The sequence below is a fragment of the Danio aesculapii genome, chromosome 4 (genome assembly GCF_903798145.1).
Source record: "Danio aesculapii chromosome 4, fDanAes4.1, whole genome shotgun sequence".
NCBI classification, from domain to species: domain Eukaryota; kingdom Metazoa; phylum Chordata; class Actinopteri; order Cypriniformes; family Danionidae; genus Danio; species Danio aesculapii.
Genome location: NC_079438.1, coordinates 49,142,959 through 49,264,854, shown reverse-complemented (window position 1 = coordinate 49,264,854; position 121,896 = coordinate 49,142,959). Strand labels below are relative to the sequence as shown.

Below are 121,896 nucleotides of genomic sequence, written 5' to 3'. Positions count from 1 at the left end.
GCTGTCATTTGCTTTTTAAAGCCTCAATTGTTAAAAGAGAACCCAAGTTTTACAACCAGCGCAACTCCAGCCCCCCACGTGCCCAATTTGGCGTTCCTATAAATAAAAATGACAGTCCCAACTGTCGCGGCTCTCGGGGTCCATCCTATCCCCTTCCCCACCGCGCGCTTCGCCCAATCGGGCGCCAGTATCACTATCTCGGCCAGATTAGAGAATCACCCATCGCGCAGTTGTATATGGTCATGATGACAGCGGCATACCAGGAGATCCAGCAGACTGACGTGTAAGCCCTGCCGGAGGGCTCTCAGAGTTTTAAAGCTCCTCATGCTGCATTTAACCACTCAACTAAATGAAGCCGCGTCTCTTTTCCCGTCTGTAATTAGTATTTCGCTCCAAAAAAAACCCGAACTTTTTGTGACGACGATAGAAAAGTGGCGAATGGAAGACTTTAAATACGAACGGACTTGTTTTTAAACCGTTGGTTGCTTGAAGGTGATTCCAAGTGGTTTCTGTATGACAGACACTTAAATACTACTGACTTTTTCGCAAACGCTTCCAACTTTCTTTCGTTTCTTTCCTTCTTTTTTTTCCACAGAAGAGAGAGAGAGAGAGTGCGCCTGCCCCACTCCCCCCTCACGCTGTAAGAGTCTCGTAGTTTGTAGAATAAAAGGGGGGCACGAAAACATCGGAAAAACATGATGAGCAATAATACATACTACGACCAGCAGCTGCCGCCGCAGTATTACCAGGGCACCGACAACGGCGAGGACGGAGACGAGGAGATGCCGGCCACGGAGAAGGACCTGGCCGAGGATGCGCCCTGGAAGAAGATCCAGCAGAACACCTTCACCAGGTGGTGCAACGAACACCTGAAATGCCTCAACAGAAAGATCCTGGACCTGCAGAAGGACCTGAGCGACGGGCTCAAGCTCATCGGGCTCCTGGAAGTTCTCAGCCAGAAGAAAATGTACAGAAAGTACCACGCCAGACCTAATTTCAGACAGATGAAGTTGGAGAATGTGTCCGTGGCGCTGGAGTTTCTGGAAAGGGAACACATCAAACTGGTTTCAATAGGTAAGTGTGGTTTCCTGGCATACAAACGCGCTCAGTGCGGTGGCGAACGCGCTTTAGCATGCCACTTAACTATACTTAACTATCATGAAAGTATTTAAAAGGTTACAGAGTGCTTGTAAAAGTTACAAGTGATGTTTGAATGATGAATTAAGTGATGTGCTCGAGCCGCGTACTGTCGCTATGGTTACCTCATCAGTTCGTCAGTGTCTACTAAGTGCACTAGTAAGCTGACTTGTGTGGTTTGTGAAACGTTTCTAATCTTTCAACGTGTACTTATATAAAGTAAACATACTTTTAAAAGCCCCCGCAAGCGCTTTGGTTTAACTTTCTGTGGGGGGCATCAAGACCTTAATTAGGGTCCTCAGACCCCACAAATCGCCCATAATAAGCTGTTATGGCTCATAATGGGTGTGTTATCTATTTTAACTGTAAATATTGTTTTACATTCTGGTAATTATGTTAATTATAGTTTTAGATAACAATTTTAAGTGGGAATAGATAAAGTAAATCAAGTTTGAAAGATTAATAGTGTGTAGCCCTTGAAAATGTAAATCAAAGTGTCATGAAATTTCTGTTTGCAGTACACATACATATGATTAATTAAATGAAAACATTATATATATATATATATATATATATATATATATATATATATATATATATATATATATATATATATATATATATATATATATATATATTCACATCTGTGTAACTACAAATTATCGACAAGGATGTTAGTAGACAATAAAAATGAGTTCACATTGATTTATCTCAAAGTGACCCAGTATTAGCTAATTAATTACATATAACTCATGCAATTCATTATTATTGGTTTGATTCTTTATTTTATGTTATCTGATATCTACAGGTTCTGTGTCCATACTTAATATGTCGCAAAAAAAGGATGTCAGATGTATTTTGTGGATTTTGGTCATTGGGGGTGTAGTTTGCAAGCCCCAAACTCAATTTAGGATCAATGCTAGAATGGATTTGTGGATCTGTTTCATTTGGAGATGACCTCCAGGCATGAAATAATAATTAATTTGGGTGCATTGCTGAGAAGTTGCTATTGTAGTTGTTTTATTGCATGTCTATTACTGTATATGGTAACACTTTCTTTTGATGGTCCGTTTGAGTATTAGTAGACTGTCTGCTTAATATCTGTTGATACTGCTCCTTCAACAGACATTTAACTGACTATAAGAAACTTTGCAAGTACATGTCAATTTACACTAACCCTAACCCCAGCCTAACAGTCTACCTATAATCTAATGAGAATTAGTTGGCATGCAGATGCAATATAACTGAATTCAACAAACGGACCATCAAAATAAAGTGTGACCCTGTATATTTCTTGTATAGAGACACACTGTCATATACTGTAAGTGGCAGTAAATGTGGCTGATTCAGGAGAAATATATCTTCATAAATCACAAAAATACACAGAGATTTCTTTCTATATCGTCTTGGCATGGCACATGGCTTCTCCTATAAAATGACCCTTGTATCTGTTCCAAGGACAGTGTTGGTGTTTTTGCAGATAGCGAAAGAGAATTGGATTGTTCTGGTGTCTGAGTGGTGGGTGTCAGAGCATGGCAGCATGGCATTCTTTCAAAACATAAGACACAAAAACACAGGCGTTGCTCACTTCATTCCCATCACTGCTGTGGAGCTAGTTTGTTTTAACAAAGACTTGATTTGAGCAGTGATAGTGGCTTTTATTTGAGTTTGACTGCAGACGTGGCTCTCATTGATTGGGGGACGGAGCCAACTGTCTAACACACTGGCACATGATGGCAGTGCTTTCAGCCTGGCTGTCATTGGCAATAAGATGGATCTTTCCAGAAGGGCACCTGCCTCTCAGAACCCCCCTTATGCAAGAGTGTAGGGTGACAGAAGTGCAGGAAAAACTCCCCAACCCTTGTCCAAGAAATCTTGTGTGTGTGTGTGTGTGTGTGTGAACTGTGTCACATGGGGGCAGCAATGCCGCTACAGGAAATACCACTCACCTCATTTATTTTATCACCACACACTCAGACACACATGCAAAGTGTGAGTTTACATTTAAATAGACATATATGTAAGTGCTTCAGAGAGATTAAAGGGACCTGGTGACAGTAAAAGAATAAATTAAATTATATTTTAATACAGTGTCATGGTGGCGCAGTGGGTAGCATGATTGCCTCACAGCAAGAAGGTCGCTTGTTTGAGCCTCGACTGGATCAGTTGGCATTTCTGTGTTTAGTTTGCATGTTCTCCCCGTGTTGGCGTCGGTTTCCTCTGGGTGCTCCGGTTTCCCCCACAAGTCCAAAGACATGAGCTAATTGTCTGTAGGGTATGTGTGTGAATGAGAGTGTATGGGTGTTTCCCAGTGATGCGTTGCAGCTGGAAGGGCATCCGCTGCGTAAAACATATGCTGGATAAGTTGGCGGTTCATTCCACTGTAGCGACCCTGGATTAATAAAGGGACTGTGCCGAAAAGAAAATGAATGAATGAATGAATGAATGAAAATTTCAATGCTTTTGCTTTCTCAAAAGTGCTTGCAAAACCTTTGCATTCAATCTCAAATGTTTTGTTGTACGAGAACTCACATTTTGGGTTTTCCTAAAAACATTTGTGCCAGATACAGTGAGTGAAAGTATAAAATGTCCACTACCGCTAAGTGTGATGCTGCCAAGGGACAAAGGGATTGTGAAAACATGTTTAGGTGTAACATCAATTTGAGAAAATGTCACCAGGGGGCACAAAGGGACGGAATGCGAACGGACAGAAATATACAGTACAAATGCGGCAGCGAGCACGGCGACAGAGGGAACATATTGAACTGTTACCATCTGTACGTGGTTTGTTTTTGCATTTCAAGAGAATCTTTGATAATGTGTGCATTCACTTCACACATTTCTTTTTTAAAACTTTGTTAAGGTTCTGCTTAGAATCTTGCATTCACTTGCTAAAGATTTTGAGAAAACAACTATGCGTGATATCATGTGCAAAATATCATACTGCAAAAAACAACGCTCTTGCTTATTAAGTAAACAGGTATTAGTTTGGAAAACTAGGAAAGAAATGCATAGTTTTGGCTTAAGTGATGATGGCTCTGGGACAGGAATCATCAACGTTCAGCTCCAGAGTGAGTGATTGATAGATAGACAGCTGCGCTCTGGGGTCCATCTAGTAACAGGTGCTTTAAATAGTCTTACAGACACAGAGAGCCGTGATAGAGGGGGTTGCTGGAGGTTATTTGGATAGTAAGAGAGAGAAAGAGTGAGTCATGGAGATGAAGAGCACATGATTGACAATTTATTGAAATGTCTGTCCTTCTTTTTCTCGATAGTGCTCAACAATAATGATTTGCCCTGCTTTTACTCCAGAAGTGCAGATTTTCACTATGACAGAATTATGATTAAGAGATAGTTTTAGCAATGTATCTTTAGCCCTGTCAAGCAATTAAGAGTTACACTGTAAAGTTTTTTAGATGTTAGTATCAGTTTTGTTCGTTTCTAAGATATCTATAAGCTAGTGTGCTCCAAAACGGTGACAAAATTTGCGTTTAGAAGATATAAATCTGATAAAAACATGTAAGGCATGTAGTTTGTCACCTAAATAGATCAATAGTTTTATTCACGTCACGTCACCTCATATTTCTTTTTCTCATCAAATCATAACCAATCAAATACTCTCGAGTATCTGACATGCCCCACCCCCTTCAAGATACTTTTCATTTGCTTTTCATTTGATGCACTTGAGCTCAACCGCTCTCACTGACAGAGCAGTGATAAAGCAAAACGCTATTGGCTGTTTTTAAAAAGGGGATGGGCTTTTCCTTTTTTGGGTTGAGATTACGTCAAACATCGAATATCTTCATAAGACCTTAAAGAGTTACATGAGGTTTAACCCATATCGGTAGTTGGATCACACTTTACTTTACAGTTCTATTTTGCATATACTATGCATTTAGCATAGTCATAACAATAACTATCCCTAAACCCGACCTAGAACCTCACTTTAACTCAAGTAGTTTCCATGTATATAATCACTTTAGATATACATAAACACTTTAGATATACATAATGTGAAATAGTGTGACCGATAATTTCACAGGATGTTAACTTGAGTATATACTTGAAGATATATTCAGCTTTAGTTGTTTGTTTCTGTATTACTAGCTTGAACAGAACTATAATATATATTTGCATTTACATAATATTTGCATTTGCCCTTGTTTGATAAACTGTTTTCTAACACCTCAACATTACCCTAAGAATACAGTACTTTTTATTGACCTATTTTACTTTTAAAGTTCTGTCTGTGCTTTATAGTTTGAGAGTTTAATAATTTTTTTTAGCAGTGCACACTTTTTAGTAGACTAATCAACAACAATTTTTAGTTTACCAGGAAAACTAAATGTTTGTGTTTTCTAAAATCACATACATGTGATCAACGAATGATATACACACACTCTCTCTCTGTCTTTTTATCTCTCTCCATTTCTCTCTATCTTTCTGAAATTAATATGTGATGAAAGGAAGTCCCCATTGACATATTCTGTATCCCAGAGGGGGAAATATCTCTTGATTTAATTTCGAGATGTCGTAGCATGTTTCCCTGAAGTGCTTTAGTGGCTTTATCAGCACAGTACGTTATCTGTGCCAAAGTCATGCTCTGTTTCTCCGCATGCAACACTTTCCTGGCTCATTAAGCGAATCTTTCCCTCTGCTGCTCCACATCCAGAAGCAGCAGTTGGTTTTATCGATTCACCCTTCTTGTTCACCTCTAACATCATTTCTGGTGAACGTTTGCGTGTTGCAACTCCCAGAGCTTATCTTCAGGATTGTCATTTTTGGCCACGAAACGAAGGATTTCCATCAGCTTTTCTTTCTATGAACAACAGCATGCAGGCTTTTTCTTGCACTCCTCTCTCTCGTGTCTTCCTGCTTTCTGCACACAACAGCGTCTTTAATTGTTACCATGTGTCAACGGCTAGTCAGTCCACTGGAATGTTCGAGCATGGCCAGTGAACACCCCCTACACACACACTTACTCACACATACTTGTATATATAGTTTACGAGGACTGTCCGTTGGAGTAATGTATTTTTTACTCTACAATATTCTTATTATATGGCCTTACCTTACCCCTATCCGCTTGTTAAGTTGTGATGTATGGAAAACCGAGTTTCCGGGTCTAAGACTCATTTGAATTAGTTTTTAGTCCTATTACACATTAAAGTGAATTTCCTACAACATTATGGGTTTCTCAACAGTCTCTGAACTGCATCACAGACATCAATCTTAATCTGTTTGATCGCACACGTGCTGCAAATCCTCATAATGCAAACACATTTTTAAAAAACGCGCTGCATTTTCTCACAACGCACACAATTTACTAAAACATGCTGCATTATCTCACAACGCAAACAATTCACGAAAACGTGCTACGCTGCAAACCGAACACAACGGAAATGTTTCAAAGGGACCCTAAAATGTGTCTGACCCAGCAATTTAGGTTATGATTATTTAGGCTAATAAAATACAAAAGACAAGGGAATCAGGATGTTAAAATAAGCAAACAAAAAACTCGCCTTTCAAAGATCGCCTACAACTTCACTGAGCAATAGTCACAGCACAGCGACGTCTCACGTTTTTGGGTCTTCTTGAAACATTTCCGTTTTTGAAAGTGTTTTGAGAAATTGCAGTCGTTTTTATAAATTGTTTGCGTTGCGAGAAAACGCAGCATGTTTTATTAATTTGGTTGCGTTGCGAGAAAACGCAGCATGTTTTATTAATTTGGTTGCGTTGCGAGAAAACGCAGCATGTTTTATTAATTTGTTGGCTTTGCGAGAAAATGCAACGCATTTTATTAATTTGTTTGCTTTGCGAGAAAATGCAGCGCATTTTATTAATTTGTTTGCATTGTGAGAAAATACAGCACGTTTTATTAATTTCTTTGCGTTGCGAGAAAACGCAGCTTATTTTTAAATTTGTTTGCGTTACGAGGATTTGCAGCATGTGTGCTGTCAAATGGATAAAGGTCTTTTCTTAATTTGCTGGCATTTTTTTGTAATTGCATGTGTTTTCTTAAATTGCAGCATGTCAGGCTCTCTCGACCACCATACAATTTTGAGTGTAATACGGACTAAGCCAATTGCTGGGTTAATTGTTTGAATTAAATTAATAGGATCAAATTTTACCCAATGTTTTGGTTATTTTAGCCAAATTGGGTTTAAATAACCCATCATTTCTTAGAGTGTGTCCTCGTAAACCATCTTAATAGAGTACATCTAATACCCATGCCATTATACAATTTTGTGTCCTCATAAACACGCACAGGCACACACATATTCATTCATTCATTCATTTTCTTTTTGGCTTAGTCCCTTTATTAATCTGCGGTTGCCACAGCTGAATGAACTGCCAACTTATCCAGCATATGTTTTAGGCAGCACTGGGAAACACCCATAACATATTCACTCCTTCCAGAGATTTCACATGGATAGCTTGGATGTTTCTTTTCCTCAATTTGTTCCATTGACATTATTAATATCTCTGCTAATGACAGGCTTAAATGTACTGTTGCACTTCAAGGGTCCAGGTGCATCCTGGGTAGGCGGATACCAGGTGTTTGTGTGTAACGGTTGTGCAATGCTTGTTCGTTTGCTCGTAGTGTATATAATAAGTACAATAGACCAGCTTTGGATTCTTATACTTATTCATAAGCAAACCATCAGAGAGTTGTTTTATTATAGTTCATAGCTGCAGCAGTGATTGAGTTTAGTTCATGACAGCAAAAGGCCTGACGGTATCACAAAGGGTTTATTTGGGATATCGCTTGACAGCCGCTGTGGAACTTTCTGTTACTTTATAAATCCAACACCGTCTTCAGACTTCAGCATGTGGGAGATCAGGAAATGATGGAAAGCAGACGAGGGGGAAAATGCAGATGGCTTTTGATTATGAATGGGGTGCTGGAAGGCTGTCTGGGGCTTCATCAGTGCTGTAAGTGATATCTGAACCTCTCCAGTGTTTTCAGCTGCTCACGGTGCCTTTGGATTGAGTTACAGATCGTTGTAGAACACGCTCGATTGTTTTAAATCACGTCTGAGATCCAGAATTAACTGGCTGGTTGGCTTTGGGGGATTGTTGACCCAAAAATGTAAATTCTGTCACTATTTAATCGGCTGCTTGTTGTTGTAGCGCTGCTTGAGTTTCTTTTTACAAATGCTAATAATTTCTTTGTGTAAATAGATGTGGATGAAATGAGAGAACTTTTGTGAGGAAATTTGAGAAAGTTCGGGGACTTTTTGCTTTAAATAAATTCATATTTTAATTCAGCATGAAGCATTCGGTTAATTTTAATGTATTTATAATTGAAGAGTTCAGATGCAAAAACCTGTAAGTGTCGTCTGAAATGTCCATAGAAAATTAGCAGTTTTCTCAGATTCTTATGTTTATGTCAAATTATTTCATTTTAACAACCATAAAAAGAACGTATTCCTTGCCATAAACTAAAAATTACTGAACCTACACACATGATCCTGATAAAAAGTTATTTTCTTAAGACAATTCCAGACAGCATTTAAAGGTTTTAACATCTAACTCTTCATTTTAAATAAATGCATTAAATAAATACAAAAAAATCTTTACCAAATGCATGATTTTCACAAAATATATAGCAACAAAAAGATTACTTTTAGTGAAAGCTATTCTATTAGACATACCCATTAAATGTTTATGTAGACCACACTAAACAATACCCCTTATTGTTTTATCTTTATTTATTTACTTAAAATTTTTTATTTATTATAATTTTTTTAATATGTAATATTATTAACCACACAGCAATAGCGTCAGCTGCAGCAACTAGACTTTACAGGGCCAGGTTAAACTTTCTGACAACCTTTATGGCACTCTAATACATTAAAAATAAGATATTTGAGGTTAAAATTAAATTATTGAATGACTATAAAAATTATATGGTTATTAGGCTGTTGCATTTTTGTGTTGTCAATATGTTCATGTTTATATAGGCCTATAGTTGTGTGTGCAACGTTTTTAAAATAAAATAAAAAATAGAGATTATAAAATGTACGAATTTGTAAAAAGACGAAAAATATTTATATATTTGAATAACTGAGCATGAGCAACTGAGCAACGATCTTAACTAACTCCAAACATTTCATTCTAGCAAGTATGGTGTTATGTCATGCTATTGCTATTATTAATCCATTTTCCTTCACATAATCATAGGCATGGGATTTTAGATTCTCCTGTGGATAAAATGTCACTCGATCTCAGTGTGTCTCTCTGGGTTGGCAGTAGGTCAGAGGTCAAGATCATGACTGACTCTGATAGCAGCCTCTAACAGGTGTTTAACAACAGCCACGACTCCAGTGACCTCAGAAACCTGTCTTTTTTTAACATTCAGCACAACATAAGTCACCCTGTCAGCTATTTTTACATCTTTTTGCAGTCTTAATGTCTTTGGCAGGCACAAAGCAGCTTTTCTGTCATGTGTTATCAGTAGGGCTGGGAATCAGATGGCCCAAGTGCACTCTGGGGTCTTCGGTGTCAGTAGTGTCAGGCGCAGAGCGTGATGATGTCATCAGCTGTCTGACCCCGGGTTGCCAGATTGACTCAGACAAGCAAATCCCTCATTGGCCACATGGTCAAACAGTCTTCGCCTTACTCATTTTCAACACCCCACGCACTGAAATAGACTGACTAAGCCATGCAGATTAAACAGCGTTTATAAATGGAAAATTACTAATAACTGATATTTAAGTGTAACAGTTACACTAATGCTTTGCTGCTAATGTTTTCCATCCATTTCACAGTGGTTGAACTTCAAACCAGGAAACCCAGATGTGAACTTTCTCCCTCATAACTCTGGACTTTATCTTCTCTCTTTTTTTTTGTGAATGGTAAACCTGTGTGTCAGGCGTCATTCAGAGCTCTTTACAAAGTAGAGCTTAACTAGGCAGTAAAAAAGCCCTTCTGACTGACATTTGACAGCTTTATCCCAAGTCTGGACTCTGTCTTGATGTGTTTTTGTTGGATGTCTGAAGAGAAACGGCTGCTCGGCTAATGGTCCATATAGGCATGTTTCAGGGAGCTGGTTCCTAAAGGGAACTTTGTGCACGTCTCGTGTGTCTGTCTGTGTTTATAGCAAAGTGCTGACAGGCCCGTCTCTAACTGCTTTTAAAACTCTTCTCATTCTTTCTCTGCAAACCATTAAAGATGAGATGTCCTTAAAGCTTGCAACAACTTTGAGGAATTCGGGTGGTGTGGCTTTGGAATGGAGTTTAATTGAACTATTTTATATTATATTTGTATTATTGTTTTATGCAATTTTATATTTGGTTACATATTATAATTATACAAAACAGATTATATTTGTTTCACATGATATGCATCTATCGCAGGGATGCCCAAATGTTTTTATATGAAGGGACAAAAACCAAATACCATTGAGAGCCGTTGGCCAAAGGTAAATATATCAAACTATATTGCTTTAAAGTTGCCATGGGTAATTTTCTAATTTATTTTAATAATATTTCAAAACAAATAGAAAATATTACTTTAAATCATATAATGCAGAATAACTTATAAATTATTGCAATAAAAATGCATGAACAATGACATTTATAACACAGTGGAGTTCAGTGCTGAATGCACTAGTCAAGCAGAATCTGCTTTTGTTTTGATTTACTCACTAAAATCTCTGCACTGTCGGGTCACAGTTTGTACATGTATACAAAATCTGATTAATTTAGGGCCATTTAATTAAAACATTTATTTTCAATTAGCTTTTAACCATAAAACAAGCAAAGGGTTACATTCAATTTGAATTGACAGTCTCTGAATGCAATAGCCAAGCAGAATCTGCCTTTAATATGCTCACTAAAATCTCTGCACTGTCGGGTCACAGTATGTACGTATTTAAACAAAATCTGATTTATTTACGCCATTTATTTGAAACATTTAATTTCAGTTAGCTTTTAACCATAAAACAAGCAAAGGGTTACATTTAATTTGAATTGACAATCTCAAAACATTCCCATCATTCTCCCACTCTTCTCAAATGGGGCGCTGGGCCAAATCAAAGGTTACCATGGGCCATCTTTGGACCGCGGGCTCTAGTTTGGCCATCACTGATTTATAGAGTTGAAGGAAACTGGAACAAATGCAGTTTTTACAATTTTTAAAAACTATTTTAAGGTCAATATTAATATTTTGATTGGCTGCAGAACAAAGTTGTCCAACAACTTGCCTATAATTAACCCATACTTGCCTAGTTAACATAATTAACCAAGTTAAGCCTTTAAATGTCACTTTAAGCTAAATGCTAGCAAAATAACTTGTAAAATATTACAATCATTGTGGCAAAGTCAAAAGAAGTGAGTTATTAGAAATGAGTTATTAAAAGTATTATGTTTATAAATGTGTTAGAAAAACTTCTCTTTGTTAAACAGCACTTGGGATATAGTTTAAAACTGAATAAAAATATAACAGGAGTGCTAATAATTTAGTCTTTTAGATACAGAGTATGCATATACATATTATTGACACTGACAAAGTTGTAGTTTAATTGTTATTAACTTTTATGATTATTAACAACTTAATATAAATGTATATTTCTTGTTAAATATTGTCTTTATTTAGCCTTCTATATTAAATTATAAAAAACGTAAGTTTATAAATGAGTTGGAAGAACTTCTCTGTTAAACAAGACTTGAGAAATAATTTAAAACAGAATAAAAATATCACAGGGCGCTAATAATTATTTGTTATTAACATTTACAGTTATAAACAACTTAATATTAATGATTAGTCATTCAGTCGTTAATTTTCCTTTGGCTTAGTCCCTTATTTATCAGAGGTCACCACAGCGGAATGAACCGCCAACTATTTCGGCATATGTTTTACACGGCGGATGTCCTTCCAGCCACAACCCATTACTGGGAAATATAAATGCATATGTCATTTTAATTATTAGATTTATAAGGCATTTTATATTTAATTATAATAAATTTTGGTTTATATTGACTTGTTTTGATTTGATGTAAATTCTTCACATAAACACAACAAAACTACTGCACCTTTAAATGCCATCTATACAGTATGTACACATGTCTGTGCTTGTTTACTGTGTTGTGTTCTGTCTTTTGGTTGAACTCTTGGTAAATGCTCTCCTGAGCCTCAGGGGTGACAGAGTCTGTCCTTATTCAGGCACAGTAGAGGGAGAGCGGGACAAAGACTCCAATGTGCCTCTTCGGGATGGAACTTCGACTCTGAAGCTTTGTAGAGCGAGGGAGGGGGACTAAATGCTGCAAGCAGACAGCTAGAATGTGTGTGTGTGCGTGTGTGTGTGTGTGTGTGTGTGTGTGTGTGTGTGTGTGTGTGTGTGTGTGTGTGTGTGTTAGGCTCATGAGGGGGAAGGCATGTCTTTGAGGCCATCAGTTGTTGGTTTGGGATGCCTGTTAGCAGCTGTGACGGCAGCTGACTGAGTTCACTGAGGAGAAGAGATTGCCTGATTGCTCTCTTTACTATAAACAAAACCTCTGTCTTTAAGAAAAAAAAAAAGTCCAACATACAGTTTTGAAAAGTTTGTCTCTGAATTGAAAGTTGAGGAAATGAGAGGGCAAGAAAAGGAAAGTATTTTTCTCTTTTCGTGGAAGTTACCATTGTTTCTGATTCATGATGTGAAATACCTCCTCTTGAGTTTTGGGTTTGGAGAGGAAAAGGCCTCTTGGTTTGGACCTCCTGAGCACTGACAGACTTATTATGGTGTTTTATTGCTGGTTTACATTCGAGACGGTCTTTTCTTTCTGCTCATTTGACTTGAAGAAGAAGAATAACTCTGACTTTAACATACAAGGCCAGGAATTTGTCTGAGCACTTCTTATGAAATTTAGCCTCACATTGTTTTTGTCTGAAATACACAACTTTTTAAAGATTTTTTGCTTCAATGGTGGCATTGTGGCTCAGTGGTTAGCACTGTCGCCTCACTACAAGAAGGTTGCTGGGTCAGTTGGCATTTTTGTGTGAAGTTTGCATGTTTTCCCTGTGTTGGCGTGGGTTTCCTCCGGGTGCTCCAGTTTCCCCCTTAGTCCAAAGTCGTGTGCTATAAGTGAATTGGGTAAACTAAATTGGCCGTTGTTTTTATATCCAATAGTTTAATATGGAGTTTCCCAGTACTGGGTGGAAGGCCATTCGCTGCGTAAAACATTTGCTGGAATAGTTGGCGATTCATTCCACTGTGGCGACCTCTGATAAAATAAGAGAGTAAGCCGAATGAAAATGAATGAATGAATTTGCTTAGATTTTATTTGGATTTCAGTGCTGGTTTTCCCCTACATTTTACTATGTACTATACACTTCTATATACTTAACATTATATGAATGGAATCATGTGTCAGATTGATAACAGGCATAAAGAATCCAGATGAATGACATTTCTGCCATATTCTAGTCAAATCTATGGAACTTTTGGTGGAATTCTGAACTCATCTGGCTGCAGGCTTCAAATTTTAAGCTTTATGAACCATAAAAGTAGATTTATCTTGCTACCTAAGTTGCAATGATTTAGTTGATCCATTTAGTTTGTGTGTGTTTTACATTTACAAAGGGGAGGTGAATGACCTCAAACTGTCAGTGCGAATGATTCCATGCTGTTTTGTGCACTCAAGAAAGGATTTTTGATGCTTGTTCTTGAGGATTTTTGAGACAACTTAATTATTTTATGTTCAATACACTTAAATTTGTAAAAACAATTAAGTTAACTTAATAGATTTGTGTTTGGACACCATGAAGGAATCGTGTGGAACCCAGCGTTTTTACTTAAAGATCTGTTTTAAAACCAAATGGTGCATTCATTTCTGTAATTACACCCTCAGAATTGACCCAGCATGTCTGTGGGATAAATATGTGATCTTCAATTTCTGCATGACACCAGGCTGGAAAATACACCGTAAAATATCAATTAGTTTGATTTGCTTAATAAAAGTGAGTATACCTCTTGCTTCTAAAGTCATTAGTTGGCCTTACTTAAAATAGTGAGTAAATCCATTGCCTTAAAATGATTAAGTACCCCTCAAAAAGTGATTAGTTAAAGCAAGTAAACCAATTGCCTTTAGTTGACTTTACTTAAAAATAAACCCATTGTAAATTGGAAATGTTAAGTTGACTTAACTTAATTTTTATAATTGTGAAAATTTTACTCACTTTTAAAAATAAAGTAGTTATGATTACATGATTATAATTATTAAAATAAAATAATTATGTGTATACTTAAAATAATTAAGTTAAGTCAACTTAACCAGTCATATTTACTCACTTTTTAAAGTAAAGTCAACTTGATGCTTTTAAGGCCATGGGTTTACTCACTTTTTTAAAGTAGTAACTAATCGGTTTTTACAATTTAACCGAATGCTGGTCACTAGTGTACGTTTTGATCTTTTGAAGACACAAAACCACCTGCATGCTGCCACACACATGTGCTGTACCACATGTTCACGTGTGTTTGTGGGAAGATCTTTAGTTTTTCTCATCTTTCCTCATGCAGAAGTTCTCCTTTATCACTCTTTGACGTGCTTTCCCAAGAGCTGTATATTTAGTCAAGCGATTTTGGTCAACAAGTAGGCGCCGTGCCTTTAACGCTCCACAGTTTCCATATCCATGGTGATGAATTAGTGGGTAAAAATGTGTTTATGCTGAAAGGACGTTGATAAATGAACTGTTCTGTCATTGTCCAGACTCACTGTTTCTGTTGAGTTCCAGCGTTTATTTCTTTTTTGTCCTCATGCGTTCTGGTGGAGGACGTCAGTTGCTGCCGTCTTTAAGCATTTGGCAATTTGAGCAGGAGGTTTCACGTCACACGTTAATTTTGTACTTTTAAATAAATAATTAGCGATCATTTATAAGAGTGTCAATTAAAGTATCACGTTTTACACAAAGTTTGGTCAGAATCCATTAGTGTACTTGGTTTGATATGTTCTTGTTAGAAATAACAGCTTGTTCCTGTTTCACGAGTAAATGAAATGCAGTGACATGTTGAAGTGGCACTTATTAGCTTGTTAAGTAAAAGAGTCTTCCTGTCGTCGTCAGCAGCCGTTGGATTTCTGATGTTATGTGTGACCACAAAAACAGGATGTTCGGTAGTAAATTGTGCAAGTAAATCAATGTTAGAAGTGTGGACATTTCCAAAAGGGACCAATGAGTGATGTGAAGTGCACGCTTGGCTGCATATTATAAGTGTGGTGAAATAAAATAAAATAAAATAAAATAAAATAAAATAAAATAAAATAAAATAAAATAAAATAAAATAAAATAAAATAAAATAAAATAAAATAAAATAAAATAAAATTAAATTAAATTAAATTAAATTAAATTACATTAAATTACATTTTTTATTTTATTTTATTTTATTTTATTTTATTTTATATTAAATTAAATTAAATTAAATTAAATTAAATTAAATTAAATTAAATTAAATTAAATTAAATTAAATTAAATTAAATTTTTATTTTATTTTATTTTATTTTATTTTATTTTATTTAGCACCAAATCAATATATCAGGTTTCTGAATGTCCATGTCTAAATAAATATACATGGACAATAAATAAATGCATTATATTATATTATATTATATTATATTATATTATATTATATTATATTATATTATATTATGTTATGTTATGTTATGTTATGTTATGTTATGCTATGTTATGATATGATATGATATGATATGTTATATTATATTATATTATATTATATTATGTTATGTTATGTTATGTTATGTTATGTTATGTTATGTTATGATATGATATGATATGTTATATTATATTATATTATATTATATTATATTATATTATATTATATTCATTACAAACAAATAAAATTAAACAAACAAATAAACTAAAATAAATTAATTAATTAATTTAGTAAATTAGTAAATCGTGGAGCCCATAGTGATAATAGCTCATGACACTTTTTAATTGCAGTGAGCTGATGTTGATGTACTGTACATGTGTTGAGAGTCAGTCTTGCTGTTTAGCCTTTGTGCTGTCATTCAAATGAAACATTTGTTGCTTCATGCATTTCTCTTTGTGTGTGTGATTTCTACACTATCTCCAAAACACTTCCATTGTTCTTTAGAGATCCTGTGGAAAATATGAGCGTTGATGGCATATGTCCATGATGTCTTCATGCCTTCCCTCTCTTTTTCCTTCTGTCTGTCCTGTGTGTTTGCCTTTTGTAGAGACACAGTAGTGGAATTAAATTTTCCAGCCGCTCCGAAGAACCGTGAACTTGACCTCTTGGACAATGAACACACGCTCACACAATGTAATCTGAATATTTGGAGCTTCCACAGCTTTAGGAAGTGACTTCAGGCTGGTTTATGTTTTGTGCGACTCCTGAGGAAAGTCTGATAACTGAAATGTTATCTCTGCACAGCTACTGGGGGAATCCCTGCTTTCTGTCTGTGTTTGTTAGACAGACGGCTGCATATGAACACTGTGAAAGGCCAGAAGAGCTTAGAAACTTTTGGAGAAAAGTCTTGAGAACAAAAATAAATTGCTTTCTTAGAGGTTTTGTCTTGTTTCAAGTCCAAATGTCCAAATGATTCTATCAAGAAGCACTTTCAAGCTTTCAGAAATCATAAGTTAACATTTTCTTTATTAAAACAAGCTAAATTATTTGACATTGCAAAATAATCTTGATTTTTTTTTTTGGTCCCACTTTATATTAAGTGGCTTTAACTACTATGTACTTGCATCAAAAAATAAATACAATGTGCTTACTGTGTTCATAATGTATTGCATAACACGCCTGGTTCTAATAATGTGGGATATGGTTTGGTGGTATGGGTAGTTTTAAGGATGGGTTAAAGTGTAAGGGATGGTCAAGAGTGTAATTATAAATGCAATTACCGAAACTAAGTGAAGTTTCACAGACAAATTTCGAGAGGAGCATGTGATATGATTGATCGCGGCTGGTCTCTCATCTGTAATCCTTAGTAAACTAATCAGATCATTCCAAACTCACTATAAATAGCCCGTCTATCCTTTCTCTCTAATCTTCATTTTTTGAAGAATCCCCCCATCCACCATCTCCATCTCCCCCTTTACTTTACCACTGAGAGCTCTTGAGAACTACCTGATCTTGTACCCCCTGACATGCTCATTGACCAGGCAGGAGCCTTGGGCTCAATTACAGTATCTCTGAGCTCAGGGTTCTCTCCCGGGACAGAATGCCAAACCTGCTATTATTATCAAGCAATACCTAAGTGTGAACTCTTGAATTACAGATGTAGTTACATGCATGCATTTAGTAAATCATAAGACAGTGGAAAAACATGTATTTTCACAATAAGTACATTATAACAAGTATTAATTTCAGTGTAAGTACTTATTAGTTAAGGACATTTAATATAAAGTGGGAGCTTCTTTTTCTAACAGTAAAACTTGCTTAATTTTGACTTTTTTTCTGAAGATATGTTTGTCGACATCAAGAATTTGCAATTTATATGACCTTTTTAGAGTTGAGAGTATAGGAGGATAGCCTTTTTTTCTTTATTTTCTTTTGGTGAAGTAAAAAAAAGTCTTTTTAACATTTGTACAATATGGTTTGTTTTACATATATATGAAAATAAAACTGAGAAATGAAAAGAGTGCAGAAAGATTAGCTAAGTATATATTTTTATTGAATAATCGGCATGGCAGACCGATCATATTGCTATATTGCTAATAAAACCACATCCCATGTAAAAAGAATTGTGTGGATTTGCTTTAAGAAGAACGTTTAAAGACCGCATAAACCGGAAGATGCTGAGACTTTTTTTTCAGTATATTGATATATTTCCAACAGAAACTAAATATTGAGTAGGGGGCGGAGTTTTCTTTTTGCATATCATTCCCTCATAACAAACTAATGCTAAGAGGGGCGTGGTTAAAAATACTAATATCAACAAACTGGCATCAACAAAGAAGGACCGTCACTCAAAACACATAAGCAAATGGTCAGACTTTGATTGAAGATTACCAAAAGCAGTATAACTTGCATGGATAAATTCTTTATCTAAAGTAAAGACTTGTATGAAAATAACAATGTGCAAAATAAAGAATAAACAATTTTGATTTCACACAGACTTTTAAATAGTTTGAAACATGTTTTTTAACCAAAAGCTAACATTCACCTTCACAAGGACATGTGCAGCAGGAAAGCAGACAAATCCAAAAGCTGAAAATTAACTAAATATTTCAAGAGGAATGAAACATAACTTAAGAGGAGCTGCGTGTGTGTGTCTGACCTGCTTTATGTCTGTCATCCCTCTATGTGTGTTGTTTATACCTCAGATCTGCCCTCTGATATTCATGTCATGTGCGCCGCTCCATTATCTCTCCTTTCAAGGCCTCCAGGACTTTCACTTTGTGCCTGTGTGTGTGTTGAAATACAGTTTGGTTGATATATATGTGTGATATACCGATAAAATAACATTGTACTGCATTGTGTTAACTTACTTTTAAGGAAATAACTAGAAAATAATGACTGCATTTTGACCACAAATTCCTGTTTAGTTAGTGCGTACACCCCCCCCCCCACATTGTTGTTTACAATTGCAGCTCTTGGTTTTACATACTTAAAAAAATAATTTGATTGATTGTGAAATAAAAGATCCCAGAGCTTCATGTATAATGCATTCCCTCTTTAGCGATATGTGTGTGGGTGTGTGGGTGTAGGTTGAATATTTCCTGAGGCAGAAATGTCTCTTCACATAGAGGCCATTGTCTCTGTCTCTTCTGTCCCTGTGATCGCGGCAAAGTTTCTGTCTCCTCCAGGGAGACGCTGATGTTTGTTTGGTCTCCCAAGCAACAGACAACAATCACCTGATGCATCTAAGCTAGAGAAATTTAGCATGGCGTCATGAGCGGATGTTCAGACAACTCAAAGGGCAACACAAAATCATGGACATCTTGTTGGAAATTTGTGACCCTTGACCACAAAACGTAATTAGATGAGAGCAATTCCAGCATTGTGGATGTGACATTTGCAGTAGAAGCTTGAAATATAAATTCATAGAGAACATATACAGTTGAAGTCAGAATTAATAAACCTCCTCAATTATTAGCCCCACCGTTAATTTTTTCCACAATTTCTGTTTAATTGAGAGCAGATTTTTTCAACACATTTCTAAACATAATAATTTTAATAACTCTTTTCTAATAACTGATTTATTTTCTCTTTGCCATGAGGACAGTAAATAATATTTTACTAGATATTTTTCAAGACACTTCTATACAGCTTAAAGTGACATTAAAAGGCTTAACTAGGTTAATTAGGTTAACTAGGCAGGTTAGGGTAATTAGGCAAGTTATTGTATAATGATGGTTTGTTCTGTAGACTATCGAAAAAATATATAGCTTAAAGGGGCTAATTTTGACCTTAAAATGGTTTAAAAAAAATTACAAATTGCTTTTATTCTAGCTGAAATAAAACAAATAAGACTTTCTCTAGAAGAAAAATATTATCAGACATACTGTGAAGAAAAAAAATCAACGGGGCCGTAATAATTCTGACTTCAACTGTATATATCGAAATATCTATTCATATTTTCCATTTTGTACAACTAATCACAGTTAAGGGATCAGAAAAATGTCAATGAGTATACGTGTTTTATATTTGAATTGAGTGAAATAAACATACGTTATGGATGTGACTAAAAAACTATGCAAATTTTGACTATACAACATACTTTGTAGAAATTCTGTGAATTAAACTGCACAATATCCAAAATATAAGAGTTGGCTCTCTATAGAGAAAAATGATGTATTTTATTTTATTTAACATATTTAGCAATTATGATAGAAAATCTTGTTTATTAATCTGACAGATGTGAAATTGGCACTTGTGTGAGTTTGTTAAATCAATAAATGGTTTCAATGGAGACATTTGTGAGTATTTTCACAGTACTCTAAAATAGAAGCATACACAAGCAACTTAGTATATATGTAACTTAGTATTATACTATAACTGTGCTAGTAAACTGTACAGCTGGGGGAATATTGTTGTTTTTAATTTAAAATTTTACAATTTTACAGATAGTCTGCTGCATCTAGTGATGGGCAAGTTATTAAAAAAATAATTAAGCAATAATTGCATCATTAAAATTGTATTTAAATGACTTGTTTAATTACCGTGTGTGAAAAGTAACTAAACTCAATTATTTTTTCCAAAAGTAATTGGATCACTTGCCTCAAGATTATCGAAACTAACCTAAACTCACAGACAATAGAAAATAAACTCTTTTAACTCTTTACATTTAAGCTAAACATGGCATTTAAGTTTTATTAAAACATTTAAATAATAATAATAAAGCAGTGGCACCATATTTCTATATACCATATATTGACATAAATGTAAATGTATTGTTTCTCAAGAATGTCTTGCTAAATGTAACCTTCTTTAGCTAATATATATATATATATATATATATATATATATATATATATATATATATATATATATATATATATATATATATATATATATATATATATATTAATGGTATTTTGTTGCTTTTATGAATTGATTTATACAGAAATGTTGATGCTTATGTACACTATTTAAGGTAAGTTCATTATAAGTAACTGAACTAATCCCTAAAAGTAATCTCTTACTTGACTTTTTCTGGAGAAAACTAATCACAGTAACTTACTTTGTAACTATTAACATCCAACACTGGCTTCAGGCTTCATCCACCACATGTTTGCACTCACAAACAACATGTGAACTGCAGCATGCCAACTGTATCCAGCACAAATTTGTAGATGTTTTGGCAGTGCTTTGTAATTCTTTTTCTAAAACAAGATAGAATGGACAACATCAGCTAGCTCAATCTAAATAGCCTCCTCTGAACAACATCCAAACAATGACAATATTCACCAGTGTAATGATGCAGTTCTGTGAGCTGAAGAAGCAGAAATCTCTAGCAGCTGGATTCAAGATGAACGCATCAGTAACGCTACTACATGTGTTTTGTCCTATACTGTAGCTTTTGCCAACAGTGGCTTATAAAACGCTTCCAGCATCTGTTTGGTTATTTTATCTCGTCTTGTTGGTGGGAGGATGCGAATGATCCTGACTGGCTTTAATCAGCGTTAGGAAAGTGTCTCATTACTCACAGAACCATTTGCCAGAGAAATACTGCATTCACACTTCAGACGGTGCTCGTGAAGCTCAGCTGCATATTATGAGATGTGCTAATGCAGGCGTTTTTCATACTTGCAGCAGTGCTGTTTTAGTTTAATGCAGGTAAAATACTAGATTTGATAATATATCTGTATTTTTTTTATATTTTGTATATAAATTTTTTTTTTGTTTTGCTAAAAGTAATTTTAGTGCAGATAAACTATGAGTTTATGTACTGAGAATGGTCATTTTATTGTTATTTATATTGTATTATTATTATTATTGAACTATCTTTAGTTTTTATTATATTTTGTATTTATATTATATTTAGATTTTTTATACATTTTTAAAAAATAAAATATAATTGTTTAATATAGCTTAATATTTTTATTGCAATTTAAGTAATAATTTCAGCCTAAACATTTTATATCTTATTTGTTTTTTATTATTTGTTGGTTATCATTATTGAATTATCTTTTAGTTTTAAGAATTGTTAAATAATTCAGATTTTGTTTATTTAAAGTTTTTTAATTAAAAGGAAATATACCTTTATTTTATTTCAATTTAAGTTACACTTTACGCAAAAACATTTTGTGTCTAATTTGTTTGCTAAGACAATATTTCCTCTTGTTAAAAAAATAAAAAATAATATATATATAATTTTTTAAAAGTATTATTATTGTTATTTGTATTATTGAATTAACATTTATTTTAATTGATGATTTATTTTAATTTAACTTTATTAATTTTATTTTCTTAATTTTCATCATTAGTTTGCAATAACCAGTGGTGGATTTAGGCATGGGCAATATGGGCGATATTATTCACTTTCGTGAGGGCGGCATGAACTCTGTGATTCAGATTGCTATGGCCTTATCAATAACAATGCTTTTTAAATCTCCAAATCCAGGCATTTATAAATATTTGGATGAAGATTTTAAATTTCTCCCTCACAGCCATTTATTGTTATTTTTCATTCCCAAAATGTAGAGAAAATGCACTGGAATGTCTCAGTTTGACAAATGAGCACTGGCTCCGCCAACCTCCATAAGCTGTTTCTTACTGCCTTCTTTACTGGCTGTCCTGAATGGTCTCTTCCCAGACCCAGGTCTCGTGTGTGCTCTCCTGCTGATGATGTGGTTTTGTTGTGCCGTAGCGGTCTGTCATTCTTGGCTTACGTCATCAGGCATTCCTCAAAAATCCATGGGTTCATGTGCAGACACGGGAAGAAAACGCTCAGAGATGTGATGTCTTTCGTTCAGTATGTTTGAGTTCAGCTGTTTGCTGGTGCTGTCTGTGAATGTGCTTTATCTTCAGCAGTTTGTGATTAGATGCAGAAGTGCATTGCTGGATTTTGTTTGGGGTGTTTAAAAAGGTTAAAGGCAATTAGTGTATTGGGAATTGAAACCAGTACATTCTCTTTGGTGTAAAAATGAAAATGCAGGACTAGACTTATTAGCCATCTGTACTTGTTTTGTGTTTGTCTGTATTTTCAGTTTGATGAGCAAAAAGCTGAAAAGAACAGCATTAATTTATTGTTTAAAGATCGTTTGTAACAGTGTAAATTTCTTTACTGTTACATTTGATCAATGCAATCACATGTTGTTGATGCCAAATTCCGACCCCACCATCCGAATGTCGCAGCAGAAATAGAGACTCATCAGGCAATGTTTTCCAATCTTCTATTGTCCAATTTTGGTAAGCCTGCGCGAATTGTAGCCTCAGTGTCCTGTTATTAGCTGACAGGAGTGGCACCCGGTGTGGTCTTCTGCTACTGTAGCCCATCCGCCTCAAGGTTGGAACTGTTGTGCATTCAGAGATGATCTTCTGCACACGTCAGTTGTAAAGAGTGGTTAATTATTGTTGCCTTTCTATCAGCTTGAACCAGCCTGGCCATTCTCTGGCATCAACAAGGCATTTGCGCCCACGTACAATTACTGCCGCTCACTGGATATTTTCTCTTTTTGGACCATTTTCTGTAAACCCTAGAGATGGTTGTGCATGAAATCCCAGTAGATCAGCAGTTTCTGAAATACTCAGACCAGCCCGTATGGCACCAACAAACATGCAAGGTTTAAAGTCACTTAAATCACCTTTCTTCCCTGATCTTCCCGATTCTCGGTTTGAACTGCAGCAAATCGTCTTAACCATGTTTACTTGCCTAAAAGCATTGAGTTGCTGCCATGTAATTGGCTGATTAGAAATTTGCGTTAACTAGCAGTTGGACAGGTGTACCTAATAAAGTCTCCGGTGAGTGTATAAACATTCTTAACTTGGAGTTATATATTATATAGGTGATGTCTGTGTACATGGCTAATGAAGTGTATTAGAGTGTGTATAAGACTTTACTCTTTTTCTCATTCTCTATTTCTACTATCTCAACAGCACATATCGAAAACATTGCCAAATAGTTTTCCTGTCTCTTTCTGTTGAGCTTGGCGCTGATGCCGAGTGCACATAAATGTCTGGATGCATTCCTCTCCAAGCATCTAGAGTGCCTAGAAACCCAAAAACAAAGCCTGTTCTTGAGCGTAACGCACTTAACTCATGAGAAAACCTCCGCAGTAATTTATCAAAGAGCAGTGAAGAATTCAATCTGGAATTTGTTGGATTGCATCAATTTAAAACGAGAGGGGAAAGCAGAAAGTGACCTGGCGGTATTATTTGACCTGAGGGACTGGATTTCCCCCTGTGCACATTGCAGCATTTAGTGCCGACCGCTCCACTGGGAGCTGAAGCAAAGTGTAGTCAGATTCAGCCAGCGTCCCGATTAAGTTTCATCTGTGTGTGTGTGTGTGTGTGTTTTATTTAAACTGACCTCATTCCACAGATCCAGGGTTAAATGACATCAGCCTTTGGCGTTCGGTCAGTGACTTCGTAGTGTCCATCTTGATTCATTTTCACCGCTGTAGTCCAGAGTCTGAGTGAAGCAGAGCAGTGCAGTAAATGTAATAAATTGAAAGTGCTTGTGACACTTTCCATTAATAACTGGGCCTAAAATAACTTTGGTATTTTTGTTTTGTTAATATGTTTAAATAATAATAATACATTAAACATTTTTATTTTATTAAATCTCATTATAAATGTGCTGAAATGTACTAAATGTAGGGTGTAATGGATCATGGTTGACCCATTGATTAATAATACTTTTGTTTTTTGTAGATTTGTGACTTGTAGATTAATCCAGCATTTGTAACGATTGTAGAGAGAAGTTTGTTGCATTACAGTTTTTGTAAAAATATAAAGCAAATTACATTAGTCTCCTGCTCTTTTTGGCTGATTTGTGACTCAAAAACCATAATGTGATCCGATTTTTACATGTTAAATAAGCTAAAATGGTGCTAGTGTTGTTGCTAAAAATGTCTTAATAGCCTCAAAAATGTTTTAATAGTCTTATTAGTCTTAATTGTGTTGAACCATCTATCTTAGCTTTTAACTTTAATCTTGACAAACTGGAAACAGTCTGCTTGAGTGAGGTTCATAAGACTGTCATGAAACCTTTATAATCATGACATGACACATCATGAAAATGAAGGATGCATGTCATTCACTCAGTTATGTCGTTTTAAATGCAAAGAGGGCATTGTTTGAGATGTATTTGTTATGAAAACTTGTCATTACCAAGATAAAATAACTTGTCATAAATCTGTCATAAACATGACCATCAATTGACTATCAAATGCCATTACAATCGGGTCATTCATTTTACAACAGCATTAATACTTCTTTGTTAATGTTTCTTGACTCAAATACAGTGCTTCAAATTTGAACATCATTAAATATCAGCAACACTGTTATAAAATTATTTGATAGAGTACTGACTCTTTTAATGAAACGTTTGTTTCACCGAAAAAAAACATCAGAAGAAAAGCCATGACACAATTAGCCGCATGCCAAATATGTTCATGACAGATTTATGACAAGTTATGTTGTCTTGGTAATGTCAAGTTTTCATGACAAAGACATCTCAATTAATGCCCTCTTTGCATTTAAAATGACAAAACTGAGCAAATGACCCTTAATGACACTTCATATTTATGATTATATTCAAGTCATGATTATAAAGGTGTCATGTCAGTCTTATGAACACACCCTTCAAGTAAAGTGTTACCGATATACCTCTATATATATATATATATATATATATATATATATATATATATATATATATATATATATATATATATATATATATATATATATATATATATATATATATATATATAATATATATAATACATCTTTCAAAGGGACTTGGACCTTTGTACGTGCAATAGCAATATGTCACAGGAGACCAAAATGAACTATACAGCTCATACTCCATATTTGTATGTATTTTAGTAAGCATTGACTGTGTTTATCTTCCCTGTTTATTTGTGCATCTCTAAACCTGTGAAGGCTATCAACACAGCAGGCGAACGGAACAAACAGCATGAGTAAACAAACAAAAAAAGGGACCAATAACAACACATGCAATGCTGTGAAGGACATGTGTAAAATAAACACAGGTGTTGTCATTATTTCTGGCAAGGGAGAGTTGGGACATCCTCTCATGCTCGCGCTGCATCCTGCACTCATATTTGGCCTGAAAATGTTTTTCTCTCCTAGTGTATGTTGACATGAACTTTTGAGAGCTTCTGATGTTCACCCTAAACTAACATATATCCACAGCGGTACCACATGAGTAATAAAAAAACAACCTCAGAATGTTTAACAGCTTCCTGCGCACAGCAGAGAAAATCTCAGAGCTAAAATAATCTTAAAAAGAACCCAGGATTTCAGCTAGTTGTCTGTTTATGACTCCCAGTATCTCCACAAAAGGTGCTGCAGCACTCGAGTGTTGAGTAATGCTCTTAAATCTGTCTTGCAGATAGTAAAGCTATAGTGGACGGCAACGTAAAACTGATCCTGGGGCTGATATGGACCCTTATCCTGCACTACTCCATTTCCATGCCCATGTGGGAGGACGAGGACGATGAAGACGCCAGAAAGCTGACGCCCAAACAGCGCCTCCTGGGCTGGATCCAGAACAAGGTTCCTCAGTTGCCCATCAACAACTTCCACAGGGACTGGAGAGATGGCAAAGCCCTCGGTGCATTGGTGGATAACTGCGCACCAGGTGAGCATAATTTCTGTTGTTTATGGCCACTCGACGACATATACAGAAATCAGAATTGTTAGCATCTCAGTTTTAATAACTGATTTATTTTATCTTTGCCATGATGACAGTACATAATATTTTACAAAACAGTTTTTTTAAGGTATTAGTATTCAACTCAAAAGGTCATTTAAAGGCTTAACTAGGTTATTTAGGCAAGTTAGGGTAATTAGGCCAGTCAATGTATAACGATCAATATATATATATATATATATATATATATATATATATATATATATATATATATATATATATATATATATATATATATATATATATAGCTTAAGAGGGCTAATAATGTCCTTAAAGTCACTTAAAAAAATTAAAAACTGCTTTTATTCTTGCAGAAATAAAACAAATAAGACTTTCTCCAGAAGAAAAAATATTATAGGCAATACTGTGAAATGTTTCTTGCTCTGTTAAGCATCCTTTGGGAAATATTTGAAAAAGTAAAAGAATTCACAGGACGGCTAATAAATTTGACTTCAATTAGGGCAAGGCGATTAAATTGGTATCGGTATTTATTGACCGAACACCATTGTCAATGACGATAAAAAAAAGTTTGGTATGAAGTGCTATGGTTTTATTAAAATGTGTCTGCTGAGCGCGCCTTGACAAAAATGCCAATACACTAAGGGTTATTTCCAATTGGGGGAATCTCACACACTTTTCACATGCTTTTGGACGCAACATGTGAACAGACTTGTGTTGAGTTGCGCCATTGCCACCTCTGGTCAGAATAACGCGTGAAAATGAGTGCCGCGACAAGCAACAGTGAGGAGATTGCAAATAAAAAAGCTTGAAAGGATGTCACCAGAGTGGCTTTTTGGTTTCTTTTCTTGTGCATCCCAGCCACTAGCACCCCATCTGAAAGATTTTTTTAACATAGGGGTAATAGTCATCCAACTTAACAGTTTTTTTATGATGCAGTATGTATTTGAATGATGATGGTTGGTTTTTTTACCTGAAAGCTCAGATTTGATTATCATAATTTGTTTTGCTGACAGAGTTTAAGGTTTACTGTATCATTTTTATTCACACTATACAGATGTTGATCTACCTTAAGGTTGGCTTTGATTGTTCAGCAACTACACTTTACCATTGCACACACTTTGTAATGTTTTATTTATCAAGTTTAAGAGTCTCTTTAACACTTACTTTTATATTATTATAAAGACACAATATGTTTTTGTTTATTTTATATGTTTTTAGACTATCAACACTATTACCCTTAGTAATGTTGGTAAATTAAAATGAAGTGGTTAAATAAATAAAAAAATTCCTAATATTCCCAAATGGATTGTAAAAAACAAAAAAATCCAATAATTATTGATACCGAATGATATGAAACATGATATCATGATAATTTTTCTGCTGGTATCGCCCAGCCCTAACTTCAACTGTATGTCACGGTACATTAATCACATGTGGTCTTAAATGGAAAACGGAGTTCATTAGCTTTATTTATCCCAGTTTAAGGGTCACTAATACTCGTCAGGAAATCAAGCAGAATCTGCTTTGACTTAGAAGATGAGAAGCCGGCCTGATATTTACAGCATATGATCTCACCGTGGAAAGAGAAGAAGAGAAAGAAGAGAACAATACAGTAGGTGACCTCAAAACAAGTGATCGGTCCTTTCCAAAACGTGATTCATAAATCAGATAGCTCTGGATAGGCTTGGACTTACACTAGTGGAAAATCCAGAACCCATGTAGTTCAGAGAGGGTGTAATGAAGAGGACACGTTTGTGGATGTATGCGTTTTCATCCTTGTTGGCTTTGTATGCTGTTAAAAATGCTGGGTTCCACACAATTCCTACATGTGGTCCCAACACAAATCGATTAAGTTAACTTAATAGTTTTTGCAAATTTTAAAATGGATTGAACAATTAAGTTGTCCCCCCCCAAAAAATGTAACAATTGTGTTGTTTTTAACTAATTTTAACTCAAATAAGTAGTTTTTGAACAAGCAGCAAAAGTCATTTTTTAACTGTAATTAAAACAGCTTTTTGGCATTGTAGATTTGCAGAACTCATGACTCCTTTATTTATAGATTATTACTATTGTTGCCTGTTAGCATTAGTGATGGGATTGGATTGCATTCATATCAACCTATAATTTCCTTTTGATTTTAGGGACACAGGTAGAGATAGTTCACCCAAATTTACCCGCTTTTTACTCACCCTCAAGTTTCTTTCTTCTGTTAATTAATTCATTCATTGATTTATTTTTTCTCGGCTTAGTCCCTTTATTAATTAGAGGTCGCCACTGCGAAACGAACTACCAACCATATCCAGCATATGTTTTACACAGCGGATACCCTTCCAGCCACAACCCAACACTGGGAATCTTTCTTCTGTTGAACACAAAACAAGTCTGGAATCTTCCCAATTAGGTTAAACAAATACTATGAATGTCAATAGATACAGATTTTTAGCTTTCTTTAGAATTTCTTCATTTGTGTTTAACAGAAGGATGAGTAAATGACTTATTTTTGCTTTTGGGTGAACTGTCCCTTTATATTGGGCCATATGTAAGAATTGTCTTGTATAATAGCTTTTTGTATTGCCAATGGGTCAAAAATGTGTGTTCAAAACCTTAATACATGATCTTTAATGACTCTTTAGGATATCTAGGAAAACATATAGACTAATTGTTATGTAAAGGACTTGGATTTTAGTTGTTTTTTTACTGAGAAAATAAAAAAAGAAAATAAATTGTGACAGATCTTACATATTTTGATATACATCTGAATAAAATGGATAATCAAAAACAGCACAGTATGTTGTGTTGAAATGTTTCCATCTCTTGACAGGACATTTTGAGGTGTGTTTAAAAGAATTCAACATGTTTGACCAACACAAACAGCAGTTTCATTGTCCTTTAGTCAGCTTGGTGAAAAGAACAGGTGTAAATGTGGCAGTGGGTGGAAAGCAGCTGTCCATTATCAACTACAAGCTGCACTCAGGGCCGATTTCACACCCAATATCCAATTCAATATCTTGAAAATAGTATACAACTGGGATTTAACTAGTGTCAAAAACAGCTTTAATATTGAGATATTTAGACTGATTCACCACTTGAAGTGGTTAACAGAGAGTTCATAACTTAAAGCTTGTAGGTTCAAGTCCAGAAAGGTTGGATACTTTAAACATTAAAGTTGAGCAATGAAATGGCTTTGGATAAAACAATTGCACATACATCTGTGAGATATTATTTCTCTATACTGACATTTTGACCCTGAAGACAAGTATGTGTGATTTGTAAAATGTGATCTTTTATCTTCTGATATGTGTGATGCATATTTCAGGTGTTTTTGGCTCTGCTAGCTGCTAATTAGCCACTGGTCTCTGCTAACTGAATTGAAAGCGTCATTGACTAGGACAGCAAACATAAATAAGTGAAAACACATGCCGCTTCAAGCATTTTCTGCCAACATGCACTTCGTTATATTTTTCCCCATGTGCATGTGTGGAAAAGCCTCTCTTAGCAAGAGCCAAAAAAAGTGTACATATTCAAGTATTTTAGTGTTTATGTGTTTATAACAGGCAGTTAAAGGGTTAAACATTTTCAGTTGATTCACTGTATACAGATTTTGAGTTTATTTTAAATAGTGGTTAAATTAAGGTTGCATTATTTAATAATTAAAAAATAAACTGTATTTGCAAGGTCTCTTGCTGCCATTCCAGCATACAGACTGCATCTGTGGCCAAATTCGCACTTTGTTTACCTCCCCTGTAATTTCCTCCATTTAATTTGTTTTCCGCTATTATCAGTAGCTCTGTTTTTCCTTGTTCCACCATCTTGGATCTACGGGGAACCGTAAATACCACTCGTGGCACGTTTAAATGCATTAAAAATGTTAAATTAAAGGTTTATCAGCCTTAGCAGCAGTAGGAGGCCTGTTATAGATACTCACTGTCTGACCCAAGTATGGAACCGCTATGCTAGAGGATCTTGGAAAACAAACCTAGATCTGATATTAACATTTTGGCAGTCGCTGAGGAGTCTTGTGGTTTCAAGGCTCTCTGGTTCCATTTGAACTAAACACCTCTTACTCTTTGAGTGTAATCCAGCATATAATAACAGTGTTACTCCAGACAGCACTATGGTGTGTGTTTGCTTCAGGGAAGCCTTCGGTGCTTGAGCCTCACCGCGCTTATTAAAGGCTGAAAAAAAGGCTGAAGTGACGGGAAACTGCTCATTTGAGAGCATTTAAGGTCAAGACGAACTAAAGTCCATGGTTTATTAGATCCTTGCAGTGGAACAGTGGGAATGCAGCGCTAGATAAACCCTAAAGATATCTCCACAGCAATAGATTGCAGGGCCATTTTAAAGTAATACAGTACGTTGTAGGCCTAGAGCTACTCGGATTTAGAAATTAACTGGTAAATGATTGCTAATAATTATCTTTGTGCTCATTTAAGGCCTGTGTCCGGACTGGGAAACATGGGATCCGAGTCAGCCCGTGGAAAATGCAAGAGAAGCCATGCAGCAAGCCGACGATTGGCTTGGTGTGCCTCAGGTACAGTAAGAAGAACAATAAATTCTATTTATTAAGACAAAACTGGACTTTAACTTGACTTTAAGAAGTAAATATTATCTACTGAAATTATATTATGACCTCATCATTTTGAATACGAGAGTGTGAAAGAATTTAGGCTTATTTTAATAATTTTTTTGCATATTGAACACTAATCTGGTTTGACCTTATTGTAAAAGTAAGTCAGTGACACTTTTCTAGGTGGTTTGAAATCTGATCACGTCTCTGAATGAGCAACAGTGTAATATGGATGTCTGCAAAATACGTTTATACAGCAAGTTTGCATTAAAATGATACATTTGTAATGTTTCAGAAGATTTCTTTTTTAAAATAAATGTTTTTATTTCGTATTATATGGCAAAATATATGGTTTCAACTAAAACGTTAAGCAGCACAACTGTTTTCAACACTGATAATGAATAATAATATTTTTGATTGGCTAATTAGCATAGAATTATTTCAGAAAAATAATGTGCTGTCAATTCATCTTTGCAATAACAGGAATAAATTAAACATGAATAGATTTTAAAATATATTAATATAGTTATCAGTATTTTAAATAACAGTATTCCTGAATATTACAGTTTTAACCGCACTTCTGATCAAATGAAATCAAGTTTTAGCTAAGAGATTTCATTCAAAACCCTTTGCCAAATGTTAGTAGATGGTCAGTCTCAAAGATTTCAAAACCTTATTGAACCTGTTATGCAGAAATCATTTTCAGCATATATTTAAAGAATACACTTAAACACAAACCAAGTCCGAGTAATTAAGATTGATAAAGTCTCTCAAGAGAAAGCAATATGTCACAGAAATCTCTGCAGTGGTAGAAGTATAGCTTTAAGTTGGATTTTAATAACAAGGTGCATATTTATCGCCCTGTCCCTGTTGGTCTCTTGTTCAATTTCCACCTCTGCCTTTCTGCTGTGTTAAATACCGTTTAGAGCTATTTCCAGTTAGCTCTTAACCTTCCAGCCTAGCGTTAAATATAGCAGGACACTTAACCAGTAGGACATGAAAGACGGGACTGAGGGGAGCGGAGAGACAGAAAATATTTTCCACAGCTCTCTTTAAGTGTACTTCATCAGTTTGTGCCTTAGACCATCACTATGTTTATATCTGACGATCGATTCTGGCAGTAAAAGCACTCAAAGGAAATGTCAAATAAAGACAAGTGAAATGTGCTTCTTCATCTGTTTTAGCTCCTGAGGGCTGCGGCAATGCACATTTAAGGTGTTTTGCTATCTGATACAGCTATTATAGGTCAATGTTTCACTACTAGTGAAGTAATGACTTGTATTGGAGTGTTTGATGAGGAAAACATCCAAAATGTTGTACTAGTAAGAGCTTGACAGAGGAATTGGCATCAGGACCAATCTCTAAGTATGCACTCTGCTCTGTTTCATCCAGGTTATTGCTCCAGAGGAGATTGTGGATCCTAATGTGGACGAGCATTCGGTGATGACCTACCTGTCTCAGTTCCCCAAAGCCAAACTCAAGCCTGGTGCACCACTGCGACCCAAAACCCTGCACCCCAAGAGAGCCAAGGCCTACGGGCCAGGTCAGACAAACAGAAGATGTTTTTAACATTTCTGAATGGCAGAGAGTGGATATAAATTACAACATTTACTGTACCTCAACACAAACTTCTGTATCTTTCATCTATCTACAGGTATTGAGCCCAGAGGTAACATTGTGTTAAAGCCAGCCGAGTTTGTGGTGGAGACCGTGGAGGCCGGGCTTGGAGAGGTGTTGGTGTACATTGAAGATCCAGAGGGACACACAGAAGAGGTCATCTTCTAACTCATCTCAACTTCTTACATTGTAAAAACAAGTGAAACGTCTCTCAGTCAGGGGCATTTACACATCAGCCAGGTTTCTGGAAGTATTGGCTAAATTTAAGATTATGTTTACACGGAAGTTTTCCATTGGATTTTAAAAGCTTCACGTTTAAGCAACACGATTTTCAGCACAATCATTGGCATTTGCGTGTCCATGTAAATGGGTAAAAATGTTGAATTGTGTATGTCAGGCCAGCATTTGGCGATGTCACCTTCTTAGTAAACAGTAGCTTTAAGGAAGTGACGATGTGCTGTTTGTGGATCAGCTCTCATGTCTATGTATCATTGGCTGTGTGTGTAAGATACTTCTCCGCAGTTGGTCGTAATGTAAACTAAATCACATGATGAAGCATTAGAAAACACTTGAGGAGTAACGCATGTTCTCCGCCATTGTTGTTCATGATTGTTTGCAATTGCATTTAATTTAAACCTCTCTAAACATGTAGTATGCATGTACTCTGATGCAAATGTTTTCGAAGACTTTCATTTTTGAGGCTGACTTCCAGATTTATGTGCTTCCAGTCACAAAAATGCTCTTGTTGTGTAAACAAACAGGCAAAACACATAAAAAGTTACCAGTTTTTGTGTAAATGGCCCCTTAGATTAAATGAAATACTAGGATTTAATGCAAACACGTCATATTTCTTTATAATGAATGGCACTTGAGCTTTATTTTTTATTATTTTGCATTGTAGATTAAAAATTACATAAATGAAACAGAAAAATGGTCCAAACTGGACGAAAAGGACAGATTAAAACACTATGAGTAAATGTGAATGTGTTTCTTTATGATTAATCATAATATATTAATATATAGTACATAAGATTAAAAATGTATATGTTTTGACATCTGACTGAAAATGATGAAAACTAACTGATGAAAAGGATTTTTTTTCACAGGCTAGAGTAATCCCCAACAATGACAGGAACAGGAGCCACTCTGTGGTGTATGTTCCAAAAGTGGAGGGTTTGCATAAGGTACCAGTGAAAATAAGCAATATGCTAATCATAAATTTCCAGATTTATAATTATTTACAGTCTTCTTGTGTCTTGAAATCCGACAGTAGTTTTATAACTGTTTTGTTGTCATACAGGTGAAGGTGTTGTTTGCTGGACAGGACATTGACAGAAGCCCTTTCCTAGTAAATGTGTCTAAAGCACTGGGAGACCCGAACAAGGTGCAGGCCAGAGGGCCAGGTTTGGAACCGGTTGGCAACGTGGCCAATAAACCCACCTATTTTGACATCTACACAGCAGGTAATGTCAGGCAAATAATGCAGTTTGTCCTAGGACTGAAGAGCAGTTTAAGATCATCTGTGTATTTGACTCCTCAGGTGCAGGAGCAGGTGATGTTGGTGTGATCATTGTGGACTCTCAGGGCCGTCGAGACACAGTGGAGATCATTCTAGAAAACAAGGGTGATAGTGTTTTCCGTTGTACCTATGGCCCCATTCTGGAAGGCCCTCACACTATATATGTGACATTCGCTGGCCAGCAAATCCCCAGAAGTCCTTTCACTGTGCACATCTCAGAGGGTGAGACCCATGTCCTCACTTCTGGACTTAATTCCTTTAAAAAATGTATGGATTTTCTAGAGTCATTTTGCATTCACAATGTTCTTTGATACCTAAGCTGTTAATGCACCAAGAAAACAACAAGTGCTTTGTTGACTTGATGTTTTTTGCTGCATTAAAAACATGTGCTTTTAAAATGTCTACTGCCCTCTCTGAAAAGGCCAGCTCAGACTGGCATGGTAAAACTGGTTCACTTGCTGGTTAGGGCAACTGGTGAAAACCTAAGGGCTAAATTCCAGATCTTATAAGTTACATCAAGCAGGCTTTTTCAATGGGGGCATTATGCACAAATTCAGCTACATATTCCATTCTAAAGGTATGGTCACACTTATGATTAAATGTAATTAATTTCACAGGCAAAATTCAGTCATTGGTATAAGAGTGAAAAGTTTCACATGCAGACTTCTCTCACATTTATATTGTTTACACACATTCACTATGCTGAACATTTTCAGCCAGCATTTTTCTGAGTCTGAAAGAAGAATCTAATAGATGTCTAAACATAGACAACTTAGCCAAAACAAACCTAAATTTGGGTTGTCAGTGAAAAACTAATAGACATCTAAGAATAGCCCAAAACTTGACTAGTCATCAAATACACAGGAATGAATGACTACACTTGTGAAGTTTGTCTGATCTGTTTATTTTATGGCTAGTCTAGTTTTGTGCTATTTTAAGACATTTATTATAATTTCACTGACAAATTTAGCCTTGTCTATGTCTATGCATAGTCTATTAGATGTCTATTACACACAAAATTGCCTGGTGGGTTAACCTCTGTGCATTATACATCAATAAACATGTAGAGAATAAACTATAGCTATATTTATCTGCAAAATGTAGCTAATGTGACCCTACCTTAATGACTACAGAGTGTTTGATTGACAGCACGCTGCTTATGGACACCCATGACATTGACTGAGACCAGGTTGTTTGGTTTGAGCTGGGTTTGCTCACTGCTCCAGGGGTCCAGCACCCTCACCTTGATGACGAAACGCTTGATTGTGTTTCCTCTTTCCTTTCGCGTGTGTCTGTGTTGTTCTAGCTCCTCCACATGGCCGGCAGATCGGCTCCCCGGTTCACATAATCCCCCAGTCTTTACGCACGCCGCCCTCAGAAAAGGCCAAGAAAGTGCCTCCCCCAACACCACCCAAACCCAGGCGACCAAGTTAGTACGGGCCACCAGGGGGGCATGGCAGATGCCTGCTCAAGCTTGGTCCCTTCCCTCTTGTCTCCTTCCCTTCAATCTCCCTGGATGTGTCCTCTCGGGCACGCCACTTCTGGCTCGTTGGCATGCGCTGGTGCTTTGCCCTCTGTGGCAGCTAAAATCAACAGGAAGCTTAGATAGAGACAGGAATTGATGATGGAAGTGTGTATAAGGAAAAGCGAGAGTGTGAAAAAGAGGAGGATTAGACAAGTATTGAGAATGCTGCTGCTGGTCTTGTCTTAACCGATGCAGAACAAAAAAGCTATCATTAAATGCTGTAACTGGACGATCACTTAACAGATGCTCAGTGCACTTCTGATTTTATTCTGAAACATATTTTCTCATTTATTAATTTAGAGTTCAACAGATTTAACCCAATCCTAATCTTAATTAATAATTTGAGTACTATTAATGATACTTTTAACACAAATAACCAAAATCGCTTAAATTTGGGCTGATGAAATGGGTTAAAATGTTTTAAAATAAATTTCATTTTATTTTACAGCCCTTGTTTAAACTATTAACTGTAACCTGAACTGACTCTGGATCTATTTTACACCTACAATTTCATGAAAATTTGCTGTAAATTTAGGATGCCAGAACCTGATTTGGCATCAAGGAGCCAATGTCTTGAGTGACCGTCTAAGTGTGTAATCTAGTAATTTTCATTTACACCATTGTCATTGTCATCTGTGCAGCTGCTCGGTTTGGCCATGCCGCTCTATAAATACTAACACAGAGAATGGGAATGCTTTGATTACCTGCATTAACACAATCTTCTCTTACCAAAATATACAATGTAACTTAATTAATTAATTATTCATTTTCTAACAATATTCTTCCACCTAACTCAGTTGTGTGGACTTTCTTTTTAGCTCTTTTTAATGACTTTTTATTGAGAAACAAATTGGATAATAGTTTGATCAGATCTGAGAAAGCCTTTAGGACTACGCCAGACTGCTTTAATAGACATTTTACTGCTATAAAAGAGCCCATTAGTGAACTTAGCATTAAACACCAAAACCCAACAGTAAGCCACACATTTCAAATAAAAAGGCTGTTTTATTTGAGTAGAATATTGTTAAAGTTTGGTTATATATTTCGCAGCTGACTCTTGTGTCTAATTGCAAACATTGTACTCATTTTAAGCTTGTGAACACACTGCTCAGCTTCCCTGTAGTTTTTACTATATTGTGGTATCACTACATTCCCAATAGGGTTTTCATAAGATTGCTAATTGCATTGTCAATGAAACTTTCTGTCTTTGGTTGTACTTCATTGCTCATTCTTTGGCTGGGCTCATATGCTGGTCCATGCATCTAAACTAACTTTGACAATCATGTCTACATTCATGTATGTACATTTCATGGGTCTTTTTCGCCTTCTTGTGCTGTTCTTTTGTGATCAGGAATAACCACCCTTTCCTCTTTCTAGCAAGTAACCCCAATGCTTGTCGGGCAATTGGTCGTGGCCTGCAGCCCAAGGGTGTACGTGTGAAGGAGGTGGCTGATTTTAAGGTTTACACGAAGGGAGCAGGCAGTGGAGAACTACGTGTCCATGTCAAAGGGCCAAGTATGTATGCAACTGTTTCGTCTAATTCAACATTTGTGGATTTTTCTGTTTTAGTCAACATATTTTTAAAGTTAGTTAGTCTGAATTAAACCCTGTCTTTTTAGCAGGTGGCGATGAGCCTGTAAAGGTGGAAGATTTGGGAGACGGTGTGTATGAATGTGATTACTACCCCATTTTCTGTGGAAAATACATCATCACTGTTACTTGGGGTGGCCATGCCATTCCCCGCAGGTAAGGGCCATTAGAACCCCCCAACAGTTTAAAGTGATGCTCAATTTAGAAAATGTATTTCAGAGTCATATTTTAGGAGTTAAGCCAATTATTATTAATTATCTTCTGATTAAAACATGTATATGTGTGTAGCCCATTTGAGGTGATCATAAGTGAAGATGCAGGACCTCAGAAGGTGAGGGCATGGGGTCCAGGCTTGGAGACGGGCATGGTGGGCAAATCAGCTGATTTTGTGGTTGAAGCCATTGGCACAGAGGTTGGAACTCTGGGTAAGAATCTTGTTTAACATGTTTAGCATGTGTTGAATATGTAAAACTAGTGTTTATGGCAAGGGCTCTCTTTTCTGCAGTGTTAAGCTCCAGCCATAATCAGACACACCTGAACAAGCTAATTAAGATTACTAAAAAGTTATAGGCAGATGTGTTTGATCAAGGTTGTAGCTAAACTCTGCAGGAAAGTGCCCAAATTGAGAGCCACTTAATTATGTTGTGATAAAAGATGCCTGAGTAATTGGTCAAAACTCCCTTTCATGCACAGGCTTTTCCATCGAAGGGCCCTCGCAGGCTAAGATAGAGTGTGATGACAAGGGAGATGGCTCTTGTGATGTTTTGTACTGGCCCACTGAGCCAGGGGACTATGCAGTCCACGTCATCTGCGATGATGAAGATATCAAAGACAGCCCCTTTATGGCCCACATCCTTCCTGCAGCCAGTGATGTTTTCCCTGAGAAGGTCTGTTTTGTGGTGCTTGGCAATAATGATTGTACATTCAATAGGGATAATAAATAACCATGGTACTGAAAGTCATGTTTTTATGCAGGTTAAGTGTTACGGCCCCGGGCTAGAGCCAACCGGGTGCATCGTAAATAAACCTGCAGAGTTTACAATTGATGCCAGTGGAGCTGGAAGAGGACAGCTACAGATTTATGCTCAGGTACATTTTCATACAAGTCCCAGATGCCTCATGCTTCACTTCACTGGTGCAAAAACCTTTTTGTCCTTCTTTTATTTAAGGACTCGGAAGGCTTCCCGATCAACATCCAGATCACAGATAACGGCGACAGCACATATTTCTGCGTCTATATACCTATCAAGCCCATCAAACACACTATCATCATCACCTGGGGAGAGGTCAACGTTCCCAACAGTCCTTTCAGGGTGAGAGCTCACTGTCAACAGGCAAATTTCAGCCAGCTGATGACATTTTTATGGTGCTGTTTGTCAAGAACGTTCATGAATTGGATCTGCAGCAAGCTCGGCCTTTCAATGAAAGTTCATGACCACATTTTTCCAGTGTTAGATTTCACACTTTGCCTTTGCGCGACCATGTTAGATCATAGGTTCCATATTGGATCATAGCTTTACTAGAACCACTGTCCTCCAAAAGCTTTCAGTTACTAGTTTTACAATATATGCGTGGTCTTTTAACATATCTCAGGTGTCCATTGGAGAAGGAAGTCACCCTGAGAATGTGAAGGTTCATGGACCAGGAGTGGAAAAGAATGGCTTAAAGGCCAACGAACCCACATACTTTACAGTGGACTGCAGTGAGGCTGGACAGGGTCAGAACCAACATCATTGATATCGTTATTCAAATCTGCATTTTACATTTATTTATTAAGCTTGACTTATTTTTCTTTTCCGACTCCTCAGGAGATGTAAGCATTGGTATTAAGTGCGCTCCTGGTGTGGTGGGACCTGCAGAAGCAGATATTGATTTTGACATCATTAAAAATGACAATGACACATTCACCGTGAAGTATACGCCGCCCGGTGCTGGACGCTACACCATCATGGTGCTATTTGCAGATCAAGTAAGGCTCAGTCAATAATGTGATATGACTCATAATCGATCTAAAATCTGAAATCTAAAATCTACCTTTTCAATTTACTAAAAGGAAATTCCCATCAGCCCCTTCCGTATCAAAGTTGATCCATCTCATGATGCTAATAAGGTCAAAGCAGAGGGACCTGGCCTAAACAAGACAGGTCTGTTTTATAGTAAATGACTGAAAATTAGCAAAATATTAATTAAGGCAATCTAATCTTATCTGTATAATATATGTCTATATCACAGGTGTGGAAGTGGGCAAGCCAACCCACTTTACAATCTACACCAAAGGAGCAGGCAAGGCCACACCTGAGGTTCAATTCACTGCAGCTGGTAGAGGAGAAGCCGTCAGTGACTTTGAGATCATCGATAACCATGACTATTCTTTCACTGTGCGCTACACTGCATTACAGCAGGTGAGACACTCTGCCACTAGGTTATGGTTCACATAACTGGACACTAAAGCCTGATTGATACTTCGGTGTTGAGTAATCACTATACCTCATAGCACATATCTTGCACATAGCTGACACCGTTTTGAGCAATTATACTTCTATGCTCTGTGAGGTTTCTATGTTTCATTGTGTCGAGTTTATTTGCTAATGTTTTGGGTTTATGCCAGAAATATATGCAATGCAACTGTAGAAGTAGCTTCAACTCACACTCACCCAAAGAATAAAGAGTGGAAAAAGTCCACAATACTCGATTCTTGTAAAACACTCTGGCCTTTCTCCTATTCCACGGCTCTCAGCCCCGACTACACTCATCACTGCTACTGAGCCGACCAATCACAGATTTTGGGTTCTGCATCATCGCGACATGTATTTATATATTTTTGTGAGGTGCACGTCAGGGTCTGCATTAGGGTAAAGTGAAGGATATGCAAAGGCTACACTACTGTGTGGGCTTAAGAAGTCATATGATCTTGCAATATCATAAATTAAATTTTTCGTTTTTCTGTTTGGTTCAGGGGAACATGACTATATCTGTGTGCCATGGTGGTGACCCCATTCCCAAAAGCCCATTTACCATCACCGTTGCTCCTCCTTTGGACCTCAATAAGGTCAAAGTTCAGGGACTCAACAACAGTAAGTCAAATCTTCAGGGAATTTATGTGCAGAATAATTCTAGATGTGTGATTGTGTGTAAATGGTTTGTGTTTAGAAGTGGATGTTGGGAAGGATGAGGAGTTTACCGTTAATACACGTGGTGCGGGAGGTCAAGGAAAGGTGGACGTCAAGATTACCTCACCCTCTCGTCGGCCAATCCCGTGCAAGGTGGAATCTGGAGCCTCCAATGAGGTGCACACTGTTAAGTACATTCCTCCAGAGGAGGGGCCCTACAAAGTGGACATCAGCTATGATGGAAACCCTGTGCCAGGAAGCCCTTTCACAGTGGAGGGGGTGATGCCTCCAGATCCCTCAAAGGTAGGAGAATGTGATTCATTTGTTTAATCGGCATCATCTTGCTGTAATTCTTGTGATTACTGCAAATCCTTTTTATTGGAAAATGTGTGTTACCTTTATGATCTCATCTGTAGTTTTAATGTTCTGCTAGTGAAGGGAGACTCGGTTCTTGATTGTGCTTTGGCATTGATCATTCATTGATTTTTTTAAAACTTATGGATAAAAATGGCACAGTTAAACTCTACGTGTGATTGAAAACATGGGATAGATTTAAACAGTTAGCTGTGGAATTGAACTGTATAGTGCAATCCTAACGTCACAAATCAGAAACAACTTTAGAGTTTATTAAAACTCGAACCAGATTTTGTAAAGCAATATTTCTTAATCCTCTAAAAAATCCTGTTTGTAGTAGTTTATTCCAGGAAACTGGGTTTCAAAGCCAACCTATTCTCTTTCGTTTAGTTTTATTTATTTTACATGCAGTTTTGTTTGTATGTATGCCTTTTGTGTGAAGGGTTGAACTGTTACAGTGTTTTTCTTTCAGTGAGCCAGATGCTCCAGTTTGTATATCAGTGGTGTCAGTGAAGAAGCCTAAAATAAACACAAAAGGCCATTTAGCCAGTGTAGGGAATTATTACAGGACAGTTGGCATTTAATTAATCTGTCACAAAGAGGTCAGCTCAAGTGTAAAATGCCAAACAAGGTACTTCATCTATATGTGATGAAGTCTCCTGTCACTAGACTGAGTCTGCATTGACGATCATTAGATACTTTGTCTGTATATTAAAGAAACAGATTCAGATATCTGACCATAAATGGATGCAAATGATGAAGGATGTTCAATTTTGAAAAATGGTGGGCTGTCCTGTAGTACCGGTGAAGCATGCTGGACTGTTCAATTATTGACAATTTTATGCACACCCAGAGTGGCCATTACACTAAGGGTGTGCATTAATGTTTAATATTCCAGAGCTCAGCCATCTATTATTATTTCACTTACTGCATGTACCAAGTGTATAATTTTATTATATTGAAGTATTATTTTTACAGGTTCTTTTTCACGTCAATGGATATTTTACATTTCTGAATATTTAAAGGGATAATTCACCCAAAATGTATGTCTTTAATTACTGCCATTCCAAACCCCTGAGACCTGCTTCTTCTGGGATTAATCTTCAGGACAAAAATTAAGATATTTTTGATGAAGTCCAATAATTCTCTGACCCTCCATAGACAACAAGGGTCACAAAATGTTCAAAGCCTGTGTGAACATTTCGCGACCCTTGCTCTCCCTGGAGGGTCAGAGAGCTCTCAAATTTCATCTTTGTGTTCTGATGATGAACAAAGGCCTCAGGATTTATAATGGAACTATAATGATGAGTAATTAAATGCAAAAGTATCTCCTTAAAGATTTTTTGCCAACAGTTTTTTCTTCTTTTTACTTCCAGGTACGAGCTTATGGGCCTGGCCTGAAGGGAGGCATTGTGGGTAAGCCGGCTCCATTTGCCATTGACACCAAAGGTGCCGGCACAGGTGGTCTCGGGCTGACTGTGGAAGGCCCATGCGAAGCCAAAATTGAGTGCCAGGACAACGGAGATGGATCTTGCTCTGTGTCCTATCTGCCCACAGAACCTGGAGAGTATTCCATCAACATCCTGTTTGCTGATGCTCACATCCCTGGTTCCCCATTCAAAGCTATGGTGCAGTCCGTCTTTGACCCTAGCAAGGTCACTGCTAGTGGACCAGGTCTGGAGAGAGGAAAGGTTAACGAAGCCGGATCATTCACAGTCGATTGCTCTAAAGCCGGCGAGGCCGAGTTGACCATCGAGATTATTTCAGATTCAGGAGCGCAGGCAGAGGTTCATGTGCAAAACAACAGCGACGGGACATATTCTATCACCTACATCCCTCCTTTCCACGGAATGTACACTATCACAATTAAATATGGAGGACATGCAGTGCCAAAGTTCCCCGCTAGGGTTCAGGTAGATCCTGCTCTCGACACCAGTGGAATCAAGGTCTACGGACCAGGAGTGGAGCCCAGAGGTAATATTAGATTTGTTTATGTGTGTATTTAGCATTACTGTGTTTAGCAATGTGCTTTAAAAATGGTATGTTTTCACAGGGGTGCTCCGAGAGGTTACTACGCACTTCGTTGTTGACACTCGGGTTCACAGCAAGATGGGTGGAAGCCACATCAAAGTTCGTATCGTTAACCCTTCAGGTGCCAACACTGATGCGTATGTCACTGACAAAGCAGACGGCACTTACAGAGTGGAGTATACAGCCTATGAGGACGGTAAGACATCCAGTGATTAAATTAAATTAAATTAAATTAAATTAAATTAAATTAAATTAAATTAAATTAAATTAAATTAAATTAAATTAAATTAAATTAAATTAAATTAAATTAATAATAATTTAATATTAATAAAAAGTCCAACAGTTTGCATTGCCATTCAGAATAATTAGTTTAATTACAAAAAAGCTCAGAAGTGAAATGTCAGGCCATACTCAAACTCTGTATGTTGGTTTGTTGTTTAATAACTGAAGCTTATATGGCTTCAATAAAGTCTGTTATGCTGAGGTAAGCTGGTCCGCCCCAGTCTTCATTAATTTAACAGGCCATGTTGACATTTCTTCTGAATTGAACCTCCCTTTCCTCCCTGAGAATTGTGGGACACACACACACACACACACACACACACACACGCGCACACACACACACACACACACACTCAAAGCTGTCTGGTATTCTAAGGACGACTGCTGTATTGATCATTCTGTGAGGAGATCAATGTTGTGAGTTGGGAATTCGTTCATTGTGTTTTGTACTAAGACTGTTGATGTCTGTTTTCCCATGATGCCTTGATAATATTCCATCAAAACAATTGATTGAGAAAATAAATGTCCCTTTCTAAATGTTCACACAGTCTGTTCCTGAAAAAGAAGGCTGTTTTTAAATAGGATAAGATACAGTACTCATACACACTCTTCAAATCAGCCAATTAGAGTTGAGCTTGCCAGAATGAGAAACCACATCCCAGCATCATATTTGTAGATAAAAAAGTGCTGCAATTTCTATTTTTATGCAGGTGTGCATCTGGTAGAGGTACTATATGATGACGTACCTGTACCAAAGAGCCCGTTTAGGGTGGCGGTGGCAGAAGGTTGTGATCCCAGCCGTGTTCGTGCCTATGGTCCCGGTCTGGAAGAAGGTCTTGTCAACAAACCAAACCGCTTTACTGTGGAGACCAGGTACATACACAAACATCTACTGTTGAAAATGAAAATGTAAGCATGTATTTTTTTCAATGTCTGAATTTCTGCTGTTTCAGAGGAGCTGGCACAGGTGGTCTTGGATTAGCCATTGAGGGTCCATCAGAAGCTAAGATGTCTTGTAAAGATAACAAAGATGGCAGCTGCAGCGTGGAATATATTCCTTTCACTCCAGGAGAATATGACGTTAACATTACTTTTGGAGGTCTGCCTATCCCAGGTATGATGCAATTTCCTTCTGTCTAGTTCATTTCACGCTTTGCTTCTGAGTGATCTCAGTGCCCTAATTATGCATTGACATCAAATTTCAGCATTTTGAGAATATGAGAGTGCTGCTGTAGTGTGGTTTAAGACATCTGTAATCAAAAATCACGGCAAAGTGATTTAGCAGTTGGGTCTGATTCATTATTTTATGAAGAAGAAAAACTGTAACTGTAGGATTTTCATGGGTTTTCAGGTAGTCCATTTAGGGTGCCTGTGAGGGAGCTGGTGGACCCCAGTAAGGTCAAATGCACTGGTCCTGGTCTAGGCAGTGGAGTAAGAGCGCATGTTCCACAAACCTTCACTGTGGACTGCAGCAAAGCTGGACTCGCCCCACTGGAGGTTCTGCTATATGGACCTACAGGTAAAAAAAAACACATACTAGCAGAGTGTTTTACAGCCATCTGGACTAGATGACAAGTATGCAGAGAGATCAACTGTGTTATTATTTTAGGGATGACAGAGCCGGTGAATATCACAGATAACGGCGATGGGACACATACCGTAGTCTACACTCCTGCTAAGGATGGACCTTACACTGTATGTGTCAAGTATGCAGACCAAGAAGTCCCACGGAGGTGAGCGGGCTGCTCTAATGTATTAATCAAGTATTAATATTAATGAAGCACGTAGACTGTGTGGTATGACAAAAATGTCAATGCTGACTTTTTAACAAGAAGAACATTTCCAGATCAAGGATGTATGAGTCAAAATTTATTGTTGGATTAATTGATGAAACTTTATCATGATGTAGGGTCCCGATCCCGATATTGACCTAAGCTGTGAAGAAGGTTACTAAAATACTTAGCATATTGCTTTATTGTTTAGGGTAAACAAATGTATCAACCAAACAAAAAAGCTAAAGTACAATAGGTCACACTTTACAATGAAATCTCATTAGTAAATGTTAGTTAATGGAAAATGGCAGATTTATTACAGTTGCTATGCTAATACTAGTTAAAAATACAACCCAAATACATTTTGTTTTTAAGTCTTTATTATTATTTATTTATTATTTAAGTCTGTATTTAATCAAACAATTATGACTATACTTTTAACATGCTAGTAAGCAATAACTAAGAAATTAATGTCATATGAGATTAACAAAAGCTTTTGTAGTTTTCATTGTGAGTTAAATTAGCTAATAAAAAAATTAGAGGCTCATTGCATAGTGTTGACGTACAATAGCCTTATAAATAGTCAGAATTTTTCAACAATAGTTCAGCAAGTAGTAGGCCAGCTTGACATGTAAATATTAAAATAACTAATAAGCTAAAATAGCTGTTAGGTCTCCAAGCATCTGACACTATTATAAACATCACTGCAATTACACAATGTGAATATTGTTAAATAATAAATCATTCATTGTATTTTGAGTGCCTACGATATCAATATTGTGCATATTCATCATCACAATATACTGAATTATTGAATATTGGCATATGTCTATATGTGTTCTCTTTTTAGTCCATTCAAGATCAAGGTGTTGCCTGCTCATGATGCCAGTAAAGTTCGTGCTAGCGGTCCTGGTCTGAATGCTTCAGGTGTTCCTGCAAGTCTACCAGTGGAGTTCACCATTGATGCGCGGGACGCAGGAGAAGGTCTTCTCACTGTACAGATATTGGTAAGCTACTTTGGCATTCAATCAGGCTTCTTCTTTGTTATGTTTTAAGACACAGGTGATCACATGTGCTTTAACGGCCAATGTCCCCCCCCTCCGCTTTCCTCTGCCCTGACCCCTTCCCTGCTGTCGCTGTAGGGTCCGGATGGGTGCAGGCAGGAGGCCTCTGTGTTTGTGGAGGACTGGGGTAGGAGGGTGTGGGAGAACCACATTGTAAAGGGCACCATCCCCTTCCATATTCTTAGGAGAGGATGTGTAAGGCGGCCCCTTCTTTCGGCCTCCTCTGATTGTTATAACTCACCATGTCTGGCGTCCCATCCCATCAGCCTTGGGCCTATTCCCTTGCAACCGTACCCCCTACCCCAGATCCCTCGCTCCTTTGGCTGCTTTTCTCCTTCAGTTATTTCATAGTTTTCCCATAGTTGTTCCCTAGTTCCATATTTGTTTTCTAATGATACTTTGTTCTTTAGTTATTTCTTAGTGTGACAGATTATCCTAAGTATCTATCTATCTATCTATCTATCTATCTATCTATCTATCTATCTATCTATCTATCTATCTATCTATCTATCTATCTATCTATCTATCTATCTATCTATGTATCTATCTGTCTGTCTGTCTGTCTGTCTGTCTGTCTGTCTGTCTGTCTGTCTGTCTGTCTGTCTGTCTATCTATCTATCTATCTATCTATCTATCTATCTATCTATCTATCTATCTATCTATCTATCTATCTATCTATCTATATGACAAGGCCAAGAAAGCTCTTTGGAAATGTCATTTCTGAGGGTAATCCTTGTCTTTTATTTGTATTTTTTTTAACTTTTTAAAATAATCATACTACCTCTCATTTTAAAAAGGAAGGGAGAAAACTTCACTCAAACCAAAATGGGTTCTCTCAAAGGGCACATGCATAAAAATCCAAAAACATCTTTGTCTTGCACAAAAGTGTAATTTTTTTGGACGTGAGAGTGAACATTTCTCCCAGGCAGCCATATTTGATCATTTTGTGCTTGTCAAGGGTGACCTGACATCCTTAATGTTGCCCTCTAGTGGTCTCTGTGGACTGATCTGTCATTAGATTTAGGCTAAAACCCTACATGTGGTTTTCCACTACATGACTAACAGTCAGAGATGCTTGCTGCGCATTCTTTATGACGAATATTGTCTTGTTGGATGTTGAATACAAATACTGTAGGAATTGGGCTCTTATGTATATGCAGGTTTACAAGATACACACACACTCATCCATTTGTGTGAATACACTTTAACAGTTCATTCATTTTGCAGGACCCAGAAGGAAAGCCAAAGAAAGCCAACATTAGGGATAACAGAGATGGAACGTACACTGTGTCCTATGTTCCTGATATGACGGGACGGTATACAATTACAATCAAATATGGCGGAGATGAAATCCCATACTCCCCCTATCGAATCCATGCACTGCCTAGTGGAGATGCCAGCAAATGCCTTGTGACAGGTCAGTTACAGACATGTAATGTGTGTTACGTGTACCTGTAATTTGCTGCTTTATTACTATCCAATCTCACCAGTTCATTTTTCAGCTTTATCATGACTTCTAAACATTATTTTTGTTGATTCTTAGTGTCGATTGGGGGACATGGACTGGGTGAGTTTTTGTGTAAATCTTCTTTGTAGAGTTTAACCACTGTTTGTCAGTGAGATGAACGGCAAAAGTGTCTCCTATGTATGCAAATACTATAATACTATCACTATAATCGTGTTTTTTTCTGATTTAATGTCATTGCTGTACCGTGAGTAGGCTCTGGACTCGGACCCACCATTCAAATTGGCGAAGAGACTGTTATCACTGTGGATGCAAAAGCTGCTGGGAAGGGGAAGGTCACTTGCAAAGTGTCAACTCCAGATGGAGCAGAGCTAGACGTGGATGTGGTGGAGAATGCAGATGGGACATTTGATATCTACTATACCGCTCCAGAACCTGGGAAATACGTTATAACCATCCGCTTCGGAGGAGAGCACATTCCCAACAGTCCCTTCCATGTGGTGGTGAGCACCTTCTGTTGCGATGGATAGTCATTTTTGGGTAGTGATTATTACATAAGAAGACTATTTTTTAAATTTTGTTTATAAATTAATACTAATGTTTATGCATTTAGCTGATTGTTATATTTTTTAAAAGCACCCACATCTTCGCATGTCATGTCTTTAAAAGTATTTACCATATTTAAAGTTTAGATTGAGTTTACCCTAAAGATGTAAAGTTTACTCTAACGCTTTCAAACATTGATGTATAATTTGTATAGTTTATTACCCAAGTTGAAATCAAAATATGGATACCAGTGCATGGTGTGTCATTTAAAAAAAATCCCTAATATAAAGTTTAATTTGACCTCATTGATTGAGAATGGATTTAACTTAGCAATTCAATTCCCGTTCAGTGGGTCGGATTGAATTAGCTGCATGCGAACGTGTGTAGTGTTGAAGCCCTAAACATGTGACCACCTCCTTCTCCAGGCATCTGATACCATCCCTATAATCGAGGAACCATGTGATAAACTACAGTTACAGCAGCCCTACGCCCCCTACCAGGGCTACACCCCTCACTGGGTACACAGCACCCGTAGTGATCAGATAACATCCTCAGCATTTATAATTACAACTCTTCATTTCATCCATCCATCCCTCCATCTTTGCTTCATTTCCCATGAGCTTTGCTGTTGATGTCTCTTTTTAACATGTAATTAAATGGCTAGTTGGCTGATCGTGCATTTATAGTGTTAATGAAATGGCTCCCATTGCAAAGGTGTTGTTTTGCTCTGTGCTTTCTAGCTGCTGCTTTTATCAATTTATTTACGCTTTTGCAGCTCAACCAGTCTGTTGTTTGTGCTTTTAGCTGTTAACCTTTTGCATGGTCTTATATTGTACTTATATTGTCTTATATGGAAATGTTAAAATCTTTTTTTGTTTTGTTTTTTAGGCCACGGAAGAACCAGTAACTGCTGTGGACATCATGGAGCCAGTGCTTCGCCCATTCAATCTGGTCATTCCATTTACTGTGCAAAAGGGGGAGATTACAGGTATTTCTATTTATTAAACAACAAAATCGATTATAACAAAAAAGTCGCTAGATAGCATGCTAATTCAAGAATATTTTAGACATACCAATGCCTTTACAACCACTTATTGTAAAAGAAAAGTACAGTACACTAGCATACTGTACTAAAAAGATTACTTAATGTCTAAACAATATACTTAAAAGAAAGTTCCTAAGTATGGACTGAATGCAGTGTTTTCCGACAGCTTATTGTTATTTACAAAAGCATATTATAAGGCATAGGCATTAGGCATAGGCATAGGCATAGGCATAGGCATTAAGCATAAGTGATAGAAATGATAGAAAGTGCACTATTTTAAGTGTACTTAAAATCATGGCAGTGTACTGTCTTTAAGAACACTTAAGTAACCGTTTGTTTTATGTAATATTTTAATTGAATTGAATGCATATATCATTCTTTATTTAAATTTTTTAGTGTGTGTGTATTTTTCCAGGTGAGGTACGTATGCCCTCTGGTAAGACCGCCCGTCCCCACATCACTGATAACAAGGACGGGACAGTGACTGTCAAATACGCCCCAACCGAGAAGGGCCTGCATGAAATGGACATCAAATATGATGGAAATCACATACCAGGTGCACTATACATAATGCAACTTTTCTATTTCATCAGACCTGGGACCCTTTCTTTGATTATCTTGGAAACTCTAAGTCTCTAAGACTAAAAGCTTGTCTGTCAGACTCAGCCTGGATAAAAGAAATGTAATATGGCTTTTTGTAATATAATTTTGTATTTTATGTCTTTATTTATTATTATTATTATTATTATTTTTATTTGTTGTTTATTTAATTACAATTTAATTTTATTTACTGTTATTTTTTTTTTCATATGGGGGTCAGAATTCAAATGACATGTATGATAGATATTATCTTTTTACTCAATGTAATTTTCTGACATGTTTTTGCAGTAAAAATGTTCAATAAAAATATATTTGAAAAAAAAAAAAGATGATATAACACATCATAATGTTGTTTATAAGGCATTATGCATGCATTATATGATACATCTGGAATAACCTTATCAATACCAACCAATTCGAATGTTATCACTCGATTGAATGGGCGTTCAGCTGATAGATATGGGCCAGTAAGGGCCTTCTGCGTCTACTGGTAGGCTCAGAAGGCTGTTATCATCCATCCCACATGGTTAATCAGCTATAGCTCATATACGGCTGCGGCCGAAAGTTAACGAAAATTATTTAGATTAGTTATTAAATTTCCCATTTATTGTATTTTATTAACGTCTACCCCTACCCCAACCATAACAATAATGTAAAAACAGATCTGGACCTGGAGTCTTCTCTATTAGTATAGCTGATTAACCATGTGGATGGATGATAACAATCTTCTGAGCCTATCAGTAGGTGCAGAAGACCCCTACTGGCCAATATCGATCAGCTGATAACCACTTGATATCGCTCATTTTATCGCGTGATAACATTCGAAACAGGTGTAAATACAGAGTTCTTAGAAAGTGTTATGAAACGTTCAGTTAAATGATTAAAAAATACACTTTTAATAACTATTCCATAATTTCTCCCTATCTTTTTGATATCTTCCTACAGGAAGCCCACTGCAATTCTATGTGGATGCCATCAACAGCGGTCATGTGAACGCATACGGCCCCGGTCTGAGTCATGGGATGGTCAACAAACCTGCCACTTTCACAATCATCACTAAGGATGCTGGAGAAGGTAATGCACACAGCAAACTCATGACCCTCCCATTCATTCACATTGCATTAGTTTCACATTGCACTCTCATCTTCTCCCAGGTGGTCTGTCTTTGGCAGTGGAAGGACCCTCCAAGGCAGAGATCAGCTGTAAGGATAATAAAGATGGCACCTGCACTGTATCCTACCTGCCAACAGCCCCGGGAGACTACAACATAATTGTCAAATTTGATGACAAGCACATCGCAGGAAGCCCTTTTACAGCCAAGATCACAGGTTTGTGTGTGGGCCCATATTTGGGTATGAGTGAGAGAGCATGAGGATGAACAAGAGAGGGCAAAGTTATGTCTCTCCATAATGTCTGCGAATCACTAAATTAGCTGGCGTGTGTGTTTATGTGTGTGCGCGTGCCTTCACACCGGGAGAATTTAACCACATCTGTAAAGTGCTTCTAAATGTAGGAGGCACTTTTAGAGTGTTTTAAGAAACAGGAAGCAGCTGTTTCCCCCCTCCTTCAGTCTCACTCTCACTTTGCCCCTCAAAACATGGTTCTAATGCGCGGAAATAGGGTTGCACCCGCAAAGCAAATGCTTGTTTTTAATTATTGTATCATATTTGTCAGTTATAAAAATTAAATAAGAACTGTTTTTAAGTTTTGGGTAGGCTTTCATGTTTGAATGAACTCTAAATAAATAAAATAAAGTGCCTTTAAGGTATTACGTTAAGAGATGCATCCTCATGTTATTATTATTTTATTATTATTGATATAGGTGATGACTCCATGAGGACTTCTCAGCTGAACGTTGGCACAGCCACAGACGTTTCTCTGAAGATCACGGAGACAGACCTGAGCTCCCTGACCGCGAGCATCAGAGCCCCATCTGGCAATGAGGAGCCCTGCCTGCTGAAGAGGCTGCCTAACCGACACATCGGTAATCACTCAACAGACCTGCCAGCACCTGCATGCATCACAACTGAGCTGATAGAGCAACTTGTAAATAGGCCAGATCGTATTATTGGCCAAAACATACTGATACCAAGGATTTTTTAAAGTCTTCGTGAACAGAAGAGACTTTTATTTCAATATACTCAATCAATCAATCAATCAATTAACCTTTATTTATATACCACCAAGGTTGACCAAAGTGCTTTACACTAGTAAAAACATATTATACAACACAACTAAAAAGTAAACAATGCTAAAACAATACCTGCAATATCAATAAAATACAGCAAACAGAGAAAAGTGTCAGTGCTACTATGCATTAAAAGCCATTTTGAACAAGTCGGTCTTGAGGTTGGCTTTAAAAAGTGCTGAAAGGAGTATTGAGTAGGGGGCGGGGCTTTCTTTTTGCGCATCATACTCTCGTAGCAAACAAACAGTAAGCAGAAGCAAATGTCCAGACTTTAAATGAAGATTACCAAAACAAATATGTTATTTTCAGTGGATTAACTTGCACAGATTTATTGTTAACCTAAAGATTAATAATGTGTGCTAGCAAAATAAACATTGTACATTTTGTTTTGAGACTGACTTTAAAGAGACATTGAAAATCTTACATATTTCCATTGAAGTTCAGGCAGAATTTGTTGATGGTCCATGGACACACACACAATAAAGTAAGAAGAAACAAAAAGAATTGTCCTCTGACACTGAAAGTTTTTTGTGAGCTGTAGCATTTGCCTCAAAACCTGATTTGAGACTCTTTCTGCAATTTCAAAGGGAATCGACTATCAGCTCAACAAAGGCTTCTGATGTAAAGCCAAACCCAGAGGCCTGTCTTTTTTGTAAGATATGACATTCGCATAAAATATTCTGAAGGAAGAGCTCAGTCTTATTTCTCTTTGCCATCAGGAATATCATTTACTCCTAAAGAGGTGGGCGAGCATGTGGTGAGCGTGAAGAAGAATGGGAAACATGTTACCAACAGCCCGTTCAAGATCATGGTGGGCCAGTCGGAGATCGGAGATGCCAGTAAGGTGAAGGTGTCTGGAAAAGGTCTGATTGAAGGACACACTTTTGAAGTGGCTGAGTTCATTGTGGACACAAGAAGTGCAGGTAAATGGTATTCTTTAAGATGTGTTGAGTCTTCAGTTTAATTATTTCACATCACGAGACAGTGTACATTAATCAGCGTTCCCCTAGAATGTCAATAATAGATGTTATCTCAACAGATGATTCAGTTTTAAAGCAAATAAGTAGCTTAAGCAGAATAAAGTCAAATACATAGCCTTTTGAAAGTGTGCATGAACACAAGCCAAATAAACTACAGTGGTTTACTACATAACCTACACATTCACAAAAAAATCATCAGACTTAACACAAGTGGGACACATACTGTAGGTGCAAAATAGAAAAACGAATTTATCAAAAAATTACACCACTAATATCAAAATGTATCACTTTTTACATTTGTCTGCCACTATTATCACTATTATCTCTTGATAAATACACAAATTAATTATTATTATTATTGTTAATTATTGTAATAATCTGATGACATCATTGAAAATATATTATATACATATAACCTTTTTGAAAAAGCACATTAGACCTGTGTATAGCCGTGCAGATGAGCTATGTTTATGCTTGAAAGCTGTACTATCCATCCTTCTCACATCTTAACTTCTGATTTTGATAATAATGTAATAATGCAGACCTCTTGTAAAGCTGCTTTGGAATTATAATTATTATGAAAAGCACTATACAAATACACTTGAATTGAATTATTTGAGGGAAGATCTTAAAAAGATCTTAAAGGAAAAACAAAATCACTAACTGCCCAGTCTTTAAAAGTGCACCAGCTGCTCATTGGAAAAAGATCACATACCCACCAAGATAAAAATCCTAAACAAGCCCCCAGTTATTGTTCACAACTGAAAAAGAAAATATGATGAGATGAGATGCTACCACTAGAAGTAAGGAAGGAATTACAATACGGGATTTAGGGTGGTTGTATTCACTAAGCTCTACATTTGCACACTTAATCATAAAATCCATTCGGCTCTGGCTTGTACCTTAGGATATGGAGGTCTTGGTTTGTCCATCGAGGGGCCAAGCAAGGTGGACATCAATTGCTCGGATGTGGACGATGGAACATGCAAAGTGACTTACTGCCCCACTGAACCTGGAACTTACATCATCAACATTAAATTCGCAGACCAACATGTGCCAGGTACAAGAACAATACTCAAACACGAGTCTCTTTTTGTGATGCATCTATACGAAGTGTGCGACTCTTTTAAACTCTTCATGATGTTTCACAGGAAGTCCATTCACAGTGAAGGTTCTGGGTGAGGGAAGAATGAAGGAAAGTATCACCAGGAAGAGGCAAGCGCCGTCTATCGCCACAGTGGGCAGCACTTGTGACCTCAATCTCAAGATTCCAGGTGAGACTTAAGGCCTGTGTACACCAATGTAAAACAACAGCCGAGTTTAGACCGCAGCTATAACGTTAAAGATGTAGAGGGACGATATCTTTGGGATCAGAATAATTATTTTCAAGCTAATAAATTATGATACACTGTCAGCCATTCAGAATCCATTGAAATATTAATCTACAGATGCCATTGTGGTAATGCACTGCTTGATGTTAAGCCCTCTTTAAAAAGATTATTTAAAGGTAATGACTATTGAGGTCTTGTAAACAGATGGTTATGCCATGGGAAAGGATTTTAAAAAATTACATTGAAGTTGTGCAAGCCAGGCATTGTTAGCTTTGACATCTTTGGGTTGCCTCCTTTGAAAATGCTGGTGAAAATAATTTATTGCTAAATTTAAGGTTTGATTAGATTGATTACACATCACAAGCTGGATTCACTGATCAGATGCGCTAAAAGCACACTATTGACACCTGCTGGTTACAAGGGGGTAATGCCAAATGAAAAGCATTTCTACAAATTGACAGATTGTTATTGTTCGTCAGTGTTAATACAAATATTTTTATCATTATACTGTAGTTATCACACTTGGTTTAAACTATTAAAATGATAGATTCTATGTAGTTTGGATGAAATTAGTACGTATTACTCTACATACTCCATTCAAACGAACTAGCAGCTTCAGTAATGTGGTTTCAATGCTATTCACAGCTCCTCAGAAGATTAAAGTGATAATTAAATGCTCTAGTTGTATCCACATTGCTCTGGGATTCTGGCATTGGAGTTGAACACAACAAACAAGGATGCTACAGACTGCAGCATGACTAACTCACTTCATGGCACCATGAACCCCTGTTGTTCTACTTGCACTACTGTATCTCAAGTGATAGCCAGTATCTCTCACATATTATTACTATGTAGTAGGGAAGTGGGCACATTTGTCTCTTTTTTCCAGCTGCTTTCCATTGACTCCAACTGTCACACGTGTCACTTTCTGTCTCTTAAATAGGTTTTGTAAGAAAGAGTTTTGATCTAGATTTACAGTACTGAAAAGCATGCATTTCCGGTTCCTCTTTTTTCATCGCTTCCTTCCTTCCTTCTTCCTTTTTCCTCTATGTTTCGGGCTGTAGGGAACTGGTTTCAGATGGTATCAGCCCAAGAGAGACTCACTCGTACCTTCACCCGCAGCAGCCACACCTACACACGCACAGAGCGCACCGAGATCAGCAAGACCCGTGCGGGCGAGACCAAACGGGAGGTGCGGGTGGAAGAAAGCACCCAGGTGGGGGGTGACCCCTTCAGGGATGTTTTCGGTGGATTCCTCGGAAGGGAGAGCCTGGGACCCTTCAACAGTCCCCAGGGCCGGCAATCAGAGGGTGTGTGTGTTTGTAGGCGCGTTTTAAAGAATTATTATAGCTTCAAAATGACTTTTTTATTATTTATTGATCCTTTCCATATTTATATTTTCATATAGAAATCTGATATATGGAAATATATGCTAAAAGTTTTTAAAAATATCATATATCCAACATATATTTCAAAATATTCCAAAAATGGCTGTTTACAAATATTTTTTCCAACCATTGAGATTACAAATATGCGCATATATATGTAATTATATCTAAATTCAAAGATGTATTGGAACATATGTTCATATACAGTATGGCTATATTAATATAGATTTATATATGGATGTAAATATTCATGCACACGGGTTATTTATAGCAGAATTTTAAATTTTTCTTTTAGTTTGCAGCTGGTATGAGTTTTTTTTTTTGTGTATGTGTGTGTGATGATGTCATTGTATGCATGTGTTTATTGGGTTTTCAGCAGGAGTGAGCACACTCTTTCCACAGCAGAGGTTTATGACAGAAGAGCTGGGCTGGAAAAAGTGAGCAGCCGTCAGCTCTGCAGAAACGTCCAGCCAGAACATCAGCTTTATGGGAGAAATGCCTGAATTTTATGTGAAATGTCTGATATATGTCCCTCCTCTCTCAGGTGAATCGGGTACACAGGAGATGACTGCACAGGTGACGAGTCCCAGTGGGAATACGGAGGACGCTGAGATCATTGAAGGAGAGGACAGCACCTATAGCGTGCGTTTCGTGCCACACGAGATGGGCCCTCACACTGTCAATGTCAAATACAGGGGTCAGCATGTTCCTGGAAGCCCCTTCCAGTTCACCGTGGGGCCCCTGGGAGAGGGAGGAGCTCATAAGGTTCGGGCTGGTGGTACCGGATTGGACAGGGGTGTGGCTGGAGTTCCAGGTAAGCAGTATTGTTGAAACTAAAACTGGACAAATAGTTCTTAATACCTGGAATAAGTAAAATAGAAATATTCAAAATAAGGAAGAAATAAAGAAAATAAAGAAATATCCTGCTATTAATTTACCATTGCTTTAATACCTTTATATTGTATATGTATGTACATGCATTTATTTATTTCTATACTTTAATTTCTTTTTATTTATATATTTTTAATAATTTTGTATGTTTTTTTGTTAGTACATAACAATTTATTAAAATAAAATGATTATTAAAAATAAAATTTGAAGCATTTTACTAAAATTAAAACAATATTGACAGGAATTCAGGTGCTGTTCATCTGGGATGCTGCTAGTATGACTTTAGATTACCATAGATACATAATTTTAAAAATGTATGTGTGTGTGTGTGACTTTTAGCCGAGTTTAGTATCTGGACCCGTGAGGCTGGTGCTGGCGGTTTGTCCATTGCTGTTGAGGGTCCCAGCAAAGCAGAGATTTCCTTTGAGGACAGAAAGGACGGTTCCTGTGGTGTGGCCTATGTTGTACAGGAACCCGGTAACTGCAAATGCTAACTTTAGCCTAGTTTTGATTTATAAGTAAAATAGTTCGTTTAATATTTAACATTCAATTACACTCAGTCTGTTTTTTTCCCTCTTTGATTTCAGGCGACTATGAGGTGTCAATCAAATTTAACGACGAACATATCCCAGACAGCCCTTTCATCGTTCCTATTGCCTCACTGTCAGATGACGCTCGTCTGCTTACTGTCACCAGCCTGCAGGTGAGCAAATCCAGATCAAACACACTGTTTTTTTGTGTGTGTGTGGAGATGGATGGTTATTGTGTGTGGCAGCGGGACGGGTGAGATTCAGGCACTCTTGAGAGCAGATGGCAGCTCTTTTATCAACAAACACTTGATGGAGAACATACAATAGATTATCATGAGACCCGACAAGTGTACTTACACTTCCCTTCAAAGAGATTCAAAGAGTTTCTCTGGAAAAATCTAATGAGCGTGACAAAGTAGCACATCATTTTTTTTGTTTGCCGTTCAGAATATGCTTACTGAGAAAGACACATTGTTCAAACCCGGTATTAAAGCCTGGATGCACTTTATCCCACTTATTCCAAGGCTACTTGTTAAAAAAAAAACAATTAGACAGAAAAAAATAGTTCTAAGCTGTAATAGTTTATTATTCTTTAATAAACTGCAAAGACAAAAATGAAAATGGCTGAATAGAGCATATACTAACCCAGTGTTTCCCAACCCTGTTCCTGGAGGTACACCAACAGCACATATTTTGATGTCTCCCCTATCTGACCCATTAATTTTAAGTTTTGGAGTCTCTTCTAACGTTCTGATGAGTTGATTCAGGTGTGTTTGATTAAGGAGAGGTTGAAAATGTGTACTGTTGGTGTGCCTTTAGGAACAGGGTTGGGAAACACTGCACTAACCTACATGATATTCAGTCACAAGATGGCTCTAAACAGTCAAAAATAGCAGTGTGACTAATGAACATATGGATGTACATGAATATGTAATAAGAAAAAATAAGAAAAACTAATCTACACTGAACTAAACACTGATTCAGCATTGTTATTATAGTCTGTGGCTTATCATAAGTCTGATACACTTCATCTCGATTAAATAAATGAAATGCAATTGGCTTTTAGTAAAAAGGGCAGGGGCTACTCTACATGCCCCGCCCTTTCTTCATGTTATTATAACATCAGACATCGAACAAAGCTGTACATTTCAAGGCACACTTTTTAAACTTCTGAAGATTAGACGATATATTAAAAGACAAGTTGATTTATGAATCTGTCTGACTGTCTGTGTGCAGGAAATGGGCCTGAAGGTGAGTCAGGAAGCCTCATTTGCTGTACAGCTGAACGGAGCGAGAGGTGCAATTGATGCTAAGGTGCACACGCCGTCTGGAGCAGTGGAGGAGTGTTATATTACTGAGCTGGACAACGGTGAGCATATGAGGACATACTGTAGTCATGCATGAAAAACACTAGGGGAATTATTTGTATCTATATAGTTATATGATGTCATATGCATGTTTATTAAGATTTATATATAATTGGATCAAATATACAGTATAGTGTTTATGAAACTGTTATATTATTATTTATGTACTATTTAATATATATATTTATATTATAATATATAATATAATATAATATAATATGATAATATAATTATATAATAACATGTATTCTATGTTCATGAATTCATTATTTTATATTTTTATTTTAATAATTAAATAATATCTTAAATCATTAATATACAGGAGAGTTATTTTTATCTATACTATAGTTCTATGATATTATGTATGTTTATCAATATTTATATATAATTATATTAAATATAAAGTGTTTATGCATTTCATAGTATTATATATGTACTATTTAATGCTATTTAATATATTTTTCATATATTTACTATTTTATTCTAAATATTTTATTGTATTATATAATTTATTTTATCTTCCTAAATTCATTTTTTTTGTTTTTTATTTTAATATACATATATATTTGATGATATTTTTTCTAATTAAAATAATATATTAAACTAATGACATACAGCAGAATTATTTTTTATCTATAATATAGTTCTATGATGTTATGTATATTTATTAATATATGTAACTTTAATAAATATATAGTGTTTATCAATTTTATTATACTATTTAAGCATTTTATGCTATTATTTATGTACTATTTAATATATAATTATATAAATAATATAGAATTCATTATTTTATACTTTTATTTCTATATTTATTTATATTTTATAATTTTAAATGATATCTTAAATGAATAATATACAGTGTAAATAAATTGTATGTATTTAAAGGTTATTCTTATTTATTTCCACTGTTTAATGTATGTACCATTAAAAAAAAACTACTTTAAATAGCATTTTATCTACTGTACTTAACACTGCATGGCTGTGTCTGTGCAGATAAACACGCCATACGGTTTATTCCTCGGGAGAACGGCGTCCACTCCATCGATGTCCGTTTTAATGGGAGCCACATCCCAGGCAGCCCCTTCAAGATCCGAGTAGGGGAACCTGGCCAGGCAGGAGATCCAGGAATGGTGACTGCTTTTGGGCCTGGACTGGAGGGAGGAACGACAGGTATGACACCAACAAACAGACAGTCTGTTAGTTAGGATTCTTGGTCTATCAGATGCCAAAATCAAACAATAAATCAGGAAAATATATGCAAAGTGTGCTGTACAAAATTATTATGTTTTTATCCTAACAAAAAGTCTAATCTCCTATGGTCAGACAGTAATTCATTTTTAATAAATGGGTAAAGTATTAATGCAAAATATTAGACAGTAATGAGCACCATGATTTGCTTTAATGTGTGATATGACTAAACAGTGCTCATCTCTCAATTCATTTGAGTAGAAGCTTGGATCTGGAAACAATATGTCACAACTTATAAAGCAGATAATGCATGTTAAAATCCAAATGCAAATGAACTCATTGGTTTACTGTCTTCTGTCTCAGGCGTACCATCAGATTTCATTGTGAACACGTGTAATGCGGGGTCAGGAGCTCTGTCGGTCACTATTGATGGCCCGTCCAAGGTGAAGATGGATTGTCAGGAGTGTCCGGAAGGATACAAGGTCACCTACACACCCATGGCTCCTGGAAGCTACCTCATCTCCATCAAATATGGAGGGCCGCAGCATATCGTGGGCAGCCCATTCAAAGCCAAAGTCTCTGGTGAGTCACCAAACACACAGCATTACACCACTATAAATGTACCCACAGAACTAAAATGTTGAGGAAAGACATGTGTGAGTACAAGCTAAGAAAACACATCTGGCAGGTTTTGAAATCTCAGATTTTACAGAGACAGTGTTATTTTATTTTATTTTATTTTATTTTATTTTATTTTATTTTATTTTATTTTATTTTATTTTATTTTATTTTATTTTATTTTATTTTATTTTATTTTATTTTATTTTATTTTATTTTATTTTATTTTATTTTATTTTATTTTATTTTACAGTTGTCTTGCACGTACATGTAGATGTGCCAGTTTGCCAAAGAACATTTTTTTGATTCATAGTTCACCTGACAGTTTCTGAAACCATTTTTATACTATTTGTGCAGTTTATATTATTATTTATGCACTATTTAACATATTTTATATTTTTTATATTCATGAACTCATTATTTTATATTTTTTAATTAAATTAAAAATATTTTATGATTTTTTAAAATAAATATATACAGTATAATATGAATTTAATGTATTTATTTATATCTTTATTTATTTCCACTTTGTTATTTTATGTTATATTGTTAATGTTTTTCATCCATACTCAGTTATTACCAAAATTAGTATTATGATAAAAATAAATTAGTTTTAAGATAAAACTAAAATTCAAAATATAAAATTATCAACACTGTAAGTTGTCAACAAACTCAAACTGCCTCTTTTAGGTGCACGTCTGTCTGGTGGCCACTCTCTACACGAAACCTCATCGGTTCTGGTGGAAACGGTCACAAAGTCTTCGTCTGTGGCCGGATCCTTCTCTACTCTGCCAAAGTTTTCATCTGACGCCAGTAAGGTGGTCTCCAGGGGGGCAGGCCTCTCCAAAGCCTTTATTGGCCAGAAAAACACATTCACTGTGGACTGCAGTAAAGCAGGTAACGCGCTAACCATTCTCAGTTAGGACAAAAACATGCATATAAAAAACATTTTTTTCATAAATACTGGCGGTTCATTCTGCTGTGGGGACCCCTGATAAATCCAAATAGTCATTGCTGCGGCCTGTAGAACAGTGATGTCATGTACACAACTACGCACATTGAAGTGTGCATGTGCAACGTGACCTGCTGCATGGCTGCACCCGAAATCGTATACTTCTATACGGTTGAGTAGTAAATTCTAATTCAAATGTAGTACATATTCGAGTAGTGTCCATTACTTTAGTCTCTAAATTTACACTCCGCAGCAGTAATGCACCAAAATGCTAGATACCAACCAATGTGAAAATACAAGAAGAAAAAAAGATAATGATGTCGCAACTCGCAACCAGAGACATCTATTAAATGTCTATGGTTGTAAGCCCAATGCTTACTATGATGCTTGGGTTTGGGGTTGTGGTAGGTGTACACGCACTGTAATGTGTATTTTAATAAATAATACAAATAATTATCATTTCTAGCAACGAATAAATGAATGAATGAATGAATATTATATTCCAGTGTATGTAAGCGTTGTCAAACTTTTCTTAATGCATTTATTAAGCTGTATTCACAACAAGCTTATGCATAATGTATTGTTTTTAGTTGAAACAGTTAAAATGTGTGAAAATAATAAACGTACACATGTACTTAAGTACATAAAAGTACACACACATACTGTACATACATATATTACACACACAGACACACTCATGTCGATATTTGGTTATCGCATTTACATTTTTTATTTTGCCGGTAATTATTTATTCATACATTCGTTTTCCTTCGGCTTAGTCCCATTTTTTTAATAGGGGATCGCCACAGCGGAATGAACTGCCAACTATTCCAGCACGTTTTACGAAGCGGATGCCCTTCCAGCCGCAACCCAGTACTGGGAAATCTGATATTTATTGAATAAAACCCTAAATCACAAAAAACAGTATATATATATATATATATATATATATATATATATATATATATATATATATATATGACTGTATAAATGCATTTATTTTCTCGTCAGGGACAAACATGCTAATGGTGGGAGTTCATGGGCCGAAGACGCCCTGTGAGGAGGTGTATGTCAAACACATGGGCAACCGAATGTACAACGTCACATACACGGTGAAGGAGAAAGGAGACTACATCCTCATAGTCAAATGGGGGGAAGAAATGGTGCCCGGAAGCCCTTTCCATGTCACAGTGCCTTAAAGACTGTCTTCAGACCCTTCGCCACTATGCAGAGACTCGATCGTCCCGGGACAGAGACGGGACAATGCCTTTATTAACTCACCAGTAATCCAGAAAAATTATGTTTGCGTACGCTTCCAGTATGTGTTCATTTCACGCTCTTTTTGTATTATGTTATTTTGGGTGATGTGAGTCTATAGTGAATGTCTGAAGGACGTGATGGTTTTATTGCTAATTTGAAGATGCTACATGCTAAATCACCACATCCACTTTAATGTTACTGTCCGGACCATTTGCAGACATCATTAACAGCCTAATTATTTCATTTTTTTTTATCTGATGCCAAATTTACTCTTATTTTTAGGATGACATAATGGTTTAGTTGGAGTCTGGATCAGAAATGAAGCTGGACTCGATCATGGGCTAAGTTTGAGCAGAGAAAACCTGATTGTTAAGACTTAGAATCATTTCAAAAAGAGAGTCTAAAGGATCTACACCGAAGAAAATATGCTTACATACAGTATGCTTCATCAAAAGTCCATTATGTGTTCATTTCATTATCTGTCCTTTTTGTATTTTGTTATTTTAGGAGATGTTAGCCGTTAGGAAATGTCTGAAGGATGAGATGGTTGCGATACTAATTTGAAGACACTACATGCTACAGTACATGCTAAATCATCACATCCAGTTTATTGACCAGTTGCAGACATGATTTAACAGCTTAATTATTTCATCTTTTATATATGATGCCACATTTGGTCTTATTTTTAAGATGAAATAGTGATTAAGTTGGAGTCTGGATCAGAAGTGAAGCTGGACTCGATCTTGGGCTTCAATGATTGTTAAGCCGTAGGATCATTTCAAAAAGAGAGTCTAAAGGATCTACACCGAAGAAAATATGCTTACATAAGAGTACGCTTTATGCAAAGTCCATTATGTGTTCATGATCCATTTTATTTTGTATTTTTGTCAATTTAGATTATGTGTGACTTGAGAATGTTTGCAGGAGACACGGATGTTGTTGTTGTTGTTGTTGATGCTAATTTGAAAATACTACATGTTAAATCGCATCCACTTTTGTTATTGTCCGGACCATTTGCAGACATAATTTAACAGCTGAATTATTTAATCTTTTTTTTAATTTTTATTATCTAATGCCAAAATGGGTCTTATTTTTATGATGGAATAACAGTTTGGAGTTGAAGCCAGTCTTGATTTTTGCAGAGAAAACCTGATTGCTATAGGTTCAGGTTCACACTGTGTCTAAACTGGTTTAAACGGCTCTCAACGGGGTTGTGTGATTGGTTAGATGAGTTTTTCCTTCTCTTTTCTACCAAGCAGTGTAGCAAAAGCCGTTCAGCATGTGAATGTTTGAAATCCCACAGTTTTTACAGTGACTATTGTTAAAGAGCAACATTTTATAGTGATTTTATATCTATGAATTTAAATAGTAATGTATGAAGAAACACTAATTGTTTGATAAATTTAATCTACTGTTTGTAAAACTGTGCTGGCATATTAAAGTTTTAATTGCGAATATGCTGTTAATTGATTGTCATTATATCTAGCCAAGTTAACTAAAATAAATAATGGCGATTTGTACCTTTGGTAAACGTTTAGTACACATTTTAAAGAAACTAAAACGAAGTATTTTATAATAGTAAAAATAAAGACCATCCATTAGTACAGTACTGTACGTAGTACGTGTTCCAGTCTGAGCCGCAAGATGGCGGCCACACATCACTGGACTTCCCAGCTGGAGTTAATGAGGTGTTATTAGTCACTCCATCAATACAAGCTGGTCAGGAGAAAAGCTCCGTCAGGTCAGTGTTTGAACAGTAATATAGATTTAAATTTAAATCAGCAGTAATTTACAAGGTATCTCTGGTACATCCATGAAAATCGCTTAAAAATAACAGGTGAACAATGAAATGTCGAGAGAAAGTCAAGTTTTCCGTCAGATCTCTTCATTAACACAATAAAAGTTGCTCACTGGGTAAAAACACGTCTAAATAAAAAGTATATAATCTTTAAACTCAGATTATATGCCTTGATACACTTTAGAAATGTTACTTTTGAGGCTTCAAATGTGTACTGGAGTATAAATGCTCATTACCTAACGCTTTCTTTTCAATTTATTGAACATAAATAAAACGTATATGTTTGTTTATTTTATGATTGTGATCTATATGCCATATACATACAAAAAGTAATATTCTTTGGTTATATGAATCCAATCAGTTCAGACACGCGTGCTGTTTTACAAGAGACATCAATATTGTGTTGTATTGTGTACACACTTTATATCAAATATTCTGCTCATCTATCAACGTGTCAGAGTCCTGATAAATATGAAAAATATGTAATATTTCAGTTCTATAGACTTCCATACTATTTAATTGTGATTGATGGGCATTTTGTTGGTGCAGGAATCAGATGCTCGGAGGAAGAGGAACGTGATGACCCATTATTTACCTCCTTTGGACACTTTTGTTGAGTAAGATTGCTCTTTTAACTGTGGTAAATCATAGTTATCTAAATGTTTCTTATATATATTTTAAGTGATGCTACTTTATAATGTCACTTCCAAGCTAGTTTTATTCTAATGACGCCAAATAATTCCTATATCGACCGCCTCTGGTCGCCGGCTGCAGTCAATCACATAAGCCCCGCCCTCTCTATGTAAACTAATGGGCTATATGCACAGCTATTGTTTTTCAGCCAATGATAAAAGCTTAATGTGACCTTTCAATTTCATAAGGTTGTTTTTACAGCATCAATGTTGTAGTGTAATTACAATACATTCAGTTAAATAAACTTAATCATTCATTTAGTTGTTCAAGCGTAAAACAAGATGAAAGACAGTGTAAACTATAGCGCTGTCAGGATCGGCAGGCGAGCACAGGAACTCAATTGAAAATACTGGGGTAAAGTAAACTGTCACGTTTTAAAGACATGGTGAGGAAAATGAAATTTAATAGAGTGCTTCTAGTCTGGTCTGAGACCCACTTTATATCGTATATCTATCTGGCAGTGAAGATCACTGATTTTTAAAGAAAACAGACCTTCAAATGTGGCTGAAATGTAAAGTTTGTGTGCATATACCCCATTAAACATGAGGCAAAAAAAATCTAATTACATATAATAAACAAAATATATATAAATAATAAAAAAACACATTAATACACATAAAATATCAGTAAAATTACATGCAACAAAAAATATAAATAAAAAAAAAAACAAGAGAAAAGAATGACACATGATTACTCGATTCACTTTTAGCCATTTCTTTAATCTATAGACCATTTTGAGGGACATAAACTATAACAATGGTCCTAATGTTCCTGTTTCAGATCTTTCATTTCCAAAGCTTCTGTGAATCCAGAAAGCTCCACATGTTGATACTTTTATTAATGACAGCCGTGTTTACATTAGGTATGACTGAATCACCCCTTGTTACAGTTCTGAAAAAGTTTTAAGACAAGCAAGAATTGTTCATGGGCCAGTTATATTGCCATATTGAAATGTTGAGTAATTTGTAATACCCCTTATTACATCTCAGTACTACTTTCCTCTTTAGGGACAAGAGTTCAAATAGCCTGAATTAAACAGGTTATCTATATACAGTATGTACTCACTCTACATTATGAAAGTGGAAAAACTGGTTCTTTATACAACTGTGTCCCTGTAGGCTCACAGGTCAACCCATTCCCTTCATGTGCTTTTCATAAAACTCACCTTTTGCTCCCTGCCATGGCAATATCCACAGTATATATATCCAAGGAATTCTCCTTTTGCAAATAAAGACAGATAGAGGGCCAGTGGCGGCACCCTGTCGCCTCATCAGTATGTGAGCATCCTCCTGAAAGGTGCTTGATCTTGACTTTCTTTTTGTCCCTGGGCCGGGCCTTCAGGAGATAGAGGCCATCTTAATGAGATACGGGGGATGACAGGAACCTAATGGATTCCTGGTCATTTGTAATGAGGATGTAAATGGCAATAAAGGCTCAGGGGCTCCGGAATTAAAGCTGCATATTTCTAACACCGCAGTCGCAGTGGAGTCATTCAAATGGATTTCTTGTTTTAGTGAATACGTAGGAAGAAGGAAGGAGGAAAAAGGCATATAAGGAAGAGAGAGTGGGATTTTTAACATCTGGTTGTGCGCGTGTGTGTGGGACAGTCGTTTAGCAGCGTTAATGACCTTGCACCTGTGGATGAAGGTATAAGGGGCGAAGCGTCCTTCCTTTGACAGTGTCTGATTAACTGGGCTTAATCTCCTGTGGATTGTGACGCAAGCTGAGGAAAGTCGACTAGAGCAATTACCAGGTTTTTAAGTGATGGATAAATAGCAGGTGTTGTATTTAAAAAATGTAGTTAAATGTGGTCATGTTAGATAAATTTCATGATTAAGTGGGCAAAAGGTCTGGTATCAGTGGTGTGGGTTTGTTTGAAGTACAGGCCACATGGAAGTCACTTTCAAGCAGAGCTGTTGATGTAGATGAATGTGGCAAATTTGCATAACCGAACAAACCTGATGTGAAATCTGGATTGTATGAATTTTTATAATGACTACATTTTGCCTGAAAAAAAACCCTGACAATCCAACACAGGCAATTCATAACTTTTTAATTTAGTGGCTAATTCAAATGAATTCGCACGATGTCATTCGTACAATTTATTACGATTTGCTCATCCCCTAATGACGGTTGGGTTTAGGAGCGGGGTTGGGTGCCAAACCTCCTTTCTAAAATCGTAAATTTTTTTGTACGACTGAACTCTCCACTAAACTGAATTCGCCATTAAACTGACAAAACGTAACATACTTGTTTTTACATCTGGAAGACATACAGCTGATGTCAGAATTATTAGCCCCCTTTGTTTTTGTTTTTGTTGTTTTTTTAAATATTTTCCAAATGATGTTTAACAGAGAAAGGAAATGTTCACAGTATGTCTGATAATGTTTTTTATTCTGGAGGAAGTCTTATTTGTTTTATTTCAGCTAAAATAAAAGCAGTTTTTAATTTTTTTAAAAACATTTTGAGGTCAAAATCATTAGCCCTTTAAGCTATATATTTTTTCCATAGTCTACAGAACAAACCATCATTATACAATAACTTGCCTAATTACCCTAACATGCCTAATTCACCTAAATAACCTAGTTAAGCCTTTAAATGTCACTTTAAGCTGTATAGAAGTGTCTTGAAAAATATCTAGTAAAATATTATTCACTGTCATCATGGCAAAGATAAAATAAATCAGTTATTAGAAATGAGTTATTAAAATGTGAGAATTTTGAGAAATTAGAAATGTGTTGAAAAAAATCTGCTCTCCGTTAAACAGAAATTGGGTAAAAAATATTTTTATATATTAGGCATTGTTCACAGGAACTCTGGTATTTTCAAAACGCGAACAAAACACAAAAACGGAGTATCGGGTGACTGAAACAGAAACTTTCTGAAAGCTCAAGCCAGGGTGAAAATTTTCTGAAACTGCAAGTACAGTGTGGACGCTACAACTAAAGTTTTAATTAAAGTTAAATAGAGGTTAGAATGCTTTAATATGTTTAGTTTAGAATGTTCATTCAAGGGTAGCACAGTGCCTCAGTGGTTAGCATTGTCACCTCACAGCAAAAAGGTTGCTGGTATGAGTCCCGGCTGATCCAGTTGGCATTTTTGAGTTTGCATGTTCTCCCTATGTTTGTGTGGGTCCAAAGACATGCTATAGGTGAGTTGGGTAAACCAAATTGTCCGTAGTGTATGAGTGTGTGTGAGAATGAGTGTGTATGGGTGTTTCCCAGTACTGGGTTGCAAATGGATGGGCATTCACTGCATAAATCATATGCTGGACACTGATCCATTTCGCTCTGGTGACCTCTGAAATAGAGACTAAGCCGAAGAAAAATGAGTGAATAAATGAATCAGTGTTCATTCAGCAGATAAAGACATTTTTTTAAGACGTTCATCAGACCTTTAAACACAGTAAATATTTTTCAGACTAAACAATTTTAAAATGCATTTGTGCTAACTGAATCTGTGTCATCTACTTTCAATTTTTCAACGCAAAAGAAAAACTTTTTAATACATTGTTGTAATATTAAACTTACCCTAAAGGTAGTTCAGACATGCTGAAAAGTATTGGTGATTTTAAATAAATAGGTTTGGGTGAATAATTCAGTGTTTCATATAAATATAGTCATTTGTTTCATTCCTGCATGAATCTGCCGGGTTCAACGCTAAAGATTTTTTCTACTGTGGTTCTTATTTTTACTTCCTCGGTTAAAATGTTCTCTGGCCCCACCAAAAAAAGCTATTTCTTCGCCACATATTCTGAATAATGTGTCAAGCCAAACATAACTGTATACATACACTTTTATTCAGCATAACTTTTCTTTAAATACAAAAATGATAATTGTGATGAAAATAAAGATCCTCAAAAATAACGTCTGTGGATCTTGAATTTAAATATTCAAAGAATGTTAACAAATGTATGAGCAGAATTCAAAGTGTTATGCAAACAAAAAGAGCAGTATGGAAAATGTGCAAGTATTTTATTGCAGTTCTAAATAATTTAACAAAGGGTGGCTCACGTAGCTGAATCACACAACCGTTCGAATCACAGGACAGAACTGAAAGGCAAAATGGCGTTTCCGATTTCACAAGGTAGCATTTAAAGGCTTAAAAGCACCAACGGTTTCTTGATTGTAAGACTGCATTCGCATGCAATTGACAAATAGTCGCAGGCAAATAAAATTTTAGTGACAAGGCAGCATTGGCACAATAGGACCAGTAACGATCCTGACTAGATGTCCAGAGTGTCTCACACGCTGCCGCCGAGCCATCGGGCAGTCCTTATTGTGGAGCCCTGATCTGTATTGAGTAAATTGTTTATTTGATTAGTGGATTTATTCAGTCATTAACTGACTCATTCGTAAGCCATTTGTCTCCACCTACTGGTGTGGGGATGTACCATATATAAACGTTGATTGATTGACAAATGACTACTCCTAAATTTAGAAATAGTACTCTGTAGTTATCTTTACTCTCAATGTGTTTTCTAAAATATTTTGAGTGACTTTAATAACCATGCCGAAAAACTACATTACCCATGATTCTCCTCACACAATTCCTCCAATCAGAGAGCCACAGTGATGTAGTCTGAATAATTGGGCAAACTTTTGGTTGATGGGATATTTATGCAGTTTATTATAATTCTTTTTTAACCATTTACTTAACCAAAAGTGCTTGGAAATGATAAGGCACTTTTAGAAACCCCAAGTATTTGTCAAGCCAGCGTAATTACACACTGTGTTCATAATAGCAGAAAAGCACAATGATGGATTTTAGCTACCATTAGCAGAATGGTTCCTCCAGCGTAAGACAGCACTACTAACAGTAATGGTAGGTGTCGAGGCGGATGCTGAAGTGTTTCCTCACTATTCCTCAGGCGTCATGGCAATGCTGTTTAATGGAGGAGGCTGGTTGTCTTATCAGAAAATGCAATCTGCTGAGTTTACTGGGGGAAGAGGACAGATTGCGGGCATGGTGGGAAATTTCCATCACCTGCTTTTTCACTTACAGCTAACCACACGTCTAAATCTGAAAGCGAGAGCACTTCCAAGGATAAACACCCTTCGGCAATGCTGATTAATTCATATGTGTCATGCAGCCAGGGTTCATTCTTGGTGTGAAAATACATACATGCGATGTTCACAGTCCTCTGGAGGCCTGTATATTTGTGCTATCGGACCCCCACGTGCCAAAACCTCGAGCCAGCCTAATCCATGCTAATGGAAAAATACATGTCTTCAATTTTTGCCTCATGAATCTTGAATGGGAGTTTCAATTGATACTATACTCTGGGAGCGATGCGGGTCTGTCGCAGGAGGAGGGGTAAATTATTAAGGTGCCATCATACAGCATGATACATTATCGAGCTCCATGTGTGTAAATGTGTTTCTGGGAAGACCTTCTATTTGGGTGTGTACATGATGCATGTGTTTGCATTTGTGAAATATCTCTTATTTTAGTAGATGTGTGTATTTGTGATAATGCATACAGTGTAGTATGTGAGCACTCGGGCCACTTGGTGGCAGCAGACACTACATGAACTGGTTACAGATTCTCCACCCATCCTTTACTTTGCCTCTACTAGTTTCAGACCTATATAAGGGTTTTTTGCTCCCACAAAATAGCAAATTTTGAGATATGTTGGTAACTTTTCATACTTAACAATTTATACACTTTATTGTCCCGGATGGAGAAATTAGCGTTCCATACTGCCATAGTATTATTGTTCTTACTGTGTAAGTAAATCAATGGTTACAACATATCATCTGTCAGGGAATTTTTTCCGAATTTAAGAACATCCGTTATACTTATATATATATATATATATATATATATATATATATATATATATATATATATATATATATATATATATATATATGGTTACATGAACAATCATGGGACATTTTTATTCCACAAAAGATTCTTAATAGTTAAATATAAATAATACCATATCTGGTAACACTTTATTATAAGTACACACTATGAATCATCTATTAAGCATTAGCCAATAGTTATTCATTATCTGTTTAGCATTAACTCTGCATTAACAGATGTTAGTAAGCAGTTCATGACTGCAGATACAAATGCTGTATTCTTGACTTATAAATACATGTATAATGTGCTTTATGATTTCATAATTTGTTAATTATTGTTTTTTCATTACTAAATTAAGTGTCGCATCATTTACAAACCAGTTATTTGAGAGTAGTTGGTGGTTTCTAAAGATTATTCAGAATGAGTTAGTAAATGATTAATAGTAAATGACTATTCAAATCAAATAGTGACGACTATTTATGCTTTATAAATCCCTAATAAATGACGATTAAAGGCTCAGTTATATTCTAAACAGGAAAAAAAAAAAGAAATTATTCATTTCTATTAATTTGAAGATACACAAATTAAACTGTCCCATATGAAAAATACATTTTTGCACTCTTAACGAAAATAAAATGACTGTGCAGTTTAAATAACATTGAAATGTTGTATCATAATATATTGTTATTGTAAAATATTGTTGTTGTTGTTTTATCCAATTTTAAAATCGGAAACATACAAAAAAACAAACACTTCTAGAACTTTTTTGTGCAATTCTGAAGTTTCTGTGGATGGTTCTTTGTAGAACCATTATATGGGACTTTCGTACCCGAGGAATGTTGCTTAGTTCCTGGAACTATTGGCAGAAGTACTGTCTTTATGGTTGCATCATTTGGACTAGGAACGTTTTTAATTACAAAGTTTCTATCCAATTCTTTTGTAGTTGAATCAAATGATCTTTTCTAGTCATCTCAACTTATATCATTCAAACTGACTAAAAATATTAAGGTAAACTTTGTAAAGCTTAAAACAAGTAGTTGAAGCTTGATAAACTTATTAAATAGAAGCTTAAAATAGCATAAACATTTTTTTATAGCTGAACTAAATTACATTTACCACTGAGTATGGTCAAACTAACAGTAAAAGAGGTGTATGTTCATGTTGGTTGGGTGAATACATGCTACAGATTATGGAGCTTTGGCACTGTATTTTGAAGTAACATAAAGATTCACAGCATTAAGATACATTATGACATTTACCTGTTGCCTTGGTCCATTAGTTAATACATTTTTTTGAATGCCACATTTGTGAACTGGGGTGACGCGGTGGTGCAGTGGGTAGAACGATCGCCTCACAGTAAGAGGGTCTCTGGTTCGAGTCTCAGCTGGGTCAGTTGGCATTTCTGTGTGGAGTTTGCTTGTTCTCCCAGTGTTCGCGTGGGTTTCCTCCCGTGTTCTCCGGTTTCCCCCACAGTCCGAAGACATGTGGTATAGGTCAGTTGGGTAAGCTAAATTGGCCATTGTGTACTGTATGTGTGTGATTGAGTGTGTAGGGTGTTTCCCAGTGATGGGTTGCAGCTGGAAGAGCATCCGCTGCGTAAAACATACAGTATGCTGGATAAGTTGGCGGTTCATTCTGCCAGGGTGACCCCAGATTAATAAGGGTCCTAAGCTGAAAAGAAAATAAATGTATGAATGTATGAATGAATTTGTGAGCTGGCATGACATTTGAATGCTTCTATTGATGGTGAAAAAGGGCACAAGAAATAAAAAAATAGTTGGCTAGTTCCCATAACTAAATTCCTTTAACGGCTTGATGCGAAAGCCCCCAGTTTGAGCAAAGACTGTAACCATGATTTAAAGTTTTTCAGTGGGAACCAAATGTATTTTTTCCTTTGCATTACAGTTTGTGGCCACTTTTGATAAACCCATGATACTGAATATTTACTAGATATCTGTATCACATTTGGTAGGCACTTAAAATAATGTAAAAACCTCCAACAGGATCATACACTGCAAAAATGCTTTTCCAAATATCTAAATATTCCTAAATCATTTTATAGACAAGCAAAAAATACTGTCCTGCTTTTATAAGAAGTTAAAAAATAAGTTGGTTTTTCCTTAAAACAAGCAGAATAATCTACTAATGGCGTAAGAAAAATATACTTGTTTTTGCTTTGAAATAACATTATTTTGCTTACACCATTAGCAGATTATTTTGCTTGTTTTAAAGACAAACTCACTTCATTATGACTTACTATTTCTGAAAACATGACATTTTTCGTGCTAGGCTATAGAAAAGGCTTCTTGATGTATATATCTATAGATATTTGGACTAGAAACAAGACTAAACCTCTAAGAATGGAATTTTTCACAGTGTACAAAATATCAGTCATCACATTAAATCTTTAAAGACTAAAACGTCTTATTATTATCCATTAATATTCCCAGTGGCATGTTTCATGATGTGCTTTTGTAATGGTGATTAACGCTTTGTTTATTCCCACCCTCGGACCATCTGGGCAGCAGCTAAATATCCCATTGAAGCCAGCCATCTCCGCACTATCCATCTATCGCTCCCATTCTCATTTTGCCCCTTCTGATCATCTCAAGACCTTTTTTTTGTCCTCCCAAACTCATTGCGCTCCAAGATTGCAGAGCTTTCGACAAAATCATAAATGCCTTCTGATGGCGTTTGTTGCTTTTATTTTGTGTATTATTAGGCAGAACGGATGATTTGCAATTAATACTATTCAGAGTATGAAGGAAAGGGAAGAGGGGAGGAGGTGGAGGAGAAGACCAAGGGATAAAAATACTCCTCCTATTTATATGAGCCGGAATTCTAATCCAGGAGGAATGACGCATCGGTCCAGCCCATTAACAGACCAGAGGATCCAAGCGCCACTTCTTTTTTTGTTCTCCCTTTCTTGCTTCTCATCTTCTATTCTTATTTTCCTCGATAAGATAAAAGACACTCTTTGAGGCATTCACACCTCTGAGTTGACTAGATTTCACACTTTGCTGGAAAAAAATAAAAAGAGAGACTCTAATTAAAGAGACCGTGATAATATTGCGTCTATTCTTAATAAACCTGCTCAGTTTTTGCAGGTTTGAGCTTTCAAAAATCTTTCTTACTTAACTATCTTTTCACTCCTCCTTCTGCTTTATCGTTATTTCTGCTAACCCAGTTGTTCTGGACAAAAGTAGAAACCTTCAGGGAAGTGGGCCAGTAGTGCAGGCTGGACTCATAGTGTGTACTGTACTGTATGTGCCTTTTATTTGGCTTCATACAGTAGATATCAATGGTGTCTCATTCATCTATTCATACATGAAATTATGTGTCAGTGCGTGCAACACAAAAAGTGGCGCTTGTTTGCGTCTCTGCATGCAAGCAATAGAATGGCTTGACTAATGCATTTTTTTCTCCTTTTGACATATAAATAGAAGTGCTTGAACCCTCTCATAATGTATTTGGGTCTATTCTGACCCATACAAGATGCATAAATATGTTGAAAAGTCACTTTGGATAGAAGCGTGTGCTAAATGAATGAATGTAAATGTAAAAAAAATGCATAGGTTTAGTAAGGGGATACTCAAATTCTACTTGTATATTAGATTTATTTATTTATTTACTTATTTATCAGATATTTTACAAGTGTTCTAGCTATAACATTCAAGTCATAAATTGTATAGAGTTGTTATTTTTGAAGATATATGAGTGTTAAAAATTAAATATATAAATATGTAGCCTTTTCAGCACATCTGACAGTTTTATTAGGAGTGAATTTAGTCTATTTGACACCAATGTAGCATGAAACATTGGTCAATTCTATCATCTGAAAGTAAACATATATGCAAGAAAGTCATCATTATTTTGGAAATTTTTCATAGTAAAAAAAAATTAGTTTTCTTTTAGTCAAATAACATTTTCTAATACATTTACTATAAAAGTGCAAATATTGTTTCTTGTAGTGCATATATATATATATATATATATATATATATATATATATATATATATATATATATATATATATATATATATATATATATATATATATATATATATATATATATATATATATATATATGTGTATATACAGTAAAGACCGCTCCATGTGGATTATAAGTTACAATACATAAAAAAAATTATATAAATAATATTATACTTTGCTGGTTCCCTCTGTCTCATATCTGCAAACCTCTCCATTATTTTTTCTGTCTGCACCTTGTAAACATTTCTTCCAAGTGGGAGTTATAAATATTCTTTTGTCTTTATTCTGCACGTTTGACACCTGTCCTTACCTGTCTGTTATGTCAATTTGATGACAAGCATTTTATGGTTGAGCAATCACCCATCTGTACAACCGTGAACACAAAATGGGGGATGCATCATGGCGCATGTTAGAGCATAATAATGTAGTGCAAGACTGCTACATGTAAATATTACACATGGCATTTGGATAGCATAATTCTCTTTATGGTATTTTTGCTAGAATATTTGTAGTGTAACGCATACTGATTTTCAGTGTATTTGCATGCAGTAAACTTTAAATACACCAGTTAGCACTTGAAAACATTGGATATGCAATCCATGATATTTTCGTTGTCATATATTTATATGTGATTACAGTATTGTTTCAGTGTATATTTATATGTGGTGTACAGTACTGTTTCAGATCATGATACACACACTGTAAAAAAAAGTGTTGCTGCCTTAAATATTTTAGTTGAATGAAAATTACTTCTAGTCACCTCAACTTACATCAATCAAACTGACTACTAGGTTCTTGTTCAGGCAACTTTATATAACTTAAAATCGAAGTGAAACCTGATTAATTTATTAAAATAAGTTAAAGTGACAAAAACATTTGTCGTCGAGATTTTTGTCATATAATTTTTTTTTTCAGTGCACAAAATCTATAAACTTCTGGTTTCATTTCCTGTCATTCTGTAGGAATACAACACATACACTGACAATACAACAAACTACTAAACAAATAAACTTTTATTTATTAAAATAAATCTCCTCATCCACCACCAGTGTGCAGCATCCACCTGGATGACGCGACAGCAGCCATATTGCACCAGACCAGCTGATTGGTGGAGAGGAAACTGAGTGATGAAGCCAATTAAGATATGGGGATGGTTAGGAGGCCATGATATACAGAGTGCAAATTTTGGCCAGGATGCCGGGGTTGAACCCCTACTCTTTTTCGAAGAACATCCTGGGGTTTTTAATGACCACAGAGAGTCAGGACCTGGGTTTAACGTCTCATCCGAAAAACGACACTCACTGAGCAGTATAGAGTCCCTGTTACTATACTGTGGCATTAGGTCCCACACTGACCAGAGGTTGGGTGCCCCCTGCCAGTCTCACTAACACCACTTTCGGCAGCAACCGATCTTTCCATGTAGTCTCCCATCCAGGTACTGACTGGGCGACCATGTAAGAGTTGCAGAGAGCTAGCTGCCGGCTAATTTATATACTACATTTACTACATTACAAACAGTAGATCTTTTATTGAAAAATTAATGAATAATACTGTTGTTTTTTACTGTAAAGTTGGAGTAAAATAGTAATCTAATATCAGTACATCTTGTAAACTTTAGTAAGTACAATTTTGGGGCTCATATAGAGGTTTGAATAAAGATAAATTATTTTTCTTTAAAAAAATGGAGACATCAACCCAAAATACATTGCAGTACAGTCCCAAAACAAATAGCCACTCATCTCTTCAAACTGAATACAAAAGGTGCATTAGGAAGAAATTTTATAATTATTATTTTTAATTTAGACACTTTCTAATTCACTCTGTTGCAATTATGGATCTTTTAATCATAATAGAGTTTTACCTTGTTCTCATTTTCTCCTATCTGAATCCCATAGACTCCAGTTACGAAGACATCGTAGAACTATCATAATTGGCGTTTATTTTAAACCTCAGTCCTGCCAAATGTGCAGATAAAAACCAATATTTACAATAATGCTACTTTCCGTAACAGCTGCAAACTCATTGCGGGGGCAGCGAGCATATTGAATGTATTTTGCAGGACAAGTCTTCAATATTTCTGTCCCCGCGAGGCTCCTCAGCCGCACAGCTCCTCAAAGTGTTTGTCCTTTATGCATAAACTAGCCAACATGCATTATTCAAATGACTGGAGTGCCAGCGAAACACTACAGCCTCATAACCATAAACAAACACCTCGGTCTGCTGAACGGCCGAATAAAAATCCCTCTTTCTCGCCTGCGCACTTTGTTCTTGTAGAAATGACAGAGGGACTATAGATGTCTAGCAGGTACTTTGAGGTGTATGCTTATCTTTTGTTTGACAATTTTGTGTGTGTGTGTGTGTGTGTGTGGTGGAATGCGGTTTTCTGTGCAAAAATTTAGGAGGAAAACTTTGCAATAAGTGTCAAAATAAGCGAGTTAAAATATACATTCAGTTGAAATAGAAATTGGTAGCACTTTATGATCAGTTTTAGTTTGATCATATGGAGTAACAGTAGGTAAAAACAGGTTTCTTTGGAATCATTTCAGAGGAAAAGTGCAACAAGTGTCAAAATAAGTGATTAAAATATATATTCAGTCATAATAGAAATTGGTAGCACTTTATGATAACGTTTCATTTGATTAAATGAAGCAACAGTAGAGAAAGACAGGTTTCTTTGGAAGAATTTAGGAGGAAAAGTGTCAAAATTAGTGATTAAAATATACTTTCAATTGAAATAGAAATTGGTGGCACTTTTATGATGACGTTTCTTTTGATTACATGAAGTAGCAGTAGGAGAAAAAAGATTTCTTTAGATGAATTTATGAGGAAAACTGCAACAAGTGTCAACATAAGTGATTAAAAATTTACATTCAGTTGAAATTGAACTCAATATATATATAGATACATGATTAAAATCTAATAGTGTATCATGTGCTATTATCAAGGATTTGAATGCTGATTTCCTCATTTTCCGAGCTCAATGGGACGACCCCTGTAATTTGCGTAAATCCGTTTCTTTTTGTGCGCGGGGGTGGGTGGGTGGGTGGGAAAGGGGTTTGCGGGGGATTTTCAGTGAGGTTCGTTGTCATCAAAGCACAGGCTATAGACCTATTATACAAAATTGTTACTAAAATGTTATTAAACTGCTAAATATTTAATCTAATATATATATATATATATATATATATATATATATATATATATATATATATATATATATATATATATATATATATATATATATACATACACACTCTTTTTAGGAGGTGGGGGGTCTCTTCTTCCTTCTTTATTGTCCTCAGCTGATCACACGCTTTATTGTCAATTCAACCACATGTACAGGACATACAGAGAATCGAAATTGCATTACTACTTAACAGATAATATTAATACAAAAAACTGAATTATAAAAATGAAATTACAATAGAAATATAATCTAAATATGTAATTGTATTTATTGCAATTTCTTTTTAAAATTGTACTTTTTGAATTTTAAAATGAATTTTTATGATGATTGTTCAAATTTTGAGGCAGTGACATCTAAAATAAATCTCTTCTTATTATCTCATTTATTTATTTTATTTATTTTTTTACTCCCCTGATTGGAACTGTAGATATACAGTAACTCAATAATTTTTCTATACTTTCTTATGCATCCTGGCATCAGCACCAGCATAACATATCTCCGGTCCATCTGAACTACCAGTCCACACCGTCCTCCTTTTTACGAAGAATAGCATGTTCAATTAACATCTGCGCTAAGCGATGAATGTGCAGTAATTGTTAATTACTCCAGCGTCCTGCTCAGGTTGTGTCTCGGCTGAGCAAATTGCTGTAATTCTTCAGTCATTTCTCTATTTAATCAGGTGAGCGTCTCGCCACCTCCCAGTCCCAAACTGCAGCGCTCGCCCCCTCCAGCGGGCCCGTAATTGGCCTGATGAAGAATCCAATCTCAACTGGCATCACATTAGAAACATGTCATTCGCGCCTGCTGTCTGATGATCTGTTTATCCTGGTGTCCTGATGCTCTTTTCAGGAGATGAGAGAGGGGTTAAAGTGGCCTATAAAGTTCATTACTGGTGGCTTGGATAAAGAATAACTCCTCTGATGGCCAATTACACACACTTTAAGCACTTGTGAATGAAAGCTGCAGCTCTGATGGATCACCTAAAAACATGTAAATGTAAATCACCTTAAAATGGAGAGCATTTAAAGGGATAGTTCACCAAGAAATCACAATTTGCTGTCATTTATTCACTTTCAGGACATTCAACATTCATTCCTTTTCCTTCGGGCTTAGTCCCTTATTTATTAGGGGTCACCACAGTGGAATGAACCACCAACTATTCCAGTATGTTTCAAGTAACGTTTGCCCTTCCAGCTGCAAACCAGTACAGGGAAACACCCATACACACTCTCATACACGCGCACGGATTTGTGTTAACCTGCTCGTCTTTATTTTTCCTTGTCTCTCTTGTCCTTGCTCATATATGGCCTCATTTCTACAGATGGCATCTGATTCCATCTCATCCACTCCTCTCTAACGGCAAGCCGTAATCACACTCCTCAAAATGGGCACCGTAGTCGTGTTGCCATGCTGTTCTCAAGTGGACGAACCACAGACGCGGAGTCCGTGACTGGAAAAACACTCTCCATTCCCAGTCTCCACACCGCCAACAAACTCGAGAGCCATTCCCCATGACATGCGTGTTGTTTTCCAGCCTCTGCCCATAATGCCAGATGGTTGCCTGGTACAAGTGCGAATGAAATCACTGATGAGCTCATCACTGGGTGCGTTTAAATGAATATCAGTGATCTAACTAATTTATTTCTTCTGAATAAGACAATATTAGGGTCAAAGTGTTTCTTATTTATTATGTCATATTAATATGTTCCAGTTCGACAGGCTGTAGTAGATATAGATTGATTAAAGGGATAGTTCACCCAAAACTGACATTTTGTCATCATTTATTCATCCGTTACTTACCTGGGTGAGTTTCTTTTTTCTGTTAAACACAAAATAAGTTATTTTGAAAATTTTTTGGTAACTTTTGACTTCCACAGTATTTCCTACGTCAATAGTTTTGCATTTTTTTCTAAACATTTTTTTGTGTTCAACAAAAAGAGAAGCTCAAAAATATTTGCAACCACTTTAAGGTGAGTAAACAGTGAGTAAATATACATTTTTGGGTGAACTATTCCTTAAGTAGCACTCTTCATTTATGTTTACTTCTAGAATTTATATACAATTGATCGTAATTATGGTATCGTATACATTTTTAGGACTTTTTTTATTTTTAGGAAAGCTTCAAATGCAAGTTAATTATTTATCATGCTATACATGCAAACAGACAATGATGGAGACAAATTTATGTGTCAAGCTGCTGAAAATGTGGCCAAAAGTCCTAGGCAAGGCAAGTTTATTTATATAGCACATCATACACAAAGATAATTCAAAGCATTTTACATAAAAAGACTAAAAGAAACAAGAAAATAAAAACAACAAATAAAAATGTGTTTTAAAGGAATGAAAAAGTAAAGAAACGCATAATAGTGTGATCTGTCGGACGTAGCACAGTGCTCGTTCAGTAAAGGCACAATTAAACAGATGTGTTTTCAGTCTTGATTTGAACGTGCCTAATGTTGGAGCACATCTGATCATTTCTGAAAGCTGATTCCAGCAGCGATAGGTGTAGTAGCTGAAGGTGGATTCACCCTGCTTTGACTGAACTCTTGGATTTTCTAGTTTATTTGATCCTAAAGATCTGAGTGATCTGTTAGGTTTGTATTCAGTGAGCATATCTGTAATATATTAAGGTCCTAGGCCATTTGGTGATTTATAGACAGGTAGTAATACTTTAAAATCTATTCTGAATGTAACTGGGAGCCAGTGAAAAGACCTGAGGACAGGTGTGATGTGCTTTGATTTTCTGGTTCTGGTCACAATCCTGGCAGCAGCGTTCTGGATCAGCTGCAACTGTCTGACTGTCTTTTTGGGAAGGCCAGTGAGGAGGCCGTTACAGTAATCCACCCTGCTGCTGATAAAAGCATGAACAAGTTTCTCTAAGTCTTCACTGGAAGCAAAGCATTTAATTGTTGCAATGTTTTTGAGATGATAGTACGCTGATGATTTACTTACTGCGTTTGACTACTGAAACTTACATCTGACTCCAGAATCACATCAAGATTCTAGACCTTATTTTTTTGCTGTTTGACCTCCAGAGCCAAGGTACAGTCCTACATGACTGTAATAGTGGGATTATAATGTGTATATAAAATAGGAAAAACCCATGTATTAATTCTATTTGGGTTTATTTTGATTGTGACTTCAACCAAATTAGCATAATCACATTTTATTTTCTTCCTATATATTAAATGGTAATAAAAAAAAAACATATATAATAGTACACAGTGCAGAATAAGAAATTTCAGACTTAGTTCGAACCCACTTTTCCATAAGACTAAACATAATACAAATCCTAATGCAGAACAATTGAGATAATAGATTCATCTTGGCATGTTTATATTGAAATATTGTTGTCCATGTAAATGTAATGATTGAGTGCCTTCACTGTACATACATGCTTCAAAAGCTGACAATGCACGGTCGTGTGAATGCATTTACCCTTTTTCCTTCATCCGAGTAGATTTTTGTCACCTCTTGCCAATTTCGCCCAGCATGTAAACACATTAACCTGCTTTCCAGCAGTTTATTGAAGTGATATCTGACACAAACGTCGCCTTACTACAGATTTATCTCAGCCAAACAGAGCAGCATTTTTGCAGTATAGAAGGAGAAAATGTACAGCAAACCCAAACACTTTTTAAGAACTAAAGACTTATTAAAATGTGTTCTTATATTGTGCCGTTTAAGTAGAAGTGGTACAGTACACTACAACATAAACACTGATAATATTGACCATGAGTTTTACACTGACATGTTGCAATACTTTCCTTGTATTTTAATTATTCATTTAACATGGCAACCAAGGACATAAGAAAGTCAATTCTTGAGTTAGATACAGTAGTTACGTCTTATTATTAAGTTTTGCAAATGAGATTTACATCATCATAAGTAGCTTCGGACAAAAGCGTCTGCTAAATGACTAAATCCAAATGTCATCAGGTTATTGGTTTGCATGTAAACCAAGAAAACACAGTGTTAAAAGTGATAAAGCAAAATATTTGAGGAATGTTTCCAGTACCTTGTTAAATCTATGCCACAAGGTATTAAGGCAGTTCTGAAGGCAAAATAGGATTTAGATATAAGCGGCTATTAGTTGATTTATTAATTGATTGACAGACATAAATCTGACCGTTAAATTGTTAAACTTTATAACAAGTTATATTAATTATCAATATTATTTAGGCTCCTTAACATAAAGTGCATTTTAAAATGCATTTGGGGAATTTAATAAAATTTTGTTATTATTAAATGTATTTTTAGTTTATTTTCTAATTGTTATTTTATTTTATTTAATTTTAATTAATTTTAATTTTATTTAATGTATTTATTTTGTTTCATTTTATGATTTTTTAAATTAAATTAACTTTTAAGTTATTTTAAATTAAATTTTTTAATTATTTTATTTTACATTTATTTTTTATTTAATTTAATTTTATTCATTTTTAATAGTTATTTTATTTTATTTTATTTTAATTATTTTTCATTTTATTTTAAATTTTGTATTTTTTTTATTTCTATTTTATTTTATTTTATTTAACACACACTCATATCAGCAGCAGTTCAACACTTACCTCCACAAACACTTACACATACACAGTGTGCTTCTCACAGTTGTGTTATGAGGAGTAATGGCATGAGTGTGTTGGTGTAATTAGATGTCGGTCTGCTCGTCCTCTCGTGAAGGGCCACACTGGGCTTTAATGGATCGCTTGTTGTTTGTGTCCATGTCCTTGGCTGGACGAACGGCCTCTACTCCTCCTGTTGAGGATTTTCAGGCTGCACACAGTTCGATGGGCGTATAATATTCATACATGCATGAGCGCATACGATTGGGACAGCAGGTGTTGCTGAAGGTCACTTTTAAGTGCACTCGTTAGGGTTGGACACACTGTTACACCTCTTTTGCATTATTCTGGCATCTACAGGACCTATCAGAGGCCTTTGGCTCTTGATGGTCCTTCAGTCTGTCTTCTCTTTCCCTTCAGAGTCTTTCTCTTCTCTTGACAGGCTGTTTTATCGGGGCTGAATGCACTTTCTGCTGCAGCCTCTGAGTGAAGCACTACACCTCAATCATTCATGAAAACCAGAGGAAAACACAGCCGAGGGAAGACCGAGGCGCATGATAAGACAAGACCGACAGCTTCACATTGTAGATGGTTGGTAGGTAGTTAATCTTAGTCAAGAACACCATTGTTTTTACCACTCGCTTGTCCAAACCTGCAGTAAAACTGATGAGACTAGTGTAGACAAAGTGGTTACAATTTTGGAGGTTATTCCCAGCTGAGAGGTGTTGTGGATTTAGTTGACCTTATTAAATCAGTGACACAAGATTATAATAATCATAATGATAAAATACTATTATTAATTACAACCATGATGATGATACACATACTACTATTGCCAAAAGTTATAATTAATAGCTAATATTGAGCTAATATTTATATTTTTTCATTCTCTTGGAAATAATAGCTTTAACACTGATATGCATCAGTGATATAAATATAAACCAAATATTAATAATCATCATAATGATAAAATAGTTTTATTAATAGGAACCATGATGATGGTACAAATACTACTACTACTGCTAAAAGTTATGATTAATTGCTAATATTTAGTTCATCAATAGTTAATTTTGAGCTAATATATTGATTTTTTTTTCATTAATTTGTATATAATCAATTGGTTTAACACCTCAGATATCAGTAAATATAAATCAGTGGCACAAAATAGTAATAATAATCATGATAAAATAATTTAGTTAATAACATGATCATTGTACAAAGGCTACTTATATTAAATGTTATAACAGCTTGAATTTAGTTAATTAACAGCTAAAATTGAGCTAATATTTTTATATTTATTTATTTATTCTGGAAATAATCAATGGCTTTAACACTTCATATATCAGTAAATATAAATCTGTGACTAAAATAATAATAATCATCATAATGATAATTTAATTAATTGCTATAACAGAATGATGGTACAAACACTGCTATTACTAAAAGTTATATTTAATGGCTAATATTTAGTTCATTAATAGCTGCTCTTAAGCTAATATATTGATATTTTTTCATTAATTTTGAAATGATCAATGGCTTTAACACTGATATATCTCAGATATCAGTGTTATAATTATAAATCAGTGGCACAAAATCATAATAATATTCATAATGATACAATTATATTATTGATACTAAAAATGCTAATTATTAGCTCATATTTAGTTAATTAATAGATAATATCGAGATAATATATCAATATTTTTTCATTAATTTTGAAATGATCAATGGCTTTAACACTGATATATCTCATATATCAGTTTTATAATCATAAATCAGTGGCACAAAATAATAATAATGATCATAATAATAGAAATATTATTACCTACAAACATGATGGTACACACTACTACAACTAAAAGTTATATTTAATAGCTAATTATATTATTGAGCTAATATTTAGATATTTTTTCATCCATTTGGATTTAATCAGTGGGTTTAACATTATCTCTCAGATTAACATTTAACATTATATCTCAGATATCAGTGATATAATTATAATCATACCTTTTCATAGTCTAAAAATAATCAATGGATTTAGCATTGATATATCGCAGATATCTGTGGCATAAATATAAAATCAATGGCAAATAATAATAATGATATATTAATTTTATTAATAACAACCATGATGATGGATACTTCTACTACTACTAAAAGTTATAATTAATAGGTAATTTGTTCATTAATAACTAATAATGAGCTAATATATAGATATTTTTTCCTTCATTTTGAAATAATTAATAGCTTTAGCACTGATATATCTAATATATCAGTGTTAATATTATAAATCAGTGGCACATAATAATAATCATAACGATAAAATAATATTACTTATAACAACAACCATGATGATTATTGTACAAATACTAATACTAAAACAATGAATGATGTTATAACTTGTTAGCACTATTCACAAATATGATAAAAGAAATGTAAAAAGGAAAAGTAAAATGTCCCCACTTCATCCCGGCAAGTGTATAAAAGATATAATACAATAATAAAGGGTAAAAAACTATATTTTATTTTTAGATCTACACTAGCATAATGATTCTATTCTTATCATAATAGGCTGTAATTATTATTATAATTTACAGTAGCGTGCAGTTCTTACTACAAACCTTTAATAACCTTCTCCACCTGAAAATGAGCAGTGGCCAGCAGCTATGCCAACTATTTCCTTCAGATGAGTCTTTTTGCATTGAGAAAATGTCCTCCGAGCCGTAGATAAACTTTTCTCATTACACATTAAGTCAGAAAGGCCACCATTTAGCTTTTAAACCCGATTCATTAAAAATCTAACGCGTCAGTGAATTTAAGAGGTCACGATTAGCACTCAAACCGAGCGGAAGCACACAGACCGGGGTCAAGGAGCTAAAATAACCCCAGAAAGGCTCAATAGGACTATCTTCACGCTAACTGGGAATACAAACCTAAAACAACGGGACGGTGACCTTGAGCGGGGACGTCGTTCACTCGTGTCTGAATGCTTTATTTCTACCTCACGCAGTCCTTTCACACAAAACACTCACACACATGAAATCAGCCCAGCCAAAACTGATTATACCACTGAGATTTTAATCAACACTTTCTGATTGAACTAAACCATGTTAAATGGCTTATGTAATTAAGGGCTTAACCTGGGGGCAGCGAGACAGGGATTTCAAATTAGACTAGATATTTCACACACACAAAAAAATTCTTAAATGCATGGTTTTTAACTGGTCTAATTGTTAAGTCTTTCGATTTTCTCCCCCTCAAATTAAGGCTGCGTTTGCAGTGTAGTGCATTATTTTTTTATTCTATAAGCATCTTCTACCCTTAAAGACACTTGGAACCATTGCTGTATTAATTATTTAGATTAATGTGTATGCTCCAAAATGCAGACTTCACTATTGTGTATCCTTTCTTGATTCGTCAAGACATGATCATGTGACCATTATGAGTTTTTGTTTCGTTTTTTGTGACACAACTCAAATTCAAAGAAGCTGAGATTGGTAGAAAGCACATTCTGTTTGTTATTTATATTTAAAAATGCCATCATATTTAATTTTTTATTGTGAGTACACAGTACTAGACTAAAAGTAACCCATTTACTATGTCAAAAAACGCCTTTTTTGGTATGATCCTAAATGACATTTGGTATTTCGTTTTATTTTTTTTCGTTTTTATGATTCAGTGGGGGAAATAAGTATTCAACACGTCCTACCATTTTTCTCAGAAAACATATTTCTAAAGGTGCAGTTGACTTGAAATATTCACCAGATGTTGGTAACAACCAAAAAAATCCATATATGCAAAGAAAACAATATTACATAGTTTACTAATTATGTGAAATAAAATGAAATGACACAGGAGAAAAGAAGGTATAGAAAGCCAGTGAAAGCTCAGACAGCAGCCGAAATCTCTCAGTAGTTCCTCAGCAACCCTCTGCCCTTCCTTAGTGTAAATGAATATTTGCTGCTTCAGTCCAACATCTACATTATCAGGATGATGAAGATGAAACCAGGGTGGACATTTCAGCAAGGCAATGATCTAAAACACAGCAAAGGAAACTCTCAAATTCTTTCAGAGAAAAAAAAACAAGCTGTAGAATGGCCAAGCCAATCACCTGACTTGAATCCAATAGTAAATACAAAATAAAGATCAGATTTGATAGACGAGACCTACATAACCATCAAGAGTTTTACACTCTAATGAAGTCTGTGAACAAATCCTGCCTGAGCAATGCATGACTTTACTCTGCATATGAGAGGCGTCTTTAAGCTGCCATCACCAAAAAAAAAAACTTTTATATAAAGTATTAAAAACGTTTTAGTAGTTCAGTACTTTCAGTTTGTGTCATTTCATTGTTATTACACATAACAATTTTTCATCTTTTTTTGTTTTGTTATATTTTGTCAACAGCTCCTTTAAAAATAATGTGGATCATTTTAATTTTCAACCACTGTGTAAAAAATGAAAACGCGCCAGTGTTAAGCGTAGCCTAAAACATAGTGAAACACAACAGCAGCATAGCCAAACCTCCAACATCTGCCGCTTCAGTTCACAAACCCGCATAGAGGATCAAAGATCAGCCTTCGCTCGAGGCGCTGGAAAATCTCACTCTCATGAAAATGGAAATATGTAAATCCTGATTAGGAGAAATTGCAGGCCTCGCTGCACCAGTCATTTTTATCAGCTGTGTTGAAATGCCATGCGCTGGCGGCGACCCAGCAATGCTCCTGATTGGCCGAGGCGTTCTGACACCGACCTCTGACCTCCAGAAGTGGAGAGCTCACACTTTATGTGCTTTCTGTTGCAAGGGTAATAGTTTATCTTCAGTTCATAAAAACTTTAACCTGGCTGTTCCTTCAGGATGCATTCATTACCACAGTACACATATTATAGATGCGTTTTTGGGATAGTTCAACTAAAAATTATTCTGTCATCATTTACTCACCCTTTTACTCGTTTCAAATCTTTGAGTTTCTTTCTTCTGTTTAACACAATGGAAGATATTTGGAAGAAAGCTGGAAACCTGTAACCATTGACTTCCATAGTATTTGTTTTTCCTGCTATGGATGTCAATGGTTACAGGTTTTGTCCTTTTTTCAAAATAAATTCTTTAATGTTTAATAGAGGAAAGAAATTCCTTTGGAACAAATTGAGGCAGAGTAAATAGTATAGGGGTATGAATCTTTAAGGATTTTACAATCCGATTTTATTCTGATTCTTGGGGGTCACAATCCGCTTAAGATTTATTCTTAACTACATTTTTCTCATTTCTTCTGCTGTACATTTTAATCTTTACAACTTAAAATTTTAACTAGAATTAGAGTTTCTATGCTTTTGTTAAATTAATTAAAATCTCCGTTTGACAGTGGCGAATTTGAAAAATATATATTTTACTAAAAATTTATTCTGGATGAAATAGCATTGAATGTGTAAACAATGCCAGAGAGCTTTACAATATGTTTATTTGTGTACAGTCAAAATGACTCATTTTCCAATATTTTCAAAGTGCTGTTTATCAGAGGGAAGATGTTTCTCAACTTATTTTAAACATAATAGTTTAAATAACTAATTTCTAATTGCTAATTTCTTTTTTGTCTTTAAAGACCGTAAATAATATTTAGTAGTTATTTTAAAACAAGCTTTAAAACATAGTAATGCTATATTAGTTTGCGATATTGTGCCATAGGCCTAGTTCACTTTCATTTACAACCCAGAACACAAGCTGCGAGTCTTCACTCATCTGTAATGGAGTGATTTGTAATAGTGACATACTGTACGATTCTGTTGTAGTCTGTGTCCATGCGGAATCAGAGAATTAATTTAGAATCATTAGAGAAAGAATTGCGATGCATAATTATTATTTTTTTTTGCATGAACTATCCCTTTAAGAAATGCCTGCTGGAAGAACTTTGTAAAGCCTGAAGTAAACATCAAACATATTAATTATATTTCTATATTAATTAACAAATTATGCAATTATTTAAAAAAGATTAGATTTTTTTCTTTTGTTTATTTAGAATGCTGATATATACAGTTGAAGTCAGAGTTATTAGCCCCCCTTTTGATTTGTTTTCTTTTTTTAATATTTCTCAAATGATGTTTAACAGAGCAAGGAAGGACATTGTTACAGTATGTCTGATAATATTTTTTCTTCTGGAGAAAGTCTTATTGGTTTTATTTCGGCTAGAATAAAAGCTGTTAATAAAAGCAGGTTAAAAGTAGAATAAAAGCAGGTACTGTCATCATAGCAAAGATAAAGGAAATCAATTATTAGAAACGAGTTATTAAAACTATAATGTTTAGGAATGTGCTGAAAACCTTCTCCCCATTAAACAGAAATTGGGGAAATTTACTGTGACCTTTTATGTGAAGCTGCTTTGACACAATCTACATTGTATAAGCGCTATACAAATAAAGGTGAATTGAATTGAATTGAATTGAAAAAATTATTCGGGGGGCTAATAATTCTGACTGCAACTGTATGTAAAAAACAATAATTTTGTTTATGTAAAATTCATAAAAGAAATAGTTAAAAAAAAAACCTATAGTAATTATAATATAAAATAATTGTAAATTGATATATTAAAACTTAAATCAATAGTTCAATCCACAAAATCAAATCCACATGTATAAATATTTAATAATTCTACTCTTATTCTACTTCTTTTAGTTATTCACTCAACTTTAACAGAAACTTGAACATTTCTACTTCAAGTCTCTCCTTTTACCTTTTCTTTACGCTAATAATCAAAACCAGCTCTGCAATGTGGGACGGTGAGGTTCAGTTTAGGTCATCTAACTTTAAGTCTCACCTGCCTTCTTCTAAAACGCATCCTATTGCGAAAAAAGCGATTATTTTCTCCTGGCTAATAACAAAAATCAGAGCATCTCATTCCCTTTTGTCATGAATAACAGCTAAATCCTGTGAAAGAATCCTCCTCCTTCCCTCGTGCTGATCACAGCATCCAATTTGTCCTACAATTTAAAGGTCTGCCTTAAAGAGGCCGTCTGAGAGGAACGGTCGATGCAGTAGCTGAAGGAGGAGGTGGATGATGCTTTCGGGAGGGAAACGACGCAGATGAGTGGAAAAGCATTTACAAATGAGAAACAGCCCACGGAGTCGCGCGCCGATGACGGGTCATTAACAGGCTCAATGGCACGAAACAAAGCACTGCAAAACATTCGCCCTTAAAGTGTTTACAAGCTATGGAGGCTAGAGCACTGCATCCTTTACTCTCTCCTACTTCGTTATCCGCAGTGTTTCGGATACATCCTTTTGAATGACCTCTCGATATTTTTCCGCCAATTATTATAGGGACGGATTTGGCATTAAACTTACATTTTTTCACCCTTGAAATGAGCAGCTTTGTCTGACGTGTGATTCAATTTCAACTGAAACATAAAGAAAGGGCGTTTGAGTAGCTCCTCCCACTTTAAAAAAAAGTAGCCAGTTTCAGTAGCTCAACTCTGCCAGTCAGAGTCCTTCAGTAAAATTCTGCACGAACCTGAAGCTGCGATCGTTTTTTTTATTGCGTATTGTGATAGTTCCTAATGAAACCGAATATTAAATGAGAAAACAGTGGGCGTGGCTTGTTTTGTCAACTGCAAGCTGATTGGATGTAATAAAGTAGGCATTTTTGATTCAAAAAGATGAGGAAAAAGGTTTCTGGAGAGTTATTACAGCCTACAGACACCTCACCATTTCTGTTTGTTGTCAACTAGAGCTTAGATCGAGCCCAAAAAAATTAAACCTGACCTGAGCCCATGCACCTTTTGTCCGAGCCTGACTCGTTCTTACACATTAACTGTGATTATGAGCCCGAGCCCGATTTTAAACCCGGCATTTTTTTAATACGTGGACCCTTATGACAGACGTTCTCAACTACAATTCTGATTTGTTTGAACTACAGAAATTAGTTTAGATTTATCTTACCCCGGTCTCAGGGGTATGTTTGGTGGAGTAACAAAAGAGGACACTGAAGCTCGACTATCATCCTTTCTGCATACCTGTCAACCCTCCCATTTTGCCGGGATTTTCCTGCTTTTTACCATTATATCCTGCCATCATCCCATTTAAATATCTTCCCATATTTCTCCCGTACTTTAAAAAAAATTTATTTATGTGCTTTTTGCACTCAACAAAACTACAACAAAATATAGAAGAAAAAAACTATGATACAATAATAATAATACATCTAAAATACAATACATAAAGACACTAAACCTATGACAGAACAATCGAACAACAGAACAAAGAGGGACAAGTGCACATAAAGCGAAATATAATTTAACTGGTTAGGTAATGCATAAATAAAAGTAATTATAAAGTAAGATTGTTCTAATTTTACCAGATGCATTATCCTGACTATAGTTTTATTGTCAAGTAATAGTTTGGGCACATTATTAAAACATTATAGATTATGAATAGCAAACATCAATTACAATCAATCTTTAATTACTATGTCATTGACAGTGGTCACTGGTTATGCTCGCATTTCTTACAATGCATAAAGATGTTCTAATATCTATCCCCATGTTTTATCAAATATCTCCAATTTATGGTTATTGATATATCTCAAGCTCTCCAACGCACCACATTTAGGGACAGATTCTTCCCCAGTGTTTTTAATATTTCTGTAAAAAGTGAAAGTAGCATCAAAGAACCCATTTTAAATGTGATATAGCTTAAGTGCAAGAGCTGTTCAAGAAAATTATGCTTTTGCTTTATTTTGGCTTGAAACCACGTTGAAATGAATATCAAAACGGCTGTATTCACTATGCAACCTCTGAATCAGTCAATTCATGTAATGCCTGTTTCACACCGCATGCGCAGGAAGTTGCCGTGAGCCTTGGTACAGATGAAAAGTAAAAATAAAAAGTGTATATATATATATATATATATATATATATATATATATATATATATATATATATATATATATATATGTATGTATATATATATATATATATATATATATATGTATGTATATATATATATATATATATATATATATATATATATATATATATATATATATATATATATATATATGTATATATATATATATATATATATATATATATATATATATATATATATATATATATATATATATATATATATATGTATGTATATATATGTATGTATATATATATAAATAAAGATAGATAGGTGACTAGATAGAATATGGAGATAGCTCTCCATACACGCTGCACACGCGCTGCTTCAGCTTTGTTTGCGCGTGCGCTGTGAAACAGGTGTGACTGACGAATAAAGACACTGTTCTCAGATCAGCTTCTGTACATGCGATTTGAAAATGAGTGAAAGTGGATGCTTTGCGATTTTGGTATGTTTTTAAACAGACAACAACACCTAATAGTATGTAAACATGTCCGTCCTTGCGTCTTTTATTTTAAACACAATTAATTTTGTCTTAAATGAAAGTAATAGAATGCACTTATCAATGATCTGTGCATAGCTCTCCACGCAATTAGGCTAATTATGTAATGATTAAAAAAAGAAAAACACAAATGCTTGATTAGGCCCGGCCCGAAGATAGTGGACGCAAATATCGACCGGGTCAGGTCAAGTCTAGGCTTGGGCAGAGAATCTAAACTCTAATCAAAACTGACATTTGGAGGGGCGTGGTTAAGTATGTTAGCCACGCCCAATACCTCAGACTGACGTAATCTGAGAATTTAACTGAAAACAAACAGGACGTGCATTTTGATTACAAGGGCAAACATTTTTTTCTTAATATGACATGCACAGATGAAATGTTCCCCACAAAACTAGCAATGTGCGCTAATAAAATCAATATGGTTAGTTTTGATTTCATGTGTACTTTAAGTGCAACTCACTCATGAAAGCTGTAGTCTGTAATAGAAATCTAAAGAGTCTAGTCTGACCGTTCATCTGCTTTAACATACAGCATTCAGTGTAGAATTCAAATAAGGACTGTGGTCTGTGCCAGCTCACGTATATGATTATGATTAACATACTAACGGCCAATAAATTTAAGAGGGACTTCAAAAGGCTTTGTATGCGTCAACCTCATGTATCTGCATTCCTTCACTGATGATTTGTCTGGGCCTGGCATGTAACCATGGCAACCGGAGCTGCCCATAGAAGTGGCGTGTTCAATAGTGAAGATGAAGCGCATTCTCAGATTGCTGTAAAGGCCAAACAACTCAATTTTCCCTGCATTTTATTTTATTTATTCTTGCTCTTTTGAAGGTCTACTCTCCACATATGGCTGTGAAACATGTTTCACAAAGGCCTGGCAAGTCAGCTTAGAACTTTTCAGAGATGTGCTCAGAGGTGAATAGATGTTTCTGCGTAAACAATTCTGGCCAAAGTGAAAACTTTTATTGTTTGCTCACCACTGGCAAAACATGCATACTGTGATAATGAATTTTGTAATTGAAAGAGGTTTTTGCTTGTGAAAAGAAGTAAATTGCTACCAAATCTGCTGTTCATATTTGCTTAATGTATTAGATTTGCAGTATACAACAAACTGAAAATATTAAATACAATAAAATCATATAAAACGGCATTGTTACCATTATTATGATTACATATTAGTAATAAGTAATAGCTAACAGATAAATTCATAAAGCAGAGGAACCGTTTAAATATTTGAAATATTTACTATGACGATTTTAAGTTTATGCTGTAAGGTAATGTAATGTAAGATAACGTGTAATGTAAGACTACAACACATCAAATAATAATGCGTTATTTTAATAAGTAATAGTATTCTAGATAATCTTTAGGCCAGTGTACATCTAAAAGTAAAATATAATTATGAAAAGAAAATGAATAATAATTAAAATATGTGCTTAAGGGTCACCTTTTATGCTTGTGTAAATCTGAAAAATAACTAATAGTTTATGATAATAATGTAATAGAAAGTTCAGAAAAGATTTTTTGGTATGTGTAATTCTAACCAAATAAATGTGCTGTCATTTTTATTCTAGTGTAATCTAAAATAATATGTTTTTGTAACATAAAATATTGTAACATAAAATCGACTTTTTAAAAATGTTTTAGGAATAGCCTACAGCATACTCTCATAGACCGCTTTATTAGGTACACCTGTCCAACTGCTTGTTAATGCACATTTCTAATCAGCCAATCACATGAAAGCAACTAAATGCATTTAGGTATGTAGAAATGGTCAAGACGATCTGCTGCAGTTCAAACTGAGCATTAGAATGGAGATGAAAGGGGATTTAAGTGACATTGAACGTGGCATGGTTGTTGGTGCCAGTTGGGCAAGTATTTCAGAAACTGCTGATTTACTGGAATTTTCACACACAACCATCTCTAGGGTTTACAGAGTATGGTCCTAAAAAGAGAAAATGGCGCAAATGGCTTGTTGATGCCACAGGTCAGAGGAGAATAATTAGACTGGTTTGAGCTGATAGAAAAGCAATAGTAATTCAAATAACCACTTGTTACAATCGAGGTATGCAGATGAGCGTCTCTGAATGCACAAAACATCCAACCTTGAGCTGGATGGGCTACAGCAGCAGAAGACCACATCGGGTGCCACTCCGGTCAGCTAAGAAGAGGAAACTAAGCCTGCAATTCGCTCAGGCTCACCAAATTCTCTCTTGATTTCTGCCACACTTTGGGTCCATTAGTACCAATTGAGCATTGTGTCAGTGCCACAGCCTACCTGAGTATTGTTGCTGACCATGTCCATCCCTTTATGACTGCAGTGTACCCATCTTATGATGGCTACTTCCAGCAGGATAACGTGCCATGTCATCAAGCGCGAATCATCTCAGACTGGTTTCTTGAACATGACAATGAGTTCACTGTACTCAAATGGTCTCCACAGTCACCAAATCTCAATCCAATAGAGCACCTTTGGAATATGGTGGAATGGGAGATTCGTATCATGGATGTCCAGCTGACGAATCTTCAACTGTGTGATGCTATCATGTTAATATGGACCAATCTCTGTGGAATATGTCCAGTACCTTGTTGAATCTATGCCACAAAGGATTAAGGCAAAAGGGGGTCCAACCCGGTTCTAGTAAGGTGTACCTAATAAAGTGGCCAGTGAGAGGTATAACCTGCTGCTTTGATCTTAATGAGAGCGCGGTGCTGTTATCCTGTTGACAGTGTACATTTGAAGTCTGATTGCAAGTTGAACCTCTAAATCTGTCAACATTTCTAGTTCTGGCAAGTCCTCCACTGTTAATAGTTAAAAGTCTGTGTATGTGCGGATGACTGCTGGTAATTGCATGTCTGCATCTGCATGCGTGTTGCATGTTGGTCTTTGAGAGAATTGTTCTGCTTTTGGATATTTAGTGATGGTAATAGTGGGCACAGCTGTGGGGATGCTGTCAGTGGGCGCCATGTCTTCTATTGTCTATGTGGCATCACTCAACCCAAAAAAGCAACAAGTGGGAGTTGTAGACAGCAGGGCCTGGCACTGCACCCTCTACCCATAATTAGCCTGTTCTGTTAACAGGATCCTGACGAGGGAAAAACAGCCTGCTCTCTTCGTCTAAATTACACAGTATTTAGATCATCCCCATTTCACAGAGAATTACAGCATAACACAAAACAACAGAAGATTTTGCTTAATGTCTGAGTTTCTTCAAATAAATGATTCGTTTTGTAGTGCACTGTAACTGTCTTTGGTGTAATTAGTTACAAAGCCCTTACTGTAATTAAATGACTTTTCTGCTAGTAAGGGAATAAGGGATTACTTTTCATTTTAACTTTGTCACATATAAATATTTATGCAACAGTTCTATCTGGTTCTCGAATCTGATTGGCTGATAGCTGTGCGATATTCTGCAATATCAGAACTAGTTCAAACTCCTCACCCTTCTGTATTACTCCGCCCACATAGAGTTACAGCAGATCTGTAAACTCACTACAGTTAGACAAATATTGCAGCTGTTGGACGACATAATCTACTTTTGAGGCTTCTTTAGGCAAGAATGTAGTTATTTAGATTGCGTTTGTGCAGTTTATTTATAAAGATAGTGTCTATTTTAAATATTTATAATTTCAGAGATACAGCGTCGTCATCCATCGTTCTGTCATACTGAGCAGAGCAAAGACGGTTAATGTTCCGCCACAAGATGGCGACAGAGACTACATAATAAGCCCTTAGAGGAGAAAAACTCAGCATAATTTCAAACTACAGCTGAACAAATCATTATAAAACTGATAAGTGACACTCTCCCTTTTGAATGTTGTAGTGCTGTATTTATACCATAGTATCTGGAAGTGTTTGCTTTGCATTGGCTTTTTTGGGGTTAATTATAGTGATATCCCTTTTGCAATAGAGAAATGCTAGGAAATGTCTGTAGACTGATGGCATCTCATGCTGTTCAGCCTTATAATCTTAAAATGTGAGCAAAATCACCTTTTTTGTCATCACTTCGGACATTACACTAGAGAATCAATCAAATACTAGCTCTAAAGTGAATTAGCAATGGTTTCTGCTGATCTGACGTCAGCTGCAGATGTGATTGAATGGCGGAAGAAAGTAGTTCCTCATACAAAAGGATTTTTAGACTCTGTGTCTGATTTTCTTTTTTATATACACGATTTTGCCGTCGAACTGTTGTGTAAATGCAATATCAGACTTAGAGCAGTGCGATGGCTGTATATATATATCAGTGCCAATATAGAGCCATATTGCACTGCTACTCATGTGATATTGCTCATATGTACACATTTTGCATACTAACCCAATTTTTCCTCTAAAGAATATTAAATATGTCCAGAAGTTCAATATATGTTAATAGTATAAAATATGGTTTTGCATCAATTTACAATAAAAAATAAGTTTAATTAATATTTTCTATGGATTGAGATTATATGTACTTTAAGTAGTATTAAGTCAAGCAATTCAATTACTAATTGAGTAATTAAGTTAAATACAATTTTAATTACGTAATTAGTAATTATAAATAAATTGCTTTTTTGAGGTAACTTATCCAACGCTAACTGTCACTTATTTAATTCTTGATCAAATTATTAAACAGTCTCAGAGATGTACACTAGCTTATAAATTACTTTAAACTTGCCACTCATTATCTGCAAGGTCACATATGAGCTTGTCATTTAGAGACAAGAGGAAGATGAAAGAGTGAGAGGTGGAGGGAAAAAAAGCTTGCTGTGTGAGACGGAGGGTTAGAAGTGAAGGTTAGGAAGAGAGCGGGTCGAAGCCCTCGCTGTCATGCCATCAGGTTGGATGCTGCCGCATTTCCTCTATAATGGCAGCGCTGTCTCAAAGCGTAGCTCGGAGGTCACTTTAACCTTGTTTCACAAGATTTTGTGAAGTCCTGGTTATCTTTGGAGCTTGTTTCAAAGAGTTTCACAAAGACTGCTAACTTCAAATATTGTAGGCTGCGGCTTTTCATTTGATATTCTATGTATTACAGTGAATGCATCTGAAGACTTTGAGTCATGAGGTAACACTAGGGTTTTTATAAATATTAATAAAAGTAAAACCATAAAAAGTTTTACCCTAAAGGAATAGCCCAAAATAAAAAATTACCCCATAATTTACTCACCCTCAAGCCGTCCTCTATGAATTATTGACTTTTTTCTGTCAGATGAACAGAGTTGGAGTATTTATATATTTTATTCTGGGTCTTCCATGTTGTATAATTGTGTTGGACAGTGGCTTTTATTTTGAAGCTTCCAAAAGCACATTCATTTAAATAATGTAATTTAAATAATGTAAAACTAACCCGTACACCACCAGAGGCTTAATGCATGTCTTATAAAAAATATACATCGAAAATACCTTCAGTCTTAATAAATTATGGGTTAATTTTCATTGTTGGGTGAACTATTCCTTTTTAAAAAAACGAAAATAAAATGCTTATTTATTTATTATTATTAATATTTACATGCGTATTGTGTCTCATTCATACATTACCAGATTAAAAAAACAGTATTGACTATCTTAATCAAATCCTTCCAGATGAGGGATAAAATGTGGTTTAATTTATCTACACGTGTAATTATTGTTTCCCTGTGTATTAGTGATCGTCAAAGAAGGATTTATAGGATCAGTAGACCTGATTGTCCCTCGAACAGATATTTATTCTGCATTCATAGTTATGTAGGATGCTAAAAATAGCTGTGTATCAGCTGATTAAACTGGAGTTTTACGTTTTGTTGCTGATTGTGTGTGACATCACAAAACCAGCAGCCATGTTTCTAGGAATTTGCTCAGTTGTACAACTGATTATGTTTTCTAAAGCAAACTTAGAGTAGCAGCATCAAGGTATAAGGTCAGCAAAGTCAGAAATAAAAATGTGAATTTATAAAAAATCATGTCATTTTTGACCCTAGTGTTTTTTAATACTCAGTGTGACAGCACTAATAAAGTAATTAGATTGTTAATAAAATGCTGAAAGTTGAAGGTTGAGGTTAACGATTCTGTATTGCATTTTCAAAATACAAGATTTGAACTTATGATGCATTTATCGGTGGTTTGTTTAGTTTTTGATAGCTATATCTGGCAACAAGGCACTTAAAAGGGCAGTCTGCAATTAAAAGGTTAAGTAAGACCATAGTTGGCAAGACAAATGCAGTAATCATCATGATATTATCTATATGTTATTATAAACTCTGGCCTAATATAATAACCCTCATACTACTGAAATTATTACACTGATGCCATGATGAAAAGTAAGCTATAACCATAATGTGAAGTGGACACTGAACTTGACCGGTGCATGACTGGAACTCGTAGTCCAAAATGGCATTTTTGTAGACCGTTAGCGAACTGTGTGTTTACCAGTGACTTTACAGGCTGAATCGCTGGTGACCGTGACATATACAGTACACGGACATGCCAAATAAATTCATTAAACGTTCTTATCCTATGGTACTGTTTAATGCTTGATTCTAATTGGCTAATCAACAATGATGAGCAGGGTGTGCAGTTATTTTTAGATGAACACATGGCTAAAGTAGTTCCAGGCAAATCTTGACCACAGTTTTATGTCACTACGCTGAATGATTTCAGTTATTTCACAGCCTACAACTTTCAGAAATAAATAAATAAATAAAATAAAACAATTTTAAATGTGATGTGTAATTCTGGGTACACACAAAATGTGTAATTAAGTTTTTTGTGAGTAAATTACATAAAAAGACAAGTAAAAAAACACAATAGAGGCAAAATACTGTCATGCTATGCTAAATAGTTATGTGTTTAACACAAATATATGAAATTTGCCTCAAACGAGTCTATTGTGCAAGTTCAAAAAATTCAACTCCAGCTGAAAATCATTCTGTGAGTAAATTAGAGCAAGTTACGCAGAACCCAGCATAAGAAACCCTATGGCCCGTTTCCACTAAATGGTACAATATGGTACAGTTCGGTAAGCTTTTATGGGCGTTTCCACTGTCAAAAGGTACCCAAAAGTGAACCATACATTGTAAAAAGTTTATTTTCGGCAGCTGGGATGCTGGAAAAAAACATAAAATAACGGCCGTTAAATTACTCAGAAATTTACTGTAAAATTACAGAGGTTGAATTACAGAAACTTTCGAGAAATTTAAGGAAATTTCTGTGATTTAACAGCCTTTATTTTACGTTGTTTTTTCTGGCACCCCAGCTGCCGGACATAAACCGTAAAATTACTATTTTTTTTTTACAGTGTAGCGTATACATTTTTGGGTACCCTTTTCAAAGGGTACCTAGCACAACTAAATGGTATTAAAAGGTGAAGCTAGACATGCAGCTGATCGCTATTGGTTTACAGAGAAACATTACTAGTGTGTGCACACGCCAGGAGAATGAAAACATAGGAAGCACCATTTTTAAATACACAGCCGAGACATTACAACGTAATACTATATACGTATAATAACAAGCCATGGTCAACCTGAGCTCAAACAAACCTTGTTGTCGTCTTGATGAACAGCCACAAAGCCAAGAAGAACAAAATCTGCCGATTGCAACTTTGTGTCGTACACCATTCCAACCAAAAGAATACCATTGATATCATTGGCAGTGGAGACAAAAGCCTGATAAAGGTGACCCGTACCGAACTGTACTATACTGCACAGTACCACTCAGTGGAAACAGGCCAATTTAGTCCTACACACAGCAGTATTTTGAGAACAAAACCCTAATAAATGCCTTACTAAAATACATGATCTGAACAGTGTCTTTAGGTGTGGTAACTGTAGTATAAACAAGACAATTTACTCCATCCATTAAATAATTAAAAAAAGAATGCACACGTCTAGTCATAGCTGCATCACCATCACTAAATGTGTCTAAATGATATATATATAACATCATGAGTAACAGCATCCCAATTTGGTGAACTTTTCACCTCATTACAGTGGGAATGATGGACTGTGATGTTGCACTGGCCAATAGGAACCTGCGGTCATTGCTCTCTCACCGATGGTCACACACTACTGTTTGGCTGGTAGCCATACGCTGTGTGTGTGTGTATGTGTGTTTAGATTGAACTCTAGCTGATGTAAGATGGATTAGGGCTCCGATGGGAATTCCAGCTGGCTCTCATTTCTCCTGTCCCTCCAAACCCCTCATCTTATCTAACAGCCCGAATGTTATTAGAGAGAAAGTGTATGTGTGTGTGAGAGAAGAGAGTGAGATTTATGGAAAAGGAGATCAAGAGCGAGAGATAAAGGAAAAGGAATGACAATATGGAGAAATTAAACACCTCATTTATTTGGCTTTCTAAAGCTCATATGTGTGTTATATCATGTTTAAAACTGATCATTTAACACGCAAATAGTTAACAATTTTGCAATTTTTTGCTTTATGTTGTAAACTTGAATGACTTGATTTATATCATGGAATGCAAAAGAGAAAATATGAAAAACAATTATTGTTTTTTAAAGTTTGTTAATCTTTTTCTTTCTTTTTTTCTTTGTAATTTGCAGATTATTGTTCATTTATTTATCCTGCATTAGATAGTAATTTACATTATTTAATTTATTGACATTTCCTTTTTGGCTGTAAATATTTTTTCTTATTTACAGTTTTTATATTGCGCTGACTCTATTCTGCATTGGCTCTATAATGTATTGGCTCCTTCTGGATATATAACTTTATAATTGGATTGTTTACTTTATTTTCCATTAACTTAAATGTCCTTCTGTCTTTTTGTGTTGATATGCATGTACCCTGGACTCCTAAAACCCACAAAAAAATCCTTTATTTACACACTCTCTAATATATCTAATATACTCTCTCTCTCTCTCTCTCTCTCTCTCTCTCTCTCTCTCTCTCTCTCTCTCTCTCTCTCTCTCTCTCTCTCTCTCTCTCTCTCTCTCTCTCTCTCTCTCTCTCTCTCTCTCTCTCTCTCTCTCTCTCTCTATATATATATATATATTTATATTTTTATTTTATTTTTTTTTTAACTCTTTTGCAATTCTGTATTCCTGTAACTAAGCTCTCAGAGTACCATGGACAGTGCATTGAAAAAGTTTACGATGAGTTCAGATGCAAAAGCCTCTAAATGCCATCTGAATAGTTCTTCCAAAATGAGCATTTTTTTCTCAGTCTCCTATGTTTATATGCTGTTATTGGACTTTAAAGCCAGTGAAAATAACCTATTCATCACATCAAAAGTGAAAAATCTAAAGCTATGCAGGAAAAAAAAAGAAAAATGCTCATTTTAAAAGATTTCTCATGGCATTTAGAGGCTTTTGCATCTGAATTCTTCATATATTGACCTATTGTAAGCTTAAAATGTACCTGTCAATTACAAATGCACAGCAAATAACTGCCAATATCATTTACAGAAGAAGAAAGTGTAGTTAAAAACATAACAATGGTGACTAAATGTCAGAACTGCATCTTCAGACTATCTCTTCAAACCTTACTGGACTTGGTCTTTGGTGGAATCCAGTGTGTGTGTGTGTACTAGTTTAAGATATAGTGTGTGAATGGTAAACCTCTTGCCACCTCAGTCTTGATTGGGTCTGTTATGGGTCTTTATGAGCCCCGCGGGTTCACCTTGAGGTCAGTTTCGACATCTGATGAATTTGTGATGGTTGTGACTTCTTTTAAAAGCAATTTGTCTGGGAAGCATGATGCTGATAAAGGTGCATTCATCAGAGCGACACCTCAGCATGAGCTATGTTCACACGCTCTCCTCTCTAGTCATTTACAAGAGCGATATGTCAGAGATGGAGATATACATCATGCTGACGCTTGTGTTATTTACTAAGCTCCTGTCTAGTGAAGTACGCTTACCTAATGAGACGCATTAAAAGGCTTTTCTCCCATATGCCAGATGAGCCACCGTATGACGCATCAGCGACTCAGTTATGACAGTTTTCAGAGTTCGCAGGGTGGCTGATGTGATCCCACAGCCAAATGCGTCATTTGTTTTCCTTTCCATAAGTTGTCAAATAAATCTCAGATGTCTCCAGAATGAGTCTGTGAAGTTTCAGCTTAAAAAAGAACAACGACGCAGAGATAATGTATTATAACTTGTCAAGTTTACCTCTATTTAGGTGTGAGCAAAAACACACAGCTATGACTTGACTCACTTTATTATCCACAAGTGGAAATTTGTCTTTGGCTTCACCGCATAAATAACATCACAAAAAACAACACACATTTAACATCACACAAAGACTCAGCATAGATGTATGTCTGTGTGTGTGTGTGCTGTTTAAAAAGTCCTTTAAAATCAGTTTTTGAGCAGCTCCCAGCTGTGAGTGTGTGTAAGCAACCGAATGAGAAACAGGTGCTTGTGAGCGGTGCATGACTGGAACTTGTAGTCCATATACTGCCATATTTGTAGTTCTTTAGCGATCTGCCAGGATTAGATCACTGGTGATTGTGACAGAGCTACTGTATTTTTTATTAACTAATATTAACTAATATGAACAAATACTGTATAAAATGTATTGTTCATTATTTGTTCATGCTAGCAAATGCATTAGCTAACATTAACTAATACAACCTTATTGTACAACCTTAAGTGTTACCAGCAATTTTATCAACTCAACACAGTTTTCACAGTCCTTTAACTGGCAATATTTCATACCACACATGTTAAAACACTCAACCAAATCTCCAAATTATATTTACTCACACCAAAATGTTGTAACGGCCTAAAAAATATATAATCTGTGCAGTGCTTTAAAAAATATATATTTTCAATATATTTTCAATCAAATATTTTTGTGTCCCTTTAAATGCAAATGAGCTGCTACTTTCTAGCAGAGGTCGGAGCCTTTACACACTATTCTAACTCCTCAGAAACCAGAAAACAAGCAAATCTTATGCAAATGTCAGAGATGATCAGTAGTAAATTCAAGCCTCACATGTTCAAACCAACCACTGAGTGAGTTTACAACTTTTAATTTGAACCTGGACGTTTCTGAGATCAGAGGTACTGTACAGTATGTTTATTTGTTCATTGGACGAGAGAACATTTGTAATGTTTTTCTGATGCAGACATTAAAAATCTCGAACCTCGAATCTCGAAAAGTCGAACCGCTGTAGTGGTGCTGTGGGTGAAAACATGCAGATTAAAGGGGTAGATTATCAAAACATCATATATATTTTTCATTAATTCCTCATCCTCTAGTGGTTTCAAACCTTTATAAGTTTCTTTTTATTTTGTTGAACACAAAAACAGATGTACTTTACTCTCAAAGAATTCGCACAAAAGAAAGTTTTGTGTTGTCTTCATGTTTTCTGGCTTGCCATATGCACCAGAAAATTGAATAGACAAAAAAAAAAGCTGTGAAAAACAAATAGTTGAATTAACGTGTAGAAATGTCTGCATCCTACACCCAAAAATAACACCCCATCCCAATGCAAATGTATTCAGAGAGTACGTCTTTAAATACTCCTCTGAAAAATGTGTTTTTGGGGCCTTTTTTTCACCCTGCATATATAAAAGGTTAATTATTCCCAGTCAACAGATCTGACTTCTAACTATGCAATTAATCTTTGTCGTTCATGAGGGGACACAGAAGTAGTGTTTATGCAGAAACAGTCTGTCGCCACCATGAGACTTTGTGTGTGTGTGTGTGTGTGTGTTTGCGTGTGTGAAGACATTCTGCACATCCAGCTGCAAGCTTTTCAACACCTTCGCATGTAACTGACGCGCACATATGGAGTGTTTTCCTCACCTCAGCATATAATAAAAGGGTTCTACGTCATATTTTACAGAGCATTACAATTAACTGCTGTTCTGTTTATAGTCAGCTTATATTACACCACCGTCTCTGATGCTGCTGGTAGTTTGTTGAGAGATTGCTAGAACTGATTGACTGATTGATTGATTGATTGATTGATTGATTGATTCATTTTTTCTTTCTTTCTTTTTTCTCTGTCATTGATTGATTGATTCATTAATTAATTTATTGCTTTCTGTAATTGGAAGTTAAGGTCACACTTTATTTTGATGGGCTGTTTGTTACATTGCATCTACAAGTCAACTAATTGTCATTAGATCATAAGTAGACTGTTAGTGTGGGGTTAGGGTTAGGGCCAGGGTTAGTGTAAGTTGAAAAGTATTTACAAAGTTTCTTATAGTCAGTTAAGTGTCTGTTGAATGTCAGTATCAACAGATATTAAGCAGACAGTACTAATACTTAAATGGACCATCAAATAAAGTGCTACCGAAGTTAAATTTTTTTTAACCCGTAAATTGGCTGTTAGTTTCTGTTTTTGATTTATTAATTATTCAAATGATTACATTCAAAAGAAATATATTATACATTATATAGTGGTAGTTTTGCGTAGAAGATTTTTATGATTTATTATTATTTTTTAATTGTAAATTAAATAGTAAAGTCCTGTAATTGTGATGATGTAGTGATGATGGTGAGGATTATTGTTGTCCATGAGATTTCATTTAGTTTTTTAATTGCAATTGACTTATTAATTGAAATTTTTGTCATTATCATCATTGTTATTGTTGTTGTTGTTGCTATTATTGATATTATTATTATTGTTGTTGTTTTTGTTGCTTTTGTTGTTGTTATTGTTATTGTCTAATATTTATTGTGATTTATTATTATTATTATTATTATTATTTGTATTATTGCTGTTGTCTATAATATTTCTAGGGAATTATTATTATTTTTATTGTCATCATTATTATTATTATTTATTTTTAAAATTATTTTTATTGCTATTGTCTGTAAGATTTGTAGTGAATTATTATTATTACCAAAAAGATTTTTGACACTTTGTTGATAAAATTATTAATTTATTTGCCATAAGATAGATATTTACAATGCTTTATTTATTTATTTATTTATTTATTTATTTATTTATTTATTTATTTATTTATTTATTTATTTATTTATTTATTTATTTATTTATTTATCTATCTGGCAGGTGAATTTGTCAGTTTATTATTGTTTTTGTCTGTCCTTCTGTGTCTTCCAATATATATCAGATGCTCTTTTATTTAGACAGATAAAAATGAGACAATATCTGGTCTGTTGAGTTTTTTTTCTTCTTCAAAAATATCAAAATGTTTAAAAGTTAAATGGAAAAGACAAAATATGTCCTTTTGTGCTCTACAGTTCTAAGAAACTTTAATGTCTTTTTGTTTTTAGCAGTTCTCCATGATTGTCAACGGAAGCTGTGGTGATCTGGTCAAGTGGAGATTTTCCTCACACGGCCCAGGAGAAACCTGTACGTCTACACTCTTTAGCTGAGGGAGCGTGAGCTGAGACACAGGTAGGAGTTTCTCTGTTGCTAGAGGCATTGTTTAGAGGGAACAGGGCTTCAAAAGGGTTGCACAACACCAAGTGAAGACTTCACCCTCCACACATCTGAGAGAGGTCAAGAAGACGCCTCAAAGGTACGATTCTTGTCCAGGAGTCTGAAATGTGTCTGAAAGAACTGTATTGATTTAGCTGCTGTTTGATTTATGCACAGGGTTTCCACAGTTTTTTTTCCAAACAAGTAGGTCTATGTATTGTTTGATTTATAGTTTGATTTGTTTGATTTGTCCACTTTATTTACTTCCACTTCTGATTTAAAGTCTGATATACTTGCTTATGTTAAGCACAAAGGTTGCATATGTATATATTTTATTCACTATAACGATTCTGCTCAAAAGCATCCACACATTTAGATTTCCATCAAATTTGTTATTTTATTGTGAAATTATGTGAACACAAAAAATATGACGTAGACTAGGCCTGTCACAATAATCAATATATCCACTTATCGTGCAATACTTGGAGATGAGCTCAATATTTTTTGCCGTTGCAGTATCTATTTATAAGTTCACAGATGTTGAAGCCATTTTACAATGACAATAACATTCTACCTTACTGGTGTTAACATTTAGAATCGGACATTTACCTAATAGAACATTTAATAGTATATATAATAGGACATGTACCTTTTTAGCATCAGAGTATAGAATCTGAAATGACCTTAAGAATAAGTATTTATGGCTATTTGCATTATTATGCTATTATATGGCATCTATTATATTAGAGACAATAATATTAATTAACCAAACAATTTCTGTGACAATATATCGCAAAAATTCCTCATTGAGACAGGCCTAACGTAGACAACAGTGAGCATTAAAAAAACACATGTAATAAACAAAATACAGGAATACAGTACAGGACATTGTTAAATACAAATATTAATAATAATAATGCTAATGACAGAGATATACAAAAATAAATTCTACACCAAAAAGAGCAGTAAACTATACATGTTTTGAAGGTTAAGTAAGGGTAATAATAATAACCCAGCTCAAAATAAATAATTAAAAGATTAATAATAAAAAATATATACTGAGATATTCAAAATCGTGCTACGACAGTGAAGGAAATTAAGTAGAAGCCCTCAAAAGGTTGTTTATAAAAGAGACTGCATTAGTTGTGTCTGCAATTGTGACAAAAATACTTTAGATTTTACTGCAATTATTTAGTTAGTTTTAGACTATTTAATCATGTTTGAAACCCAGCAACAGTAAAATATCACCTCTACTGACATGAGACTGAGAATTCAGCAGTTATTTCAAATGGACAATTCTTATTCAGTTTCACTTCATTCAGTTTCTTCTGAAATGTGTCTGAAAGACCTATATCGATTTACCTGCTGTTTGAATTATGCACAAGTTTTTTTTACCACACAGGTGAGTCGATGTATTGAGTTTTTAGGGAATGTCAAGATTTTGATTTGTTTCCACTTTATTTACTTCAGTATCTGATTTGAATTTTGATTGACTTGCTTATGTTTAACACAAAGGTTGTAAATATATATATTTTTATTGTTATTCATTAAACGATTCTGCACCAAAAAGAGTTTATAAAAGAGACTGCAGTAGTTGTGTGTGCAACCCATGAGGAAAATACTATAGATTTTATTATATTTATTTAGTAGTAATTCCTTATGCATCACAGTAAATACAGACTGTTTAATAATGGTTGTAACACAGGAACAGTAAAATATTATTTCTACTGACATGAGACTGAAAATTTAGCAAATAGAGAATTTTTATTAGGTTTCACTTAATTCAGTTTTTTCTTACATCCCGATTCATCTCTAATCTGATTCTTGTCTATGAGTCTGAAATGTGTTTGAAAGAACTGTATTGTATTATCTGCCATTTGAATTAGGGCTGCACAATATATCGTTTTAACATCGATATCACAATGTGTTTATTTGCAGTCGTCACATCACAGGAATAGATTATTTATAAAAAGATGAAAAGATAAAGATATTATTAAATATTACTATTTTTAAATAATTATGCAATGATGACCATGTTATTTTATGTTTGATTGTTCAATTTCTATAACTGAGTACGATTAGACTCTCCAGAAAACGTAAAGCGCAGTTTATTTAACTTTTATTATTGCTCTGTTTTAATTATATATGCTTGTAAATTATTATAATTTATATTTAATGCTAAAAAAAACTTAGATCATCCTAATCTATCTAAATAAATGAAATCTTTCTAAATAAAGCTGTTCAGTTCATCCTGTGATATTATATTCATATTGCAATATAAATAGCAGAAAAACAAAATATCGCAATGTCAGATCTGTCCCATATCGTACAGCCCTAATTTCAATTATGCACAGGTTTTCCCCACAGGTTTTTCTACAAAGGTAGGTCTATGCATTTTTCCCATGTATTTGTTTACACTTTACTTACTTCCACTTCTGATTTGAGACTGAAAATTGAGCAGTTATGTCAAATAGAGGATTTTTATTCAGTTTCACTTAATTCAGTTTCTTCTAAAATCCTGATTCGTCTCAAATCTGATTGTTGTCCAAGAGTCTGAAATGTGTCTGAAAGAACTGTATTGATTTATCTGCCATTTGAATCACGGGCAGGTTTTTTTCCCTCAGGTTTGTCCACACAGGTATGTTTATGAAGGTACAGTAGGTCCATAAGTTTTTTTAACCTTTACCTATTTTTTTGTATTGCAGTGCAAAATTACAATCAAATGTAATGTATTCAGCCATGAAATAAATTCAACAGGTATGCCACATAAATTACATCAGGATTTTAAGAATCAGTAATTATCTAGTGATTAATTGGAAAATATTGTTACTCAGCCCTACTATTAGGTACCATTAGTACTACTATTATATTTTTCAAAATATCTCTTTTTGTGTTTAACATAAGAAAGAAACTCAAATAGCTTTTGAACATTTTTTTAATTGCAATAACAGGCAATTACAAAGAAAATACAAAAGAATAAGTATAACACAAACAATGCAAATGTTACTTTTTGCACAAAAAGAGAATGACACATTTTAAAGAAGTATTACAACAGTATGGCAAAAAGAAGGAAAGTGAGAAAGAAAAAAAACAATAAAATAATAAAATAAAGGAAAGAGAGGGCACATGAAAAAAAATAACACAAATTAATGCAGAATATTAAATAAAACACCTTTTAGAAGTTTTTATTACTTCTTGTTATGAGACTCTGAAATAGTATAGAAGTACAGATCCAATTCTCATTTAAGAAATACAACATTTAGTTTACATTTAGTATATTTACTCTTACAGTTGCAATCAGAATTGTTAGCCCCCCCCCCCCCCCCTTTATTTATTTATTTATTTTTTTAATATTTCCCAAATTATGTTTAACAGAGCAAAGAAATTTTCATAGATAATAATTTTTCTTCTGGAAAAAGTACACTTGTTTGTTTTATTTCGGCTAAAATAAAAGCAGTTTTTAATTATTAAAAAACAAATTTAAGTTAAAAATTATTAGCCCCTTTAAGCTTTCTTTTAATAGTCTACAGAACAAACCATCGCTATACAATAACTTGCCAAATTACCCTAACCTGTCTAGTTAACCTAATTAACCCAGTTAAGCCTTTAAATGTCACTTTAAGCTGTATAGAAGTGTCTTGAAAAATCTCTAGTAAAATATTATTCTCTGTCATCATGGCAAAAATAAAAGAAATCAGTTATTAGAAATGAGTTATAAAACTATTATGTTTAGAAATGTGTTGAAAAAATCTTCCCTCCCTTAAATAGAAATTGGGGGAAAAACAGGGGGGCTAATAATTCTGATTGCAATTGTATGAATACAAATCTTTCCAACAAATAATATTCAAAAACTTGAGTTAAGGAAAGCTTTTGAACGAGTGCAGGGTAAGAAAATTTAAGAGAGAATTTTCAGTGTTGGATGAATTATCCATTTAACAAAACAAAGCCTAAAGTAATTGTTTCATATTCTTTTAGATCCTTTTTTTGTAATGACTTTAGAGATCTGCATGAAGGCACCCTGGCGCTCATAATTCTTCTCACATTGACTGTTGTTGTAAATACTCCTGCACCACTAGTACAAGCATCATTTTGTGCCTCACTTAATTACGGCTGGAATTTATGCAAAGATCCAGTCTCTCCGCAATTAGATGGAAGCAGGTCTGTATTGAGCGGTGGGAGTTTCTGAGGGCTGCACTTTCAGCCTCTCTGTGTTACATTTCAAAGTCAGCCTGCACTTGTTTTTTACGCACGCAGTCGTCTCATCTCTTCGACTGTTTACTCCGGGCAGACTTCCATTATATTTCACAGTTCAGCTGGTCTGGGGTGAGCTGCTGGGATTTTGGGGTATCTGAGATGCTTGACTAACAACAATCAAATTCGAGCATAAACATATTCAGACGTATGAGGGCTGTAGAGACGAGAGCAGCGGAGATGTTTTGGCACAGCGTGGTACTCACCATCCCCTTTCTCGTAGTTGGCATCTTGCTTTGAATAATCTGTGCTGTTTACAGTCTTTGGCTGTTCCGGTGAATGCAATATAGATTTCCTGCAATGAGATTGGAATACAAACAAGATTTTGTCACTACATGTGTAATAAATGAGATGTTTGTAGAACCTAAAAATGCCTTTTGTTATTTTAGTTGGTGTACATAATTATTTTGTAGTCGTAGTCGTCGTAGAAGTAGTAGTCATCGTCGAGAACTTTATTAATCCCTGTCAGGGGAACTCATTTGCTACAATTGACAATCACAATACAATAAATTCCTAAACATCAAATACCACAAAAACAAATATATATTCACATAAAGCATATTCACAAGATTAAATTATAAGTGGGCATGATTTACAAGCGGCCAAAGAAAATATCAATTGTTTGTTTCTTTATTGTTATGATTTTTAATTCAGTAGCCGGGTTTCCATTCTAACAAAAATTATTTCAAAGTTTGCAAGAAAAAAAAATCCCATATGCAAATTAAGTGCATTTGCACCAAGTTGTTAGAGCAGCTGACTATAGTATTGGTAATCTAGCAACCAAGTGAATCAGGCAAGTATAATGGAGACATCTGATTGATCACGTTGATCTTTTATTATTTGCATTTAAAAACACATCATAGGAGCATTTTAATTAATGGGTTTTTATTCAAAATTTGCCATTTTCAACATAACAAAGTGACTTTGGTGATTCCCTGTTTTCTGTAAAACCATATATCATAAGACAGCAAAATATATATAACACTGTTCCAGTGTTTTTTGGATATTTTAATGAAAGAAAAGCTTACATATTTTACAGCTATTTTATTCAAGTAAAGCTTTTGTAGATTTGGTTGTTTTACGAATGTGGTATATGCATGGAAGTGTTGTTCAGCCACTGAAATCTTCCGGCGAAAGATTGACGTGACTTTTGAGTTTCATAAGGAACCTTTTACAGCATCGATAATGTAGAGTTTTATTTAGTTTAACAACAAAACACAAGTAAATAGCACTATTTCACCTAACCTGCTTTACTGAGGTGAAGTTGGTTTTATATTCACATTGGTTCATTTTTGAACAATGACAACCTGTGACGCGCTCCCTATATCGTTTACCGGGCTATTTTGAATATTCAGTCTGAAATAGCATGTAAGTGTGGCTTAGTAATAAGTGTAATTCCAGCACCCCGTCGGCCAAACACTAAGCATACAGTAATCGCTTTAGGACAAAGTGTGTGAGAGAGTGAGACCAGCAATCTTTGCATGCATGAAATGTTGCACATTGTGACAAGTTTTGCTTGCTACACAGCTGAAAACGTGCTAGATATAATACAGTTTTCATTCAGAATTGCAGCATTATTCTGTAGAGTTTTCTAACTGGTGAATGACATGATCCAGTGGGTTGTCTACTGTCATCTTTATTGTGTGCGTTCGTGATTTCAAGAGACGTGGGTTTGGACGGCAGGGGAGGGATTGTGTTTCAAAGATATTATGCAAACAGATAGCGTTTTGGCAGATCACCTGCACCTTTAAAATCTGAGAATCTGTATTTTTTGGCCACCTCTCCTCCCCCAGCACCACCTGTCTAGATCTATTCTTGCATGTTCTTTAGTCTCTCAGCACATTTTTATATCATGCAGTTTTGGAGGTCAGTTTTTTACTTTTTTTACTCCACAGCAGCAGCATGTTTTCCTCTTTGCGTTTCTTTAGGTTTTGCAGAACATTTACAACAACAACATAGCAGATCTAGTCTGCCAAAACCAAGCCTATTTACATTTATATTGCTCATTAATCAAATGTGTGTTACAAACAACTCTGAGAAATGTCACGAATGAACTAAAACAATCCTGGCATGAACGCTATTCTTGTTCCTGTTTGAATTAGGTTTGTATCATAATTGCATCGAATTGCATCATAATTCTAGTGAATTACATATTCTGTTGTTAGAACTACATGCATTTTTTTTGTATAAATCTTCCAATTTCTTTTTCAGGACTGCATTATTTAACACAAACACTTCTGTTAGGTTAGTCAAGGCACGCTTAATGTCTTTTGAGTTGTTCCCGTCTTCCTTTAAGGGCTGTGAGTAGCAAGGTCAGTCATCCTTATGTGGGCAGCATTTGGCTCTATATGACACCCCGCTGCCGTTGATATGAGCACCATCAGATATTCTATCATACTCCAGCAGCCCGCGGCAAGGTGAAAATCTGTTTTTTATTAGCAGTCAGGAGAAGAAATGATAACGCAGCTACGAGAGGATGAAGAAGGGAAGAGGAGAGCAACAGTTAACAGATGTCAGTGAAGTGGAGATCTTCTGCTTTGGGGTCATTGTTCACTTGATATTTCGGCCTCGGAGGTCTGGGAGGGCCAAGTCGAGATAGTGAAAGACTTAAAATATGTTGTGAAATGTTGTTTTTTTTTCTAAAGGAGCTACTAGAGCCAAGCACAAGGCGAAAATATGTGGCTGACGATGAGCTGATCACGTATTTGGTCAGTTTAGTCTTTTAAATACACACTTATTATAATATGCTGAGGCAAAATTGGTTTCACCTGTAATTATTAACACAATGAGGTGAAAATGGCAAGCGTACACGATGAGTTTTGTTTCATTTTGAGACATTACCACAATTTTTTTGCATTATTTTACAAAGCATGTGTACACAAATACAGCTAGATTGTTATACAGTTTTGAATGATGTCTTGATTTTATCTTTGACCAATAACTAAACTATATTTTGAGAATTACATGACTGTAATTGCAACATTTTATCTAATGTAGAAATACATTTAATAAAAAAAGATAATTTACTGCTAAAATATTAGAAATTTTAGGTATGTGAATCTTAAATGAGAATGAAACCTGTGGCATTATACTATCTATCTTTACTATAAAGCTATATGCTGCATACGTATTTTTCTCTCTCAGAGTATTGTCTGTTATGTGTGGTAGAAATTATGCATGCAGGAAAAAACTTTAGGAAAAGAAACGTAATTGTTTAAATTAACAAAGATTCACTGTTACTATTAATCTTTCAAATAAGTTTTGTTAGTAATTATAGAGTCAGTAACTTATTTGAATTGATGGATGCATAAAATGTAATGAGGGAAAACCAAACAGACCCAAGGCTCAGCTTTATGAGCTATAGTATGATATGAAAATTGGCCCAAAGCTCAGCTCTAGGTGCATGAAAAAGTTGGGGGCCTCCGGCTAAAATGCAGGATTATAAAGTTTACAACTAGGGTTGCATAAAAAAATCCCACACATTTGTTAGTAAAATTGCTCCATTTTTAATGAAATCCTATTTTGGTTTAACTTGCATTTTTTGTTTTTGGCTTAAATGGCATTTGTTTCCCCTGGGTTGAAGTAAACTAAAAAAACAGCAACAGCATAAAAGTAGCCCAATTTGGCAACGCGTTCCAAAATTTAAAATGCACTCTTGAAAACGTTTGTCCACAGAGACACCATATTATAAAAGGCTGAAAGTGAGATGCTGTCCATCAGCTGTGAAATCTGCTGTCCTATTTTAGAGGGCCCAGATACTGTGTCTGTGGACAGTCTATTGGGCTTTGTCAAATAACTTTAAGTGTACTTCTGGGGGATAGTTTTAAGTTAATGAAAGGAACTGGGTCTTTTTAATATGCATTTAAAGTTCTTAGCATCCATATGGCTGATCACACAATGTGTGCTACAGGCCAAATAGCTGTTTATGTGAGAGCGAAAAGAACAAATGGCTTTCAGAACCTCCACGGGTTGTTTTGGACCGCACTTCTGATTTAAACCATCTGTCTGAACGATGCTGCCACCATCTCAATCCAAGGTGTAGTTGAAAATTGTTGAGAAATGCAGATTAAATTGTTTCAAGAAACAGCCCGGTGCTGAGGAATGGTTTGTTGCTTGTTTTAAATATCTAGCTTGTGATTTTTATTTCCTCTCTGATCTTTTAAATTTCATCATCCTTTTAAAGTGAAAACAGATGCGCCTCTGTTTAAGGAAAATTGATGCACTTAAGTGCTTAATTATTAAAACGAGGCATCCTGCCAAGGGAAGCTGTCAAACCAAATACCCATCGTGAACTGGGTATTAAACGCAGTTTTAAATGTTCAAACATTAGGCACATTGAGACACAGTGTGATAACCCTGCAGTTAGTGCTCCAGCTAGTGCCCCATTCTATTGAAATGTTGAAATATATTCTATTATTTTATATTCTGTTAAATTTATCTGTTGTTTTAAATTTTGAATTTTTTCAAAATTTTTTCATCTGCTGTGAATTTTGAAAAGTGTTAAAGTCTGCAAGAAATCAAAATTTAATATGTTTGTTTTTCTAGCTCACATATCTGTGCAACTAAATCCAATGAAAAAAAAACATTGTTTTGGTAATCTTTAATAGAAATCTATCCATTTGCTTTCATTTTGGGATGGTAGTCCTTCACTGATGATGTCAGTTTGATAGTTTGGGATGGAATGACCATGGCTCCTAGTGCAGGATGATTGGGGGTGGATATGATGGAACACTTCTAGGAGTGATGGGTCCTAGGATGTCATCTCTTGGAATCCAGGATCTCTGGTCTGGACTATAACCTTCTCATTATGTATGGTACTAGATGCGTTGCAAATATGCTTTACAGTGTAGACAGAAATCAGGAATTTTCTGAGCTTCCAATCATCTGACCATTTCTCTGCAGGTGGTAACCTGAAGAGAGATTAACAGATTTGTGAAGGAGTTTGAAAAAGGCTTTTCATATAAGTGAAGTAAACTGTGGGCTGTGAGGGAGTGAGGTAAACTACAGTGGTGAGTGAGTAGTAAGGTAAACTGCAATGCTGTGGATCTGAAAAAATCTCCTCTGGGAGACCATAATTGTGGAACACATGAGTAAAGAGATGTTTAGTAGTTTCATTACTGTGGGTAAGCCCTTGAAAGGAATCAGTTTAGAGACTTTTGAAAAAACAACACCAACAATAAACTGCAACCAGTACACAAGTGTGACCAGTAGAGTTAGATAAGCCTGTGACAAAATTAATTTCAATCTGGAACCAGGGCCGCTGTGGAATGGGGAGTGGAACAAGTTTACCTAAGTTTTTTGGCATATGTCAAGGTATTTTAGAAATGGCACATGCTCATCAATATTACCGTCCATGGAGCTGACAATGAACTTGGAAGAGATGATGGGCTCAGGCTCATTCAGTTCGTCTGGAGAATAAAATCTGGAGTGAGCATCTGTCTAGCCATTTTTAGAGCTTCGATGGAAAGTAATGATGTGTTGTAATTGAATCTGTTGAAGAACAATGACCAACAACCCTGGCAGGGATTCAAGTGTTTAGCTTCATGCAGACATTGGAGATTTTCATGTTCAGTAAAAACTTGAAAAAAACTTGAACCCCTTCTATTCAACGTTTCCAGTCCTAGAATGCAGAATTGATAGCTAGTAATTCTCTGTTGCCAGTGTCCTCATTTTGCTTTGTTGGAGACAGCTTCTTCAAAAAAATATGTGCAAGGATTGAGGTGAGGAAGATCGTTGGACTGCATGGATTGCATGGCATAACCACTGCCGGTAGAAAGCACCAATCTCTACTATGAAAGAGATCTTTTGGACTGAGTTCTGTTGAGAATGCTTTGTGAGCATCAGGTTTCTAGGAGAAGGTTTTTGCCTTACCATATAGTAGAGTGATATGGGGAGTTGTAGTCATGCTGAAGTTATCGATCAGTTGTCAATAAAAATTGGATAATTCTAGGAAATTTTGGAGCTCTTTTATCAATGTTATTAGTGCCCAGTCCTTAATCACCTTTACCTTTCCCCAGCCCATCTGTACTCCTGCTGGGCAGATTAAATATCCCAGGAGCTGCACAGAAGATTGATGGAATCTCTCAATTCTCAATTCTTCTGCTTCAGGTAGAGTTGATGTTCTCTCAGTCTCTGGAGGTTCTGTGTGACTTGATGACAATAGTCGGCTGATGATCTCCTGGAACCACCAACGTTTGGAAGATGGCTGAAAAGATAGAGAGCCCATCAGGCATAACCTGTACTTGAGTCCCCGAATGGATTGATGAAATTCATCTTCCACTCATCACCTCTTTGGATACAAACAAGGTTGTATACACTCCATAGATCTTGCTTGGAGAAGATACAAGCACCTCTGAGTTCTTCCAAGGCTGCGAGGACTAGGGAAAGTTAAGAACTTGGTAATCAATGCATGGGCAAAGATCCCCATTCATCTTAAACAAACAAAGAAGAAACTGGAAGCAGTTGGCGTGGTAGATGTTACTATTAAAACTTGATTTAATGCACAAATTCCTCCATTGACTTGCACTCTGGAATTGACTACAGTAAGTGTAGATACATCCACAGTTTAGCTCCAGGCAGCAGATCAATGTCACAGCACCATGGCCTGTGAGGTGGTAAATGTGTGGCTGCCTGCTTGCTGAATACATTCTAGGAAACCCTTTATTCTGGAGGAACTTCAGGCTTTTTGTACAATGTCGAGAGAAGGATGGATTTACATAGATTCTTTCTTATAACTGTTTCAATGTTAGTCTGCTATAAATGGCTGAAGCTTAACTAGCTTTAAAATTATATTTTGGATTTGGCAATGGAGTCTTTTGTCAGTAACACAAGTACAAGGACAAAAACCTGACAAATGTCTTGAAATGTCTTCGATGATTTGGGGGATCAAAATGTAATAATCTGTTTTTTTAAATTACTATAGTAACAATAATGCACATATCTGATTGGATGATGAATTGTAGTAACAGTATGCTGACAATTCAATGCCAGTGATGTCTTACATTACACTAAGCCCCATTTTGTTCAGTCCTAAGTAGTATGTAGCTTCACATATCTGTGCCATTGTTAGTAGAGCCTACTTCACTACATCATACAGTCTTTGAGGAGGGAAAGTCTCTGAGGCAACCGTAACGGATAACACCCTCCCCGTTTATACTGACATGCGCGTAATTTGACGACCCAGGGAGTCGACTCTGGCCATCTTTCATCCTGTATTACCCTTCATCACTCTCGCTCCACCATCATCATCATTTACGTTAAGGAACACATCAGACACTCCTCTGCAGGTGGAAGGGTGGGGGGGAAGAGGTAACCTGCCGATTTTTCTCAGATCAGAGGCGTTGATGGCTTCTCTCAGGGGGAGCTGACCCAATTCGCCTGGGTGTTTATCACCGGCACAACAAGGTCACGGCTGACAAAGCAGCACCAGTTGAGTCTCTTTTACGCTGCGGGGTGGGATGAGGAGGCGCAGGGCAGTCGAAGAGCTGTTTAACTGCTCTTTGTGTTCAGCTCATATTATGTGGCTTTTCAGAAAGAGAACACATTGTCTGTTTCATAATTGCCCTCAAATCTTTTCAAGGCAGTGGTTTTCAGGGTTTTGGGTGACAATCTAATTTGAAACTCACACTTTTTTACAGAAACAGTGGTAAGCACATTAGGTTTCAGGGAAAGGTAACCCGATTTTTAAGATTATTATTGAATAATTAGTCTAGCTGTTACTCTTTCATTTTGCAAACAATTAATTAACCTGAATAGTTCAAGCTGAATTGCTAAATTCACACCTCATTTAGGAATTAAATTAACATCCAATTGGATCATTAATGACCATTAATGTAACACATTAATGATTTTTTTTTTAAACAATAAACGTTACACACAATGTTTTTGGTTTATTATAATTATTTTCATATAGTAACAAATTTATTTAAATGCATGTATATATTTAAAAAGAACCAGTATACTGCAATAATATTTTTATTAAAAGAAAAAAGTGTATGAACTGATTCTCAAGTATGATCACTAAGGGGTGTTTAAAACAACTTGGCAATTTATTTACATGACAACTGTGTTTTTGAGTTTGTGAAAACCATACTATTGTCATTTTGTTTACTACAAAAACACAATTTTGTAAAGTCATTAATGGTTGGCTTCGTTGAATCAAAACCAGAGTATATTTTGGGACAATATGTTAGCATGCATGTAGTGTTTCTTTACAAAGTGATATTACCAACTACTGGTCTGTACATTCCTGAACATTTCCTAATGTTGTTAGCAAAATAAATAGCACTTTTTTCCCCCTTGAGCCGCAGCATTTGATATATCATTCATGTATATTGCGCAACCAGAGCGTAATGAGTTGCATGAAAAATGTCATGCTTTATTGTTCAATATAATAGTGAACACCACTAATTATTGCACCCAGAGAACACTGCCATGTTTCAATAATGCTTTCAAACATCATACATGGTATGCACTACAACTACAGGTGCAATAGAACTGGAGTTATTGAGTGTTTCATCCAGCTCTGAATAGGTGTTGATGGCTTCTAAAACCCTTGAATGTGAGTGCCTCTCACATTAATATATGTCGTGATGGATTTCTAGGAGCAAACGAACATCTTTTTTTATGATTGCATAATAAGGGATGCTGTTCATCTTTTACTGAAGCGTTGCTCTTGTTTTATTTTCAACATCTCCCTTTCTCTCTCTTTCAATAGCCTTTTTTGCCATTCTTTCCACATTTTGTTTAATTCACTCGTGTATCCTGCTTTGCCAGCACATAAGGTGGTAAACAACTTGATATATTGATCTGATTAGCACACATCTAACTATACCACCTTAAGAAGCGATCAGGGAAAAGAGCTGGTGTTTTTCATCTCTTCATCTCTCTGGCTTTAGTTTATCTGTATCTGCCACAGGCGTTTTCTCAGAGGTGGCAAGAGAAGCAGTGAATAGTCAAGATTCAGATGACTATTAAACATTGTACAGAAAATGCAACTAATATGATGCAATTAAAGGCAGAGAGTCAACAAGACCAGCAGATGAGATTTCAAGGGTGTATTTTTCCTTTCAGTTCATTGTACGTATCTTTCAGTTTCTTTATTCTCTCACATCTCACTCTGACAGTAGATGGTCTGGACTATGAAGCAGCTTTCATTGTCCAAGGACTGCCTGAGTGGGCACCTGACTGGCATGAAAAGCTAGAAATCTATTTTGTTATATTCAGCATCATGCTTGGAGCCATAAGAATGGCACTGTCCCTACAGTAACAATTCAGCGTGTGTTTCTGATTTCACTAAGTGCCTCAAGCAAAACTCTTGGACGTATATTAAAGAATCCATGCCATTGATTGGTTGATCCTGAAAGCATTCATTGTCATAGTTGTGAAACAATCTCTTCTTCATTGATGGATTGTTAAAGAACACAACATACATGGAATCCCTCTAAAATTCAACAAAGACTTTGGAAATCCCAAATGTCCTATGCATTCGATGTTCAGCTGAAGGCTCCTGGGTGTGATGTTTGATACTATGAACCTGCAGTCCACCCAACAAATTTAAATGTAAGATATGAGTTTTAACTACTCATTTATACAACAGCAGCATTTTTAAGGCAAATATATTGCAAAAATACTGTATAAAAATAGGTGTTAGAGCTAGAACAAACACTGAAGCCTGTACCTGAAAATGGCTTGAAAACTTTGTCTAGGTAAACATAAAAAGAGACGATTCAGTACCTCCATTTCACAGAGATTGACTTAATATTTCATTTGCATAGTGTATATTAAAAAGTGCATTTTACAAATATGGATGTTCTGTTATAAAATTAAAGCATTTTACTCATAAACTGTAAATTGAGTTGGTAAAAAATTTATATCAAATGAAGCAAATCCAAAGGCATTTACTGCCTCGTTATTGACATTCACCACAACTCACTGGTCTCTGCTCTTTTCATCACAGTTTCTATGTATTCTTTTGCTATTTGTTGCTCTTGTTCTGTTTCTGAGAATAAACTAAAAAGCACATAAAATAAATATACTAAAAATAGAGTAAAAAATAAGCACAGAGTCTCTCTGTAATTTGTTCGCTCATTTGCAACTGCACTTTTCCACACCTCGCTCTTCGTGTTTTTCTGTGTACACCCTGAAAATGTTGCATTTGTAATGAGTATACATAACACCACCTATATGTGGTGACATCTAGGCAGGGTGCATTAATCTAACTGCACATGTTTTATACATTTAGCATGTTTAGTTACACTTTACAGCCTTTCCTTTTGAAAATGTATCTCTTTTTCATGAGGGGCGGCAGCTCTTTAGAACGTTACTTTACATTACAACTTATCATCTGATTCTGAAGTTTTCCTGGAGCTATTTATTTTATTAGCCATGCTTGTCTCTGTGCAGTTCAGCCTATCATTAATCATTAATAAACTTCATCATGGACAACACAGCTAGCATGCCCTTCATAGCAAGGGGCTTCAAAGATGCCAGGGTCCTGCCCCCCCAACCCTCCCACTGGCAAAAGACCTTTGGGATATGTGAGATGAATGGAGATCTCGTGTTGAGCTAGCGGCTATTTAACTTCAGACCGGTACCTCTGCTTCTGTTTGGCTTTGGGGAAGAGGAGGACATGATCTGACTTTTCATCTGAAGGCCTTCCAGATCTGTCAGGTGAACTGGTGGTAAGAGACAGATGGGTGTTTTACGGACCCATGAACATTTGTGTGAAGTAATGTCACTCTGGAAAAATTCTCTGCTGTTCTTGAATTTGTTGCATGTACTCATTGTTGCATATATTCCCCCTTAAGCAGGACCTAGTGATTTGTTTGCATGATAAAAAAAAAAAAAAAAAAAAAAATATATATATATATATATATATATATATATATATATATATTCTGGCCAATTGTAATAGTGAAAAAGGTATTATTAGACTGTGGTTCCATGTTTACAGTAGTGTAAAATTTAAGTGCCATTGACTTGACATTGGTAGAAAAAAAATCTGAAATTAGTCACTCAAAATAGTGTCACAATGAAGGGAATTGTCACCATGATTGATTGAGACCTTGTGTCTTACCTTATCTCTCCCATTCTTTCCTTCTCTCCCTTCCCCCCCTGTCTGCAGTAGTGTGTGAAAGTGCTGACTGTGTTGAATATCCTCTCTAGTTGTACGTGATAGATTGCGCATTTCCTCCACGGTAACGGTGAATGATCGGGTGACAGAAAATGCCTCTGTTTTTGTCATGTTAATAATCTCTCGGCCAGGTGTGCCATTAATATGGCATGGTCTAATCTTGTTGTCATCTTTCACCATAATCCAAGTGCATGAGTATGAAAGCGTTCCCCTCGTTTTTCACTGCCAGGATTTCTTCATATGGCCTCCTGAAGTCGGAGTGCCAAATGCCAATTTGGTCCATAACTTGTCCCTCTTGTTATAAGTGTTCTAAGGGGTTTTCTTAAGTGATCAAGCTTTAAATTTTAGGCCTGACATGAAATTGGGCCAGTAAGCACCCTACAGTATACTTGGCAACGTCCTAGAAAAAGGGTGGCTTAAAAATCTCTTTTTAACTTTTTAGCAGTTAGCATAATGATGCGCTGCATGTTTTCAGAGTGTTACAAAAACATTTTTAATGAATCTTGTGAGATGTAAGCCAGCTATTAAAATGTCAACTATGAGCATTATGAAATGATGCAGTGTTAGAATGCTATGGATAAATGCATAGCAACTGTTTCAATGGAAATTGACAATATATAGTAAGAAACATTTTCAAGACTAGAGTCTTCATGTAAAGACTTACCTTAAGGCTTAGAATTGTATAGTGTGAAGTAAACATATTAATTATTTGTTTGTATGGATTTGGTTTACCTTAGGTAAAATACAATTTTGTTCACTGGGTTTAGAATGACCCAGGGCAACTTATTCAACGGTGAAGGTATAAAGTGTCTTAGTGACCTCATAGCAATGCCATAGCAACTGCATTGCACCATATCACATTTAGATTAACTTCGAAATCTCCTAGCAACACTCTAAAAATTTACATAGCAGTTTGCTACAAAACTTTCAGAGTGTACTTAGTAACCCTCAACAGAAGTCAGGGTTCTGGTCCTTTAGGGTAACTTGGAAGTGTTCAACTTGCTACTCGTACAGTAGCTTCTGTGGTACCTCAAGGCTCTGTTCCTGGACCACCTCTCTTCTCCATCTTCATATCATCACTGGGATTGTTCATTCAGAAATATGGCTTTTTATTAATTAATTGCTAAGGACACTCAATTCTATTTTTGTCCACTCTTCTGGTCAGACAGTTGCTGCTCGTATCTCAGCATGTCTGACAGACATTTCTTGTTGGATGAAAGACCATCACCTTCAACTCAACCTTGCCAAGACAGATCTGCTTGTGGATTCATACCAACCCAACACTTCATCACAGTCTCTTTATCTAGCTAGGCACATCAACTAAAGGTTTTCCCAGAACATCTAGACCTTGGAGTTGTGATTGACTGCCACATGCCAAGAAACAAGACCAGAATATGCCGTACGTTCTCTGCTGTGGATTTTGAGGCCAATTACATGTTGCATCTAAATGTTAAAATGACAATACAGCAATCTTAGGTTAGACAAAGTGTAAAAGCCCTTTTCTGTGTCATAGTAACCTCATAGCAATACCCCGTC

General features: G+C 35.6%; 1 protein-coding gene across 10 annotated transcripts; it reads left to right on the top strand.

Moving 5' to 3' along the window:
- Positions 1 to 239: 239 nt before the first annotated feature.
- flncb (filamin C, gamma b (actin binding protein 280)) lies at positions 240 to 63,658 on the top strand. Of its 10 annotated transcripts, XM_056455907.1 has the most exons (50): positions 241 to 492; positions 596 to 1,074; positions 26,139 to 26,387; positions 30,854 to 30,951; positions 32,380 to 32,530; positions 32,642 to 32,760; positions 33,711 to 33,788; positions 33,905 to 34,067; positions 34,145 to 34,345; positions 35,430 to 35,552; positions 37,026 to 37,163; positions 37,268 to 37,394; positions 37,527 to 37,663; positions 37,932 to 38,125; positions 38,214 to 38,327; positions 38,408 to 38,551; positions 38,832 to 38,955; positions 39,047 to 39,207; positions 39,292 to 39,382; positions 39,471 to 39,640; positions 40,195 to 40,312; positions 40,389 to 40,651; positions 42,079 to 42,676; positions 42,756 to 42,929; positions 43,726 to 43,888; positions 43,969 to 44,129; positions 44,367 to 44,534; positions 44,625 to 44,748; positions 45,638 to 45,794; positions 47,079 to 47,268; positions 47,395 to 47,418; positions 47,572 to 47,819; positions 48,288 to 48,380; positions 48,751 to 48,850; positions 49,323 to 49,463; positions 50,453 to 50,581; positions 50,662 to 50,835; positions 51,330 to 51,491; positions 52,415 to 52,618; positions 53,583 to 53,735; positions 53,827 to 53,949; positions 55,071 to 55,316; positions 55,939 to 56,208; positions 56,625 to 56,762; positions 56,873 to 56,988; positions 58,052 to 58,184; positions 59,179 to 59,355; positions 59,737 to 59,955; positions 60,682 to 60,888; positions 61,955 to 63,658. In XM_056455907.1, the coding sequence occupies exons 2-50, from the start codon at positions 696 to 698 to the stop codon at positions 62,140 to 62,142; spliced, it is 8,322 nt and encodes a 2,773-aa protein (XP_056311882.1). In that variant the 5' UTR covers positions 241 to 492; positions 596 to 695; the 3' UTR covers positions 62,143 to 63,658. The 10 variants fall into 10 exon arrangements, with proteins under 10 accessions (XP_056311889.1, XP_056311892.1, XP_056311890.1 ...); XM_056455908.1 differs by having other exon boundaries at positions 241 to 1,074; positions 37,271 to 37,394; XM_056455914.1 differs by lacking the exon at positions 55,071 to 55,316 and having other exon boundaries at positions 240 to 1,074.
- The last annotated feature ends 58,238 nt before the right edge of the window (positions 63,659 to 121,896 follow it).

Coding starts and splice junctions, on each gene's coding strand:
- flncb (XM_056455907.1), top strand. CDS start 696: ATGATGAGCAATAATACATACTACGACCAGCAGCTGCCGCCGCAGTAT. Junction 39,641..40,194: donor GCTACACTGCATTACAGCAG/GTGAGACACTCT, acceptor TGTTTGGTTCAG/GGGAACATGACTATATCTGT. Junction 48,381..48,750: donor AGGGCTACACCCCTCACTGG/GTACACAGCACC, acceptor TTTGTTTTTTAG/GCCACGGAAGAACCAGTAAC.